The sequence below is a fragment of the Mobula hypostoma genome, chromosome 5 (assembly GCF_963921235.1).
Source record: "Mobula hypostoma chromosome 5, sMobHyp1.1, whole genome shotgun sequence".
In the NCBI taxonomy this organism is placed as follows: domain Eukaryota; kingdom Metazoa; phylum Chordata; class Chondrichthyes; order Myliobatiformes; family Myliobatidae; genus Mobula; species Mobula hypostoma.
In genome coordinates this window covers 20,795,608-20,939,786 of record NC_086101.1, presented here as the reverse complement: position 1 = coordinate 20,939,786, position 144,179 = coordinate 20,795,608, and the positions used below count along the sequence as shown (strand labels likewise).

Genomic DNA, 144,179 nt, shown 5'->3' with positions numbered 1-144,179 from the left:
CGAAGAGAAATCCCATCAGTCACAATCCTACACTGTTTTTCCTGTGACTTGTTTTGTCTCACAGGCTCATGGACACTGTTGCTTCTCTAACCATCCACCCACACTCTGGAGGTAATGTACAGCAGTTAGTAACCAGAGGACTGGACCAAGCTTGAATGGCTGAAACTGTGAGGCATCTCTGCAACCCACTACATCAGCACACCGCTCACATGAAACCAGAGATCTTGAAGTCCCTTGAGCATGTCTGCTTTCTCCAAGGTCTTTTGTGCCTGTGCTTGCACCTCTTAAAAATTTCTATCACTTTGTTCATATCACCATGGCCACCGTTTCCTTTCTAAATGTAGCACTTGGTTCCTGTATGTGTTTGACCACATCACTACTCAATCTATGTGTGAAATCTGTTACCATCAGCTTTAAGTTTTCTGCTAAGAGAAGGTGTTATTTCCCTCTACCTCCTTATGACCAGCATGAAGTGATGTGATCCTACTGCAGAACCCAATTCTAATGCAGGCTCATTGACCAGAATCTTTAAGTCTGTTTGACTCTTTGCAGGAGCTGCCTGACCTACCAACTATTTTCAGCTTTCCTTGTATTTATATAGCCTCACCTCCAGTCATCTGTATATTATTGCAGCCTGTGATCGTGCTGCCACTTTCTCTTCTATCCCAAAGGCCTTAACTTGGTTGACAAGACAATTCTGTCTTGTAGAATGCCATTCAAAAGTCCATTCATGCATCATTTTGAAGTACAATAGAGGAGGAGAAAGAGGTTATGAGTTATCTTGATCTCGCACCCTATGCTTCTTCATCAAAGAAGTTAATCTTTCTAATTTTCCTTATAACAAACACAGGCTGACTTTTCTCTTGCCTTAACACGAGGAAATCTGCAGATGCTGGAATTTCAAACTACACACATAAAAGTTGCTGGTGAACGCAGCAGGCCAGGCAGCATCTCTAGGAAGAGGTACAGTCGACGTTTCAGGCCAAGACCCTTCGTCAGGACTAACCAGCTGATTACCAAAACATCCCTGACTGCTTTGGACGTAATTGCTACCAAAGTGTAGTCACAATGTATGCCACACAATATCTTGAGGCGTGCATGGCAAGAGCCCAATATGACCCATTTCTGACCATGAGAAAGGATTGGCCCAGGCAATGGGAAGAAACACCACATCTGCATATGACTGCTATCTGTTACCTTGTGTCCTGCCTACAGAGAGGGAAAATGAAAAAGATCATATCCATGATTTGTAAAGCAGTTGTATAGGTACCTTTCATTGATGCTTCCACTTGAAGGTGGTTCAAGTTCAATTTCAAGTTTATTGTTATTTAATTGTATGGCTGACACGAGATTGACAGTTTGATTCCCACATGAGTAGCTCCGCATCGGGATCAGTAATATGAAGAGGTGGAAATGCATTTACTGCACCTGTACGATTTTCCAGCTTTTTTACCTCATGTTCACTGGCTAAAGCGACTCCACATGTTCTCTCACTAAGCAAGGCGTGGTTTGACTCAGATGTAACTGAAATATTCACTACTGGGCACAATGTCCACATCCGTTAAAATCTCCAGTATATTTCAGTTTATTTGCACCTGGTAACCTTTGTCTTTTTAGTCAATTGAAAGCCTATCTTGTGCGTTCTCTCATGGAGGCAGTAGATCTAATATCCATCCCATTGAAAGTCAAGAGAGAAAGAGTGTACAGTACTGTTCTCATCACAAGTAATGTAACAAGACACTGACTGGATTGGTGATAGCATGACCTTGAACTTCCTTAATTTCAACACTGGTTTCTATCCATTTAATGTGTAAAAATGTGCAAGGCTATATCTTGTTTGTTTATGGGCAGAATTTGGGAAGGGGGCAAGGTACTGTTACTTATTGACAATCCACTACTCTATATCTGATGAGACAATGTCAGGTACCAGATTGATGCTGCTCATGCATGGATGTCTCTGTGCGAGCTCTAGCCATGTAGAATGCACAGAGGGGGTGAGTTTGCAGGCAACATGGCTATATCCCCTCTTGTATTTGTAATCCTGCCACTGATATGAGGGAGTGAGTTGGAAAGTAGAACTGACATCTGAGTCATTCGACAATGCAAAAATGCCAGTGCAGCGGACAATGTGCTTATTTTAGTCTGATTTTTTGGTGCCTGGATGACTCTGGTGGAGTTCCCAAACCAACAGGGTTCTGCAGAATCTCGTTAGCTTCAGAACAACATCTTGAAAGCTAAAGAGGATGAGAGTGAAGGTGAGAGAGGCTCCGTCAGAATTGGGTGTGGTGTGCTCACAGGCTTGGGAGAATGTCACAGGGTGGGGAGCAAGGGTGGACCCAAATGCAAGACACAAACATGTCTTGTGAAGTTAACTAGATTGACTTTATTGCTCGTTACAAGGAGAGCAAAGCAGAAGCGGGAATAGCATAATGGACACGGACTCAGGCCCTGGACTGGGCTGGGACTTAGGGGCTGTGCCAGGACTCGGAACACGGACGTTGGAGCCAGGACTCAGAACATGGACCTCGGAGTCAGGACTCGGAACATGGACCTCGGAGCCAGGACTCGGAACATGGACCTCGGAGTCAGGACTCAGAACACGGACCTCGGAGCCAGGATTCGGAACATGGACCTTGGAGCCAGGACTCAGAACACGGACCTCGGAGCCAGGACTCGGAACATGGACCTCGGAGCCAGGACTCAGAACACGGACCCCGGAGCCAGGACTCGGAACATGGACCTTGGAGCCAGGACTCAGAACACGGACCTCGGAGCCAGGACTTGATACTTGAAACACCAGAGCCAGGACTTGATACTTGGAACTCAAACACAGGACATAGAACACTGAGCCGGAAATCCTCCTTTGACACAGGATATGGAGCCAGGACTCTTCTTATTCATTGGACAGGCTCAGACACAGGACATAAAACACTGAGCCGGGAATCCTCTTTAGACACAGGATGGAGTCAGGACTCTTCTTGACTACAGGGTGAGGACCCTTCTAAGGTACAGGGCCGGGACCCTTTTCAGACACAGGACATGGATACGGAGATCACACAACAATGGACAGTACTATAACTGGGCACAAGTACTCTCCCAGCAGCGGCGAGCTCTTGACTCACCCGGCGGGTTAACTTTGACGGACCCGCTCTGGCAAGGGAAGGCGGCTTGCTGGCATTTGCTTTGGGAGGAGACTAGGCTTGCTCTGGCAAGAAACTTAGTTGGCTCTGGCCAGATGACAGTGGCTCACACTAACTTTGGGGACTTCATTAACGCTCCATAACGCTCTCGTGCCGAACGGCTGAAAGCCAGAGACTTATAAACTGCTGGTTCAGCTGAGAGTAAATTGCCTCTAATCACCAAGCCCGAGGGACACAGGAAAACAGGGAAACAAAGGGAAACAGGGAGTCAACGGTCTGGATCATAACACAAACAAAGTAAATTTAAAGGGAACTCGATCCAGACCATGCCAGAAAAGCAGTCAGAGAAAGGAAACCACTTTATAATTTGCCATAGTCAATGAAACTTGGGCAACAGGTAAACTGTTATTGGTCTCATGCTTCCCACCACTTCCTTTCCTTCCTGCCTTCATCTCATTTCCAACCCCTGCACTGGATATCAGACTAGAGACATGAGTAGTTGATTTGGGATGTTGTATCCAGTACTCCAATCCATTGTTGATAGCATGAATGAGTCTGGTTTCATGATGGTAATGATGGACCATCCACTCTGTACTTCTGGCTGAACAAGGTTGCTTCATCCTTGTTTCTGCCACTTATGAGTCGGATAACCCAGTGGTGAAGATGGGAGTATACTTGCTGTCCTCTGGGTGCTGCAAAAAGTATGTGACCAGACAACATCGCAGATGAACTTGTCATATCTGTCATCTGGTTCGGATATGGCCCACGTGCGGAGTGAGAGACACTGAAGCAGGTCGGTAGTTCACAGACTTTAATGCGAACAGCGTTAAAGGGAAAATAAAACAATAAACGCTAGGCCAAACAATGCCACTAACTAAAACTCTCAAATTGTAAATTAAGCCTACACTGCAGCTGAGAAAGAAGAATTAAGAATAAAACAAATACCGCTAGACTTCAGAGTCAGTTGACTCGACAGTCCAATTTCTCAGGCAAGGTGGAATGCAGGCTGCAAAGCGTTGCTGTGTCCAAGTCTTGACAAATGCTACGATGGAATGAATACATCTGCATATTCACAAGCTCAATTGCCGAATCCGCTAGACTGCTGAATTCCTGGTTGTGACAATATACCCAACCAGTTATTCAGCACAGCTGCATCAGTGTCCTCAACCTCAATATCTGGGAAGTTGTTTCCACCACCAATGTACAGGAATGGCAGTATGTACCATTAACAAAATGGTCCACACTTCCTCACCCTATTCACTCTAACAGTATCTCCCAAACCTGCCCCTGAACCACCAAGAAGGACAAGGGCAGCAGGAGCATGGGATCACTACCTTCTGCAGGTTTCCCCTCCTTCATCCCTCCCAATCACTCCCAGGTCCTCAGTCTCTGCAAAATAGCAGCCACAACAATTATGATTCACTCTGCCAACTCTCTTGAGCAAGTACTGTTGGCTGTGTGACAGTGCTGGCCAGATGCCGAGAACATGAGTTGTAAACAATCCTTTTCCAAGGATGTGATAGGGATGAAGGACACGGGGATGGGTTGGTGTTCGGACGTCGGGGCATTGGTGAACCTGGAAATGCCTGTTCTCTATGAAGTTCCTGACACCCCACCCCTTACCCCAGGCATTTTGTGCAGGAGAAGTGCTTGGTTTGACAAGTGCCAGCTGAGGGGGTCGATGGGACAGAAGCTGAGAGTAATTACATTCTGGAGAGATCCAGCACTATGGGGATAGGAGGACACTTTTGGAATTAGTGTTTTCTCAGTAAAGTGATGATGGAGAGGAGGAGCATCTTCTGACACAGGATGAAAGTGTCTCCTGGGGCCAGACTGATAGAAGTGGCGTTAGTGAATCCAAACCAGACAGTACAACCACTCTCAAGGGTTATGTGAGTCAGGCATGAGTGCTGTTATCAGATTACGTTAATAATTACTGAATTATGAAGCAGAAATATAATGTCTGCTTTTTATGTTCTGACTAATATAAAGACATTATTGACTCAAGAACCACATGAGACTCTCTCCCGGTACAAATAACCTCGGCTTGGTTTTATGCACCATTTACTGAGCTGTAATGTCAGAGTTTTTTCTGTTTGTGCATTTAGGGCAGATCCTCCTGTGGCAGCAGCCCTTTCATGGGTATCTATCATTCTGTGAAACATGCCATTTAGTAGCTGTGAGAAGATTGTGGGGATCTTTGATAGTAAATATTGCCTTTTTTGGCCTGCGTCTACTGTGGATACTAACAGTGTTGTGGATGGACATGCAAGTGATGTATTGGGCTGAATTTAAAACTCTGCAGATTCTTATATTCCTGCAAAATTGAATTGTCCTACCAGACCATGATGCAATGGGTGAGGATACTTTCAAAAGTACATCTGATGAAGTTTTACAGTGTTCAGGGGAGAGGGTCAGAGGAAACTTATGGGAGCGGTCCCAGGAAAGAATTAACTTATGAGGAGTGTTTGATGCCTGTAGGCCTCTACGCACTGGAGTTTAGAAAAATGAAGATGGGGTATCTCATTGAAATACACCAAATATTGAAAGGTTTCAGTAGAGTGGACATGGAGAGGATTGTTCCAAAGATGGGAGAGCCTCAGATCTGAAGGACCCCTCATTTAGAACAGAGGTGAGGAGGAATTTCTTTACCCAGAGGGTGTTGAACCTGTGGAATTCATTGCCACAGATGGATGTTTAGGCCAAAGCATTGCGTGTATTTAAAGTGGAAGTTGATAGGTTTTTGACTAATAAGGGCGTCAAAGGTTACAGGGAGAAGATAGGAGTGTGGGGTTTACAAAGTAAATAAATCATCCATGATCAAATGGAGGAGCAGACTTGATGGGCTGAATTATGCTCCTATATCTTACAGTTCTAAAGACATGCAATTCTCATTAAACTTCTAAGAAAGTAGTAATGTTAGCACATCTTCCGTGGAAACGACCTTCACTGTATCAATTAGAATTAGTGCTCACAAAGCTGGGTTAGATGTGGAATTAACTGGTTAATGCAAAGCTGGAATGATCCTGGAAATAATGCAAGCACAAAGGATTTCTCTGGGGCTGAATGAACTTCCATGTCCACAAGATTGAAAGCCTTGCCAAACTGTGGGAGCTATGACATTTGAGTTTAAACCTCTGCATTAGCGGGTGTTAAAAGCTGACAGTCTTGTTACACTGGAAGGCTGACACGGGCCTCTGTTGCACTCTTCTGTGGGGACCACACGAAGATTAAGGAGAATTTATGGTTTTGTTTATATTAGTAAGCTTTGTAAATGTTTCTAGTTTAAACCAACCTCTTGATCTGCATTCATGATTGAAACACAGACAGCATAAGACATAATAAGGCATTCATTTTATCCTTTAGGGCAGGGGTCCCCAACCTGGAATCCATTGACCCCTCGCTTAATGCTATTGGTCCATGGCGTTAGAAAGGGCTGGCAGTCCCTACTTCAGTGGATTTTTAACAGAATTCTGTATTTACTGCAGATATTTTGGCTTGTGCAAGCCTTCCTTAAAATAGTGATCCATGCACACGTATTGGATTGTCTTAGCTTATCTATCAGGAGCCCTGAAGTTTTTATATTAATTCACACCTTCCTGCCTTTCTTCTTTGTTTTAAATCAGACTTTCTTCATTGATTTTTCAGTATTGGAAATGGATTTGTCTTAAACCCAAGCAAAACATGTCCAGTGCCTCAGTCACATCTCCTTGAGCTGCTCCATTCCAAAGACAACCCGTGTAATGGAAGTGTTTTATCACAGATCCCAGATGACCTTCTGCACTCGGAAATCTTTGCTAAATGGACACATCCACTGCACTCCTGCCAGGATGTAACTTGCACGTTGCATTATACATTAGCTTTTGTGTCCCAATTCATTTTTCATATTTTGAAATGACTGAGAAAGAAAGCCAATTCAGACCATCCAGCCCATGCCAGCTCTAAGAGAAATCCCATCAGTCACGATCCTGCATGATTTTTCCCTGTGATTTATAGGCTTATGAACACTCTTCCTTCTCTAAGCAGCCATTCACACACTGAAGGTAATATACGGCAGTCAGTGACCAAACTTGGGTGGCTGCAGCTATGAGGCAGCTGTACTACCCACTGCACCAGCACACTACCCATATGAGACCTTGTCCAGAGATCTTGCAGGCCTCCGGAGCAGCCTCTGAATATGTCTGCTCTCTCCAAGGATGTGTAGATTTGTCCCCAGTATGTCTGTGTTTGCACCTCTTTTAAAGTTCTATGATTTTGTTCATATCGCCACGGCCATCGTTTCCTTCTAAATGTAGCACTTGGTTCCTGTCTGTGTTTGACCACATCACTACTCAATCTATGTGTGAAATCTGTTACCTTCAGCTTTAAGCTTGTGCTAATAGAGAAGATGTAATCTCCCTCTATCTACTCATGAGCAACATGAAGGGATCTGATACTAAAGAAGAACCTAATTCTCATGCAGGGACATTGACCAGAACCCTTAATTCTATTTGTCTCTTTACAGATGCTGCCTGATCTACCAACTATTTTCAGCCTTCCTTGTATTTCTATAGACTCACCTCCAGTCGTCTGTACATTATTGCAGCCTGTGACTGTGCTGCCACTTTCTCTTCTATCCCATTGGCCTTAGCTTGGCCGACAAGACAATTCAGGGATGTCTTGTAGAATTGTAGAATGCTTTTCAAAATTCCATCCATGCAACATTTGGAAGTATAATAAAGGGGGAGGAAGAGGTAATGGTTTGTCTTGATTTTGTCCCCTATGCTTCGTCATCAACTAAGTTAATCAATCTAATCTTCCTTCAACAAATGCGGGCTGACTTTTGTTTTTCGTGGATTGAGCTAAATCCTAATTAATATTGTGTTTGATTATTTTCTGCTGTACCATCCCTGCCGTTAACCCGAGACTTCTCTCTCACCCTCACCATATATTTTCAAATTTACGTTTACTCCAAGAAGAGCTACATAAAAATGACCCCAGGATTGTAAGGGTTAACATATGAGGAGTGTTGGATGGCTCTGGACCTATACACACTGGAGTTCAGAAGAATTAGGGGGATCTCAACGAAATTATTGAAAGGCCCGGATAGACTGGATGTGATGAGGATGCCTCCTGGAGTGACAGAGTCTAGGACCATGAGACACAGCCTCAGAATAGAAGGATGTTGCTTTAGAACAGAAATGAGGAGGAATTTCTCTCGCCAAAGAGTAGTGAATCTGTGAAATTCAATGCTGTAAAGGTAGAGTAATCGTGTATGGCATCAAGGTTATGGGGAGAAGGCTGAAGAGAGGGGTTGAGAGGGGTAATATGCCAAGATGGAAAGGCAGAACAAACTACTTGGGATGAAAGGTCTAATTCTATTCCTATGTCATATGATCTCATATGATCTTATTACATCAGGGAGATAGTATTTGCAACCTCCCTGTTTACTGGGACCACCTTTAAACATAATTGGAAGATTGGAGCTGAAGACTCCATGATTTCCATCGTTCGGTGACCTGGGTCTATCCCAGCTGGAGTGAGTGACTCTTTTCACATTGAGGTCTAGTATAAGATTCCCCACGTACTTTGTTCCCTGCTTGTAACTCTGGGATGAACAATGCTAATTGGTAAAGAAATCGGCATCAGGTTAATTCAATAAGACATGAACCCTGGAATTGAATATTGTAATGAACGCCCAACAAACTCAGGCATCAGTACCTCATACCACTCTTCTTAATGCACAGCAGGAGGTCAACTTGTTTCTTCAACCCAATTTGTGCAGAAAAAGTTTGCAGATAAACGAGGCCCTATGACAACTCTTTGAAGGCTTTGAAAAACAATTTAGTCTAAAGTCCATCCTGCAGAGGCATTATTTGTGTTCGCATTTGCATGTGTGTGTCTGTGTCTGAAGGAAGTCAGAGGTTTTGCAGTGAGTTGTGAGTTATCTCAGCTCACTTTCCTGCACTAACCAACCCAACACCACTCTGATCTATTAATATCTGTCTTGCATGCTCTTAACGACTCAACCCCGACAATCCTCAAGATTTTCAAAACCAACCACCCACTGAAGTCAATAAGTTTCTTCTCATTCTTGTGTAGGATGGTCCAGTCTTTATCCTGGAAATTGTGATACCTTGCTTCTATCCAAATACTTGTAGATCCTATCCCTTTGTACTCCAAATAATTTACCTACTACCGACGTCAAATTTACTGGCTTATAATTTCCCGGATTACTTTTAAAGCCTTTTTTAAACAACAGAACAAGATGAACTATCCTCCAATCCTTCGGCACCTCACCCGTAGATACCGACATTTTAAATATATCTGCCAGGGCCGCTGCAATTTCAACACCAGTCTCCTTCAAGGTCTGAGGGAATACCCTGTCTGGTCCTGGGGATATATCTACTCTGATTTGCCTCAAGATAGCAAGCACTTCCTCCTCTTCAATCTGTATAGGTTCAGTGACCTCACTACTTGTTTGCCTTATTTTCATTGACTCCATGCCAATTTCCTTAGTAAATACAGATGCAAAAAACCCATTTAAGATCTGCCCCATTTCTTTTGGTTCCATACATAGCTGAGCACTCTGATCTTCAAGAGGACCAATTTTATCCCTTACTATCCTTTTGCTTTTAATATACCTGTAGAAGATCTTTGGATTATCCTTCAACATGACTGCCAAAGCAACCTCATGTCTTCTTTTCGCCCTCCTGATTTCTTTCTTAAGTTTTTTTTTGCACTTTTTATACTCCTCAAGCACCTGATTTACTCGCTGTTTCCTGTACATGTCATACATCTTTCTCTTCTTCTTTATCAGAGTTCCAATATCCCTTGAGAACAAAGGTTCCTTATTCTTATTCACTTTGCCTTTAATCTCGACAGGAACATACGAATTCTGCACTCTCAAAATTTCTCCTTTGAAGGCCTCCCTCCTACCAGAGAACAATATGTCCCAATACACGCTTTTTAGATCCTTTCTCATTTCTTCAGATTGTGACTTTTTCCAGTTTAGAACCTCAACCCAAGGACCAGATCCATCTTTATCCATGATCAAGTTGAAACTAATGGTGTTAAAATCACTGGAACCAAAGTGTTCCCCGACACACACTTCTGTCACCTGTCCTAACTCGTTTCCTAATAGGAGATCTAATATCGCAGCCTCTCTAGTTGGTGCCTCTATATATTGATTTAGAAAACTTTCCTGAACACATTTTACAAACTCTAACCCATCTAGACCTTTAATAGTATGGAAGTCCCAATCAATATGTGGAAAATTAAAATCCCCTACAATTACAACTTTATGTTTCCTGCAGTTGTCTGCTATCTCTCTGCAGATTTGCTCCTCCAATTCTCGCTGTCTATGGGGTGGTCTTTAATACAACCCCATTAATGTGGTCATACCTTTCCTGTTTCTCAGCTCCACCCATATGACCTCGGTAGACAAGTCCTCTAATCTGTCCTGCCTGAGCACTGCTGTAACATTTTCCCTGACTAGCAATGCCACCACCACCCCTCCCCGACCTTTCATTCCTCTGCCTCTATCATGTCTGAAACATCGGAACCCTGGAACATTAAGCTGCCAGTCCTGCCCCTGCTGTAGCCAAGTTTTACTAATGGCTATAATGTCGTAATCCCTTGTGTCTATCCATGCCCACAGCTCGTCAGCCTTCCCCACAATACTCCTTGCATTGAAATAGACACACCTCAGAAGATTATTACCACCACACACAACCCTTCTGTATGTGAATTTGCATGAACTTTTAACATCATTTATTTTCACCCCCGCTCCACTATCTGCTCTGACACTCTGGTTCCCATCCCCCTGCAAATCTAGTTTTACCCTAATAACAAAAATAACAGATGGTAAAAGCTTCCGTGGACAGAAACCCAAGACACTTGAAATTAGTGTTGTGCGATTGACTCTCAGTAAACAAATACCGATTATTGATTGTGTCACAGAACATGTCTGAAGCTGTTTTGATGCAGGCAAATTACCACAACCCTGTAATTTGACAGATGCACGTGGGTCTGAAATATGGTGGCCTGTATTAACAGCTATGCTTCTACATCATAAACTACATACTTTGATAACAGCTGCTTTGCCCTAACAGATCCCACTGTTGATGCCCTGAATGGAAATTTCAGGTCGAGCTCTGGGGAGGGAGGTGGGAATTCAAAGGGCGGTCACAAAAAACTGATCACTATTTGGAACTACACCTATACATAATCATAGTCATAGTCATACTTTATTGATCCCGGGGGAAATTGGTTTTCATTACAGTTGCACCATAAATAATAAATAGTAATAGAACCATAAATAGTTAAATAGTAATATGTAAATTATGCCAGTAAATTATGAAATAAATCCAGGACCAGCCTATTGGCTCAGGGTGTCTGACCTTCCAAGGGAGGAGTTGTAAAGTTTGATGGCCACAGGCAGGAATGACTTCCTATGACGCTCTGTGCTGCATCTTGGTGGAATGAGTCTCTGGCTGGATGTACTCCTGTGCCCACCCAGTACATTATGTAGTGGATGGGAGACATTGACCAAGATGGCATGCAACTTAGACAGCATCCTCTTTTCAGACATCACCGTGAGAGAGGTGGTGTCTATTATCTATTATCTCTATTATCTCTAACTGACTGTTTAAAAGAATATAGGGGAATAGCTCAAAGCTAACTGTATTACCATATTGTTCCAGCTGTCTGATCACATCCTCTTTTGTAGCTGCTATCTGAATATTAGATCCTTTTGATATTTTTATCTACCCTGTTGTGTTCATGCTTCAGGCACTGTCTATTTCCGCCGGGAGATTGATAGGTCACGCATGGCATGTCAGAGAGTTGCAGAGCTATACAGCATAAAAACAGGCCCTACAGCCCAACTCCACTGTGGGACTATTCGGACAAGTCAGTCCATGGCCTCCCCTTGTGTCATGATGAGAATACCCTTAGAGTGGAGGAGCAACACCTTATACTCTGTCTGGGTAGCTTCCAACCTGATGGCATGAATATGGAGCTACACACACAAAATGCTGGTGGAACGCAGCAGGCCAGGCAGCATCTATTGGAAGAGGTGCAGTCGACGTTTCAGGCCGAGACCCTTCGTCAGGACTAACTGAAAGAAGAGATAGTAAGAGATTTGAAAGTGGGAGGGGGAGGGGGAGATCCAAAATGATAGGAGAAGACAGGAGTGGGAGGGATAAAGCTAAGAGCTGGACAGGTGATTGGCAAAGGGGATATGAGAGGATCATGGGACAGGAGGCCCAGGGAGAAAGACAAGGGCGGGGGGGGGGAGCATCAGAGGAAGATATAGGGAGAGGGACAGAGGGAGAAAAAAGATAGATAAGGGATGGGGTAAGAAGGGGAGGGGGCGCATTAACAGAAGTTGGAGAAGTCAATGTTCATGCCATCAGGTTGGAGGCTACCCGGATGGAATATAAGGTGTTGTTCCTCCAACCTGAGTGTGGCTTCATCTTGACAGTAGAGGAGGCCGTGGATAGACATATCAGAATGGGAATGGGATGTGGAATTAAAATGTGTGGCCACTGGGAGATCCTGCTTTCTCTGGCGGACAGAGCGTAGGTGTTCAGCGAAACGGTCTCCCAGCCTGCATTGGGTCTCGCCAATATATAGAAGGCTGCATCGGGAGCAGCAGACACAGTATATCACCCCAGCCGACTCACAGGTGAAGTGTCGCCTCAGCTGGAAGGACTGTCTGGGGCCCTGATTGGTGGTGAAGGAGGAAGTGTAAGGGCATGTGTAGCACTTGTTCCGCTTACAAGAATAAGTGCTGGGCGGGAGATCAGTGGGAAGGCGACGAATAGACAAGGATGTCGCGTAGGGAGTAATCCCTGCGGAAAGCAGAAAGTGGGGAGGGAAAGGTGTGCTTGGTGGTGGGATCCTGTTGGAGATGGCGGAAGTTACAGAGAATTATACGTTGGACCCGGAGGCTACTAGGGTAGTAGGTGAGGACAAGGGGAACCCTATTCCTATAATGTATTATTATTATTATTTTTTCTTTTCCCTTTTTTTCTCTCCTTTTTCTCCCTCTGTCCCTCTCACTATAACTCCTTGCCCATCCTCTGGGCTTCACCCCCTCCCCCTTTCTTTCTCCCTAGGCCTCCCGTCCCATGATCCTCTCCCTTCTTCCACCTTGTATCCCTTTTGCCAATCAACTTTCCAGCTCTTCGCGCCATCCCTCCCCCTCTTGTTTTCTTCTATCATTTCGGATCTCCCCCTCCCCCTCCCACTTTCAAATCTCCTACTATCTCTTCTTTCAGTTAATCCTGACAAAGGTTCTCGGCCTGAAACGTCGACTGTACCTCTTCCTATCGATGCTGCCTGGCCTGCTGCGTTCACCAGCAGTTTTTGTTCGTGTTGCTTGAATTTCCAGCATCTGCAGATTTCCTTGTGTTTGCGGGCATAAGTATTGATTTCTCCTACCAGTAAAAAAAACTTCCCTCCCCGTCCCCTATTCCTCACTCTGACATCTTACCTTGGCTGACGTGCCTATCACTTTCCCTGTGTCCCCTCCTTCTTCCCCTTCTCCTGTGGTCCACTCTCCTCTCCCGTCTGATTCCTTCCTCTCCAGCTCTTTCCTGTTCCTCCCCACCTGGCATCACCTATCGCCTTTCAGTTAGGGCATCTTCCTTTCCCTCTCCCAACGTTTTTATTCTGTCATCCTTCTCTTTCCTTTCCAGTCCTGAAGAAGGGTCTCAGGCTGAAACATCGATTGTTTGCTCTTTTCCATAGATGCTGCCTGACCTGCTGAGCTCCTCCAGCATTTTGTGCGTGTTGCTTTGATTCCCAGATTCTGCAGCAAGGCTGGCAGTACACTGACTGGGTCTCCATTTTCCTCTTTGTTCTCTCTCTCTCATTCTCTGGTTCTTTTCCGTTTGACAGATAACAACATTTGGCTTCAGTTGGTTTCCCTCAAACTGCAAATATGCAAATAATTGCACAGTTGGAACAGGTGCAGAAGAGATCTTTGTATATGGCTACAATTATACTTCTCCCTTTGCATAAAGAGGAACCATCTTAACACAGTGCTTCACAGGAACTTTCAGAGAATGCCAATATGGATACCCTCGTTCAGGGTTCCCCAAATTAATTCAACTTACACGAAGCAGCAACAGGGGCAATGAATCCGCCCCGCACTCTGGAGTGGGAAATGTCACCCTGGATTTCTGCCCCTGGCCCCAGTGTTCCCTGCGGAAAAGTGCACACGCTTTGCAAAGGTTAGATTTTCCTGCATTGCAAGCACCCATGCTGGTTGTTACTTCTGACTGTGGCACTGGCAAGCTGCAGCTTCCCGGGTGGAAAGTAACCTAAAACCCGCAGGTTTTAGGTGCAGGTCGAAAGCCATCAAACCGGCTTTGCAGAACCAGAGAGCACTGGTTTCGGGTGAAATATTTAGGGGGATTCTGATGGAGAACTACTTTGCTGAGAGGAAGTTTGAGTGTGGACTGAGTTGCCAATGGAAGTGGTGGATGCAGGTTCAACAATAATATTTAAGAGAAGTTTGGTTAGGTACAGGGTCGGGTGAGTCCTCAGATGGACGTCCTAAGGAAGGTGAAGTGTCTCTCATAGTCTCTCCTTTCCAGGTGTAGTGATTGCCGCAGGATGTTTGGTTTGGCTTGCCATGCAGGGGCCTCTTCTACACTACTGTGCCCATAGCAACGCCTTCATATGGCGACCCTGTTCTTGTGGAGTTTGGTCTGTCATGGAGCGACCAGTGGTATAACTGGGTAGGCAGCCAGCCTAGGAGAAGGACAACTCCGATTCCAAACTTGGGAAGCTGGGGCTCGCCCGCCTTGGCAGGCAGTCTGTCTAAGAGGAGGAAAACTCCGACACTCAACCTACAGCCTTGCGGTCGCCGCAGTCGTCTCAGCTTGCTGTGCCGTTGTAGAACGTCCCCAGGCTTAAAGAGTGGAATCGGTTCACGCGCGCCGATCCTCACTATAAACCTATGCGGTGCAGGCGGGAAGAAAAGTCCTGCAGTGATGGTGAAGGGGTGATCTTCTTCCATCCTAATCTTCGCCATCGGATAGGTACAAGGATGACAAAGGCATGGCGGGTTACAGTCTGGGGGCAGGTTGATGGGACTGGGTAATAAACTGGGCCAGCACAAAGTAGGTAGAGCAAAGGGCCTGTTTCTGTGTTGTGGTGCCTTATGACTCTATTCCAAGTCTCGTAAAATCAGAGAACACCCTCCTTAGATAGATGTCAGCCTTAATACAGACTGATACAGCATGGAAACAGACTATTCAGCCCATCAAGTCTTCACTGACCATCGATCATCCATTTGCAGTAACCCTGTGCTAATCCCATATTTTATTCTCTTCATAACATCATCAGCGTCTCTGAGATGCTGCCACTCACCACACTCTATGGGCAATCTACAGTGGCTTTTTAACCTACCCATCTTCGGGATGTGAAACAAAACTGGAACACTCCAGGGGAAAAACGTGAGGTTATGCTGAAGTGTAAATTTCAGCATCTGAGGTCAGGAAACCAAGGTCTCTGGTGTGGATCTGTGGCTGTGATTCTGTGGCAAACATCTACTCTGTGCCATCCCTCTTCCTCTGAAAGTGCTTTGTTTTTTTTTCCCAATGCCTGTGGTCCCTCCAAAATCCTGCAACCCCTGATGCCTCTTCGACTGATTAATCTAATATTTTGTAACTCCACATTCGCACAGTTCCTGCCCTGTGGCGTGCTAGGTGAGCAGCTGACATTGAAAGGATACCCGATGAGGTGTGGAAAAGGGGTTTAACAGCTGTCATGCTGAGTGCCTGTTAAAGGATAATCGGTAGATGCAGCTGTAAATGTGACAATAGCTTTAAAGGCTTGTAAAGGTGGTGGACACCGGCACAAGGAGTACTGCTGAGTGGGCCATGTGATGTGGTGCTGAATGGGAGCAGATACAGCTTTAAGCTCATTGTTTCCTGAACAATGAACCTCATTGGAGGTTTTGGCAGGTGTGCTCCAGAACTGACACTGTGTGGATGGCAGAGTGACTCAGATCGTAGAACTGCTGCTTCATGGCGCCAGACCTGGATCCAATCCTCACCTGTCTGTGTGGAATCTGCATGTTACCCCTTTGTGCGAGTTTGCTCTGGACACTGTGGTTTAAAGTCATAGAGCTATACTGCATGGAAATTGGCCCTTCGGCTCGTCTCATCCATGCAGGTGAAGTAGCCTACCTGAGTTAATCCCATTTGCCCGTGTTTGGCCCGTATCTGTCTAAACCTTTCTTGCACATCTACATCTCTTAAATATTGTAATTTTACCCTGGCAATACACAATCTCAGCAGGTCAGGCATCACCTATGGATGGGGATAAACAGTTGACATTTTGGTACGAGACCCTTAAACACAACTGGAAAGGAAGGGGGGAGAGGTCAGAATAAGAAGGGGTTGGGGAGGTTGGGAAAACAAGGTGGCAGGTGAAACTGGGAGAGGGGGGTAGGGTAGAGTAAAGAGCTGGAAAGTTGATTGGTGAAAGGAGGAATTGGACAGGAGAGGACAGAAGATCATGGAAGAAAGGGAAGGGGGAGGAGCACCAGAGGGAGGGGATGGGCAGGTAAGAAGAAAAGGTGTAAGAGGGAAACAAGAACAGGGAATGACAAGCAATGCCACTAAAATCAGCTCTTTCAATGATGCTCCCTCCTGTCTCCCTTCCGCTTGATTCTTCTCTCCCTGTTTCCTTCCCACTCTCAGTCCACAATAGAGACCCTTATCAGAATTGGGTTTATCATAAGACCATGAGATATAGGAGCAGAAGTAGGCCATTTGGCCCATTCAGTCTGCTCTGCCATTCAATCATGGGCTGATCCAATTCTTCCAGTCATCCCAACTCCCCTGCCTTCTCCCCAGACCCTTTGATACCCTGGCTAATGAAGAGCCTAGCTATCTCTACCTTAAATACACCCAATGACAAGTCCTCCACGGTGCTCTTGGAAACAAATTCCACAGATTTACCACCTCTGACTAAGGTAATTCATCTCTCACATACTGCATGTCATAAAATCTGTTCTTCTTTTGCAGTAGCAGTACAATGCAATACATAAAATTACTACAGATCTGTGCAAAAACATTAGACACCCTAGCTATATATATATATATGTGTGTGTGTGTGCTTAAGAAATTTGTACTGCACTGTACAAGCCCTAGTTCTAGTCTCATCTAACCTGAGAGGGAAAAGCCAGCATGCATTCACTCTATCTATACCCGTCATCATTTTGTACACCGCGCTGAGTTCCTTTCATTTTCCTGTGCTCCAGGGAATAAAGTATCTGTCCCCCACTTTTCCTTCACTACATTGATGACTGCATTGGCACTGCTTCCTGCACGCATGCTGAGCTCGTTGACTTCATTAACTTTGCCTCCAGCTTTCACCCTGCCCTCAAGTTTACCTGGTCCATTTCCAACACCTCCCCCACCTTTCTAGATCTTTCTGTCTCTATCTCTGGAGACAGCTTATCTACTGATGTCTACCATAAGCCTACTGACTCTCACAGCTATCTGGACTATTCCTCTTCTCACCCTGTCTCTTGCAAAAATGCCATCCCCTTCTCGCAATTCCTTTGTCTCCACCGCATCTGCTTCCAGGACAAGGCTTTTCATTCCAGGACGAGGGAGATGTCCTCCTTTTTTAAAGAAAGGGGCTTCCCTTCCTCCACCATCAACTCTGCTGTCAAACGCATCTCCCCCATTTCACGCACATCTGCTCTCACTCCATCCTGCCGCCACCCCACTAGGAATAGGGTTCCTCTTGTCCTCACCTACCAACCCACCAGCCTCCAGGTTCAACATATAATTCTTCGTAACCTCCGCCACCTCCAACGGGATCCCACCACTAAGCACATCTTTCCCTCCCCACATCCCTCTGCTTTCCGCAGGGATCGCTCCCTACGCAACTCCCTTGTCCATTCGTCCCCCCCATCCCTCCCCACTGATCTCCCTCCTGGCACTTATCTTTGTAAGCAGAACAAGTGCTACACATGCCCTTACATTTCCTCCCTCACCACCATTCAGGGCCCCAGACAGTCCTTCCAGATGAGGCGACACTTCACCTGTGAGTCGGCTGGGGTGATATACTGCGTCCAGTGCTCCCAGTGCGGCCTTCTATATATTGGCGAGACCCGATGCAGACTGGGAGATCGTTTCACTGAACACCTACACTCTGTCCGCCAGAGAAAGCAGGATCTCCCAGTGGCCACACATTTTAATTCCATGTCCCATTCCCATTCTGATATGTCTACCCATGGCCTCCTCTACTGTCAAGATGAAGCCACACTCAGGTTGGAGGAACAACACCTTATATTCCGTCTGGGTAGCCTCCAACCTGATGGCATGAACACTGATCTCTCAAAGTTCTGCTAATGCCCCACCTCCCCCTCGTACCCTATCCATTATTTATTTATTTATATACACACATTCTTTTTCTCTCTCTCCTTTTTCTCCCTCTGTCCCTCTCACTATACCCCTTGCCCATCCTCTGAACTTCCCCCCCTCCCCCTTTTCTTTCTCCCTAGGCCTCCTGTCCCATGATCCTCTCATATCCCTTTTGCCAATCATCTGTCCAGCTCTCGGCTCCATCCCTCCCCCTCCTGTCTTCTCCTATCATTTCAGATCTCCCCCTCCCCCTCCCCCTCCCCCTCCCACTTTCAAATCTCTTACTCACTCTTCCTTCAGTTAGTCCTGATGAAGGGTCTCGGCACGAAATGTCGACTGTACCTCTTCCTAGAGATGCTGCCTGGCCTGCTGCGTTTGCCAGCAACTTTGATGTGTGTTGCTCCTAATCTATTCAATCTTTCCCTCTAATTCAGGCCCTCCAGCAGTGGTAGTTTTCACTTTGTTCTTTCAAGAATGTTTTCCATCTGTTTCCTGACTTGTGCCTCATTGATGGTGACAGAAACTTTGACGTACTGCAGAGTGAATGGCTCACTAGGGGCACCCAGCAGGGAACCTGAAACAGAGGGGGTGGTGAACAGTGTAGGGGTATGTGTTTACCACACAGGACTGAGGAAACTTCTGATGCCACTGAGTGTTTTCAACTCAGGAAACTTGTAGAAAATGCTGAAAAGACAGCATCAATGGAAAGAACAGTTTCATTTTTCAGACTTTAAATCGTTAAGGAGTCCTGGACACGAAACATAAACTGTTTCACTTTGATTCAAGGCGTGCAGCCTCTGCCTAGCTCTTGTTTGCGCTGTCATTACGAGGCCAAAGTAAACGCCCTATGTTCCATATACTGCAGCTGCTCTGAGTGAATTAAATTACCGGAAATTGAAGGCAATCAATGGAACAGATGTCAATGTGTGCTTGTGATCTCACTGCAGTCTTATTTTGTTGAACATGTATACTGACCTGATATTACTAAGGCAGAGTAACAGTCTCTAGTTATAATACAAGATTCTGCAGATTTTGAAAATCCAAAGTAATACATTCAAAACGCTGAAGCAGCTCAGCAGGTCAGTGGCAATGGTAATAAATTAGCAGTCGACATTTCAGGCCAAGACCGTTCATCAGGACTGGAAAGGAAGGGGGAAGAAGCCAGAAAAAAGCATATGGGTGGAGCAGATGGAGCAGAAGCTGGAAGGTGATAGGTGAAGCCACGTGGCTGGGGGAGGAGGAATGAAGTCAGAATCTGGGAGGTGATAGGTGGAAAAGACAAAGGGCCAAAGAAGAAGGATCTGATAGCAGGGGAGAGTGGACCACAGGGGAAAGGGAAGGAGGAAGGACACCAGGGGGAGGTGTAAGGCGGGTGAAGAGAAAAATAACAGGGGAGTGAGGAATTGAAAATGAGGGAGGGGGGGGGAGAAAAAAAACTACTGTAAGTTGGAGAAATCGATACTGATGCCACGGGGCACAGGCTGCACAGATGGAATATGAGATTTTGCTCCTCCAACCTCAGAGTGGCCTCATCAGTGTTTCAGTCCATCCAGGTGAGGTAACACTTCACTTGTGAATCTATTGGGGTTGTCTGCTGTGTCCGGTACTTCCAAAGTGACATGCTCTACATTAGTGAGACCCGACATAGGTTGGGAGACTGCTTTCTCGAGCACCTTCACTCCTTCCTCAACAAGCAGGATTTCCCAGAGGCCAACCATTAATATTCCAATCCCCAATCCCATTCTGACATGTCGATCCATAGCCTCCTCTTCTGTCATGATTAGGCCACTCTCAGGCTGGAGGACAAACACTGTAAGACCACAAGATATAGCAGCAGAATTAGGCCATTTGGCCCATTGAGTCTGCTCTGCCATTTCATCACTGATGATCCTGTTTTCCTCTCGGCCCTAATTTCCTGCCTTCTCCCCATGTCTCTTCATGCCCCGACCAATCAAGAATCTATCAACCTCTGCCTCGAATATACAGAAAGACTTGGCCTCCACAGCTACCTGTGGCAAAGAATTCCACAGATTCACCACTCTCTGGCAAAAGAAATTCCTCCTCATCTCTGTTCTAAAAGGACACCCTCTATTCTGAGGCTGTGCTCTCTGGTCTTAGACTCTCCCACCATAGGAAACATCAACTCCATGTCCACTCTATCATGGCCTTTCACCACTTGATAGGTTTCAATGAAGTTACCTCTCATTCTTCTGAATTCCAGAGAAAACAGACCCAGAGCCATCAAACTCTCCTCATATGAGAAGTCATTCAATCCTGGAAACATTTTAGTGATCTTCCTTTGAACCCTCTCCAGTTTCAGCACATTCTTTCTAAGGTGAGGACCCTAAACTGCTCACAATACTCCATGAGACTGTGCCAGTCCTTTATAAAGTCTCAGCATTACATCCACTTCACCTGGCTTCACTTATCACCTACCAGCTTGTACTCCTTCCCCTCTCTCCCACCTTCTGGCTTCTTCCCCCTTCCTTTTCAGTCATGATGAAGGGTTCGGCTCAAAATGTCAACTGTTTATTCATTTTGAAAGATGTCGTCTGACCTGCTGAGTTCCTCCAGCATTTTGTAACAGTCTCCAGTTTATAGCTGGAGTTAGATGAGGAGAAATGTCTCTGTGCATTTCCAAGTGTACCAGACTCACTGCAATCAATACCTTTTTCAAAAACACTTTAAAATTAGTAAATGGATTCTATTGTCCACCAGAATGGACAAGAGAGGGTGCAGTGTAAGGGTGTGAGATCTCTACTCAGGACAGAAAAAATCTTAAGAAGACATCAAGTAATTTGCAGAACAGACAAGTTGTTATAAAGCAGCCTTCAATAAGCAGGACACTCACAAACAACAGAGAATCTGCAGATGCTAGAAATCCAAGCAATACTCATAAAATGCTGGAGGAACTCAGCAGACTAGGCAGCATCTATGCAAAAGACTACAGTCAACCTTTCAAGCCAAGACCCTTCATCAGGACAAAAGAGTCTTGGCCCGAAATGTCAACTACACTCTTTCATCAATCAACTTCCTAGCCGTTTGCTTCATCCCTCCCCCTCCAAGTTTCACCTGTCACCTGGCGTTTCCCTCTCCCCTCTCCCCACCTTTCAAATCTATTCCACAGCGTTTTTGACTCCAGTCTTGCTGAAGGGTTTTGGCCCAAAATGTTGACTGTACTTCTTCTTATAGATGCTGCCTGGCCTGCTGTGTTCCACCAGCATCTTGTGTGTGCTGCTGGTCTCAGGTTCATTGTTTTCTCAACAATTCATGTTTTTTGTCCTTCAAGTTCTTGTTTACACACAATGGCAGAGGGCCCTTGCAGCAGCAGTAGTCAGCTTCCACTATCATTCAACATGTGCTCTTGACCTTGGAGAGTGCTTGTTTGTAGCACTCAGTCTTTGCTGTGAGTCCTTACTCAATACATGAAGTAATACTACCACAAATAAATTAACATATAATGTGCATCTATGACACGTCAAAAATAAACAGTACAGTATATGCTACCGACAATTTTTATGTAATGAAACCTGGGTGGTGGCAGCCTCAAAGCCTGGGGGAGGAAACTGTTTACCATCCTAACAGTTCTTGTCCTAATGCTGCAGTACCTCCTACCTGACGGTAGGGGATCAAAAAGGTTGGATGGGAGGAATCACTGTCAATGCTAAACAGTCCTGATAAATATCTCGGATGAGTGGAAAAGAGACCCCAGTAATCCTCTGAGTAATCTTGCAATCATTTGTAGGGACCTGCGGTCAGAAACATTACAATTCCTGCGCCAGATGGTAATGCAGCTGGTCGGGAAATTAGTCTCAGTATGCGATTCCAGGAACTGGTCATACATACTGGTCATCGTGCAGCTGTTTGGGATAAGCCTGTAAAATTAAAGATCAATGTTTGAAGTACATTTATTATCAAAATATACAACTTTGGGTTTCATCTTCTTACAGGCAGCCAAAAAACAAGAAATCTGAAAAAACCCATGAAAAAAAAGACTAACAAACCTGAGGAATGGAGACAGGCTATCCCCTATTGACATTATTGGATTTGGGGTTGAGAGGGTGAACAGCATTAAGTTCCTTGGCATAAACATCATGGAGGATCTCATGTGGTCTTTACATACTGGCTGTGTAGTAAAAAAGGCACAACAGCACCTCTTTCACCTCAGATGGTTGAGGAAGTTTGGTATGGGCCCCCAGATCCTAAGAACTTTCCATAGAGGCACAGTTGAGGGCATCCTGACTGGCTGCATCACTGTCTGGTATGGGGACTATAATTCCCTCAATCGCAGGACTCTGCAGAGAGTGGTGCAGACAGCCCAGCGCATCTGTGGATGTGAACTTCCCACTGTTCAGGACATTCAGGTGTGTAAAAGGGCCCGAAGGATCATTGGGAACCCAAGTCATCCCAACCACAAATGGTTCCTCCTGCTACCATCCTGAAAACGGTACCACAGCATGAAACCCAGGAGCAACAGACTACGGGACAGCTTCTTCCACCAGACCATCAAACTGATTAATTCATGCTGATACAATTATATTTTTATATTATATTGACTGCCCTGTTGTACCTACTATTTATTACAAATTACTATAAATTGCACTTTGCATATTTAGACGGAGATGCAACGTAAAGATTTTTACTCCTCGTGCATATGAAGGAAGTAAGTAATAAAATCAATTCAATTCAAATCAATGCGCAGTGAGAGAGAAAAAGCACAAATCATGCAAACAGTAACAGCAAGCAACAGCATTCAATACTAAAGTCAAAGGTTCAAAGTATGTCTGCAGAAAATAACTCTAAAATTTGTCTCTTTGCCGAGTAGCTATAGAATACAGAAAACTATATAAGTAGTTGAGAGAAAGACATCAATTCCACCCCCCCCACACAAAAAGAAAAAGGAAACAAGAACTCACAGACCCCACAAATCCCCAACCCCTCCCTCACACAAAACTAACAGATCACTCAAACCCCCAGTCCATAGACACAAAGCCTGGAGCACCCAGACCAGACCCACACCTCAGCCTCAGCTCATCACATAACAGGGCAAATTGTCGCGAGGTGTGTAGACACAAACCGCAGAGCAGCTGGAGCCTCAGCCTCAGGGCCACAGAGAGCGGGGTAAACATCGCGGAGCAGCAACTAGAACCAGCTCGATCCTCACCTCCAAACCCAACACTCGGCATTTTCAATCTATCCAGCCCAGTGTTCAAATTGTCCAGGCACCAATTTAAATTGCCCCTGCATCTTGTCACAGATCCTACTTGTTAAAGGAGTAGTTGCTAAGGAAATGGGCTACAGTATCCTTTCCAGTGTAGCTATCTGTGAAGGGAACAGAGCATTATATGGGCCATTTAATGTAGCACACTGTCTCACTCTTGCTGTGACTGACTCTGACCCCTGCGATCAGCTCAGTCTGATTGCAAATACTGATTAATATTTACACTCACTGGGGTCCGACCAACAGATGATGACTTTGTTCACATGCAGGAAGCTGAGGTGTAAGTGCTTCCATTGTCTGTTTTGTCATCGCCCCTCTTTCGTCTTTCTCCTGTTGAGACCCAGCAAAAGGGTCCATCAGCACACAAACAAGGCAGAGGAGAGAGGACACCCATTCTCAACTCTATCTAGATTTAATTGGGAAGTTGCTTCCCAGCCATTAATTAGCACTACGATGTTTGTGCTGAGAGTCCCTCCCCGAACCCACTTTAGAAAACATAGTCACCATATATGTGTATGATATTCTGTCAAAGGCTTTGTGCTGGCCAAGGAACCCAAGGACAGATATATGGTCCTGTGGAAATCGATGGATAATTGTTTGCAGCAAAGACAAATTCACTAACTTGGGGCCCCGCAAACACACACACACATACTCGTGGAATTTGTTGACTTTGTGGCCGCAGTACAATACAACACATAATAGAAAATACCCTGAAAGTATGTGTGTGGGTGTGTGTATATATATAAAATAGTTAAATTAAATAAGTAGTGCAAAAATAGAAATAAAATAGTAGTGAGGTAGTGTTCATGGGTTCAGTGTCCGTTCAGAAACTGGATAGCAGATGGGAAGAAGCTGTCCCCGAATCGCTGAGCGTCTGCCTTTCATGCTTCTGTACCCCCTTCTCCTGCTGCTATAGAGGCTAGTATCCATGATGGAGCTGACTAAGTTTACAACTCTGCAGCTTACTTCGATCGTGGGCAGTAGCACCCTTCCATACCAGACAGTGATGCGGCCACTTAGAATGCTCTCCACGGTGTAACTGTAGAAACTTGAGAGAGATCACCTGAGGTATTGAGACCCGGAAACTTGAAATTGCTCACTCTTTCCACTTCTGATCCCTCTATGAGGACAAGAATGTGTTCTCTCACCTTACCCTTTCTGTTGTCCGAAATCAGTTCTTTGTTCTTAACGATGCTGAGTGCCAGGTTGTTGCTGCGACTCTACTCAGTTAGTTGATATGTTTCGCTCCTGTACATCCTCTTGTACTGAAATTCTGCCAACAATGGTTGTATCATCAGCAAATTTATAGGTGGCGTTTGAGCTATGGCCAGCCACACAATCATGGGTAAAGAGAGTAGAGCAGTGGGGTAAGCACATGTCCCTGAGGTGTGCCAGTATTGATTGTCAGCAGGGCGGAGTTATTATTTCCAATATGCACAGATTGTGGTCCTCTAGCTAGGAAGTCGAGGATCCAGGGAGGTACAGACGCCCTGGACCTGGAGCTTTTCAGAGGCCCAGGGTTAGTGGCTGTTTTGGGTCACGATCGTGAGAAATCCTAGGGTCCATCACCCTTTTGAAAATGTTCTGTAGGTGATGGTACATGGATGACAACAAAGCAATATACTTCTAAACCTGTGGTTCGGCACCCGTCACTCTGGAAAGGAGTCAGAAAACCAGTTCTCTGTTTGCTTTTGTTTCACTGGTTAACTTGCAAATAACTTCCCAATTGTTAAGGGAGGAAGTGCACAGCAGAAAAGCACTAAAAATTCCAGTTCAGAAATGCAGTTATGGCCTGTGTTTAGGAAGATGTTGAATGGTGTTGAATACATGATGACAGCAATATGGAAATGTTCACGACTGCTGTAAAGGCAACTTTAATTTGAGACATTCAAACCATTGTGACTCATGGCAACTTGACTCCTGAACGGGTATGGATTTAGAACTGCCATCAAGATTCAAAGCTAGATTTAGTTTCTACAAATGACATTATTGAAGATTGTTGTGAACACTGGTACAGTATCAGCCCCTCACAACCACTCCATCAGTTAATTAGATTGTGGCTGATAAGTACACTGACTCAGCTATTCCTGCCTGAACAAGATCATTTTATCTAATGATTTGTGCTGACTGAAAGGAGCAGTAGAATTACCACCTAGAGACAAGGGACTGAAGACTCATAACCTTCAGGGCCACCCACAAAGAGACGGGAAGTGGAATCAGCCTGAAATTCATTTATGGTCTGCAGTGACATGATAGGCTGAATGACTTACGTCTGTGCTTTCAGCTTGTGAGATCCTACAATTTATAATTAGTGATAATTGCTAAATTTATCAAGGCATTGCATGTTTGTGCTTTGTTCACAGCTCCCTGTAAAGCTCTTATTTTAATCTCTCAAGGTTGTAATCGGCCATGAATGGTTCAATGGTTCCATTTAATATACAGTATACAACCTGAAATTCTTACTCTTCGCATACATCCATGGAACAAAGGAAAACCCCAAAGAATGAATGACAGAAAAACATGAGAACCCCAAAGTCCCCCTACCCCCTCACATGCACAAGCAACAGCAAAGCACCAACCCTCCCCCCACTTGTTGCGTCAGGAAGTGTCAGCCCCTCCCCCCACAACCACTCACTGTGCAAACAACAGCAAAGCTCCGAAGGAGACCACGATCTAGAGCCCATTAAAGGCTACAGTTCATAACCCAGCACTTTGACATGTCACAGGCCGTCGCTCACTAACGAGAGAGAGAGAGAGAGAGAGAGCGCGAGAGAGAGGCATCACTCCTTCCACAGCACGGGGGAGACCAACAGCTCACTGTTTCAGTGTTTAGGAATGGACAATGAACAACACACAAACTATCTCACTATTTTTCCTCTCTTTTTGTACTATTTATTTAACTTTTTCTAAGTATGCTGTATTTCTTATAGTGTTTATTGAATTTTCACCTATAACTTCAGCTGTAATTATTTTACAGCTTCATGGACCAACCATTGCTCTGAGTAGGAAATTTCTACAACCAGGTGACGTGCATGGGAGCATCTCAGTTACATTGTAGTCACACACCCGTACAGCTTAGAAGTAACAACGATTGCAGTGGACTGTTGCCATAAAGCAACAAAGTTCATAAAGCTGATTCCGATGTCCTGCGTATAAAGTGACACATATTTCAAAAGTATCTGTCAACTAACTTCAAAGGAGACATTAATTAAATGGAGAAATAAGAACTTCAAACTCTTCCTTATTTAGGGGTTTGGAAGTAAATCAAAGATGAAAATAAATTTAATTAAGAAGTTTCAATACTGCATACAAAAAGGCATCCAGAAACAGGTATTAAACTACATCTGAGGCGCCCAGGGCCTGAAACATGATCTAGGATGTTCCTCTCATGTCTTATTGTTCGTGGAGTGGATTATGCTTCAGTAATTTCTCTATGTTCCAGGCTGCTGCCAGCCTGGAAGCCCTCTGCATTCATGGCAATCGGTCAGTCCTGAGGTTCAGGATCAGGCCCTGTCAGATAGAGCTGCTGCCTCAGAAGTATAGTTTTCCTCTAATTGCTCCTTTCCTCTCTCATCTCTGGTCCAGCCATGGCCAGGAAAGATCACTAATGCTTCTGAGTAATGATTTTCCAGTAAGATAACATAGACTCTTGACCTCAAAATTGCCCTGATTATGATCTTGCACCATATTGTACTTTCTCTGTAGCTGTTACACTTTATTCCACATCTGTTATTGTTTTACTGTGTTCTATTCCAATGCACTGTGAGATTATTTGAACTGTGTGCAATCACAAGCAAGAGAAAATCTGCAGATGCTGGAAATGCTGGAGGAACTCAGAAGGGCAGGCAGCATCAGACATTTCGGCCGAGACCCTTGAGTCCTGCCGAAGGTTCTCATCCCAAAACGCCAGCTGTACTTTTTTTCCATAGACGCTGCCTGGCCTGCTGACTTCCTCCAGCACTTTCTGTCCGTTGATCTGTAGAAGGCAAGATTCTCACTGTACCTTGGTACATGTAACAAGAATAAACCAATTCCAATTCATCTGAAAGAAGGGCAGGACATAAGTTAATCAGCCACCATAAATTGTCCAAGTGTGCAGGCAAACGCGAATGCGCGAGCAGGGTGGGGGTGGTGAACAGTTAATGCAATTAAGGAAAGAATAAAATAGGATGAGTATCAATAGCTAATTACAAACAAGAGAAAATCTGCAGATGCTGGAAATCCAAGGAACACACACAAAATGCTGAAGAAACTCGGCAGTCCAGACAGCATCTAGGAAAAGGGTACAGTCAACGTTTCAGGCCGAAACCCTTCAGCAGGACTGAATAAATAACTAATTGATGGTCATTCTTTGGGACAAAAGGGCCTGATTCTGTGCTTTATGACTTGAAGGCTTATATGATAATGGTGTTTAAGTGGATTGCCCCAAGTGTGCAGGTGAATGTTAGAATCAAGGGTGGGGGGAGGGCAGATAATGGGATTGTGGAGAGAACATAATAGGATTGTTATAAATAGATAATTGACGGTCATCACAGATTTAGTGAACTGAAGGCAGACACGAAAAACAGTGCTTTAAGTGGCTTTTAGATAGACCTGTGAATATGCAGGAATTGGAGGGATGTGTATTATGTGCAGGTGGAAGAGATTCAGCATTGTCTATGTCAAACACAACGTCATGGATTAGTGTCAGTGAGCATGGATACAGGCTCCTCAGCCTAACTGGTCCATGAGGACCAAGGGGCCACATCCAAGCTCATCCCATTTGCCAGTATTTGGTCCATAACCTTCTAAATATTTCCAATCCATGTACCCACCCAAATGTTTTTTTTTTAAAGTTGTTACTGTTTCTGCCTTAACCACTTCCCCTAGTTGCTCCACATACTTACCACTCTTTTTGTAAAATAAAAATGTTGTCCCTTAATTTCCTATGGAATCTTTCCTCTCTCACCTTAAACCCATGCCTAGTTCTTGCTTCCCCAACCCTGGGGGAAAAAACTGAGTACATTTACCAAATTTATACCCCTCAAGATTTTACACGCCTCTCAGTCTCCTACGTGCAACTACTGAAGTCCTAGTTCGTGCCACCTCTTCTATAACCCAGTCTCTTGTGTCCTATAACAACCTCATTAATCTTTTCTGCATGCTTTTCGGCTTAATGGCAGCTTTCCTATAGCATGACAACCGAAACTGGTCACAGTGTAAGCTCGCCGGTGTACTGTACAACCTCACAATGATCTCCCAACTTTTATGTTCAATTCCCTGACTTGAAGACCTGAATGCCAAAAGCCTTCTACACATGGTGAGCTTTAGAGCCAGTCCTTGTGCTGTAATGTTCAATGCTCTAAGGCTGAGTGTAAGTTCAATAAGTATAATTACTTCTGGAGCACAGACTAACACAATGGGAAGGGTTCCTGACAAAGGGTTCAGGCCCGAAACCTTGACTGACCGTTTCGACGGATGCTGCCTGACCTGCTGAGTTCCTCCTGCGTGTTGTGAGTGATGCTTTGACCCCAGCATCTGCAGAGTATTTTGTGAACACAATGGGAATCTGGCTCTCAATCTGTATTGTTCAGGAACTCACAGCAGAGGAACAGGATATTTATTTTGCCTTTAGGTTGTGAAAGCTCAGAAAGTCCCAAGCATATGTGCCAATTAGTGCCATGCTCCTAGGAGCCTTTCCCAACACCAGAATGCAGTCAGCCAGCTTCAACTTCCAAGTCATAGTGCCGAATAGCCGAGAGTGAAACTGTCCTTGGAGAACCCTCCTTGCTACAGTAAGGATGTGAGCTGCTTGGGATGGTGTAGAAATGACCTTAGGATAATGATGTAAGGCACTTAGCCACATCCTTTACAGACAGGGCTAGGTATCCTGTTGTTCAGTTGTGAATTCCTGGAAAATAAGGGGTGGGTTATAAATAAGGAGTGATTACCATCACATTTATTTTCTCTTAGGAAATGAGGAACAATTAGTAAAAGGGTGGATCAAGAAGTTTATGACCTGCATCTAGATCTCAACCCGAAACATCCTCCCACAGATGCTACTCAGCCTGCTGAGTTCCTCCAGCAGAGTGCTTCTTTGCTCCAGATCCCAGCCTTGCAGCATTCCTGTATCTCCACTATCCTGGAAATCAGTCTCCTCTCTACAGCGAAGAATGAATCAAAAAACGCTGAAGAAAATAATTTTCAACAACACATGAGATTCTGTAAATGCTGAAAATCCAGAGAACAAACAAAAAGTGCTGGAGGAACCCAGCAAGTCAGGCAACATCTATGGAGAGGAATGAACAGTTCAATGGTTTGGGCTGAGACCCTAGATCAGGATATTAAAAAAATTATATGGTATTTTATGTTTTTTAACTGAAAGATGAGACGATAAGTAACTCACGTATTCCTGGGTTGTTATTCTGTATTCACTCCTGGGAAGTGGGAAAACCTTGGCCAAGCTGACTGCGCTGGAAGTGAGAGGCTTTCATGGACCTTTTTGGGAGCGCACTTTAAGAATTGTTTACGTTGTATTAGACATGGGCAAGGCTGGCAGATTTACTGCTCTCAGAAACACTTGGATCATGATCACAAGTGGCACAGTGATCATGTGCTGATAAAGCTCCTGCAACCTGGTTTCAATCCTGACCCACTGGTGCTGTTCTCTTTCCGTTCTCATTTCTGTTCTCATGCCAAAGACATGCAGACTAGTAGGTTATATGCCCACTGCAAATTACCCCTTGAGTGTGGACTACACAGGGGGGAGTTGATGGGAATGTGAGGAGAATAAAATTTGTATAGGATTGGTGTAAACGAGTGTGGTCTTGGTTGGCGAAAGAATCTGCTTCTGACTGTATGACCCCTTGACCTTTTCTGATGGCAGGTTTTCTCTCTTGATTTATCTAATAACTGAGCCTCGTTGTTCTTTAAATCAATCCTCAGTCCAGGCCTCTGGGCTACTGGTCCAGTAACATAAGCACCACACCACTGCTCCATGGCAGAACTTTCATTCACAGCTGCCTGGTCTCCACCGTCCATCCCATGCTCTGTTCTTGCTGCTGCCATCAGGAAGGAGGTACAACAGCCTTAGATCCCACATCAACCAGGTCTGGGAGCAAGTTAGTACAGTTAGGCTCCTGAACTAGCAACTCGTGGACGCGACAACTCATTTTCTCAGTATCATTTGTTTATTCATTCACTTAATCATTTTTTAATTTCTTTTTTGATTTGTTTGTTATCTTTGCACAGTTTGTCTTCTTCTGCACATTGACTGCTTCTCGGTCTTTGTGTGTAGTTTTTCACTGATTCTGTTGTATTATCAGATACCAAGGGCTTCTCAATACACAGGCTGATTCAGAGAAGACAAAAGGTTGGGCGGGAGGGGGGGGAGGGGGCGGGGTAGTCTGTGTTCCATGATAAACACTTTCAGGTGCTCGGTTCCCCCAAAGTGGAATATCCAATAATTAAGTGCTCACCATGCAAATTACCAAGAGAGTTCTCCTCTGTCATCCTGACCACTGTGTCACAGCCAAAGGCTGATGCTAAGCATTGGGTGCAACGATTAGCAAAGAAAGAAGCATCCTACTCTGCCACCTTTCAAATAATTGTTGGGAACTTCAATCAGGCTTGAAACATAGAAAACTTACAGCACAATACAGGCCCTTTGGCCCACAAAGTTGTGCTGAATATGTCCCTACCTTAGAAATTACTAGGCTTACCTATAGCCCTCTATTTTTCCAAGCTCCATGTACCTATCTAAAAGTCTCTTAAAAGACCCTATCATATCCGCCTCCACCATCGTTGCTGGCAGCCCATTCTGCGCACTCACCACTCTCTGAATATAAAACTTACCCCTGACATCTCCTCTGTACTTACTCTCCAGCACTTTAAACCTGTGTCCTCTTGTGGCAGCCATTTTAGCCCTGGGAAAAAGCCTCTGACTATCCACACGATCAATGCCTCTCATCATCTTATACACCTCCATCAGGTCACCTGTCATCCTCCATCGCTCAAGGAGAAAAGGCTGAATTCACGCAACCTATTCTCATAAGGCATTCTCCCTAATCCAGGCAACATCCTTGTAAATCTCCTCTGCACCCTTTCTATGGCTTCCATATCCTTCCTGTAGTGAGGCAACCAGAACTGAGCACAGTACTCCAAGTGGGGTCTGACCATGCTCCTATATAGCTGCAACATTACCTCTCGGCTCCTAAATTCAATTCAATTAATGAAGGCCATCACATCGTATGCCTTCTTAACCACAGTGTCAACCTGTGCAGCTGCTTTGAGCATCCTATGGTCTCGGACCCCAATATCCCTCTGATCCTCCACACTCCCTTGGATCCCATGCCTCCTTACTTTCTCAATAAGCCTTGCCTGGGGTACCTTATCAAATGCCTTGCTGAAATCCAGATACATTATATCTACTGCTCTTCCTTCATCAATGTGCTTAGTCACATCCTCAAAAAATCCTTGAAGAAATCTTTGCCCGACTATATTCAACATAGTACCTGCAGCACAATGGGTTCCAACAAACTTGACCATTATCTTACTATGATTAGGAATGCTTACCGTTCCATCCCCAGACTGTATTTCAGGCAATCTCATCTCCTGGTTGTACTCCTGCCGGCATACAGGCAGAGACAGAAGAGTAAGATGCCACAGATAAGGACAACATATAGGTGGTCACGGGAGACCAAGGAGCAGCTTCAGGATTGCTTTGAGTTGGTGAACTGGGCTGTGTCCAAGGACTCAGAGGATCTGAACAAGTACACCATGATTGTCATGGATTGTCAGGTCTGGCGACCAAGCAAAATACAAGAGGTCCAGGTATGATCTTCAGAAAGCCATCTCACATGCAAAGTGGCAACTCAGGACCAAACATGAATCACTGAAGGTTGCTCGAATACTATCACCTTGAACAAAGTGAAAACAATCAATATAGGTGATAACAACATTTGATTCGCTCAATGCATTTTAAACTCGCTTTGACCATCTCCCTCAGCCCCCAACAACCCTGTGATTTCAGTCTCTGACGCCGTTGTGAGTTGCCTACCTACCTCAAGCAAGTTACAATTATCCCAGTGCCTCCAAAGAATGTGGAAATCTGCCTCACTGTGATGAAATGCTTTATGAGAATTGATGATGAAACATATCAACTCCAGCCTGAGGAGTGACTTGAATCCACTCCAGTTTACCTACTGTCATAACAGGTCAACAGCAGATGCCATTTCACTGGCTTTTCACTCAACCTTGGAACATCTGTACAGGGAAGATGCATATGACAGGATGCTCTTCATTGACTACTGCTCAGCAATCAACACTATCATCCCTTTGAAACCAATCACTGAGCTCCATGACCTAGGCCTCAATATCTCTGTGTACAACTGGATCCTTGATTTCCTTATTTGTATCCCCAGTCAGTCAGTTCCCATTGGAAGCAACATCTCCTTCACAGTCACTATAAGTGCGGGTGCACCATAAGGCTGTGTACTTAGACCCCTACTCTACTCGCTTTATACTTATCATTGTGACGCTAAGCACAGCTCCAATGTCACATTTAAGTTGACTGATGATACCAATATCATGGGCCGAATCAAAAGTGGTACCGAATCCATATGGGAATCAAAAGACCAAGGAGTTGATTACTGACTACAGGAGGAGGAAAACAGAGATCCATGAGCTAGTCCTCACTGTGGTGATGTCAGACGTGGAGCGGGTCAACAGCTTTAAATTCCTCAATGTTATCATTTCAAAGATCTGCCCAAGGTCCTTAGTGCCATTAGGAAGAAAATGAAGCAGCATCTCTACTTTCTTAGAAGCTTGTGAAGATTCGGCATATCAACTAAAACTTTGACAAACTTCTATAGGTGTGCATTGGAGAGTATATTGGCTGGTTGCATCATAGCCCGGTATGGAAACACCAATGTCCATGGATAGAAATGCCAACAAAAAGGACTGGATACAGCCCAGTCCATGGTAGGTAAAACCCTCCCCACCATTGAACACATCTATCGCAGGAAAGCAGAATCTATCATCAAGAAGTCCCAACATCCAGGCCATGCTCTCTTCTTGATGCTGCCATCAGGAAGAAGGTACAGGAGCCTCAGGACTCACACCACCAGGTTCAGGAACAGTTATAAGCTGTCTGTCATAAGGCAGTGGCTGGGAACGGATGCAAGTGCAAGACACAGACACTGAAGTACTAGGGATAGGACTAGGATACAGGGCGATGGAAAGGACATGGACAGAAAAACCGGGAACCAGGAACAGGACTGGACAAAAGAGCTAGAAGCGCGGGCTTGGACTCCGAGCCACAGACTGGACAAGGACTCAGTACCTGGGTCTTGCCTCTGGCTCGGACTCCAGAACCAGGCAAGGACGAGGCTTGGCTGGCAGGCAGGATGAAGCTGGAGTCTTATAGACTTGAGGCGAGGCTTGGCAGGAGGCAGGAGACCTGAGGCAAGGCGGGGCTGGAGGCTGGAAGCAGGAAACTTGAGGCGAGGCTTGGCAGGAGGCTGGAGGCTGGAGATTTGAGGCGAGCGGGGCTGGAGGCTGGAGACTTGAGGCGAGGTGGGGCTGGAGGCTGGAGACTTGAGGCGAGGCGGGGATGGAGGCTTGAGGCGAGGCAAGGCTGGAGGCTGGAAGCAGGAAACGAGGCGAGGCTTGGCAGGAGGCTGGAGGCAGGAGACGAGGTGATTCTTGGCAGGAGGCTGGAGGCTGGAGACTTGAGGCGAGCGGGGCTGGCGGCTGGAGACGAGGTGAGGCGAGGTGGGGCTGGAGGCTGGAGACTTGAGGCGAGGCGAGGCTGAGGCTGGAGGCTGCAGACTTGAGGCGAGGCGGGGCTGGAGGCTGCAGACTTGAGGCGAGGCGGGGCTGGAGGCTGGAAGCAGGAAATGAGGCGAGGCTTGGCAGGAGGCTGAGGGCAGGAGATGAGGTGATTCTTGGCAGGAGGCTGGAGGCTGGAAGCAGGAGACTTGAGGCGAGGCTCGGCAGGAGGCTGGAGGCAGGAGACTTGAGGCGAGGCTCGGCAGGAGGCTGGAGGCAGGAGACTTGAGACGAGGCTCGGCAGGAGGCTGGAGGCAGGAGACTTGAGGCGAGGCAAGGCAGGAGGCTGGAGGCAGGAGACTTGAGGCGAGGCAAGGCAGGAGGCTGGAGGCAGCAGGCCTGAGGCGAGGTGGGGCTGGAGGCAGGAGATAAGGTGATTCTTGGCAGGAGGCTGGAGGCTGGAAGCAGGAAACTTGAGGTGAGGCTCGGCAGGAGGCTGGAGGCAGGAGACTTGAGGTGAGGCTCGGCAGGAGGCTGGAGGCAGGAGACTTGAGACGAGGCTCGGCAGGAGGCTGGAGGCAGGAGACTTGAGACGAGGCAAGGCAGGAGGCTGGAGGCAGCAGGCCTGAGGTGAGGCGGGGCCAGGGGCAGCAGGCCTGAGGTGAGGCAGGGCCGGGGGCAGCAGGCCTGAGGCGAGGCGGGGCCGGGGGCAGCAGGCCTGAGGCGAGGCGGGGCCGGGGGCAGCAGGCCTGAGGCGAGGCGGGGCCGGGGGCAGCAGGCACGAGGCGAGGCGGGGCCGGGGGGCAGCAGGCACGAGGCGAGGCGGGGCCGGGGGGCAGCAGGCACGAGGCGAGGCGGGGCCGGGGGGCAGCAGGCACGAGGCGAGGCGGGGCCGGGGGGCAGCAGGCACGAGGCGAGGCGGGGCCAGGGGGCAGCAGACACGAGGCGAGGCTGGCGGCAGCAGACTTGAGGCAAGGCTGGAGGCCGGGGGCAGGAGCCTTGAGGCGAGGCGAGGCTGGAGGCCGGAGGCAGGAGCCTTGAGGCGAGGCGAGGCTGGAGGACAGAGGCCGGGGCCTTGCGGCGAGGTGAGGCTGGAGGGCAGAGGCAAGAGCCTTGAGGCGAGGCTGGAGGTCGGAGGCAGGAGACTTGCGGCGAGGCGAGGCTGGAGGCCGCAGTCTTCAGGCTTGAGGCCAGGCAGGAGGCCGCAGTCTGCAGGCTTGAGGCCAGGCAGGAGGCCGCAGTCTGCAGGCTTGAGGCTAGGCAGTCTCCTCCGGGGCAGGGTGCAGTTCACCTGGGCAGGGCATGGTACTCCTGGGCAGGGCGCGATTCTCCATCCGACGGAGGCAAGGGACAGGAAGGGACAGAACCAACCGTAGGTAACGGCGTGACAGCCTGGCTAGGTACAGGGTGGCTCCAGGACAAGAAAGCAGGCAAGACGAGGCGAGAGTTACCAGCAAGACAAGGCAGGGCTTCAGGCAATGCAAGACGAGACGAGAACTTCAGGTGAGGCGAGAGTTACCGGCAAGACAAGGCAGGGCTTCAGGTGAGGGAACAGAAGGCAGAGGAAGGGATACAAGGAGTAAGGACAAGAACAATCCAGCAGCCACGCCCTGGTCTCTGAAGATATTTATGCAGCCAGCCCCAACGAGCATCAGCTGCTTCAAATAGAGCTAAACAAGAACAGAAACAGGGTAAACAGGAAAACCTGGAGCAAGGGTCGATGGACCGGACTGTGAACCAGAATACGGACTTCACCGACCGGACCATGACACTGTCAGCCATCAGGCTCTTGAACCAGAGGGGATAACTTCATTCACCCCATCATTGAACCGTTCCCAGAACCTATGGACTCATTTTCAAGGACTCTGAATCTTGTGTTCTCAATATTTATTGTTTTTTTTAATTATTATTATTTCTTTTTTTTCTTTTTGCATTTGCAGTTTTTTGTACATTGTTGTCCATCCTGTTGGATGCAGTCTTTCATTGATTCCCTTGTGTTTCTTGTATTTAAAATGAACGTCCACAAGAAAATGAATCTCAGGATTGCATGTGATGACATATATGTACTTTGATAATAAATTTACTTTGAACTTGAACAATGGCTCACTGGATGTTATTTGTTTCTCAAACCATTCTCTTTAAACTCTCAAGATTGTTGTGCAGGAAAAAGCCAGATCAGCAGTCTCTGAGATACTTAAACCACCCCACTGGACATCAACAATCATTCCACAGTCAAAGTCATTGAGATCACATCTCTTTCCCATACTGATATTTGATCTGAACAACTGAACCTGTTGACCATGTCTGCAAGCATTTATGATTTGAGTTGCTGCCATATGATTGGCAGATTAGATATCTGTATTAATGAGCAGGTAGACAGATGTATTGAATAAAGTGACGACTGAGTGTGCCTACTGTAAATTATGGGACCTGACCACCATTTCTCTTCTCCATGCTGTACTTTGCTGTCAAGGTCACCATTACTGTTCATTCCAAACTGCCCTTGACAAGTGCTGGTAAACTGCCTTCTGGAACAGTTTCAGTCCTTCTGGGGAAGATGCCCGCACAATGGTGTTGGGGTGTGAGTTCTAGGATTTAGAGCCAGCAATGATAAATGTTGTGCCAATGCAATTAAACTGTGGCGAAAAAAAAGAACAAACTGCTGGAGGAACTCAGCAGGTCAAGCAGCATCTGTGAGGGAAACTAGTGATGCAGGGTTTCTACCCAAAACACTAATCAACCCCTCCCCCCATAGAAGCTGTTTGATACGCTGATCTCCTCCAGCAGATTATTTCTTGTTCTATATACCAGCAACTACAGTCTCCCGTATTATATACCATCTGTGCCACTGAGGTAAAAAAGCATCCCCTCATTATGTGGTGATGTTCTCATGTGGCTGCTTCCACTTGTCCCTCAGATTTGGGATCATGCTAGAGTTGCCATGCTGTGGAGATGTGGACACCAACACACTGGGACTAAAGACTCTAATGGTTTGTCTTTCTGTTTTAGTTCTGGCAGAGACCGATGGGAATCCGACTGCTCTTCGTGTGGTGAATGGGACACTGGGTCAATCAGTCACATTGCCAGGATATGTGCCAGGAGAAAACACTTCAGTCATTACTTGGGACTACACAAATTTATCTAATCAAAAAACGTTTCCATTATGTGAGAAATATAAAAACAGTCCAACAGATTGTACCAGAGAGAGAATCACGTTAAACCTGAAGGACAATAGCCTGGAAATACAGAACCTAACAGACAGTGATGAAGGTCTGTACGAAATATATGCAAGGACTAATAAAGGCGTCCATAAAGAGATGACGGAACTGCGAATTTATGGTAATATTATTTTAATTATATATTCTGGTCTGACATTTTTAGAGCAATTAAAGATGAAAGGGGAGATGTTTGCGGTCGAGCCGAAGCCTGTGGGATACACAAGGCAGGGGGAACACTGAAACACTGCTCAGATGCAGCACTTACTGTTGTGAAGGACCCAGTCTAAAGCACTGTCTGTTTACTGTACATACTGCCTGCAAAAAAATTGGATGTTTCCTTTCTGGGAGGGAACACTAAGCCATCTGACAATACGATCTCTTAAAATAAATTCTTGCTGCCACCTGCATACTCATCCTTTTGTCCCAGAAACCACAATGCTCAGTGGTGAGAGGGTACATCAGCAGCATTTACCTCTCCTCCTTACTATTAGGAAGGAGAGGTAAATACACTGCAGAAGAGACGTGAAAATGAAGAGCAGGAGAGAAAGGTGCTGGTCTATTGAGCTTGCTAACTGAAAATCCATGTGGAACAGAGATTACATGGACAAGAAATGTTCCAAGTACTCACAAAGCTGTTCATACAAGTCCATTTTGGTCTCCTTATTTAAAACGTGACATACAGTACATGGGAGTTCTAGTTAGGTCTACTCTAGGAGACTGGGGAGACTTAATTATTAAGGTCAATCAATGCTAAAGTAGATAGATCTTTTGAATATGAAAGGAATTTAGGATAGGGTAAAAGTGAGATTGATGAATGGCAGAGCAGGCTTCTCCTAGCCCTATATCAAAGTTCTTGTGAGAGGCTCATAACTAATATCTGTTCTTGACAAACCATTATTTTTATTTGTGTTTTTCTTATAAACAGAATCTATATCAGCACCGGTAATAAGTATCAGCAAGTTAATCTCACATGAGGTATGTAACATTAGTTTGCACTGTTTAGTGGAGCGTGGCACGGAGCCAGTTTACACTTGGTGGACAGGAGATGATGACATCACGGCCAATGAGTCTCATGTACTGATTGATGGAGGGAGAAGTCTGGAATTGTCCGTAAGGCTGAGTGATAACAACACAGTGTACAACTGCACAGTGAGGAACCCTGTCAGTGAGGCAACTATGAGTGTGGATCTCAGAAACCTCTGTCAAGACACTGAAGGTTGGTACATCACTTCTTCAACACCCGTAAACCTTTCTCAAATAGAGAGAGTTATTTATTTCCTTTCTATTCTAATTTCAATACCCATACAATGGATCAGGTCAGGTCTGAGATAGATCAATGATTTTTGGAAATATGCAGTCTGAGTATAAAACTCCAGACTTAATTTTGCTGCCCTATTCATTCTGGCCCGATCTATGGGTCAGTCAGAGCTTGACGGCACTGTGTTCCTGTTCTTGGAGCTTGCCAATTGGCCATATTTTCAATATCTCCAGGAGAGGTTTGGAAGATAGCACCTTCGCATCGTGACCTTGCGTGGCCTTGTTGACCTAATTTCTCGCCGATGTCACAAACTGAAGCATAATGGGGAACCAATATGCACTTGGGTGATCACTCCCTCTCTGTCTCGATGGTGAGTGAGTGAGTGGTGCTGGTTCTTGAGTCGGGGGAAACTCAAATAAAAGTGGCCTTACGGACTGTAACATGGAAGCAACAACTGTTTGTCCCTTTATTACAGTAGAAGGAGTGATATCTGTCTCTGCCTAGGTGAGAGAGAGAAAGAGCCTGAGGGATGTTGAACAGTATTCTTTTCTGGACTGTAGACCATCATCTCTCTTTGGGGCTTTGCTGTTTCTTGTATGATGGCTGGTGGGAGTGCTGATGCTCTCTGCTGGAAAAAGTGGGGAGAGGGTTGATGCTGCTTGCTGTTGCTTGTGTGTGGGAGGGGACAAAGGACTTTGGGGTTCTTACATTTTGATCTGACATTCATTCCTTGGGATTTTTCTTCTGTTTTGAGGTTGTCTGCAGAGAGCAGGATTCTCAGGATGTATACTGCAGACATTCTTTGGAACTATTGAACATCTGAATGATTGAACCCCCTATGCTATTATCCAATCACTATATAATTATGCCCTCTTATATTAGCCATTTCCGAATGGCTGTCCATTCTTATCATTTTATACATATTGATGTATCCTTGGTATTTTTCCATTAGCAGATGTTACCATGGCTACAAGCCACAGATACTGGGTGAAAGGCACAAGCAATGGGAGGGAACATGGAGTGGTTGTGCTTTGCAATCAACTATGTGTTGGATTGGAGGAAACAGTTAATTTGGGTTTCCGAAAGAGAAAATGATTTTCTTGGGCTGTGTGGGAAAAACAAGTGAGTGGGAATGCCGGGATTGGTGGTCCTAATTTGACAGTAGGCTAGCTTCCTTCTGTAGTGTAGGGATTCTGTGCACTGTAGTTTCATGCATGTGTCATCACAAGTATGTTGCTGGAAATAACTGACACGTAAAATTTTTTTGTTCCTTTACTGAATGTTAGTGTCACGGAAAAGGCCAGCATTTATTGACCTCCCACTGAATGGGCTGTTGGACTCTCTTCAGGGAATAATTAGTTGTTGATTACACAGGCTATTCAGTACCCAATCAGGCTTGGAGAGCTGGTAATGAGGATGTGTCACGCTAGCTCACAGGAGAGCCTCTTTGTTAAGCCGCTTTTTAAATCTAAAATCGGTTTTTTATCTAAAACTGCTTTTTGTTGACTTTCTTTTTCTTTTTAAATCTTTTTATTAATTTTTCAAAATTACAAACTCAATAACAAAGTTGGTACAAAGAGATTGGAAAAATGTTCATCAACATATATAAAATGAATTTTAAGTAACATAGATATAAAAGACTTCCAAACTCATAATGAGATTAAACATTAAAAAAGAAATAAAAAGAAAAAAATATATAAACAAAAAAAAATTAGATATAATAGGACTTGATAACATAAATTCATTCAGGCCAAAAAAATTATGAAATTGGAACGATATTCGCAATGTATGTTTAACTATAGGGTTGAAAATTTGTTTATTCAATTTAGATAGTGCAAAAGGCAATGAAGTTCCTAAAATGGAGGCTAAAGAAAACCCTTGTACAGAATGACCTTCAAGGTTTACCCAATGTGGGCTTGGAGTTATATTCCAATCTTGTGTCCAAAATATTAAGAATCGGATATTAATTGCCCAGTAGTAAAATCTTAGGACAGGCAATGCCAAACCACCTTCTTTCTTAGATTTCTGTAAGTATTTTTTACTTAATCTGAGATTTCTATTTTGCCATATATAAGAAGAAATTTTAGAGTCAATAATATCAAAATAAGATTTAGGAATAAAAATCGGTATCACTTGAAATAAATATAAAAATTTGGGTAAAATAATCATTTTAAAAGCATTATTTTGTTGACTTTCTGCTTTCATATTAGTGGTTTTATTTTCCTTTGGGCTTCTTCCTGGGTTCAAATAAAATATTTATAATTAATCTATTGACATTTTCCAATACTTAAACCTTCACATTCAGCATTTTAGTTCTGATTTCCTTGAATTTGGCAGATATATATATATGGGGTTAATTACTAGTAATAGGAAACATTTAAGATTTATAGTTATTCAGAGATACAGCAGGATATCAGGCCATTCCAGTGTAAATGAGCCTGTACTGTTCAATTACACCCATGGGACCAATTATCCTACAAAGTATGCATTTTTGGAATGCGGGTGGAAACTAGGGCACCCAGAGGAAGCACATGCAGTCATGTGGAGAATGTACAAACTCCTTACAGACAGCATTGGAGAACGAACCTAGGTCGCTGCCACTCTAAAAGCATTGACACCAAACCCTTCGGTATCACACAGCCCCACAAATTCAATAAATGAGAATAAGTTACAAAATTGTCAAAAATTAAAGCCGTGATAAAGAGATGAGCTGAGCACTAAATGAGGGTGGTGAATCTGTGCAATGAACACCCAGCCATTGGATATATTTATAAAGGAAGTCGATAGGTTCTTGATTAGTAATGCATCAAAGTACACATACGAATGTAGGAGAATGGAATTGAAAGGGAAAATTTAAAAAGCCATGATGGAATGGTGCAGCAGACTCGATGGGCCAAATGGCTTGTTTCTGCTCCCATGTCCTTTGGTCTAATCCTTTGCTGGATTGTTGTTGTGTGCCACCACCCACATGATCTTTGAACAGTACAATTTTCTTTCTTTCAGGAATATTTTCATTGATGATTAATCTGGTTTAATGATTATTTTGAATATATCAGTAAAATGAGGAAGGAATTGGCTGGATAATTTTTATTCTGAAAGGCTCCTTCCAAGGACAGGGCCATGATGTAGAAAGTTGAGACCTCGAGTTTGTTCTTTTTATGCGTTTTCATCCTCTCTGCGATGACAAAACTTTATTGGAGGTCATTTTGCTTAATGATTCTAGTGCTGTATTCAGGTCGGTCCAATTGTCCCTTCTCCCTCAGTGATGGATAATTTCTTCTAATGCTGGGTTATTTCTATTGTTCTTTTAAAAGCTCTGATTGATTCTCACATCAATCACCACCTATACTATAGTGAGCTGCAGATCATAGCCACCCTCTTATCAGTCCCATCTTCCAGCCCCTTCCCATTTTGACGCATTGCCCCTGTAAATTCAGATTCTTGAACCATCTGCTCACAGGGCCAGCATTCCTCCCTTTACCATGGTTAATCCAGTTGTCATCTTGCAAATCTCTATCAGCTCTCCTCTTGATATCAGCTTCTCCATTCTGTTGTATTTCCTATTTTAAACCAAATGTAATTAACTTTCCTGTGTACTAACATGTTGAGAAAATCACAGATGAATGTCATTCCTTTTTAGGTGAGAAGCTACTGAGGCCACTCCACATTGGTTTAATTATTGCTGCTGTTCTGATATTTTTCCTCGTGGCTATCCTTTTCATGCTGTATTGGAACAGAGAACCCAAGGTCAATGAAGGCAGGTACTCTTGAATATTCCTATTAAGTCACACAAGTGTATTCCATGGTAATACCCCCTCACAATAGCTGGGCTCAAGTTAGTCTTTGTTAATGGAGTCTCTGAATTTAGTTCCAATCAGTCAACTAGTGACTGTCGCCTGGCAATCATTAGTAGAGTGAGACTATACCATCTCCTGAGCAGGAATACAAAGCAAGTTGTTGAACTGAAGGGATAACTGCCCATGAGCTCCAACATGTGTGCTATGTGTATCATGGAATTCAGCAACAATAAAATGTGGTGCTTTCCAATGTGCATGACACGGGTTCAGGTTCCTTTTGTGGCTTGTCACAGAGCATCCCAGGTAGGCACAGTGGTGCTCAACTCCCACAATTCCTGGGGTTTTACTTCAGTTCAGAATGGTCAGCACCATTTCTTGGCCTGTCTCTGCAAAAGAAATCTTTTCAGTGTGTGTCATTCCTTCTTCTGAACCACTTAGGGTACCTTCCTGCATAAATTCCAACATGGTGGTTCTATTTCAGGCATTGGCATTGTGTCCCTTTTTCACACCTTGCACCACACACCCTTTATTGCCATGGTTGAAACCCAACATTAAACAAGCTCTCGGCCTTCATCTGACTGGAGGTACCAACCTGATCAGAAACATCTGTCCACCACCAGCACAACTGACCCCAGCTTCCTCTTTGTTGTGCGCCACAAAAAGGAACAGAATTCCTTGTGTATTCTGCAATGCCTGGGGTGTGGATCTTATGGGATCTAAGAATATGCACGGCCAAAGTCTGAACCACAAATGGGAACTATTTCACAACAGCAAGATCTGAGTTGAAAGGATCCAAGTTACCTCACTCCTAACAGCAGTACATTGCAGAACAGTGATGCCTCTTGCTGCGAAGGGCCATGTGATGCAATCTGATCTTAAAGGTTTAACTGATATTCATATATCTGCATTCTATCTAAACTAGATCACAGACAATGTAACCTCTCAACTGAATTGCATGGGTTTCATTATTAACTGCAAATATTTCTTGGATGCTGTACATTAAGGGAGGAGTTGAGGTAACAAAGCGAGTACCACATGCAATTATTATTTTAGAATGTGCTGAGGACATAAAGAATCTATTCTCAGAATCTTTCAATGGAGATTAAAGGTAATTAAAATGCTTGGACAGTCTGAAGAACCAGTGAGACAGGTAGAATGGCAGGAATGCTTTATGTTGGAAAAGCAAAGTCAATGGGGGGGAACTTGTTTGGATTCCTGCTCCTTCCCCATACTGTCTGCTCCTGTCTGTAATTCAGTGGCTTCACCGGATTTGAATATGTCTGAAGGAAAGGATAAGGGAAACCAGGAACAGCCAAGCTTTGGGAACATTGCCTATAGGTTAAACTGGTCTAACCTCTGGTCTATTCCCTTGTGGCATCTTAGGCAGAACTGTACAAATGCAAGGCTATTATTCTTTACCCGCTTGAGCAATTCCTTCATATTTCCTCTTGTCCTCTTGCATTCTACCACACTGGTGACATGAACAAAATATAACATTTAGAACTGATCAAATCAGTTCATTGTATTGTGGAAACTGGAGATGATCAACAAGAGGGATGATTCAGGGGTTCAATATCACGATGTAAATGTCAATTCACCTAGACTGGGCACAGATACTGCATTTTCTTAAATTGTTTTGGCAATGAAGAGGACTCTCAATTCAGTTTACCATGAAGAATGGAACACCACCATGGTTTTGTTTTTCATCTGAGGACAAGTTTGCGATTTTCCCTCGACCGAAGTCTACTATACAGCTTTAATACCAATGAGAAAAAACTGGATACTTCATTCCTAGTGGGAGTTCCTAATGGGGCTGGATGGCAGCTGGGTAGGTCAGTGAAAGAGAATGCCCACAGTGTGCCCATTAAGAATAAGGTCAGACTCCTCTGAGATGTCCTTGTGGTTGTGTAGTCAGTCAGGTTTTTGAATGGAGAAGTTATGGTTGGTGGAAGAATTCAGCACAGGTAACCTTTAAGGGGAAAGATATTTAGAGAAAATATTTTCTGAAATCAAAACAGAAGGAGCATCCAGACATGGTTCCAACAGCAACTGTTTTTTATTTAAAGCTGCTAACACTGAGGGGAGAAGTGAATCAGTGCTGTATGCTGTGATCAGGAGAGCAAACCTTGCCAGGGACCAGGTCAGTACAAGCTGTAAACATCTATAGGGTCTACTCTCTCCCATTCTCTCCACTTTCCTCTGTTTCAATAACAAATATCTAGTGATACTTTCAACAACAGCAAAGCTGTTCACACCCTTCCTTCTCTGCTTCAACTCTCGTCTTCTATGTGATGGTGTGGGGAGGTTCCATTTGATAAAGGCTTCTTTGCTTTGCACAAGAGGATTGCAATTTGATTATGTCACAAAATATTACTTCTATCCATATCATCCAAGGAGAGCTACCAATACTAATTCCTCTCCAGCTCTGTTTGCAACATTGTAGGATACAGCACATCAGATGTGGTGAGGGTTTCTGCCTCCTCCCCTTTCATGTGCTGCCAAATCTCAAACAGCCATCAAAATTTTCAATTTTCTCCCAACCTCATTATTGTAAGATCACTCCTTCACTGAATTACTAGCTTACAAATGGATATGGCTCCTTCCTTTTCATCAACACTACTGCTGAACAATGTCGTCTGTGTCTGCAGAACTGGACAGGGCAGCTATGTCCATTAGTTACTTTGCTGAGGGATGTCTCAGCCATCTGGAAGCAACACTGCACCCACCTGTCACAATACTTCCTTGCTCTTTAATTGTGAGATGTGGTGTTTACTGGAAAGGCCAGCAATTATTCCCATCCTTAAATACCCTTGAGGTGGTGGAGATCTGCTTTACACTGCCAGAGTCTATTTGGAGGACTGCTGGGTAACGTATTACAGGGGTTAGACTCACCAAAGGTAAACAAACAGATATAAACTCAGTGCCCACTTTATTAGGTACCAAATATTCAGTCGGTGGTAGAGAGGTTACTAAACAAACTGTTATCCATTATGGACAATGTGGCACATCCTCTACTCCCATGACCTACTGAATAAGTAGCGGAACACCCTTTTGAACAGGCTCATTCAGCTCCGCTGTCACAAGGATTGTTAAAGAAAATCTTTCCTAACCGATGAAATAAGCTTTTACAACAGTTCATCTCTGTGCGACAGGAGAACACACGCCATAGTATAATAGTCTCTGTTTTATTATTTCATACATTATAATTGCACATTGGTAAATTATTATTGTGTATGCTATTATTCTGTACTTTATTATTAGTTAAGTCTGCATACTGCTAAGTATGAAAGAATTTCCCACTCAGGATCAGTTAAGCGTTTATTATTATTAGTAATAACACCTTGTATTCTGTCTGGATAGCCTCCAATGTAATGATATATCAATTTCTCCTTTCAGTAAATTCCTCCCCCCCCCCCGGCTCCCCCCTTCTTCTATTCCCCACTCTGGCCTATCACCTACCCCTGGATCCCCTCCTCCTTCCTAGAGTCCGCTCTCCTATCCCAGAAGATTCCTTCCATTCCAGCTCTTTCTCTTTCTGATCAGATTGGCTTCACCTAACACCTTCTTACTATCCTCCTACTTTTTTATTCTGGCGTCATCCCCCTTCCTTTCCAGTTACTGAAGAAGGGTCTCAGCACAAAACATCGACTGTTTATTTCCCTCCATAGATGCTGCCTGACCAGCTGAATTCTTCCAGCATTTTGTATGCTTCTTTGGCTTTCCAGCATCCTTCCAGAATTTCTTGTGTTTATGCGTTCCTTCACCCTCTCAAGGACAATTAGGGATGGGTAACAAACACTGACGTTCTCAGAGATGGCCAGATCCAGAAAAAAGAATGAAAACAAAATTACAACATGAGCCCAGAAACCAGTCATGGGATTGGGTGAGGTGCCTTTTTTTTGAGATGAGGTCAGTTCAAGGATTGTTTCATCCCTATCACATGAACAGTCTCCTCTGGTGATTTCAACGTAGCCTGGAATTCATATCAGATAGGATGCAAGAACAGTCTTATACTTATACTTAAGCACACAAGAACAAAGATTACATGCAAGCTCAATAAATTGGAAAAAAGTGCCAAGAGAAATGCATGAAATTATGGCAGATGTTAAACAGCGGATGTGAGAAGAGAGAAAGCTATAATTATATGCTGGAGTCTCATGGAACCATCTGATACCATGAGACCCCAGCATATAATTATAGCTTTCTCTCTTATTCTCACATCTGCTGTTTAACTTCTGCCTTAATCTCATGCATTTCTCTCCACACTTTTTTGCTAATTTATCGAGCTTGCATGTAATCTTTGTTCTTGTGTGTTTTCTCTCACACCCTCATATTGCATCTATTGCTATCAACAAGGTTTCTCTTCCAACAATTTCCTTGCATTTATGTATTGCCGTTAATGTAGTAAAATAAAATTCATGGGAACTTCACCATGTTAATGATCTATGCTGGTTAACAAAAACTGTAAGCAGACAGCCAGAAGTTAGTTTTACAAAGGGCAGAAAAATACTATAGGGTTAGGGAAGGATTCCATTGTTTCAGGATTTGACAATTGATGGGCTGCAGCAATTGTGGTGTGATTAAATAGCGAGTATTCCAGAGACGAGGTGAAGGTCTTTAGAGGATTATACAATTAAGAGAGATTACAGTTGAGAAGGGGAAAGTCCATGGGGAATCAAAACCATAATTTTTTTTAAAAAATCACCCCAACAAACTTTGTCCCATTGGTGAGGCAATGTAGAGATTATGCAGCTCAATGTGGTTTGCACGCTGACTGCAGAAACTGCAGCACTAACCTGTCACTGTGGTCTACACCATGGGTCTGAATAAAAATTAAAATGAGTGATCAGAAAACAAGTACAACTGGAACAAGAACCAGCAGAGTGAGAGGGCAGTTAGTGCTAGAAGTACCAACCACATATATAAAGCAGTCCTGATAAGCTGATAACCTTCATGGTTACATCCGCTAATGAGTCATGGAGGGATGGTCTACTGAGTCAGTGCGGGTGGAAGTCAGAAACAGAAAAGGGGCAATATCTCTATACTGGGTGTTTTTTATAGACCCACAGTGATATTTGGGAGCAGATAGGGAGGCAGATTCTGGAACAGTGCAATAACAATAGGGTTGTTGTGATGGGAGATTTTAACTTTCCTAATATTGACTGGCATCTCCTTAGCGCAAGGGGTTTAGATGGGGTGGAATTTGTAGGGTGTGTTCAGGAAGGTTTCCTGACACAATATGTAGATAAGTCAACCAGAGGAAAGGCTGTTCTTGATCTGGTATTGGGAAATGAACTGGTCGAGAGTCAGATCGCTCGGTGGGAGAGCATTTTGGAGATAGTGATCACAATATCTCCTTCACCAAAGCACTGGAGACGGATCGGAGCAGACAATTTGGGAAAACATTTAATTGGGGTAGGGGGAAATATGATGCTATTAGGCAGGAACTAGGTGCTGTTACAGCTCTAGAAAATTACAAGGTTGATAGGAAGGAGCTTAAGAATGGAATTAAGAGAGCCAGAAGGGTCATGAGAAGGCCTTGGTGAGCAGGATTAAGGAAAACCCTAAGGCATTCTACAAGAATGTGAAGAGCAAGAGGATGAGCCGTGTAAGAATAAGACCAATCAGGTGTAATAGTGGAAATGTGTGCATGGAGTCGAAGGAGGTAACGGAGGTACTTAATGAAAACTTTGCTTCAGTATTCACCAGGGAAAAAAGACCTCGGCAGTTGTGGGGATAGCTTATAGCAGACTGAAAAGCTTGAGCAAATAGACATTAAGGAAGAGGATGTTTTGAAAAGCATTAAGTTAGATAAGTTACTGGGACTGGATGAGATATAATCCAGGCTACTGTGAGAAGCGAGGGAGGAGATTGCTGAGCCTCTTGCAATGATCTTTGCATCATCAACAGGGACGGGAGAAGTACCGGAGGATTGAAGGATTGCAAATGTTGTTTGCTTGTTCAAGAAAGGGAGTAGAGATAATCCAGGAAATTATAGACCAGTGAGTCTGACTTCAGTAGTGGGCAAGAGTTGGAGAAGATTCTGAGAGGCAGGATTTATGAGCATTTGGAAAGATATAATCTGATTACGGATAGTCTGCATGGCTTTGATAAGGCAAGTCATGCCTTACGAGTCTGATTGAATTCTTTGAGGATGTAACAAAACACATTGATGGAGGTAGAGCCCTGGATGTAGTATATATGGATTTCAGTAAACATTTGATAAGGTTCCCCATTCAAAGTTCCTTCAGAAAGTAAGGAGGCATGGGATCCAAGGAGACCTTGCTTTGTGGATCCAGAATTGACTTGCACACAGAAGGCAAAGGGTAGTTGTAGATGGTTCGTATTCTGCACTCTTGCCAGTGTGGAGGATCTGGGAGATCTTGTAGTCTGTGTCTATAGGACACTCAAAGCTGCTGCGCAGGTTGACAGTGTTGTTAAGAAGGCATATGGAGTGTTGGCATTCATCAACCATGGAACTGAGTTCAAGAGCCATGAGGTAATATTGCAGCTATATGATCTTGGTCAGACACCACTTGGTCACCTTACTACAGGAAGGATGTAGATACTATAGAGAGAGTGCAGAGGAGATTTACAAGGATGATGCCTGGATTGGGGAGCATGCCTTCTGAGAATAGGCTGAGTGAACTTGGCTGTTTCTCCTTGGAGCGATGAAGGATAAGAGGTGACCTGATAGAGATGTATAAGATGATGAGGGGCATTGATCGTGTGAGTAGCCAGAGGCTTTCTCACAGGGCTGAAATGGCTAACACTAGGAGGCATAGTTTTAAGGTGCTTGAAAATAGGTACTGATGGGATATCAGGGGTAAGGTTTCCACACAGAGAGTAGTGAGTGTGTGGAATGCACTGCCGGCGGTGATGGTGGAGGGGCAGAATCAACAGGATCTTTTAAGAGACTCTTAGATAGGTACATGGAGCTTAGAAAAATAGAGGGTTATGCACTACGGAAATTCTAGGCAGTTTCTAGAGTAGGTTACATGGTGAAACAACAATGTGGGCTGCAGGGCCTGTAATGTGCTGTAAATTTCTATGTTCTATGTTCTTCATTGAGATTACCCTGACAGTCCGTATTTCCTTCTATAATACAGATATTTTAGAAATTTGTCTCCTTACAACACAAAGCCCCAGTATGTGACTCCATGCAGAGATATTACTGCATTATCCCACCAGGCATTGTGAAAGCTCCTCTTTCGCCGGACAATGTAGCCCCTCTCTTTGTCTTATAGAATTAAGCTTCCTCCATGGGTAAAACCTCCACACTAGTGCAAAAGTGCTCCCTCTTCAGAGCTAGATGGATGAAGATTATCATAAAACTGTTTCTTGCATATCCCACAGTACAAAGTTCTCTAACAATTGGAAAACACTTTTGACATTACTTTATAACACAAAACCTCTCTGTTTCACCCTCTACTTTAAAATGTATACAGATCTTTTCAAATCCTTGATCTTCCAGTACTGAATTCTGATACTATCTTGTATTCCATTCCCTTTAAACAATCTTCTGCGTTATATCCTTGGACTATGTGTTTCAGGACTGACTCAGATAACCACACAATCTAAACACATTGTCATTGAAATTACTTTCTTTCAAGCCACAGGGACATTTACATCAACTGGATGCCAATGAAGGACATCAAAATCCAAGGGCACAGCTCACAACGATATACGATGAGATAAAATACAATCCTGATTTGAACACATTGTTGGCAGCAACGAGCATGGATCAGAAGTTCAACACTGAAAGCTGATCATCCACCACATGAAACATAAACATGGCATTGAAGTGTCCTTTAATCCCAGCAATTTTTATGCTCAGCAACTTTCGGCACTGCCTACAGCTGACACAACTGGCTTGCACACCGGGACAGCAGACCAGGCATTGGAACAGGCTTGCAAGGAGAATCCAATTTGGAAGGACTGGGAGAAGCTGGACAGATTTAAGTAAGAAATGTTGGAAATACACAGCAAGGTGATGAGTTCTAAGGTGCAGGCATGGTTTATACCTCACAGATGAGTTAGGAATAAGTGTGATGGATGGATAGCTTTCACTGAAGGAAGATCAGGGAAGACTCACTAGGTTCATTCATGGAATCAAAGGGTTACCTTATAAGGAAAGATTGGGTGGGCTGAATCTAACCTGATCGGAGGTTATACAGTAAACCCCTGACTGTACTAATGATTAAGATTCTGCATAAATTTGACAAGATCGATGCTGAGGTGATGTTTCTTCTCATGGTGAATCTAGTTTGAGGAAATATCACAGTTTAAGGTGGCAATGAAGTGGAGTTTCTCCTCAAGAGATTGTAAACATCTGGACTTTGTGGAGGCTGAATCATTGTGTATTGCAAGGCTGCAAAATCCAGATTTTTAGTCTACAGTTAGTCAAGGGTTACGCAGGAAACTTGAGCTAAGCCAAAGCCTGATCAGACATGATCTTTGGCAGAGGAGCTTGAGGATTTTGAAGGAAACCACTGCCTCTACATGCGTATACTCAGGTAGAAGTGCTGTGCGTGAGCTGTCAGCCACAGTGTATTTCCACCATTTCCTATTTGTTATGGTTATCGTTCAGCCATGACATTCTGTATTTTATTTAATTAACTTTTTTTACTCATGCATTTCTCTGTATGATGGTGATATGTTTGCTCTTTTCCAACACAAATATATTCTCATTTTGTTAACAAAGCATTTGGAATTGGTATGGCTTTAAACAAAGGTGCTCGGTGCTGTGGCTTAGAAAGGGCCCAGTGACAACACTGACCTAGAAATTCCAGCGTGCCTTGAAGGATTAATGCACTGGAATGGTGAAAAAGCAGTGGAGCTACTACCAGCAAAAAGAAAAGTTGCTGCAGGAACTCAGCAGTTCAAGGAGCATCTGGTTGTAAGGGTGGAGTGGGGGAGAGGGAGGCAAAAAGATTGTCAAAGCTCTGGAACAAGACTCTGCATCAGGACTGAGAGTGAACGGGGTAGAAAGCATGAAGAGGAGTGAGACACAGAGACAGGGGTTGGTGGGCGATATAGGTAGACCAGAGGGCCAAGGGACGATAGATCAACTACAATTTGGTCAAAACCACATCGGAGATTGAGATCAAAAGCTTTGCTCGTAAGTCACTGGTTTCAGGTTCAGTGAAGGAGGTTCTCAGAGAACAGTCTAAGATTCCTGTCAAGTGCTTCAAACATCACATTGGGTTTAAAAAGGAAAATCATGAAAGGAAGGCCCTGTTAAATTTCAGGTTTGGTATGATTTAACATTAACAAAAAACTTGCGAATGTAAAACCCTCCAACATAAATTTGTCACGTAGCGTTGGATAAAAACAGTGTAGCACTACGGAAATGTTTGACAACCACATCATTAATTTTAGCTTTAAATACTGAGGCCCATACTGAGTTTTCTTCTGACTTCTACTCTCGCCTAAAGGGAAAATAGAGCAGGCAGGGTTTTTTTTGCACAGGCAGAGTGGAGAATTTGTGATGTAAACAGGGAAATGGCAGTAACCATCAGCTGTCAGAAATATGAGAGAATTTCCCTTGTGGGAAAGAGACCTGAAGGAAATTAAGTGTTGGTAAAAACAGGAGAATCTACACCAGTTTTAAAACAGGCTGTGGCTGAGCCAAGAAATGCTGTCTTACTGTCTTCCATTTTTCTATAGACTCCGGAGTTGTTCTGCAGAGTGGAATCTTAATGACTGCAAACCACTTTTTAGAAAAGTGGAGAGAGATGAAGCAGAAATCTACTGACACATTTGCTTAACATTAATGGCAGAAAAATTGCTAGAATTTACAATGTGTGAATGCATGCAAATGAGGGTAATATATTGATGCGGCTGGCAACTGAATAATGCATAGAAAACTGAGTGACGAATGTAAATTGATCTTTCTCAGACCAGCATACTGTGACAGAGGGATATGTAGAGATCAGTGTTATACAGAGACATTTCACTAGACTGATTTCAGTTTGTGGTATAATGAGAGTCTGCGTAGCCTAAACCTGAATTCTGTAGAATTTAGAAGAATGAGTGGCGATCTCATTGAAGTTCACAAAATTCTCCACTGTGTGGAAACACATCTGATATTTCCACCAAATAAGGACATTTAGAACCGGGTGACAAGCATTAAAAATAACTTGTGTTTGGTCGCCTTACAGGGGCTGAAAAGGAAATGCTTATCCTTTGTTTTGGGCGGCCGGTATTTTTCACGTTTGCATAAGCAGTTTGTTAGCGCTAGCAGTAATAGCGGCGCTTAGCGTGATTTCGATGAAAAAGCGAGCTGATAATTAGATAGCGGTGGAGTTATTGTAGGCCTGACAAGGCAGGACCAAAAGTTGCTTTGCGATACAGTTTACCAGCAGAGAAAGCAAATTGATCAGGGAACGCAAATCTAGAAAGTCCGGAGAAGGTCCAAGCACACATTAGGCATTAGATGCTATCTGGTACATCAGGAGCAAAGTAGGAACAGCAGTATAAATAGTAGTTTACTTTAAAAAATTTAAATAAATACAGTCACTTAATCTTCAGTAGTTCTTCCTCTGTAAAAGTATAATAATGCAGCCTCTGCAATGTCAGTCTTGCCTTATGTTCAGATTCATGTAATAATGCTCCCCTGGATGGTTCATATGCTAGAAATGTCAGCTGAACCAACTACTTGTAACAAGGTGGCTGAACCTGAGGAGGAGGTAGCTGACATGCAATGTTGTAGAGATTGGCAAATGTGCTCCAGATGTCCCACAGAGATACTGTGCACATGAAGAGAGCCACAGATTGAAACTCCAGACCAGAAGGAAAGAGACAGGTGTGTGACAATGGGAAAGAAGTGCAGGGTAAGAGGTACACACTGTCCGGGGTATCAACTTCAGAGATGGAAATGACCAACCATTTTGAACATCTGACGATATTCGTCGACAGCCATGAAACCTCTGAAATGGTAGGCAGGACAGAGGGGTCCCACAGGACCCTCTCTAATTCTAAACCTAAACCTCATAAAAAGGAAACAGTGATGGTAGGGGACTCAATTGTGGGTGGGGGTGTTGAGAATCGGGTGCGTACTGACAAGGAGTCCTGTATGGTTGGTTGCCTACCAGGAGCACATTTAGGAAATCTCCCTAGATGAGTAGATAAGCTTCTGGCCAAAGGTGGGGTGGATCCATTTGTCATTGTCCACATCAGAACAAATGACATAGGTAAGGGCAGGCTGTCAGTTCCGCAATACAAGTTTAAAGAGTTTGGTGGGAAGCTTAGGGACAAAACTGAAAAGGTGGTCTTCTTGGAAGTTCTGCTTCTACCAAGCACCAGTCCAGCTAGGATGGAGGAGATCAGAGGATTTAACGCATGGCTCAAATCATGGTCAGAGGGGCATAGGTTTATGGGACATTGGAGTACCTTCTGGGGGAGATGGAACCCGTACCACCAGGACAGGTTGCATTTGAACCAGAGGGGCACTAATGTACTGGGCAGGTGTATGCTTCGCTTAGTTAAGGACTGATTAAACTTGGAAATGGGGGGTGGGGGCAGGGAAATGGTGAGAGGATCATTTTCACACCTAGAAGGTATTAAAACTGGGGTTCCACAGGGATCAGTTTTGGGGGCACTGCTGTTTCTAATTTACATTAATGATTTAGATAGGCACTTAACAAGTAAACTAGTAAAGTTTGCAGATGACATAAAATTAGGGGAATGGACTGATTCAGGCAGCAGAATCCATACAGTTAGATCTAAACAAAATTCAGATGTGAGTAGATAAATGCAGATGAAATTTAATGTAAGTGAATGTAATTTATTACATATAGGAAGTAGAAATATTAGATATAAATATACATTGAGGGTCTTGTTAGAAAGTGCACTGTATCAGAATCAGAAGGATTCTGTATGAGAAGGATTTGGGTGTCCTGGTAGACTCATCACTATCAAAATCTAGACAATGCACGGAAGCGATTAGGAAGGCTATAGAAAGCTGGGCTATATAATGCGCTCAGTGGAGTTCACGTCTACAGACCTTAAGCTGTATAATACACTTGTGAGGCCACACCTTGAGTACTGTGTACAATTTTGGTCTCTGTGTTTTGTGAGGGACGTGACGGCACTGGAAAGAGTTCATAGAAGGGTGACTAGACTCATTCTAGGTCTGCAGGGTACGAGCTATGAAGAAAGATTGAAAGAATTAAATATGTTTCAGCCTAAGTAGATGTAGAATGAGAGGAGACATGATAGAAGTGTTCAAAATCATTAAGGTGGATTTGAGGTTTGAAGTAGCCAGTGGCTACTAATAAAACAGCTGTAGCCATAAGATTGTGCTCGTTCTTATCTTCCAAAGAACCTTCTGGACCAGATAACCTCCAGCTCCAACAGCAGCATCTGTGGGAAGGGAAACAGAGTTAATGTTGCAGATGAAGATCCTGCTTTGTGTCAGTTACAGAGAGGGAAGGGTGAGGATGAGGGGATGGAAGGAAAATCTCTAACAAAAAATAAGTTACCTTAAACAGTCTAACAGGAGGAGGTCATCACTTCCCTGGCTATAGGTTGACTCATTATAGAGCCTTATGGCTGAGGGTGTTTAACACCTGTGAAAATAGCAATCAGAGGCTCAGAAAGTGCCAAGATCAAGTACTGCCAATAAGAGAAAAAATGATTAATATCATAGAGCTTCCTCCATTAACGTCAATCAGCAAATGAGACATGCCCTATTCTCTTTACTACCTTCTAGGAAGTGGTACTAGAGCATGAAGGCACATGCTCAATGTTTTAGGAATAGTTTCTTCCCTCGGAAATCAGATTTGACTCATTTCATGAACTCATGAACACCACCCCACTATTCCTCTTTTGCACCATTTGTTTTTTATTATAAAGCTATTTTTTCACTGTCCTGCTGCCACAACACAACAACTTCCACAAAATGTGTCAGACAATGAACCTCTGATTCTAAGACGGATAATATCTCTATCCATCTCCACACTTAATTTAGGTAAAGCCTGCTCTTCCAAAGAAAATAAATCAGTAAAGTTCATTACTTCTCTTTTGACGATTTTGTTCTTGTTTTGAATTCCCAGTTCTGTTTTTTTTCCCATAACAATAAAACTGATGTTTATTGTTATGAAGGCATCTAGATTTCTGCTTTCACAAATTGTCCTTTTGCATTTGTGAAAAATGACCTCAAATAAACTTGCCCACTGACAAAAGGCATTTATACATTTCCCAAAAGCATAAACCACTGTAAAATTTATATATCAAGGTTAGAAAAAATCTGCAGGCAACAATCATATCAGAATTAGCAAGGTTGAGGTAAATAGTGGCATTGCAAATTATCTGAAGGACATCTCAATGCTACCTGGTGACACCTTGTGATGCCACAATCATGTGAGAACAGATGTTTCTGCCCTTGTGATTGTTGATACATAAACCAATGCACTGACTGTACTGCTGACTCAAAACAGCAACTTTCCCATCATGGGTCAGTGATAATAAATCTGATTCTGAACTGAAAGTCATAGTTCCATCATAAGAGTTTGCCCATTTAAAGTAGAGCTGGGGAAGGATTTCTGCGTTCAGAGTCTTGTTGCTCTGTGGAATTCAGAAAGTCAAGAGCTGTAGGGGCTGACTTCTTGCGGAAATGGACACATTTATACTGGCTTCAGGGAAGTCGAAGCGAGTGGGGAGTAGGCTTGGAAATGGAATTGCCAAAATCAGGTCAGCAATGGTCCTGTTGAATAATCGAGCAGGTTTGACAGACCACATTGATTGGTCTACACTATCCTGATTGGCCTGATCTCAAATAATAATAAGGCAGCCTACAGAACGGAAGTCATCACCCTGACAGTGGTGTCAAGGAAACAATCTCTCCCTCAATGTCACAAAAACAAAGGAGCTGGTTGTGGACTACAGGAGGAATGGAGACAGGCAATGGATCTGGGGTTGAGAGGGTGAACAGCTTAGAGTTCCTTGGTATAAACATCACCGAGGATCTCGTGTTGTCCGTACGTACTAGCTGTGTGGTGAAAAAGGCACAACAGCGTACCTTTCACCTCAGATGGTTGAAAAAGTTTAGTATGGCCCCCCAAACTCTAAGAACTTTCTACAGGGGCACGATTGAGAGCATCCTGACTGGCTGCATCACTGACTGGTATGGGAACGGTACTTCCCTCAATCACAGGACTCTGCAGAGAGTGGTGTGGACAGCCCAGAAGTGAACTTCCCACTATTCAGGACATTTACAGACAGGTGTGTAAAAAGAGCCTGAAGGATCATTGGGGACCTAAGTCACCCCAACCACAAACTGTTCCAGCTGCTACCATCCAGGAAACAGTACCGCAGCCAGGACCAGTTTTTTCCACCAGGCCATCAGACTGCTTAATTCATGCTGACGCAACTGTATTTCTATGTTATATTGACTATCCTGTTGTACATAATATTTATTATAAATTACTATAATTGTACATTGCACATTTAGACGGATAATGGAAAGACTTCTAATTTTCATGTACATGAAGGATGTAAGTAATAAATTCAATTCAGTTCAATTCATGGATTCTTTCTCAAGTCATCACTTTTTATTGTCATTTCAACCATACCTGCTGGTACAGTACACAGTAAAAATGAGACAATGCTTTTCAGGACCATGGTGCTACATGAAACCGTACAAAAACTACGCTGAACTACGTAAAAAACAACACAAAACTACACTAGACTACAGACCTACCCAGGACTGCATAAAGTGCACAAAACAGTGCAGGCATTACGATAAATAATAAATAAGACAATATGCACAGTAGAGGGCAGTAGGTTGGTGTCAGCCCAGGCTCTGGGTATTGAGGAGTCTGATGGCTTGCGGGAAGAAACTGTTACATAGTCTGGTCGTGAGAGCCCGAATACTTCGGTGCCTTTTGCCAGATGGCAGGTGGGAGAAGAGTTTGTATGAGGGGTGCATGGGGTCCTTCATAATGCTGTTTGCTTTATGGATGCAGCGTGTGGTGTAAATATCTGTAATGGCGGAAAGAGAGCCCCCGGCGATCTTCTCAGCTGACCTCACTAGCCGCTGCAGGGTCTTGCGATCCGAGGTGGTGCAATTTCTGAACCAGGCAGTGATGCAGCTGCACCAAGATATTTGGTGTTCTGCACTTATTACTTGTGTATAAAGTTACATAATGGAATGAAGTCATGGAATCACTAAAAAAAAGACAATGATTTAAGATTCCATGCCTTGCTGGAACGGATACAAACATTACTTAGCTAAAATGCAAGTCCAGCTATTAATGCTTGTAATGATAATGAAAGGAATATGGCCATATACACTCATTAGGTACGCCTGCTTGTTAATGCAAATATCTAATCGGGCAATCATGTGGCAGCAACTCAATGCATAAATGCAGCAGACATGGTCAAGCGGTTCAGTTGTTGTTCAACTAAACATCAGAATGCGGAAGGAATGTGAGCTACGTGACTGACCATGAATGATTGGAGGTTATTGTTTGAAATTCTCAGAAATTGCTATCTCCTGAGGTTTTCATTTATAGTTTACAGAGAATGGTGTTAGAAACAAAAAAAAATCTAGTGAATCGCAGTTCATGAACAAAAACACTTTGTTAATGAGAGGTCAAAGAATAGCCAGACCAGATCAAGCTGACAGGAAGGCCACAGTGACTCAATAACCACACGCTACAACAGTGGTGTGCAAAAGATCATTGCTGACAGCACAAAACGCCAAACCTTGAAGTGGGTGGGCTACAACAGCAGAAGACCACAAACGTACACTCAGTGGTCACTTTATAAGTACACTGAGTATAGAAGTGCTGTGACTAGACTGGAACTATCCAGTTCAGCATAACGTGATGAAAAAAATGTTGTGCTTAACTTTAATAACCAAATCTGGGAGCACAATGCAGAATAGAGGGCCATACAGCAAGGACAAGGACCCATTGGCTTGAATGGTCAACGCTAACCAAGATGCACGAGAAAGATCTCAGGAATGAGGTTAATGTATGAGGAGCATTTGAGATGGCTCTGGGACTTGAGATGTACTCACTACAGTTTAGAAGAATGAGGGGGGCTTCTGATTGAAAGTTAACAAATATTGAAAGGCCTAGATAGAGTGGACGTGGAGAGGATATTTCCAACAGTGAGAGAGTCTTGGACCAGAGGGCATAGACTCAGAATACAACAACCTCCCCTAGAATGGAGATGAGGAATTTCTTCAGTCAGAGGGTGGTGAATCTGTGGAATTCATTGCCACAGATGGCCATGGAGGCCTAGTCATTAGCTATACCTATATTAATAAGTTTTGATTTGTAAGGGCATCAAAGGTTATGGGGAGAAGGCAGGAGAGGGGATAATATATGAGCCATAATGAAACGGTGGAGTAAACCCAAAGGGCCTAATTCTGCTCCTCTTCCTTATGGTTATACCCAAATTCTGATACTATGTCTTATGCCCCATTCAAGGTTGTTTCAGTTTCCAATGTTTCCCGCATAACCTTGTAAACTTCTCCAATCCATGTACCTGTCCAAAAAGTTATTATTGTACCTGCCTCAACCAGTTCCTCTGGCAGCTCATTTTACATACAAAGCATGCTTTGAATAAAAGTTTGCCTATCAGGTTTTTGTTTAACCCTTCCTCTCTTAAACATATGGCCTTTATTTCTTGATTCCCCAGCTCTGGGAAAGAGACTGTAGGCATTCAACCTATCAAGGCCCCACTTGATTTTAAACACCTCGGAACGATCACCTCTCAGTCTCTTCTGCTCTATAAATAAAATCCTAATTTTTAAAAAATCTGTCCAAATTTACCCTATAATCCAGTCCCTCAAGTATTAACATTCTTCTAAATAATTTCTCTACACTTTACAGCATAGTAACATCTCTCCATTAGCAGAATCAGAATTAGGTTTAACATCACTGATATATGTCATGACGTTTGTGGTTTTGTAGCAGTAAAACAAAACTACATATTGCATAAAGAAATATATGCAAATAGAGAGCAAAATTGGTGAGGTACTGTTTATTAATTGTTCACTGTCTGTTCAGGAATCTGATGGTGGAGAGGAAGAAGCTGTTCCTAACATGTTGACCATGTATCTTCAGGCTCCCGTACCTCCTCCATGATGGTAGTCGTAAGAAAGCAGGTCTGGGTGATGGGTGACCAAAGCTGAACACAATACAATTGCAGTCTTACCAGCAACCTGTACAACCACAGCATGGCTTTTCAACTTCTAACCTAATGTCCTGAAGATCAGCATGCATAAACCCCTCTTCAGCATTCTGTCTACCCGTTAGTGAAACATGTACATGCATTCCGAGATCCTTCTGTTCTAGAAGGTCTCGCCGGTTTCTGCTGGTACTGTGAAAGTCCTACTTAGATTTTGTTTTCCAAAATGCAACATCTCGCACTTCTCCAATGTCAGCCAAAATGTCAGTGAAACTATTAGGTGGCCTATTAAAAACCTCAGCTGTTTTACTAAAGCCTTTTAAGGAAAAGAAATTCACTGTTGCATTCAGTCTAACCTTCCTGTGACAGCAGCATTCAGATCCATATAATTGTGGTTGATTCAAAACTCCACAAAGTGACCAGGAAGACACTTGGTTTGTACAATTAGGAATAAGAAAGGGATGTTGGTCTTGCTAGGGAATTTGGCATGGTGAGAATGGTTATGAACTGCAGAAAATTCCAAATACAGGATCTGGCAGTTTCATGCTGATTAAAATACTGACTTCACTGGTGTTAACAACCTACCTCCTGAACGACAGGACTCGCAAACTCCTTTGCCCGGTCAGAAAAATAAACCAGCAAGAAACCATCAAAGTGAAAACATATCCCGTACCGCAATAGCTACAGGTAAAGCATGTCACAGAATCAGAGCTGGCCTCTTCTACACTTGTATGGACACATAAAATATGAATATGGACACTGATCTCGGCTGACCTCACCTGGACTGCCCATATCTCTTATCAGGTGGGGAAGGCCCAACAGAGGCTCTACTTCCTAAGGAAGCTAAAGCACGCTCTCCTCCCTCATCACCTGCTGATCAACTTCTATCGGACAACTATAGAGAGCCTCCTGACGTACTGTTGTGCGGTGTGGTTTGCCAGCTGCACAGAACAGAACAGGAAGGACTTGCAGCGGGTGCTGAGGGTAGCAGAGCGGGTTATTGGCACAACATTACCCTCCCTCAGAGACATTTATACTGGCAGACTCCAAAAGAAGGCTACTTGTATTTCAAAGGATCTTACTCATCCTGGACATCACCTGTTTCCCCCTCTACCTTCTGGGAAGAGATACAGAGCATTAAGGATGAAAACAAAGAGACTCCTTAACAGCTTCTACCCACAAGCAGTGAAATGTATAACACCCCCTTCCCTTCTCCTGCCCCCCTCCTAAGACAGCGGCAGCTAAATGCATCACACTTCCAGGAATGGCAGGTGTGCAATAGTCCTACCCCCCCATCCATATATTATTAATTTTGGACTGCACTCCTGAGGTTTTAGAGTTTATTTTATGTATATATTCTTTGTCATGCTGCAAAACATTGAGCTGCTAAACTGTGTTTCATTGCTCCACAACAATGACAATAAAGATATTCTAAATTAGAAATTCTAATTCTAAATCTCTGCAAGGAGTTTTCAGTGCTGACTACCCACCAATACTGGATGAATGAATTATATTGTCTCCATTAAGTACCTTTGAGTGCATAATGACATGCCAGATGAGATAGCCATATGGTATGTTGCAAGGTCCAGAGATGTCCTGGATTGGTCGAGTCCCTTAGGGGATCGGCTACTGTGGACTGGATGTTGTGTGATGAGCTCATTTGAACAGGGAGCTAACAGAACAGGAACCCTGAGGAGGCTGTGGCCATAATATGATAGAATTCACCCTGCACTCTGAGAGGAAGAAGCTGAAGTTACATGTATCAGAATTACAGTGGAGAAAAAGGAGTTACAGAGGTACGAGAGAGGAGCTAGTCAAAGTTGATCGGAAAGGGACAGTAGTAGGGATTACGACAGATCAGCAATTTGTAAGCCGCAAAATAGATAACATCCCAAAGAAGTAGTATTGCAAAGGCAGAATGACACAACTGTGGCTGACAAGGGAAGTCAAAGCCAACATAAAAGCAAAAGAGTGGGCATATAAGAGATCAAAAATTGGTGGGAAATTAGAGGATCGGTAAGCTTTTAAAAACCTACAGAAGGCAACTAAAAAAGCCGTAAGGAGAGAAAAGATGAAATATGAGGGTAAACTAGCCAATAAGAGGCTACCAAAAGTTTTTTCAGATTTATAGAGAGGAAGAGAGGCGAGTGTAGATATCAGACCAGTGGAAAATGACGCTGCAGACAAGGAAATGGCAGATGAATAATTACGAGGGGTGATTGATAAGTTTGTGGCCTAATGTAGACGGAGTCAATTTTAGAAAACCTAGCACATTTATTTTTCAACATAGTCCCCTCCTACATGTATACACTTAGTCCAGCAGTCGTGGAGCATACGGATCCCTTCTTTGTAGAAGTGGTCCACAGCAGGAGTGATTGATAAGTTCATGGCCTAATGTAGAAGGAGATCAGTTATTAACTTCAAACTTTCTGCATTATCACTCAAAGAGTTGAACTGCACGTGCATGTAACGAGAGCGTCTTGGACCTCCAGGTGGTCCATGGCTGGGGTGATTGATAAATTCGTGGTCTAAGGTAGAAGGAGATGCAGCTCTCGTTAGATGCACGTGCAGTTCTACTCTCTGAGTGAAAATACAGAAAGTTTGAAGTTAATAACTCATCTCCTTCTACCTTAGGCCACAAACTTATCAATCACTCCTGCTGTGGACCACTTCTGGAGGTCCAGGATGCCGACTTCTACAAATAAGGGAGCCGTATGCTCCACGACCGCTGGACTAAGTGTGTAAATGTAGGAAAAATAAATGTGCTAGGTTTTCTAAAATTGACTCCTTCTACCTTAGGCCATGAACCTATCAATCACCCCTCATACTTTGCATCAACTGTCTTTGTAGAAGACACTAGCAGTATGCCGGATGTTCAAGAATGTCAGAGGGCAGAAATGATTAAGGTTGTTATTACTAGGGAAAAGGTGCTTAGGAATCTGAAAGGCCTGAAGATAAAGCATTCTGAAAGAGGTAGCTGAAGATATTGTGGAGGCAATAGTAATGATCTTTCATGCATCTCTAGATTCTATCATGGTTCCAGAAGGCTGGAAAATTACAGATACCACTCCACTATTCAAGAAGAGAGGGAGGCAGAAGAAAGGATATTATCGGAGAGTTAGCCTGACCTCAGTGGGTGGGAAGATGTTGGAGTTGATTGATAGGGATTGAAGTTTCAGGGTACTTGGAGGCACAATGTAAAATAGGCCAAAGTCTGCATGGTTTCCTGAAAGGAAAATCTTGCCTGACAAATCTGTTAGAATTCCTTGAGGAAATAACAGGCAGGACAAAGTTATATTGGTGAATGTTGTGTGCTTGGATTTTTAGAAGGGCTTTAACAAGCTGCTGCACGCAAGGCTGCTTAGCAAGATAAGAGACCATCATGGATAGAGCATTGGCTGATTGGCAGAAGGCGAAGAGTGGGGCAAAAGGGAGTGTTTTCTGATCGGCTGCCGGTGCCTATTGCTGTTCCACAGATGACATGGTGATAGGTAGAGGTAGTGTTGAGGAAGCAGAGAGGCTGCAGGAGGACTTACAGATTAAGAGAATGGGCAAAGAAGTGGCTGATGGAAGAGAGTTTTGGGAAATGTATGGTCATGCACTTTGGTAGAAGGAATAAAAGCACAGACTATTTTCTAAACAGGGAATTAAAAAATCAGAGGTGCAAAGGGGCTTTGGAATCCTAGTGCAGGATTCCATGAAGGTTAACTTGCAGGTTGAGTCAGTGGTGATGAAGCAAATGCAATGCAAGCATTCATTTCAACAGGACTAGAATATAAAAACAAACATGCAATGCTGAGGCTTTATAGGTGAGGACTCACTTGGAGTACAGTGGGCAGTTTTCAGCCCCTTATCTAAGAAGAGATGTGCTAACATTAGACAGGGTTCAAAGGAGGTTGACAAAATGATTCTATGAATGAAAGGCTTATTTGAGGAAAGTTTGATGGCTCTGGGCCTGTATTTGCTAGAATTTAGAAGGGGTGGGGGGAGTCTCATTGAAACCTTTCTGAATGTTGAACGGCCTAGAGTGAATGTGGACAGAATGTTTTCTATAGTGGGGGAGTAGAGGGACATTCAATTAGAACAGAGATGAGGAGGAATTTCTTTAGCCAGAGAATGGTGAAGCTGTGGAATTAATTGCCGAAGGCAGCTATGGAGGCCAAGTTATTGGGTGTATTTAAGAAAAGAGGCTGATAGATTCTTGATAAGTCAGGGCATGTAAGGTTACAGGGAGAAGGCGGGAGAAATACGTTGAGAGGAAAATAAAGCAGCTATGATCAAATGCCAGAGCATATTCAATGAGTTGATTCTGCTGCCATGTCTTATGCCATGAAGCAAGTCTTTTGGGGACTAAAGGAACACTGGAAACACATTGCACATTATTCTGTGAGTGGGTTAAAAATATTTTAAGATATGACTATGGTCAAATTCAGAAAATGCCAGCAAAATATAAAACATGATGCCGAGTTATATTATTATAGTTTCATTTATATTTTATCTAGTGCTACTGAGAGATGCATCCTACCATGCACCAGTATACCAGCATTTGGAGCAAGTAACTCATTGGAATAAATGTTTAAACTTCATGTCACAGAAGACCTTTGTGCCTTAATTACAAGTGAACTCTATGTATAGCAAATGATATCATTCCTATGGATAGAAATTCAACTATGCTTGCGATATGCACCAAAATGACATTATTTGTAGTGGGAGTTCAGGGCAGGGAAATTGAGCCTTTGTCCTCATGCACAAGACATTTGTGCATGGTATTTATTTTATATTTCAAAAATAAACTTTTATTCATTTGTACATGTATTTTTTAAATTAACATCTCAAAACTGTTTACATTCATGGTCAATACATTCAATAGTATTACCTTAGTTTTTTACAACATAAAACCATTGCTGCTCATGTGGCCTTCTGGAGTGATAAACCATTTCAAAGTTTCATGGGGCTTGGTCATGTGGACTCAGCCCCTCAATGTACAGTAGTATAAGGGCCCCATACTATGGTCCTTCCCACTGAGCCTTAGCATTGTCTGCATCATGTTTCAATGCATCCTTCAGCACATACTCCTTCATCCTGGAGTATGCATTCTGCAGCATTCCCTTTAGGGACATCTCACGGTGCTGGAACACTAACAACTTTTGGGCAGAACTTTTGAGTTGATGAGCTTCTTGATTTCCATCTGCTGGTGTGTCCTGGGAGCAGCCCATGGATCAGAGACCTCTGTTACACAACTGCTTGGGAGGAACCAGGACAAGGATTCTTGCATCATTCTCCACACCCACATGATAAATCCACTGTCTGCAAAGAAATGGGAGACCGTCTCTTCTCTGCCACAGCCGTCCTGAGGGCAGCATGCATTGGAACAATATCAACATCTGTACAGGAAGGATCTGACTGCGAGGGTCCCCGCTCTGTCCACCAAGCAAAGTTTGGTGTTTGTTGATGAGTACTGGCCATGAGGCATCCTGCTAGATGATTTGGATAGCTTGCTTGATGAACCACACCTCAGACCCCTGGAGTCCTGTCCTGCAGAGTCCAAAGAAGGGTCCCTGCTGACCATTGCCTGACTGACTTGTGGTTAAAGGTGTTTCCTTGGAAGAAGTTTTCCATGAGACCATAAGATATAGTAGCAGAATTAGGATATTTGGCTCATCAAGTCTGCTCTGCCATTTCATCATGGCTGACATTCCCTCCTTAGCCACAATCTCCCACCTTCTTCCCACATCCCTTCAGCCCTGACTAAGAGTCTATGAATGTCTGCCTTATATATACCCAATGATTTGGCCTCCACAGCTGCCTGTGGCAATGAATTCCACAGAATCACCACTTGCTGGCTAAAGAAATTCCTAATCTCTGTTCTAAATGGCCGTCCTACCATTCTGAGGCAGTGTCCTTTGGTCTTAGACTCCCTCACCATAGGAAATATCCACTCCATATCCACTCTATCGAGGCCTTTTCAACATTTGATGGGTTTCAATGAGATCTTACCCCATTCTTCCAAATTCCAGTGAGTACAGGCTCAGGGTCATTCCACATTTGATTAGCCTTTCAATTCCAGAATCATTTTCGTGAACTTACTTTGGTCCCTCTCCAATGTCAGCACATCCTTTCTTAGATAAGAGGCCCTAAACTGCTCACAATACTCCAAGTGAGGCCTCACCAGTGCCTTATGAAACCTCAACATTACATGCTTGCTTTAATATTCTAGTCCTCTTGAAATGAATGCTAACACTGCATTTCATGAAGGCCAGGCAGTGAAGCAATATCCAGCTGAGCACGATGTTGCACAACAATGCGACCAGATGCTTCCTTTGTCAATTAATTGTAAACTCTTTTCTAAGTACATGGATAGGAGAGGCATGGTCCAGGTGTGGTCAATGGGACTAGGCACAGTAACAGTCCTGCATGAATTAGATGGGCCATTTCAGTGCTATAGTGCTTAAACTCTATAACCAGGTCCAGGTAGAACCTGAGCACCTGGATAACCATGTACTTTGGTTCCACATATAGCCTGATGCAGCCCCACACACAAAGATATTCACGTAGGCAACATTGGGTAACATTTTGTCTCCATTATCTGACAGTGGAGGGAACATTGGAACAGTCAGGCCAGTTACCAGAAAGGAATGGCCTTGCTCCTTATGTGATTGACTCTAACCCCCAATGCAAGCTCAGAATGACCATCGATACGAGCGGAAGATGGCAGCATTGTCCATGTACAAGGAAATTTGACCTGGTGCCTTTACTGCCTGGAACATTGCCCCTCTTATGCTCTCATCGTTCCTGAAGGATTCAGCAGAGTTCTAAGCAATGAACAAAAAAGAGAGGGGAGAGTAGACAGCTCTGGCTGACTAAAGACTTGTGACGGGAAAGCTATTCATCTTCCACTAATTGATTTGAAATGAGCAGTGTCGAACAGCTGGATCCAATATACCTCCCGAAAACCCATCTTGGAGGACACATGCGTAATATGCATGTACAATATCCTGTTGGAGGTTTTCCCTGATATTCATAGAGAACTACAGCACAGAAACAGGTCAACACACACGAATGCTGGAGGAACTCAGCTGGCATCTATGAAAATTAATAACAGTCGATGTTTCAGAGCGGCCCCCTCCTTCAGGACTGGAAAGTAAGGGGGAAGGTGCTAGAATGAAAAGATGGGGGTGAGGGGAAGTATGCCTAGCTAGAAGATGATAGGTAGCCATGTGGGTGGGAAGAAGGAATCTGATAGGAGAGGCGAGTGAATCACAGGAGAAAAGGAAGGAGGGTCACGAGGGGGAGGTGATAGGCAGATAAAGAGAACAGGTAAGAGGCTAGAGTGGAGAATAGAAAAGGGGGGGGAGAAAAATTACTGGAAGATAAAATTGATATTCATGTCATCAGGTTAGAGGCTGCCTAGACGGAATATGAGGTGTTGCTCCTCCACCCTGAGAAATGCCTCCAGAAACAGGCCCTTAGGCCTACGTACTGTACTATTATTCTGCCTAGTCCAATTGACCTTGATCCAAGCTGGCTAGGCAGGAATCCACCATTTTGTCCCGCACATAAATGATTCTATCCCTGAGCAGTGAAAGGCTGTCAAGTACTTCTTGCCAGTTACAGAAAAAGTCTGTACAGCCCCAGTCATGACCCTTTCCACGTAGCATACAGTAACTTCAGGAGCCACACAGGCTGCAGGTAAAGTTGATCACTTATAATTGACATCACTTCGCAAAGGGAAGTGGGCACTGACTTTGACCGTTGCCCCTTTTGAACAGCGAGAAGAATGGAGGGTGAGTAGGGTTGATGGGATATTCAATGATTTCACTGCACACGGAGGTCCAATTAATTTAAATGAGCAGCTTCTTACAACAGCACAGCTCCACACTGACCTTGCTAGAAGTTTCAGCTTTTGATAAAATCTTATTTCAGAAATCAGGCTACACTGGATAGGGCATTTAGCACATCAATGTCAATTTATAATGCAGCCCCCTCACTGGGTTCATGTGGAAACTTGGCCCTGCCAGTCCCGCTAAACAGCCATGGGACTCAGTGGTGAGAAGGCCACCTTTCATAAACAATAGACGTCTAAGGTCAGTATGATTTGGGGTTCAACCAAACAGGAACATGATGCTCTGACTAAAGAAACCTTGATTTGAGCGAATGCTGCATAAATACTGCCTATACACAATTGTCGGTCAGCAAGAAAAAACAAATCGTACACTGCATAAAATTATAAAGAATAATTATAAAAAATATATATTTACAAATTTCAGCTTTATCAAAGTTAGTAGGGAAAAAAAAATAAGAGGGGCCCATTACAATTAAATCTAGTCTAAATGTGCACGTCATTGGAGCTCATGTTGAAGTTGCATAAGACCAATGGTCTGCATGAAAGCAGACACCACATTCCAAACTTCGCTCGAAATCCACCTTGAACAAACTGGCTCTCTCTCGGGAGTATTGGCCCTTCCTCCTTGGAGCCATTCATCTGTACAAGGCACTTTGTGCAACAGGGATGCTCCTTCCCACAGCATCCTCAGCCAACTTCCTCTTTGTCCTCTCCGCAGCTCCCGCCAAAAAGACCACAAACTCCACCAGTGTCCACCACAAGTCTTTCTCCACCCAGCTTTCCCTAGAATCTTCTCTTGATCCCACCATCCTGGTTGGTTGACCCAGCATGCCTAAGTTGAATGTCACAGCCCGTTATCTTTAGCCAAAAACCAAAACATGCTAAAAGCAAAATACACTGCCTTTACGGAACTGCTAAAATAAGAAACCTACAGCATAGCAGTAAAATTCTCAACCAAGGCATTATGATAATAAATGTCCTCCTCCTGCATAGCATCCATATTTCTCCATTTCTGTCCTATTCATGTGCTTTTCCAAAACCCACCAAACTGCTGCTTCCACTGCTAACCTCTAATAGCCAATTCCAGGAACCCAGACTCTGGGGGAAAAATTACCCTCACTAACCTTAAAAGCATGTCCTTTTATAGTTGAAATTTCTAACTTGAGGAATACCGTCACTATCTCTCAAATTCTAAGCAACTCCTTCTCCCCCGCCAGCCTACAACACTCTAGGGAGAACAATCTAAGTGTGTCCAACTTTTCATTACAGCTCATGCCCTTTAATTCAGACAGCTTGATAGCAAACCATTTCTGCACTCCCTCCACATCCTTCTTATAACAGGCAACCAGAAGTACATGCAATGCTCCAAGTGCACTCTAACTCTATTTTGTGCAGGTACGGTACGGAATGACTTCTTTACTCTTATACTCAGCATCCCTGCCAATGAAGGCAAGCTTGCCATATGCCTTCTTCACCAACCTATCCCTTTGTGCAGCCACTTCCAATGAACTATGGACCTGGACCCCAAGATCCCATATTTTGGTCGTTTCATTGGACCCCAAGATCCCATTAACAGCACACTTTTGCTTTACATTTGACCACGAAAGTGCCTCAGACTTGCTTGGATTTAGCCCCATATGCAACTTCTCTGACCCTATCCATTTCATTTGAAAATAGGTGGTCCCACACAGTATCAGCATTTCTCTTCTAGTCCCCTTAACACAGGTAGTCTAACAGTCCTAAGCACGAATCTGGATTAAAAAAAAAACAATCTGCAGAATACCAATGACTGTAAACCCAGCAGCCAAGAACCAATTTTAGCTGAGGATAGAGAAAGACCAAGCCATTGAGGACGAGACCACAAAGGACACTCAAAACAATTCAAAAACTGACTGCCCTAGAATGGTTTCTTGCAAAGGATCCGGAGCAGGTATTGCTACCCAGGGACAGGAATGATCTGCAGAACTTCAAAGGTTTAATAAGATGTGTATTTAAATAAAAATATGAACATTATGTTTTCTTAACTGTGCTCTTTTATCTACAGTCCTTCATCTTGATTTCACAACGACTGGAAGTAGCTTACATTCATCCATCTTGCATGATTTTAAACATTTCTATCACAGCATTGTGGAATAGGTGTTTAATAGATGATGGATGAAAGTCAGAATGTGCAGATTAAGTCATTTGCTGATATCTAAACTACCTTATCCTTACAATGAGAGTACTCACAAAAAAATGGAGTTTGGTGGCTGCTTAATTGGGTGTCTACAGGAATGATCGATTGTTCCCACGATACATCTGCTAATTATTAGCATTACACAACACATTTCTGCACAAATTTTGTGTTCTACATCAAGGCCAATGTCACATTCTGTTTGCTCTTTAGGCCAAAAATGGGAAAGCACTTTCAGGAAAGTAGTACAATTGTGGCTGAATTCAAATGACAGAAGGTCCTGTCTGAGAAGTACTATTCCTAATTGGGGCAGAAGTTATAAATACAGTGAGCCATATAGGAACTGGTTGTTCATGAAACTTTCGCAGTAGCTGTTTCCCACAATAGGCCAACCTCCAAACGTCAAGAGAGGGGTTTTTCAATACAGTGGGGTGTTTCTGCCTCTGACCTCATTGTGGTTCCACTTCAGGCTGCAAATTAAGTCTGTTGAGGGAAATCAGGATTGAGGAAGGTAAAATGTGCCAATACATACCTGCATAAAGAATCACAAAAAAAAAGCCCAGTGGGAATTTTGGTGAGAGCCTCGGCTATGCAATGTAGGGGATTTCAGTGTCATTAGCATTACCACATTCTGTTTGCTCTTCCTTTCATTCTTCTCAACATTACTTTCCTGCTCTATCCCTAAATCCCTTGAATTTCTCTAATATCCAGAAATCTATCTGTTTTGAATGAAATCAATGGTTGATCACTTACGTTCACTAGTTATGTGACAGACATGTCTTTTAGATGTGGGAGGAAACTGCAGCAGTCACAGGGAAAAATGACAAACTCCACACTGACAGCTCCTGAAGACATGTTGGAATGTGGTCATTGGAGTTCTATGGCTTCAGCCTTATTGAGTCATGTGAAGCTCGTAATTAGATTCCCTACATAACAACCAGTAACATAATATCTACCAATTATCTAGTAACATGAGGAAGCAGCAGAGATGTGGTTTTTGAGGAGGATGCCAATAATATCATGGACGAAACGAATATCTAACCAGGATGTCACGAACAGAGCAAACACAAAAAGAGAAATAATGTATGAGATCATGAAAAGGCAACGTAACTTCATTGGACATGTGATTAGGAAAGAGGAGTTAGAATGCACAGTAATTATGGGAAAGATTGAAGGGGAGAAAACAAGAGGAAGACAAGGACAAATGATGATGGAGACAGCAGCTGGAGAACTGGAAATGAATACCAATGAACTGATCCACTTGACCTGAAACAGGAGTGTGTGGGCCATGGCAGTAAAGCTCAAACTGGGCACGGCACCTGATGATGATGATGATGATGATGACGATGACAAAACAACTGCAACTGTATTCAAAAATACTCTTGACTCACTGAACAGAAAGATGCTGGAATGATCACTTAATGTTTAAGTTGGGTAATAGTATACAGCAAAAAGACAAACAGGTATGTGCAATCCAACTGTGAGAGTGTGATTCAGTACCTGCACATCTCAAAATTGTCTATAGATGCTGATTGATCTGCGGAGTTCATGCACCATTTTGTGTGTTAGAATATGAAGGGCTTTGCTAAACATCAGCTTGACCATGTCTGGAGAGCTGTGATGATATTTCGAGACAGCGGCTGGATATTTTGTACGAACCTTATACATTCAAGAAATTCTTTCTGGTTCTCCTAAATGTTAACATTATGAATAGGGATTTCATATGTAATACCCTGGTTTAAGGCTATGCTTATGCTGTTGGGTATTTTATTTTCAGCAGATTTTCTCAAAATGCAGTAAGTGTTCCATTAATTACCTTATATAATCAAATATTTCAATTTTACTGTTTAAAATAAAACTTCAGTTGATTGATAAGTTAGGCTTGTTGAATTAGCCAATTGGATTTGTCTTGGGAACTTTCTAGAGAGAGCGTGGAAATGGAAGTGGGACGGCCATTTTCTATAGACGGCGCAGGATAGAAGGAGGAGAATGAAAATGGACAACGAACATCCGAGAAGAACATTGTGAAATGCTCACAGAACCCATTTGGAAGGACAGATACCACTGTCAGAAAATCCTCATGCAGACAATGGTCTCATGGAAAATGTGCAGGTAAACTTTTAGTTAGCTAGTTAGTACTTGAATTGCAGAAAGTTCAACGACATTTCCTTGGATGTGGCGTGGATAAAATGGTTTACAGGCAAAACCATTTCAGTACCATGAGCACACAAAGTGATGGAAACTGGATTGATTATGCAACAATGAGAACCAAGACATGTACACATTATAGACTAATATGTATGTTATGGGCCATTTTCTTTATTTTGTTCATTATAGTTTTAAAATATTTTGTCCATACAATTTCAACCTAAGTTTCTACTGGTGTCAGTTAAATTGTTTTCTAGTGAACAGTAAATTTGCATGGGTGTGTCAGTATTCATATATGAAACAGTCCTACTCTCCCTTAAAGGGACATTCAAACTTTTATGTTTGTGCTTACTCAAATCATATTTATGCTAGACCTGTTTATTTATGTAATGGAAATGGCCCTTTCATTGTTATTCCCATGCATTGTCAAGTTATGTTGCTGTTAGCTTGTATTCACAGTAACAGCCAATACAGTATGAGCTTACAGTAAGAGGGTTACACATGGATCAGCCATGATGAAATGGCAGAGCAGACATAATGGGCCAAATGGCCTAATTCTGCTCCCGTGTCTCATGGTCTTAAAAATTAATTTCATAATCACTGCTGCACAGAAGATTGATGCATGTGCGTGGGGAAAATCCACAGTTAAGGAAAACAAAAAAAGCAACTTAGGTCAGTGGTGCCTAACCACTGGGCCGCACGGAAACGATATGATTTGGCGACATGAAACGATACAAGTCAGCTGCAACTTTCCTCATTCCCTGTCATGCACTGTTGATCTTGAACACCGCCCCCCCCCCCACCCGGGCCGGTCCACGAAAATATCGTCAATATTAAACCAGTCTGCGGTGCGCAAAAGGTTGGGGAACCCTGACTTAGGTTAATGATTGATTGAGGCTGTTAAGATTTTAAAACAGAAGCTTTTTCTGCTGCTTAGAGATGTGACCTAAAATTAGAGAGAAATCATGTTTGTGCAAGAGACGATACAAAAAGTAAAACTGCCCTCCATAAAATAGTGACCGAGGTTAGATCAATTGCAGAGTGCTGAGATTGGTAGACTAAAGGTACTAAGGAAAATTGACAAACACAAGAAAATCTGCAGATGCTGGAGATCCAAGGCAACACACACAACACCGTAGAGGAACTCAGCAGCCAGGCAGCATCTATGGAAAAGAGTAATCAGTTAATGTTTTGGGCCAAGACCCTTCATCAGGACTGGAAATGAAAGGGGAAGAGAGGGGAGGAAGAATTGCAAGGTGGTAGGTGATAAGTGAAATTGGGAGAGGGAGAGGATGTGAAATAAAGAGCTCGGATGTTGATGGGTGAAAGAGATAAAGGGCTGGAGAAGTGGGGTATCTGATAGGAGAAGACAGAAGACCATAATAGAAAGGGGAAGGGGAGAAGTACCAGAAGGAGGTGAAGGGCAGGTAAGACTGTGTGAGGGAAACAAGAATGGGGGATGGTGAAGAAGGGGACGGGAGGCAATTACTGGAAGTTTGAGAAATTGATGATCATGCCATCAGGTTGGAGACTACCCATATGGAATATAAAGTGTTGCTCCTCCAACCTGAGTGTGGCCTCATCATGGCAGTAGAGGAGGACATGGACTGACACATCAGAATGGGAATGGGAGGCCGAGTTGGCTGGCCATTGTAGTCATCAGGGACTCCAGATGTCTCCCTGCCTTTCCACATCCCGCAAGAGCATTCCACTATCCGGCCTGGTATCTCTACTGTCCTATCTGAACAGATATAAACGGAATTTTAAAAAACAGATCACCGAGAGCTTTCCTTTTCTTTTGCTTTCTCTCAATGAAGCCTCTCTTTGCTGAAACTTCGAAGAGCTAAAACCTCAAGATCACCACTCTGACTGTGTCCAGACAATAGCTGCTATGCTTAGCCCTGCCTTCCTTTAATTTGCTCTTCTTAATCAATCACAAACTCAGATTGCTCACGGGTCAATGCTCTATTATGCTGCCGCAACCTGCTTGCTGCTGCCTTTTTCAACTCAGACAGTAGACCTGATTGAAATCCCCTCCTCTCAATCTTCCGATGTCCGGATTGATTGCTGGTTAATGCTGTTGTTCTCAGTTATCTCAGATGTTGTGGAATGAAAAGACTCATCTTGAGAGCATACATTGCAGAGACAGAGGAAATGAAAAAAGGGAATGGCATTTTTACAAATGACAGGGGAGGAAGTGGTATAGTCAAGATAGCTGTGGCAGTCAGTGGGTTTATAAAGAATACCAGTATATAGACTGTCTACAGAGATGGAAACAGAGATCGAGAAAGGTGTGAGAAGTGGACCATAAATTTGAGAACAAGGTGTAAGTTGGTGAAATTGTTAAGCTCAGCTTGAGTGCAGAAAGCAGCACCAATGCAGTGCATAAGACATAGGAGCAGAATTGGGCCATCTGGCCCATCGAGTCTGCTCTGCCGTTCAATCAGGGCTGATCCTTTTTCCTTCTCCTCCTCAACCCCATACATGCATGTGACGACAAATTCACCACCCTTTGTCTAAAGAAATTTCTCCACATCTTTGTTTTGAAAGGGAGCCCCTCTATCCTGAGACTATGCCCTCTTGTCCTAGACTCTCTCACCATCCTTTCCACATCTATTCTGTCTAAGCTTTTCAACATTCAAAAGGTTTCAATGAGATTCCCTGTCTGAGATCCAACATTCACTGCATCCCCTTTATCTATCCTACTTCTCAAAGAATTCCAACAAGTTAGTTAGGCAGGATTTTCCCTGAAGAAAATCATGCTGACTTTGCACTACCTTGTCCTGTGTCACCTCATCCTTAACAACTGACTCTAACATCTTCCCAACCACTGAAGTCAGGTTAGCTGGTCTACAACTTCCTTTCTGCTGCCTTCCTCCTTTCTCAAAGAGTAGAGTGATATTTGCAATTTTCCAGTCCTCTGGCACCATGCTAGAGTCCAATGATTTTTGAAAGATCATTTCTAATGCCACCACAATCTCTAGTGCTACATCTTTCAGAACCTTAGGGTGCAGATCGTCTGGTCCGGGTGACTTATGTACCTTTAGATCTTTCAACTTTTTGAGCACCTTCTCTCATAATAGTATCTGCACCCACTACACCATCAGGCATATTGCTAGTGTCTTCCACAGTGAAGACTGATGCAAAACACTCTTTTAGTTCATCAGCCATCTCCTTGTCCCTGTTATTATTTCTTCTGCCTCATTTTCTAGCAGTCCTATATCCACTCTCATTTCTCTTTTATTTATAACATACTTGAAAAAGCTTTTACTATCCACTTTGATATTATTTGCTAGCTTGCTTTCATATTTCATCTTTTCCATTCTAATTTTTTTTAGTTACTCTCTGTACATTTTTAAAAACTTCCCAATCTTCTACCTTCCCACTAATTTTTGCTTTGTTGCATGCCCTTTCTTGTGCTTTTACAATAGCTTTGACTTCCCTTGTCAGGCATGGTTGTACTATTTAACCATTTGAGTATTTCTTCATTTTTGGAATACATGTCCAACGCCTTCCTCATCTTTCCCAGAAATGCATGCCATTGCTGCTCTGCTGTCATCCCTGCCAGCAGCTCCTTCCAATTTATTTTGGCTAACTCCTCATACCACTGTAATTTCCCTTACTCCAATGAAATTCTGCTACATCTGCCTTTACTTTCTCCCTATCAAATTTCAAGTTGAACTTAATTATATTATGATCACTGGTTCCTAAGGGTTCTTTTGCCTTAAGCTCCCTAATTGCCTTCAATTCATTACCCAACACCCAATCCAGTATAGCTGATCCCTTAGTAGGCTCAAGGGCAAACTGCTCTAAAAAGCCATCTCTTAGGCATTCAACACTCACTCTCTTGAAATCCATTCCCAACCTGACTTTCCCAATCAACCTGCATGTTAAATCTCCCATGACAGTCACCAGTGTAGCGTAGGAATAGTTGAGGAGTGATGCTGGTGTAGGCTTGGGGCATGAACTGTTCCACATAGCTGACAAAAAGGCAGGCATGCAAGTGCCCATGGCTACACCTTGGGTTTGAAGGGAGGAGCCAAAGGAGAAATTGCTGACAATCAAGACTCCTCTTGAAAGCTGACACTATTGTACATTGGCCCAGAGTGCCCACTTCTGCTTTGAGTTCTCTGAAGTCATTTTTGTTCATCCTGTGGATACTCATTGCCATCCCACTGTATCCTATCAGTGGTAGTCTCCGTGCTGTATTGTTCTATGGTATGGGATTTGAGATACCTTTCAAAAATTCAGATTTGATGTGACCAAGTTTTCATCTCCCGAAGCACCTGTGCCTAAGTGCAGTGAAGAGCATAGTGGTGGTCTGGTGAAAGTCCTCAGCCCTGGTGCAAATGCAGTAAAACTGGATCAGCTGTCCCTGACATTGCCTCCGAGAGTGTGTTTGGGATGGTGGCTACTTGCATGCAGGAAGGTGTGGGTGGCTGTGCTTCTGAAAAATACTTTGGTAGCAAGTTTCTGGCTGCCATTTTCCCATGTTAGTTTAAATAACTTAGTGTAGGAAATCAATTTTAGACCATCAGACCATAAGACATTGGAGCAGTTAAGCCACCTGGCCTATCGGGTCTGCTCCGCTATTCAATAATGGCTGATCCTTTTTTTCATCCTCCAGCCTTCTCCCTGTAACCCTTGATGCCATGTCCCGTCAACAACGTAGCAAGCTCTGCCTTAAGTACACCTAACGACCTCGCCGCCACAGCTGCATATGGTCAAAAATAATCATGAGTTCCATTTTCCTATAGAATTTAGCCATGTTCCTCCCAATCTGTTCCTTATGGAGTTTTGCAGTCAGTACAATAGTGAGGCCCCTCTTCAGATCTTTCTTCCTGGGTTTCTGTGGGAATAACTGCACGGGAGGTTTACAATGATTTCTCCCAGTAGTAGACCCTGCCTCTATCGGCTTTGTTGCCACTCCAGTTTAAATTCTGTGTCCAGCTATTGACTACGGTTAGGGCTGTGTTCCCTGTCCAATGGATCTGGTCTGTACCTACTCTAAACTGCCTGGCAGGGATTGCTGGGATATAATTCTTAGTTTGAATGAAATCATTTAGTTGCCTCAGAATTGGTTGTTCTGTCTCTGACAGTGCATGGCTGAAATTTAATTCTGGCATGGGGAAATTTAATGCTCGCCATTTTTAAGAGATTCTGAAACTGTTTAATCTCAGTCTTCGGTCTGTGTGATCTGTTGTTTATTCCAAAGGAGAGGATACCATTTTTAGTTTCTGGTTGTGGCTCTAGCTTTTCCAGGATAGTAGTGGCATGAATGAATTTGGCTCCAGGGCAGCTGTCCAATTAAAGATGATTAGGGTATTTTATAATCCTGGAAATATTAACATTCCCTGTAATTAATATAGGTTTAAGGGGCCTTAATACCCATATTATATTTTTCTGTTGAGAGTTAGGTTGCCTTGTTATTTGACCATCCTCCTGTCTATTGTTTCTAAAGCCTGTTCTTGTCTGACCCTTGTCCTGCAACTCAGCGTGTCGGAGTTCAATTCCAGCAGCCCCTTGAAGTTTGTATGTCCTTCCTTTGGAAACATAGAAAACCTACAGCACAATACAGGCCCTTCAGCCCACAAAGTTGTGCCGAACATGTCCCTACCTTAGAAATTACTGGTGTTACCCAGAGCCCTCTATTTTTCTAAGCTCCATGTACCTATCCAGGAGTCTCTTAAAAGACCCTATCGTATCCACCTCCACCACCATTGCCAGCAGCCCATTTCACGCACTCATCACACTTTGCATAAAAAACTTACCCCTGACATCTCCTCTGTACCTGCTCCCAAGCACCTTAAACCTGTGCCCTCTTGCGGCAACCATTTCAGCCCTGGGAAAAAGCCGCTGACTACCCACATGATCAATGCCTCTCGTCATCTTATACACCTCTATTAGGTCACCTCTCATCCTCTGTCACTCCAAGAAAAGGATGAGTTCACTCAACCTGTTTTCATAAGGCATGCTCCCCAATCCAGGCAACATCCTTGTAAATCTCCTCTGCACCCTTTCTATGGTTTCCACATCCTTCCTGTAGTGAGGCGACCAGAACTGAGCACAGTACTCCAAGTGGGGTCTGACCAGAGTCCAATATAGCTACAACATTACCACTCAGCTCCTAAATTCAATTCCACGATTGATGAAGGTCAATACACCGTATGCCTTCTTAACCAGAGTCAACCTGCAGAGCTGCTTTGAGCGTCCTAAGGACTCTGACCCCAAGATCCCTCTGATCCAAGCTGCCAAGAGTCTTACCATTAATACTATATTCTGCCATCATATTTGACCTACCAAAGTAAACCACTTCACACTTATCCGGGTTGAACTCCATCTGCCACTTCTCAGCCCAGTTTTGCATCCAATCAATGTCCCGCTGTAACCTCTGACAGCCCTCCACACTATCCACAACACCCCCAACCTTTGTGTCATCAGCAAACTTACTAACCCATCCCTCTACTTCCTCATCCAGGTCAATTATAAAAATCGCAGAGAGTAAGAGTCCCAGAACAGATCCCTGACGCACACCACTGGTTACCAGCATCCATGCAGAACACAACCCGTCTACAACCAAGACAGCTTTGGATCCACAAAGCAATGTTCCCTTGGATCCCCTGCCTCCTTACTTTCTCAATAAGCCTTTCACGGGGTACCTTACCAAATGCCTTGCTGAAATCCATATACACTACATCTATTCCTCTTCCTTCATCAACGTGTTTAGTCACATCCTCAAAAAATTCAATCAGGCTCGTAAGGCACAACCTGCCCTTGACAAAGCTATGCTGACTATTCCTAATCATACCTCTCCAAATGTTCATAAATCCTGCCTCTCATGATCTTCTCCATCAACTTACCAACCACTGAACTAAGACTCATTGGTCTATAATTTCCTGGGCTATCTCTGCTCCCTTTCGTGAATAAGGGAACAACATCCACAACCCTCCAATCCTCCAGAACCTCTCCTGTCCCCATTGATGATGCAAAGATCATCGCCAGAGGCTCAGAAATCTCCTCCCTCGCCTCCCACAGTAGACTGGGGTACATCTCATCTGGTCCCGGCAACTTATCCAACTGGATGCTTTCCAAAAGCTCCAGCACATCCTTTCTTAATATCTAAATGCTCAAGCTTTTCAGTCTGCTGCAAGTCGTCACTGCAATGACCAAGATCCTTTTCCACAATGAATACTAAAGTAAAGTATTAAGTATCTCTGCTATTTCCTCCAGTTCCATTCACACTTTCCCACTTGATTGGTCCTATTCTTTCACGTCTTATCCTCTTGCTCTTCACATACTTGTGGAATGCCTTGGGGTTTTCCTTAATCCCGCCCGCCAAGGCCTTCGCATGGCCCCTTCTGGTTCTCCTAATTTCCTTCTTCAGCTCCTTTGAGCGCATAGGTTTTCTCCAGGTTCTTGGGTTAGACACTAAGTTGTCCTGTGACAGAGTTCAACAGGTGAGATGCCGTGTGGTGCGCCTCGCTGGGCGGGAAGTGTTTGTTCTGCACTGCATCTCTAAATAAGCTCCTTTGGTCCAATCTAACCATACAACTGAAATCCCTCATTCCATCTACAGAATTTATCTGTTAATAATATGTTAACATTTTATGTACTGTATGTGATATATCTAGCGTTTTGCACCTCGGTTTCTGTGGAACTGTGTTTCATTTAGCTGTATACATGTGTAAGGACGAATGACAATAAACTTGAACTGCAAACTGTCAAAGACCACTGGAATGTTTTTGCTTGCAGCTCATCATCCATTCACCATATATCATGCATTTTTAAACCTCTTCATTTGAGTCCTTCTTAGTCTGCAAGTGAGACAGCAAAATAAATGAACGAGCAAATGGATCCACTAACACACACTACGTGTAAAGGAAACTGAAGGAAATTTTCAATACAAACACTGCAACACTTATTTATTAAGCACCATTAATACAGTAAGACATCAACGAACCACTTAGCATTATTAACAAAATATGTCTCTGCCATTAGGACATAAATGGGGAAAAATCAAAAGCTTAAAGGGAAATGGAAGTGGGTTGGTATACAGTGGAAAATTTCTGATTTAATGGAGCTTCAAATTAGTTAACAATAAAAGGGGAAGTATGTATCGCATAGCCAAAAGGGACTAATTAAAAATGTATGGAAGGAAATGGTATTTGAAAGTAATCCCCTTTGAACACCTGTCTGCACAGATTCTTTTTGCAGATTTAAAAGTGACAAGGGAATTGGATATTTCCCCGAAAAGGTTAAGTGTCAGGAGAAAGATCAGTGGCAAGGGATGAATGGACAAGGAAATCACGTAGAGAGCGATCTCTCTGGAAAGCAGAAAGTGGGGGGTGGGGGGTGGGGGGAGAAGAGGGAAAGATGTGCTTGCACCTTGCAAGCAGAACAAGTGCTACACCTGCCCCTACACCTCCTCCCTCACTATCATCCAGGATGTTGAGCAGTCCTTCCAGCTGAGGCGACACTTCAAATGTGAGTCTGTTGGGGGTCATTTATTGTGTTCGGTGCTCCCAGTGTGGCCTCCTGTACATGAGCGAGACCCAACAGATTGGGAGACCCCTGCGCCAAGCATCTACTCTCCGTCCATCTGAACAAGCGAGATCTCCCAATGGCCACCCATTTTAATTTTACTTCCCTCTCACTGATATGTCCATCCATGGCCTCCTCCACTGTCGTGATGAGGCTACACTGAGGTTGGAGGAACGACACTTACATTCCACTTGGGTAGCCTCCAAGCTGATGACATGAACATAGATTTCTCAAACTCCCAGTAATGCCCCAACCCCCTGCTTCACCATTTCCCATCCCCTTTCCCCTCTCTCACCCACTCATCACCTCCCTCTGGTGCTCCTACCCCAGTTTTCTTTCTTCCATGGCCTTCTGTCTCTTTCACCAATCATCTTCCAGCTCTTTTCACCCCTCTCCCTCCATGTTTCACTTATCACCTGGTGGTTTTCTCTCCTCTCCCTCCACCTTTTAAATCTACTCAACTTTTTTCCCTCTAATTCCGCGGAAGGGTTTCAGCCCGAAACGTCAACTGTACTTTTTCCATAGATGCTACCTGGCCTACTGAGTTCCTCAGCATTTTGTGTGTGTTGTGCTGATTTCAAGCATCTGCAGATTTTCTCTTGTTTGTTAATGGTATCACTCACTTCAAAGAGCATTTGCACACAATGAAAGGCAGGGAGATATAAGCATATCTTATTTATTTTTAAGATTTTACAGAATATGACATTGACTGGAAAACACAGTTGGGTGGGGTGGGGGAGGGGGTTAACATACAGTATGAAATACAACAGAAGTTTTACACAACGTCCAGTATAGTTTAAAACAGCAATCAGATGCAATCAAAGTCCATATCATCGTCTGTAAAGTTCAAATTTTGCCTAGGTTTAGGCCATTCATTCAGTATCCTGTAATGAATTACTCTCCTCTAGATGTTCTAAAATCTTTCCACCATCCATAAAACACCAATCAGCAGCATGATGGAACTTTCCATTGGAACGGGTTTTATGCATTTCCATGAATACCTATAAACCCAAGAGAAAACAAAATTGTTTGCATGTCTGGCAGCACATCCACTCTCTTTATGCATTTAATGTCTACAATGTGCCGCATGCACAAAATGGCTATCCATCCCATAGGATGATGATGGTTCCTTTCAGTCAGTTAGTGGGCTTTGATATGTGCGTACCCCACTCCTCAGAAAGGAACAGTGTGCGTGAATGGATTTTAGGTGAGTAGGGGGTTTCACAGGTCCAGACCCACCCTCTCAACATCCCCTCCTGGATCCAGCGGCATGATGGGGTCCAAGACAGCTAGGGAAAGTTCTGTTGCAGTGACTTTCCGTGCTTCATGGCACGTGTTTGCTAGTGACTGTCGACCCTATGAGAGGGTTCATCCACCCTTTGACAGGTTTGGTTTTTCATCCTGCAGGATGTCTCGCCACCCTTCTCACCAGGCAAGCCTGGTGGGGGAGCCGGTTTAGTCCCTACCACCCGACCATGCGACAGGTCGTACTGGGTTACATGGTACCAGTAGCACTCAGAAGTGTGACCTGGCTGTACAAAATGTACTGCAGCACCTTCCAAACTTGAGAATTCCACCCCAAGAACAAAGCAGCAGGTATATGAAAACACCAACTGTGTTCTCAGACTTGTCTCAGACCAAACTTGACCTAGATTCACATCACTAAACCTTCATTACCATTAAAGCAAAATATTCAAGCATGAAGAAATACTAAATCCTAAGAACTTTCTACAGGGGCACAGTTGAGAGCATCTTGACTGGTTGCATTACTGCCTGGTATGGGAACTGTACCTCCCTTAATCGCAGGACTCTGCAGAGAGTGGTGCGGACAGCCCAGCGCATCTGTAGTTGTGAACTTCCCATGACTCAGGACATTTACAAAGATGCGTGTGAAGGGCCCCGAGTGATCATTGGGGACCTGAGTCACCCCAACCGCAATCTATTCAAGCTGCTACCATCAGGGAAACAGTACCACAGCATAAAAGCCAGGACCAAACAGGCTCCATGACAGCATCTTCCACCAGGCCAACAGACTGATTAACTCATGCTGATTTGAGTGTATTTCTATGCTACATTAACTGTTCTATTTAAAATTATTACAAATTACTATGATTGCACACTGGACATTTAGACAGAGATGTAAAAAAGAGTTTTACTCCTCATGTATGTGAAGGATATATGACATAAAGTCAATTCACGAACAATTAAGGTTAGACCATGTATACCGGTCTTACTGGCAATGTCCATTTGCCAAAAAAAAATCCAGGACGTACCCTCTTATCATTACTATCATTGGAGAGGAGGTATGGGAGCCTGAAGACCCACAAGCAACAAGTCCAAAATTGCTTCTTCCCCTCTGCCATCATTTTTCTGAACAGTCCACAAACACTGGCTATTTTCTTTTTGCACTATTTATTCAGTAATGCACAGAAAATTTTCATGTCTTTGCATTCTACTGCGGCCGCAAAACAACAAGCTTCACTTCATCCAAGTTAAGAGATACCAGAAAGAATCAGAAGTGATATTTTTGTTGAAGTGAGTCATTCTTTAAATCAGTGAGTGAGACAAGCATCATCACAGGTGGGAGCCATTTAAAAAGAACAAGTCTCATCGAGAGTGAGTTTTATTTGAGCCAATAAAAAAAGGGGGTATTAGCAGAGTAGCCATTGTTGGAGTGGATCATTGTTTGAGTGCTCAGGCCTTGGCTCAACAGGAGTTGGTGAGAATAGGCGCAGACTAGAAATTAAGCTTGAAAAGTTAAGGTATAACAAGTGTAGGCAAGATGGTAATTAAGCAATGGAATACTCCTCATGTAATATGTGGGATTGCAGGGTACCCAATAATCTCGCTGATGACTACATCTGCAGGAAGTGCACTAACTTCAACTCCTGACAAATTCAAGGAACTGGAGCTGAATGTATTCACGATCATCCAGAGTGCAAGCTTCAGATAGTAAATATGTGACCACCAAGTCAGGCAGGGAAGCAGTTGGTACAATTCCCCCGTGGCCATTCCCCTCACCTGTGGATACTGGTGAGGGGTGGGGTGGGGGGAGGGAAACGACCTACTAGGGCACAGCAGCAGCAGCCAGGCCAGTGGCACTGTGGCTAGCTCTGAAGCTCAGCAGGGAAGGGCAAAGGCAGGTAAGCAACAGTGACTGGAGACTCGATCGGGGGATGGACAGAATATTCTGCGGCCGCAAAGAGACGAAAGGATTGTATGTTGCTCCCTGGTGCTCAGGTCCAGGATGTCTCAAGAGTGCCTGCAATGATCCTCAAGGAGGGTGAGCAGCCAGAGGCTGTGGTGCACATTGATACCGATGACATAGGTAGAACAGGAGGTGGTGTTAGAAAGTGAATATAGGGAGCTAGTAAAAAGGCTAAAGAATAGGACTTATCAGGTAGTAACCCATAAATTACTCCTCATGCCATGTGCTAGCCAGGGTAGGAACTGATCCAGGGAGCAGAGTTTCAGGTTCTAGGATAATTGGAACCTTCTGTGGGACAGGGGTGACTTGTAACAGAGGGATGGGTTGCACCTAAATTAGAGGGGAGCCATATCTGGGAGATTTGCTAGTGCTACTTGGGGTGGTTTAAACTAATTTGACAAAGGGAGGTGGGAACCAGAAGACCAGGCCAGAAAATGGAGGGATGGACAGGAAGGTAGATGTGTGGTCCAGCCTGTTTTTACTGGCACTAAGTAATGGATACAATAAGAGAGAGAGGGATTGAAGTGTGTGTATTTTAATGCTACGACTACTATGGGTAAAGGTGATGAACTTAGTTCCATATACCAATCCATTCTCTATGACGTTGTGGCCATCAGAGATTTGGATAAGAGAGGGAAAGGAACGGAAGCTTAAAGGTTATGATGTTTTAGAAAAGATAGACAGACGTAAAAGAGGTGGGGGGTTGCACTACTAATCAGGGACGACATCACAGCTGCACTCAGAGGGGACATAATGGAGGGCTCACCACTGAGTCTGTATGGGTACAACTTCGAAATAGGAAGGGTACAATCACTCTGATGGGACTGTACTACAGGGCCCACAAACACCACCAACACATTGAGAAACAGATATGTGAAGTGTAAAAACAATAGGAGTGGTGTTATGGGGGATTTCAACTTTCCTAATATAAACTGGGATATTCTGACTATAAGAGGTAAAGATGGCACAGAATTTTTTTTAGGCAATCCAAGAGGGCTTCATAAATCAATATGTAGATAGCCCAAGAGAAGGGGCTATACTGGACCTAGTGTTGGGTACTGAGCCTGGCCAGGTGACCAACCTTTCAGTGGGTGAACAATTAGGGAACAGTGACCACGAATCAGAGTTTTACAATAGCTATAGATATGTTTAAGTATGGATCTTGCAGGAGAATATTAAATGCAATGGGGCAAATTATAACAGCATTAGATAGCAACTAAGTTAATTAGGAACAGTGTTTTTGGGCAAGTCCACATCTGACATGTGGAGGGTCTTTAAAGACCAACTGCACAGAGTAAAGGACAGTATGTACCAATTAGAAGGAAGGGCAAAATGGCAAAGTAAGGGAACCTTGTATGTGAATAGAAGTGATGATTTTAGTCAAGAAGAAAAAGAGAAACTATGTGAAGCTTTGTGAGCTAGAATCAAAGAGAGCCCTTGAGGATTATAAATAAGCCAGAAAAAATCTCGAGGGAATTAGAAAATACAGGAAGGGCCGTGAAAAGTTCTTGGCAAGTAGGATTAAAGAGCATCCCAAGGCATTCTATACATACCTACATCAAGAGCAAAAGGATAACAAGGAAAAAAAGTAAGACGACTCAAGGATTTGGGCGGGGGGGGCGCGGTGGGAGGACAGAACATTTCCACGGATGCTGGGGTTGTTGGCAAGGTCCTTAATGAAGACTTTACATCAGTACTTATTGAGAAGGATGTGCAGGATAGAGAGATCAGTGCTGCGCATATTGATAGGCTAGGACATTTTGAGTAAAGTAAGAGGTAGGGTTAGGTCTCTTAAAGAACATTAAGGTGGATAGGGCTCCAGAGCCTGATGGCATATACACCAGGTTATTAAGAGAGGCAAGTGAAGATATTGCTGTGGTCTTGGAGGACTGGCCAGTTGCTAACATTGTTCCATTATTCAAAAAGGGAACCAGGGATAATTCTGGAAACTATAGTCTCATGAGAGACGCAAACAACAGCAATTCTGTAGATGCTGGAAAATCAAGACAGGAGGGAGAGGGATGGAGCCAAGAGCTGGACAGGTGATTGGAAAAGGGATACGAGAGGATCGTGGGACAGGAGGTCCGGGAAGAAAGATGGGGGGGGGGAACTCAGAGGATGGGTAAGGGGTATATTCAGAGGGACAGAGGGAGAAAAAGGAGAGTGAGCCTATCATTTTGGATAACCTGTCCAGCTCTTGGCTCCATCCCTGCCCCTCCTGTCTTCTCCTATCATTTTGGATAACCTGTCCAGCTCTTGGCTCCATCCCTCCCCCTCCTGTCTTCTCCTATCATTTTGGATACTTCTGCTAATGCCCCACCTCCCCCTTGTACCCCATCTGTTACTTATTTTTATACACACATTCTTTCTCTCACTCTCCTTTTTCTCCCTCTGTCCCTCTGAATATACCCCTTGCCCATCCTCTGGGTCCCCCCCCCCCACCTCCTTGTCTTTCTTCCCAGACCTCCTGTCCCATGATCCTCTCGTATCCCTTTTGCTTATCACCTGTCCAGCTCTTGGCTCCATCCCTCCCTCTCCTGTCTTCTCCTATCATTTTGGATCTCCCCCTCCCCCTCCCACTTTCAAATCTCTTACTCACTCTTCCTTCAGTTAGTCCTGACGAAGGGTCTGGGCCTGAAACGTCGACTGCACCTCTTCCTAGAGATGCTGCCTGGCCTGCTGCATTCACCAGCAACTTTGATGTGTGTCTCATGAGAGAAGTAGGAAAGTTACTGAGAGAATTCTTAAGGGTAGGATTTATGAGCATTTGAAAAACCATCGCCTAATTAGGGAGAACCAGCATGGCTCTGGGCAGGGCAAATCATGTCTTACTAACTTGACTGAGTTTTCTGATGAGCTGACAAGGTGATTGATGAAAGTAGAGCCCTGGATGTTGTTTACATGAATTTTAGTAGGGTGTCTAACAAGGCCCCTCATGGGAGGCTCATCCAGAAGATTAAGATGTATGGAATCCATGGTGAATTAGCCCAGAACTGGCTTGTCCATAGAAAACAACATCTAATATGGTAAGTCAGAGATTGTAAGGGTTTCGTTTGGCAGCAGATGTGAATGAAGATGCCACTTGGTTTTGTTTATTGAAGTCTGTCATCTTGATTATGGTGGAAAAGTGGTAGACAGTATGCATCGTCAAAGTGCACTGAAAAATTATACAACCAACATACATCCAAGTTGCTTGAATTTCCAGCATCTGCAGAATTCCTGTTGTTTGCGTGAAAAATTATACCTTAGGTTCTTTCATATATCACACACCATCTAAGCACAGCAAGAAAATAATGCCTTTTTAAAGTCATACTCTGCCCAGGGATGGAAATGTATTTACAATATTTCATTATCACTTGTTTAATTCCTGGAAATCCTTACCTAATGGCACAATGGGAGTACTTTCACCACAAGGACTATAGTGATTCAAGAACATCTCCGCTTGAACAATTAGAGATGAGCTTTAATTCTTGGCTTTGCTAATGATACCCACATCCTGTGAGGGAAGTAAAAACTGCATTAAGCTCATAGGAACATAAAAAGAAAAAAGCATCATGGTTGGGTTAATCATCACCCTGGTAAAGACAACAACTTAAACAGATTACAAGCATTTTGCCTTTTCCACACATACTTGACCACAGTTACCCAGCATAGAAATAGGCCCTCAGCTCATTGAATTTTCACTAAGCACCCATTTACACAAATCTTACAGTGATCCCATTTTTTTCTGCAACCCCCACCCAACTTCAAAACACCAAGCCAATTACAATGGCCAATTAACCTACCTCTGACTTCTTACTACCATTTCCTCCAATCACAGTGAAATTATGTCCTCGTATGAGCTATTGCTGACTTGGAAAAGGTGCTAGCTGTCTGTCCACTCTATCTATGCCTCTTATCATGTTATGCACCTCTATCAAGTCACCTCTCATCCTGCTTTACTCCAAAGAACCAATTTCCATCACAACACACAAAGCTGGTTAGACTTCAAATGACTCTCTCATTCTTTGAGCCAAGATGCATACTCCCTGCAGCAGAGGAGTGAAGATTTCTTAAATTTTAACATCAAACTCATAAAATCTTTGGAAAAACAGTTAACTTCCAAACTTTATGAAGGAACAGTAGTTGACACAAGAGACTGCAAAGTTCAAGACATGATAGGTTCATTTGGAAACAAATATTTACAGAATCACTTATAATTTATTTTCATTCTTTCCCCAACCCTCTTCATATTAGCAATTTGTTTTTAAACAAAATGTAGTTTTTAAATAGCTTTAAGAGATTCTAAGTAGATATTCTCCCAGTGTGATTAATTATTTCCACTTAAATTCCCTTAAATCAGGGCCACCAACATATCAGTTCAATGCTGGTAGCTTGCAGGAGACACTGTTCCATATAGATAATAATATGGATTTAATTAGTTTAGGGCTAGATTTAAGTTCAAGCAGAAAACTGCAATTACTGTACTCACCCCCTCCGCAACTGATTAGAAACACAAAGTCATTCAGAGAAGCAAAGAGTTTAGATACCAAATGGTGGAAAATGAAAGCCAGACAAGGTCAAACTAGCAGATTTACAGACGCTTCAGAAAGGAAGTAATATCAGTATGGTTCAGTGCCGCAGAAACAAAATACATTACGGGAAAGCCTGAGATCAGCCCACAATCGTGGGAAACAGAGTCAATAAACACAAATGAGGAAAATGGTGGAAATCAATGGAAAATCAAATAAAGTGATTGGCAAGCAATTGTGAAGGCAAGGCATGAAAGAACGAGCAGACAGAAACAAAACATCTTGGAGCAGTTGACCAACATTCATGGCAGTAAGTGCCATTGTGCTGCTGCAGACTCTGAAGTTTCTTCGGGAAGCAAAATTTTAAACCCATAGAATGCATTAAATAACTCTCACCGGAGTCAGATTTTAGCTGCAACTGCCAAATATCTCACAAAATGTAATAAGACTTGCAAGTGTAATACTGGAAATTATCACACACTTTCCCCCATTTTGCTTGAAACTTGAAATGTTAAACCAAAGCTTACATTATTAAAGGTTTAGCCTGTACTTGCGTATTGAATCTTATGCAAGTTTCAGGACTTTAGTCTGGACCACAGCACACAACAAATTTCCTCAAAGGACAGTTCGATCATGACCAGATATTCTGATTTTGTTTCAAAAGGTCATTTTGATTGGTAATAATTTGGGATGACTGATCATTCAGTGCAGCCAACTATCAAAGAGACAAGCAAACAAATTGGTTTCCAGAAGTTCTAAATTAAACCAAAGGCTTAAGTAAACTCCCCTGATGTAAATTTCTCCTTCAGCCAAAACTGTTTACATACCAGAAAGAAGCATTGCTTATTCCTTAGTTCCCATGAAAAGCCAGCAGAAACCAGCTTTAACTCTATGTATGCTGCGACCAACAATAAAGGACTCGAACAGTAACCTTGAAAGAGATAATAATCCATAATTAGGAATGGTTAATACTGATCACCAGGCTTCATTAATTGTTCCATCATTTCAGTCAGCTTGCCTGATTTCCTGAAAAATCACTGCAATTTGTAAAGGATCTATACTGTCATTATTTAATGTGAAAACACCTTTCGATTTTACTGTATCCCAAGTTTAAACTTCAAATGGCACTTAACGGGGTGAGAAAATAATTATTTTCCTACCCGGCCACGTTTCATTCAAGTTACATGCAACTGCAGTTTACTTTCTGGAGACATACGTCGATCTGCAAGAAATATTACAGCTTTAAGTTTTACTATTTTGAAATGGTTTACCATGACAAAAACTAGCAGATGAGGCTTGTGACAGAATAATTGCCACTTGTTTAAAGGTTGACAGTTGACCTTTAAATGTGTGGAGATATTTGAAATAGTGGGAGAGTCCAGAACCAGAAGGGACAACCTCAAAAAAGAAAGACATCCCATTAGGACAGAAAAGAAGAGGAATCTTCAGCCAGAGGGTAGCAAATCTGTGGGATTCATTGCCACAGATGGCTTTGGAGACCAAGTCATTGGGTATATTTAAAGCAGAGGTTGATGGGTTCTTGATTACAAGGGCAGCAAAGGTGATGGGGAGAAGACAGGAGAACAGGGCTGAGTGGAAAGTAAATCATTAAATGGCAGATCCAACTTGATAAGCAAAATGGCCAAATTCTGCACCTAAGGTCTTATGGCTGCAGAGAGAACATGCATGGTTTGCAATATCACAGGTCAGTACCAATTGCCCGACTTGCAAGTCATCCAGTAGTTCAACCAATCACCCATACCTCACCAGCACGCTGATCTGCTGTGTTTTCTGATGCACTGCAGCAATTTTCAGAAATAATATCTACAAAACACATCCCAACCCTTGGTGGTCACCATCTGGCTTAGGAGAACACCCAACATATCCATGTTCATCTCCAGGTCACATACGACTCTGACATGGATCGACATTGCAATTTGCTTTCTCACTTCGACAAAATGTGTGGAAATGCATTAATGCATAACTGGATTAATAGTTGGAAAAAGTAGAGACCAAATTTCACCATGGCAATTTATTGGAGTTTAATTATTAATAGAAAAGAATCTGGAGATCAATAGTAATGTCACTCAAGGTGTCAAGAAATAGGCAAGATTTTCAGAAAGAAATGTTATTGAGTCAGAGGCAGTGCGGAGCACACAACTGTCCTCAGCAAGCAGCCTGTTCTACAGCAAGCATTTTAATTTACTCAAAAAGCAAGAACATAAAGTGCGAAGAGGCTGACAGATGACTGTTTTTAATAAGAAAAAGGTAATCTCCCCCAAAAAATGGCAGTGAGTGGGTTAACTGTGGAGGTAGCAGTAATTAAATCTCAGTTAGTTGCACCAGTGCAGTCACTAGATTGACTAACACAGGGAATTACCCAAATCAAAGCTAACCTGGGTGCAAATTGTGTATTAACTATTGTAGCTTTTCATTGAGATAAGTAAAAGCACCATCCTTACCCAGCTTGGGCTAGATTGACTCCAATGCCGCAACGTGGTTGACTTCTAAATGCTTCCCGAAAAACCAAACAGAAGATCCGCAACCTACTCGGAGAGTCTCGGATTGGACATTAATGTTCAGCTTCACTAAGCAACACCGCATACAACGACAATAGTCTCCACAACATTGCAAGAGCACTTTCGCCCATCCATTGTAGCAGTTCCAACATGTGTTTCACCTGTTCCATTTCCAGGGGAATTTAGGCAGGTGGTATATGTGGTTTTGCCCGCACGTTGAAAAAGATTTAAAGGTACTCATCAAATTGTATTTAAGAAAACAAAACAATTAATTTTTCTTATTCTTGAGCATTAAATCTCAAACATCATCCACAATATACCTCTGGTTCTGGTTATCTGAAGCTGAATTGATCACTTATTACTTTATTACTCAAAACCTGATAATTCTGTTCAGAACATGAAAAAACTTTAAATACTGCTCTGCCTATATTATAACTGTCTAACATCCAGTTAATCTATCAGCACTGTATTCACTGGCCTACACTAGCTCCTTGGAAGCTAATGGCTTGGTTTAAAATTATAGGTTTTCAAATTCTAATAGGGCTGATATCGTTTATTGGAGAGTGAATTTCATCAGAAATTCTAATTTTCAGCCGAGTACATAACAAGAGGGCATACTGGAAAACTGCAACGAAACTCATGACGTTCGATAATATTATGAAAGCGAAAAGCATATGGGGAAATGGAACACCCTTTGCCAATACACACTCTCTATTCCAGAGAAAAATAAACAACAGTACTGTGCTTTAATTGCTGAAATAAAGTTTATTGACCTAGAACGTTATCTGCTTTCTGTGCTGAACTATCAATTTCCTATTTATGTTTCACCTTTTGATACTTTAGGAAGAAAGGGTTACCCAAACACAAAGTTCACAAGGGATGCACACAAGTATAGCAAAATAAAGTGCCAATTGTGACACTGTTGCCAGGAAAAGGGATATTCAAATGTCAGTTACAAAGTTGTTCAAGGCTGAAAGCAGTATGTGGATATTATCATCTAAGGACAGGTACTTGCTGTGCAGTAGTTAAAATTACTTAAATTGATGGAAGGCAACTAAAATTTGGTAGGCTCATGAGGGACAAAAACACCTATCAGGCAACAAAGTCAGTAATGCATGCCCTTCAAAATACACATTAACTATTCATACATCTCATTTCAAAGAAACTTTTCCAACTAAAAGGTTTTCTATATATACATTGCTTACAAGTCCACGATGCGCCATTTTATGGAACTCAATTCAATGTCATGGCCGTATATCATCATGGTGCCATGCCTAGTCTGAACTTTGCCATGGCCCACACACTCCTGTTTCAGGTCAAGTGGATCAATTCATTGGTATTCATTTAATATATATTTAATGAAAATGAGTGACGAAGACTTGGCTCAGGAGCACATATTGGAAATTCATATATGAACACCTCAAAGAGAACAGCATCACAAAATTTGGCCTCAACTCACCACAAGGAAATGCGTCAATTAAGAATGAAAGTGGCCGTTTGCTTCTCAATGTTCTTTTATTCATTAGAGTTGTTAATGTATCAGCTAAGATAATAGCAACAGGTTAATCATTCATTTTCCTTTTTCTCTTAAGTGCCATTCCAGGACCAGCAGGCTTTCATCACCCACGTTCTGCAATATGCTGTGAATGAACTTTTAACTCGATGAGCTTTTACATGTTATCAATGAGAACATACACCATATTGAACCACAACTTCATGATGGAAGAAATGTAGCATCCTTTCCATAACTTTAGTCAGAGGGTGGTAAATCTGTGGAACTCACTGCCACAGATGGCTATGGAAGCCAATTCATTAGATATATTTAAAGCAGATGTTGAGAGGTTCTGATTAGTAAGGGTGCCATAGGTTACAGGGGAAAGGCAGGAGAATACAGGCGAGAGGGACAACAAATCAGCCCAGATGGAATGGCTAAGCTGACACAATGGTTAATCAAATAACTTCACTACATACTGGTTTTTAAAAAAAAGTATTAAGGTTCCAGAACTCCTGAGGAGTTCTACTTCACCCCTGTCTGCTTCTAAACTGTGAAAGCTTATATTTTTGGGAAGTTTTATAAAGAATTTGTACAAGAATTGAAGGTATGCACTTACAATTACTAAAATACAATTCAGGAACCCCGCCCCAGCCCATACCGAATAAAGTGGCCACTGAATTTTATACTGCTGCAGCCCATCCACTTCAATGTTTGCTGTTATTCAGAGCTGCTCTTTTACTGTGCTAACACATGATTAGTTGAATTACTGTCTCCTTCCCATCAGCTTGAACAAGTCTGAACATTCTCCTCTGACCTTCCTCATTAACAAAGTATTTTCAACCACCGAAGTGTAGCTCATGAGATGTTTTTTTATGCACAGAGACTGTTGTGCGTGAAATCCCAGATCTTTTTTTTAAATATAGGTATCTGTTTGTCTCATGAGACCATGGATTTGCGCCTTGGAAGGTTTCCAGGGCGCAAGCCTGGGCAAGGTTGTATGGAAGACCAGCAGTTGCCCATGCTTCAAGTCTCCCCTCTCCACGCCACCAATGTTGTCCAAGGGAAGGGCACTAGGGCCGATACAGCTTGGCACCAGTGTTGTCGCAGAGCAATGTGTGGTTAAGTGCCTTGCTCAAGGACACAACACGTTACCTCAGCTGAGGCTCGAACTGGCAACCTTCAGATCACTAGTCCGACGCCTTATCCACTTGGCCACGCGCCAACGCCCAGGAGATCAGCAGTTTATGAAATAGTCAAATCACCCACCTGGCACCAACAATCAATCCATGATCTGTCACTTAGATCACATTTCTTTCTCATTCTGATGTCTGGTCTGAACAACGACTGAACGTCTTGACCATATTTGCATGCGTTTTTGCATTGAGTTGCTGCCACCTGAATGGCTGATTAGATATTAGCATTAATGAGCTGTAAAGGTGTGCCAAATAAAGTGGCCACTCAGGCTACGTCCACACTAGACCGGATAATTTTGAAAACGCTGGTTTCACGTAAAAACGACAGGCGTCCACACTAGGCGTTTTTAAAAATACCTCTGCCCACATTAAAATGGATATTTGGGTGAATCCCCTCCTACTGGGCATGCGCAGGACACACAGAAAACAAGCAAAGAGGAAACGGTATACTTGGCACGTGTTTGTCCAGAAACATTTCCTACAGCCATAGTCTCTTCATCGATGAAAGGGATGACAGCTACAACTAAATGCAATAAGGCTTGTTACTGGGCAAAAGTGAAATTTGCTGTTACCTCATTTGTTTGCCTTTACTTTTGACATGTCTTTGTGTATTATTTTGCTGTATTTAACGTGCAATAAAACGAGTTACTGGGCAAAAGCGACAATTGTATCTATTCAATGTTTGCACAAGCAATATATTAATAAAGCACCTTGTTAAATGTATAAAACATGTCTGCATCAGTGTTATCTTGTATTTCCATACAATGTTACAGTAGTCTGTTACACATCTATTGTCAGATATTGTTGTGGTGTTGGAGGTTGCGTTCAAGAAAACAATGTAATGCCACACTGCCGCCACCATTTGCTCCGGCATGTCATGACAGCTGTTTTAAAAATAGCCAGTTACCCCGTACACACTATGACAGATATTAGGCGTTTTCAGATTTATTCACTCTGGAGAGCGTTTCTGAAAATCTCTGTTTTCGGGGGAGGAAAACACTGTTTCAGTGTGGACAGAGGGTCAAAAGGAAGAGAAAAAGCTTCGGTTACGGATTTATCCGGTCTAGTGTGGACGTAGCCTGAGTGCGTATGTAACCAGGAAAGACCAAAATACTCACCTTGGGGGGGGGGGGGGGGGTGAAAAAGAAGATTTATACAATGGAAATGAAGTAAGAAATAATACTGATTCTTCCCTCTGAACGCTGTCTTTGGAACTTGCGCATTTGTAAACAAGTAAAAGTGATCCTTCTGCCTGATTTCATTCACTTCCAGCATGCTTATAACTATACTAAAAATATGCAGTAGCTAAATTGTACTGTCTGATCCTCATTGTGTTTTTCTCCCCAGCAGGATTTCATGAATCGAAATAATCATTCTTCCTCTAGGTGCTGTATCTCAAGTAATCTGGCTCTTGCCAGACACTTTCAAGAAAAGATTGCACCCTAGTGTTAAGGAGTAGGTATTGCAATTAATATTTCCCTGATTTATTAAAGCAAGTGCTTGAATTACCGTAACATAGCAACATATGCAAATACTGGAGAAATTCAGGTCAAGTGGCATTTATGGAAATGAATAAGTCGCCAATGTTTCAGGCCGAGACCGAGACTAGAAAGAAGGGAGGGGGGTGGGGGAGAGAAGGCGCCAGAATAAGGTGGTGATGAGAGGGAAAGCAGTACCGGCTAGAAGGTGATAGTTGAAGCCATGCAAGTGGAGAGGGGAAGCTGGGTGGTGATAGGTGGAAAAAGTAAAGGGCTGGAGAAGGAGGAATTTGATAGGAGAGGAAAGTAGATCATGGGAGAAAAAGAAGGTGGAGAGGCAGGTCCAGGTGGATGAGAGAGGCATGTGAGAAGAGCCAAGAGGCCAGAGTGGAGAAGAGGGAAGGGAAAAAAAAATGCTGGAAGTTGGAGAAATCAATGTTCATGCCATCAGGTAACTGAACAGAGGCTTATGACTCAAAATTACTGACTATAGAACAGCACCGCACTAGATTGACATTAAAGCCTTCTACAAAGGCCAAGTCCATATGTACATACCATTGCAGCTGTGTATAAATAAACCTGACAGAGACTCCACAGAATACCTTTGCAGATCTGTTTTAAAGATTCACTTGGACGCAACACGCTCAGGCTGAATACTGATCGTTTATTGTAAATTGTATTACAGGAAATCCAAATGCTTCAAATTTAAATGGTTGAACATTTACACGAGCCATTTCTGCTGAACACAAAAGAAACCCAAAAAGAGAAATTAAACTAAAGAGATTTAAAAATACTTGGTCACAATTTGATGAGTATTTGAATTTGCAGCTAATTAACACCCATATTTAGATTTAATGTCTCGCTAACGTTTTCCACGCTAAAACCAACAAGCAAGACATATGACCCGAGTTTCTGCACGTACCAAGGGACCCGCGGCTCTCGTCACGATGCAAAGCAAACCTGCGAAAGAAGGGACAGTGCAGATTGATTAAAAACAGGCGTTTCAACACACCATCACGCAGGTGCATACCACTGAGCACGCAGCACCTGAGACCAGAGCTCTGATCCTGCTCTAGGCCAGACAACAAACCTATTCGGAACCATGTGAGAACCAAGCGGCGAGTGCATGTGGGACGCAACAAATTCTGATTACCAACATCAGGCTTCATCCTGCAGTATGCACACACCAGGGACTGGTACATCCAAGGAAAATCAGAACACCCGTTATCCACAGCTCAAAATCCATGACTACCTTCCCCATGTCAGAAAAAGGGAGAACACTTACTTTAAGAACAAGTCTGCCTCACTGTTTGGACCCTCTACAGAATGGTTCAGTAAATAGTTCAGAAAGGTGATGACCACAAATTTTTTTTTTTTTGATAAGACTTGGCAGAGGAAGGTGGGCACATTGTCACAAGGTAACAATGGCAGACAACATCCCTATTTACTAATATTTGACCACATTGGACACCTGTCAAAACAGCAAACTGAACAAAAAAATATAGCTAAGCTGAAGCAGGTCGTATTTATCCAGCAAAGTCACATTACATCCAAAGAAGGGTCTTATCTGCAAGTCGTTGCTAATGTCACCTGCCTCTAGTACACATTAAATCCTTTGCACTGGTGTAGTAGCAGTACATCTACGCATAACTCAAAGCTGCACTAACTGTGGTGATGTGACAATCAGCTGCCGAAGTGTGAAATCAAAGCCCACTCTGAATCTCTTGACAGGATACCCAATGCATAATGTGGTATTTTATCACAATAAAGTAACACTCATGTTATCTGGTACAACTGGCCATCTTGAACTCACCACATGACCAAGCCCAAATCAGACAGATTTTACTACAGACAACGGAAGTACCTACAATACACTCAATGTGTTGAATAATAGCTTCAGTCTGTCAGGTTCACCACCTGGACTTATTCTGTGGCAACCATCACAATCTTTCTAAGCAGCAAAGTGGGATGACATTTGGCAGTGCGCATGCCCTATGGCACAGTTTATGGGCACTGATCATTATTCACTCCCCAAACAGTTTTTCATGCACGAGTCTAAATGTGCATATACTGATGTGGAACCTGAGCACAACATGCGCCAAACAGCCCATGTGTTGGCAAAACACGAATTAACAACAAGTACTAGATTGGAGCAGAGACTGGGTAGGAGTTTTCCCTCACTGTGAGAAACGTTAAAACCAGTCAAGAGCACCTTCAAACATGACAACTACTCCCATCTCTTGATCTATATTATATGTTCCCTGTTCATATACCATAATCTATCAAAAACATTAATCTATTTTTTTTCTTTCAGACAACACTCCTTTCAAAAATTCCATTTTAAAGTTCCAAGACACCATGTTTGTGTCTTGAGCTGCAGTAACTCTATTCCTAGTGACTGTGATACACTCAGTTTTCTTAAGAACCTTAGGTCCTTTTGCTTCAGTAAAGTGCAGCTCTGTTTTAACTGCAGTAAATTGCCAAGGAAAACACTAGACAAACATGTCACTGCTTCATCCAACCTGTACCAAAATATTTCCTTAGCTTCTTCCTTGAACGTTCACACAGCTTACTAGCTATTTTACTGTGGTGTGGAATGGTACCGACATGGGAGGGTTCCACCAGTTATTCAATCTCAACCTGTGGAAATCATTATAACTGGGCTTGCGACTCCTCTGCTAGTGAGGGAAGAAAAAACAAGTAAATAATAATAATATACCCAATTACAATCGTTGGAATATGAGTTTTGGCAGAGAGCACATTCAGTTTCAGTTGGCATAAAGACACACAATACAAACTGGCTCTGCAGTTAGAGAAAGATACACTGAAACTCCCTGTTCAAGATTACTCACAGAAAGCATTCCTCATCTATGAAGGATCAATGAATTTGCTGGAGTAGCAACAAACACAGATATTCTGCTGCTCTTCTCTGGCACCAACTCTTAAGTTTTGTTTCCCCACTCCTATACTTTGAGCTACTCCTGTGCTCTCTCCAACTCTCACAGGCTTAAATCAGGCTGGATCCTGCCTGTCTGTCCCTCATCTCAGATCAATACTAAAGCAGAGTTTTTGTTACCAATCCACTAGCACCAAATTTTCACTCTTCCAAGCTTACACTGGCTGCATGAGGAGCAAACGTCCTTTGCACAAAAATTTTCATCTCAAGGCAAAAATAAATAAACAGGTATGGATTTAAGACTGGACAATGAAGTGTCACTAAAGCAGTATAAATCACAATCCTCCCGGATGTATTAGGAATCAAAAAATTAGATTTCAATGCTGCAGTCAACTGTGTTTGATTAATCCAGCCTGATTTAACTGATTAAGGCATCGAGTAGTTACCACGGCTAGGTGCAAAAAGGCAAGTCTATGGCCTATTAGAGAGGGAACCACAAACAGACTAACGCTGAGAAGAATATAATGTGGTAAGCTGCACAGCTGCAACCAAGGGCTCAGCAGGGCCTTTATGGACACATCGGATTTCAATGATCAATTCCTAACATTCTTCTTACTAGTTCTCCACTTGCAAAGAGGAGAGTGGGGACTCCATACCAGGCAACTCAAAACTGTAACTGTAGATTTGTCATTAGTGTGCTTTGAAGCCCCCAAGCACAATAATGGCAGGCATTGCATGGGCCATAATAAACAAAACTAAAGGTCAGTGATATGGCAGCCTGGCAACATTCACGGTGCGTGAATGCATTGTAACTTATGTTCTTGGACTTCCACATAAGGCTGATGTTTCTATGGCTAATAACAGAGTGCATTATCAAAGATTAAACAATCCTCACCTTAAATTAGTATGCAGGGTACTGGGCGGCGACAGCAGAGGCAGAATACTGAGCAGCCGAGTACTGGGCGGCAGAATATTGAGAAGCTGAGTACTGAGCGGCAGAGTACCGGCCAGGCGAGTACTGGACAGCAGAGTACCGGCCAGGTGAGTACTGGGCAGCAGAGTACCGGTTAGGCGAGTACCGACCAGGCGAGTACTGGGCAGCAGAGTACCGACCAGGTGAGCACCGACCAGGCGAGTAACGGGCAGCAGGATACCGACCAGGCGAGCACCGACCAGGCGAGTAACGGGCAGCAGGGTACCGACCAGGCGAGTACGGGGCGGTGGTATACGCATCCCTTGCTGTAACATCTGTATGGTCATACACAGCTGAAGAAACTGCACTGCGCTCAAACCCATATCCACTGCTCAAAGCAGACATGGGTGCTTGACGTCGTAAGGGGCTTCTGTCGCGGCTGTAATAGGTGGTGGGACTTGCTAGTGGCCGCCGCTCATATGGGGTTACCGCACCAGGGACATGATCTCGCAGGGAAGTGCCGAAAGATGTAAATGACACCGCCCGTCCATAAGGATCGCCCACCGCTCCATACGCTCCGGCCCGAATCTTCTCATAGTAACTGGCGACCCCGAATCGCTCATCATATAGAGGGTGCTCTCCGTACCCAGCTATGGCCCGCGCGGTCATCGAATAAGGATTTCGGTAATCGCGAGAGAAGCTGCCATCAAAAGTGCCATCGAGGCAGTGATCTTTGGGACACTCTTTAGACCAGTGGCCTTCTTTACCACACCGGAAACAGCCGTTTTTATCGCCCATCCCGGGTTGCATCCGCAGCCGACTCTTGGACAGTTCAACTTGCATCCGTTTGCCTTTAAAAGGAGATGCAATACAATATCAGTACGAAGTATATTAACCAGCCCCATAGGCCGACAGATCAGAATTAATGAGGACCTCTGCTTCGCTTGTCAAAACAATAGAAAGAAATCACAACTTAACTAACAGTTCAGAACAAAAGCATAATATATCTGAACCAGGCCTAGTAATTATAAGGCACATTACTTGAGCAGTGAAGTGTTAAAATGGTTTTCCTTAAAGCTGTCCCACAAAAACTACAGGCTGCCTTGATTGCTCCAAACTATGGAAATCAAACATCGGAATTAAAGTGTGAAGCGATACACTCGTTTAGTTGGAACTGAGGATGGAATTAATGATCCAAATGCAGTTGTGTTGAATTGTAAATGAACAGTGGATCTTGGGTTGACTCTTGTAGATTATAGCATAAAAGATATTGAATTATGAATTCAAAGCAGTACCGTAACTTAATAATCCAAGTTAGCTCATCACTTTTGCTAATCAACTGCAATAAAGTTTATTCCCATGCACGTCCAAGTTTCTGCCCAAACTACATTTTAGTTCACATACAGGATAATCCAGAATATCTTTAGCAGCTTTAATTCTGTTCCATCATGTTTTGGGGGTTTAACATGAACCCATACAAAACCTGTTAGCAGAGCTGCTGCTTCCCAGTGTCAGAATCCCAGATCTAATCCTAAACTTGGATTCCATCTGTGTGCAGTATACCCATTTTACGTGACTGCATCTGTGTGCTGGAATTCCTTCTACACCTCAAAGACATATTGAATGGCAAGTTATTTTGGGCACTGTAAATTGCCATTAGCGACGTGAAGTGTGGTCAAATCTGGAAGGACTTCGAGAAAGAGGGGAGAATTTTTTAAAAAATGGGATTAATGCATGATTACCGCAAAAAGATAGTTGATGCTTGGCACGAGATCTGTGGAACAATGGGTGTTTCTGTGTTGCATTACTTCATAAATTCACTGTCTGGGAAGATAGCAGCTTCCTTACTTTGTCAAGTAAGTGCACCTGGCAAAGATTTTTCATTGTACATGACAGAATGATTTCAGTGAGGCAAGCGAAGGTTGAATATGCACCTGAGGGCTCTTCCTCATAGCAACTGTCATTCAGCTACTTGTCACAGCAGGATAAGTGCTGAACTAACATCCAAAGGGATGGACCATTGATCAAGATGGGTAAGATCAAATCTCAATGTAGCACATGAATAAATTATAAATAAAATACTGAACTCATTTACGGCAATCACTAGACAATATAAAAAATGGTTGTTAGAATATGTGGTTCACAGATATCACTCAGCCATCTTCAGCGATCACAATTCCAAGCATACAACAATCTATCTGATTTTAAGCTGCCCTATTACCCAAAAAGGCATTCTATTCAGAAGCTAATTAAGTGAATAGGTAACAGCAGCGAGAACCCATATGCACAAAAAGCCATACAGAACCAGTGCAGAACTTCTGAGAAGCCATCAGCTGGAAATGCATCTGAAACTTCTCGGACAGCCCCTGGTAATCTATGGACACAACAGAAATATGGAAGAGATCTTACTTCAAAGTTGAATTGTTCCACTGATACCTACAGCTATACTCATTAGTCTATGATGCCGATATTAGCCACATTGTTCAACTAATATAGGTACCCAAACCAGACTACAATGCAGGGGCATACTTAACATTTCACACAAATGACAAACTCCCTGGAAGGAATATCATGGCAAGCAACAAAAATAGTGCCTAACTGCTACTTAAACATTCACCAGCAACTTTGATGTATGTGGCATCTCGGACTATGACGAGCAGAGGGAAAATTTTGGAAAAGCTATTTGTAGCATAGTTTACCCTAGTGTGTAAACCACCAGTTTACACAGAAAAATGCAATAGGAGAAGAGACATGTAACCACAGACATGTAAAGGTTACACAGCCTCTTAAAACATGGTTCTCTGTAACATGCACTTGTGCAAAAACAGTGTACAAGATAAGCTCTAAAAAGATAAAAATCGCCTCTACCACTAATACTCATGTACAGCGCCTATAAAAAGCATTCAACCCCCATGGAAGTTGTCATGTTTTATTGTTTTCCAACACTGAATCAGTGAATTTAATTTGGCTTTTTAAAGAAAAGCACTGATCAACAGAGAAAAAAACATTTGTGCTCAAGTGAAAACAGATCTCTACAAAGTGATCTAAATTAATTACAAATATAACACATCAAATAATTGATTGCATAAATATTCAACTCCTTTAACATAACACACCAAATCGTCACTGATGTAGCCAATTGGTTTTAGAAGTCACATAATTAGTTAAACGGAGATCTGTTTTCGGAGACCTGTGTGCAGCCAAGGTGTTTCAATTGATAGCAGTAAAAATACACCTGTATCTGGATACAAATACAACTGCTTGCTGGTGAATCAGTATCCTGGCAAAAACTACCCCACGAAGTCAAAAGAACACTCCAAGCAACTCTGCAGAAAGGTTTTGAAAAGCACAAGTCAGGAAATGAATACAAGAAAACTTCCAAGTCACTGAATATACCTTGGAGTACAGTTAAGTCAATCAAGGAATGGAAAGAATATAGCACAGTTGTAAATCTGCCATATGCCACTATTGGAAAAAAAAACTCATGAAATCTCAGCTAGAGTTTGCCAGAAGGCATGTGGGAGACTCTGAAGTCAGCTGCAAGAAAGTTCTGGGGTCTGATGAAACTAAAGTTGGGCTTTTTAGCTTTATGTTTAGTGTAAGCCAAACCCACATATCATCAAAAACACATCCCTACAGTGAAGCATGATAGTGGCTGCATCATGCTGTGGGATTGCTTCACTGCAGCAGATGGTTGAAAGCTTGTGAAGGTAAAGGGCAAAATGAATGCAGCAAAATATAGGGAAATCCTGGTAGAAAACCTAATACAGTCTGCATGTGAAGTGCAACTTGGGAGAAGATTTATTTTCCAGCAAGACAGTGACCCCAAGCATAAAGCCAAAGCTACAGAGGAATGGCTTAAAAACAAAATTTTGTCCTGAAGTGGCTAAGTCAGAGTCCAGATCTCAACGCACTGAGAATGTGTGTCTGGACTGAAAAAGAGTTGCTCACTCATGATCCTCATGCAATCTGACAGAGCCTGAGCAGTTTTGTAAAGAAGAATGGGGAAATTTTGCAGTGTTCAGATGTGCAAAGCTGATAGAGACCTGTCCACACAGACTCAAGGCTGTAGTTGCTGCCAAAAGTGCATCTACTAAATACTGACTTGAAGGGGGCGAATACTTATACAATCAATTATTTTGTGTTTTATATTTGTAATTAATTGATCACTTTGTAGAGATCTGTTTTCACCTGACAGGGAAGTGTCTTTTTCTGTTGATCAGTGTCAAAAAAGCACAACTAAATCCACTGTGATTCAATGTTGAAAAACAATAAACCATGAAAACTTCCAAGGGGGTCTGTGAATACATTTTATAGGCACTATACCTAACCCTGTATCCTGGTCCACTCTCTTATCAGATTCCTCCTTCTTCAGCCCTTCACCTTTACAGCCCCCACTCATTTACCTTCTTTCTCACCTGTCTTTACCTATCGTCTCCCAGCTTTTACTTTTCCTATCCCACCTTCTTATTCTGGATTTATCCCCCTTACTTTCAAGTCTTGAGGAAAGTTGTCAGTCCCAAAATGTCAATACTCTATTCCTTTCCATAGATGCCACCTGATCTATGTTTCTCCAGCCTGTTGTGCGTGTTACTCTGGATTTCCAGCAACTGCACAATCTCATGCAATTATCCTTGTTACCTCCTTCTGTCAGCCTTTCCCTTCATTTTCCAAATCAATAACAATTCAAGACCTAATCTCAGAAGCTTCTCAACTGTACTTCCACCAAGTTTATCTTCCACTTTTTTTATGTTTATCCCTTTCTCCCGCAAAATCTTTGGAAGATACTGCCAGCCCATATGTTCTCTAGCTTCAACTTCCTTTATTTCCTCATCTCTCAATTTACATCTATTCTAAAACTGAAAACATCCTTATACTTGCAGCAACACACAGAATAAAAAAAATGCTGTTGGGACTTTATAAATGGTCAGGCAGCATCAATGGAGAGAAATGAACAGTTGACATTTTGGACTGAGACTCTTCACGATGGTAATGATGTGAGAAGCTAGGGCATGACTGGTAGAAGAGACAACAGGTTTAAGATGGGAGAGGACTGCGAATGGGGCAGGTTTAAAGAGTGGATGAAGAGGTCAGGCAGTGGAAAGGATGAGCAGCTTCAAGATTCAGCATCTCAGAAGATCTAACCTGGGACCAACATACTGAAATAATCACGAAGAAGGCACACAAGTGTCTATACTTCATTTAGGAGTTTGAGAAGATTTGGCAATGTCAAAGACTCTAACAAGTTTCTATGGATGTACTGGTGAGAGTACGAGAGGGCATGACTTAAGGAATGAAGGGCACCCATTCAGAACAGAAATGCGAAGAAATTTTTTTAGCCAGAGGGTGGCAAATCTATGGAATTTGTTGCCACGGGCAGCAGTGGAGGCCAAGTCATTGGGTGTATTTAAGGCAGAAATTGATAGGTATCTGAGTAGCCAGGGCAGAGAAGGCGGGGGAGTGGGACTAAATGGGAGAATGGATCAGCTCATGATAAAATGGTGGAGCAGACTTGATGGGCCGAATGGCCGACTTCTGCTCCTTTATCTTATGGTCTTATACTATGAAGAGCATTCTGACTGGTTGTACCACTGCCTGGTGTGGGGGCTCCAAGGCACAGGATTAAAAAAAACAGAACTGCAGAGGGTGGTACACTCAGCTAGCTCAATCATAGCCACTAGCTCCCTACTATGGAAGATATCTTCAAAAGATGGTGCTTCAAAAAGGTGATGTTGGCCAGAAAGAACTACAGTCCACGAATCAGTGAATTCAAATTAATCAAGGACAGTGGAAGCAGACAAACCCAACTGCCTTTATTCTTGCCATGAGGGAGGAGATGGATGCTGCTATCTTATGAAGAGACTCTCAATTTTTTTTGAGTTAGTCACTTGGCTTGATCAGTGTTTTAAGGTCAACACAATGATGCCTCAGGTAATCTGCTGAACTAGGGATCATTTTCAAGTAATAAGTTATTTGTGAGATGTTCTTAGCATGTATATAACATACATCAAAGTTGCTGGTGAACGCAGCAGGCCAAGCAGCATCTATAGGAAGAGGTGCAGTCGACGTTTCAGGCCGAGACCCTTCGTCAGGACGGTCTCGGCCTGAAACGTCGACTGCACCTCTTCCTATAGATGCTGCTTGGCCCACTGCGTTCACCAGCAACTTTGATGTATGTTTCTTGAATTTCCAGCATCTGCAGAATTCCTGTTGTTTATGTATATAACATGCAGGTTTTTGACTGTGGGGTCTGAATTTGTTCTGTGTGATTCAAGCTGATTGAGAACAGCCATAAATTACCAACTGTCACTTGCTGAAAAGAGGGCAATAAATGGCTGCTGGCCTGCAGCAGAGCCAATAAAAAGGTGTTAAAGGTCAGACACATGACCTACAGCCATTGACACGGGAATGTAACATTTGAAATGGTAAGGAATAAATATAAAAGCAGACGCTTCAAGTGTGCCGGCGACGGTAACTCTGTAGAGCAACAATTGTGGATGTGAGGCCAGCAGCAAAAACTCCTTTTTAAATGGTATTATATTTTCTGCTCTTTGACTGTTCATGGGAGGTCAGAAAAACTTAACTGGTGTGCACACAGGGATTTGTCGTTCTGTTGAGACAATAAAGGTACTTGTCGGTAAATGCAGATTATCTCTCTGCCTCACTGATCAATATTACAAGGGGTGATCCTTACAACAGCAGCATCCGTCAATAAGGATCCTCACCATCCAGAATATGTGCTTTTCTCATTACTACTATCAAGGAAGTTACAGGAGCATGAAGACACACATTCAACAATTTCAGAGGCGCTATGGCAGTTAGCACAACCCTATTACAGCTCAGGGCAGAGTTCAGAGTTCAATCCAGGAATTGCTCTGAGTGCTGCAGTTTCCTCCTACAGTCCAAACACTCTTTAACAGTTAGAAGGTTAATTTGTCATTATACATTGTCCAACAATTAGGCTAGGGTTAAATCAGGGGGTGCCAGCAGTGCAGCTTGAAGGGCCGGGTTTAAAGCAATTTAGCGGGAGATGGGATCAAGTGGGATAGCACTGAGGAAGGGGCAGATGTTTTACAACTAGATGTAGGGTGCATTGAGACTGCCAGAAAGGACAGGCAGTGGACAGAGCAAAACTGCTGTCAGTGGGATGAGTTGCAGTAGTAACATGGACATAAAGTGACAAATACAGGACTGAAGGGGTTATATTTGGATGCACGCAGTACATGCAAGAAGGTAGGTGACCTTGTAGCGCAGTTAGAGATTGGTTACGTTAGCATGTTGTTGTGGACATCATTGATTTGTGACTGAAAGGATGTACATTCTATCAAAAGGATAGGCAGGTGGGTAGAGGGGGTGGGGTGGCTCCATAAGTAAAAAATGAAATTAAATCCTTAGGAAGAAGTGACATGGATCAGAAGATATAGAATCCTTGTGGGTAGATCCAAGAAACTGCAATGGTAAAAAAAAGACACTGATAGGAGACCTCCAAACAATAGCCAGAACGTGGGCTGCAAATTACAACTGGAGATCGTATGTAGAATGCTGATGAGATAGCTTTTTAGAACAGGTAGAGGTTGAGCCCACCAGAGAAAAGGCTCTCCTGGATTGGGTGTTCATGTAATGATCAGATTTGATCAGGGAGCTAAGGAAAATGAAGCCTTAGGAGGCAATGCTTATAGTATGATAGACTTCACCCTGCAATTTGAGAATAAGAAGCTAAAGTCAGAAGCATCAGTGTTACAGTGGATTAAAGGGAATTTTAGAGGCATCAGAGAGGAGCTGACCAAAGCTGTTTGGAAGAGGACACTAGCAGGGATAGCGCAGACCAGCAATGGTTGGAGTTTCTGGGGGAAATTAGGAAGACGCAGGATAGATACAACCCAAAGAAACAGTAGTATTCTAAAGGCGCAATGACACAGCTGTGGCTTGACAAGGGAGGTCAAAAACAACTAAAGCGAAAGAGAGGGCATACAATAGAGCAAAAATAGTAGGAAGAAAGATTAGAAAGCTTTTAAAAACCAACAGAAGGCAACTAAAAAAAGCCATAAGGAGGGGGAAGATTAAATATAAAAGTAAGCAAGCCATTAATATCAAAGAGGCTACCAAAATATTTTGGTCAGATATATAAAAAAGGCAAAAGTAGATATCGAACTACTGGAAAATGGCAGATGAACTAAAAATATTTTGCATCCATCTTCACTGTGGAAGACACTAGTAGCATGCTGGAAGTTAAACTGTCAGGAGACAGACGTGAGAGCAAATCCTTTCATAAGGGAGAAAGCATTAGAAAGCTAAAAGGTCTGAAATTATTCAAGTCACCTGAACTAGCTAGACTACACCCCAAGGTTCTGAAAAACTTAGCTGAACAGAATGAGGGGCATTATTAATGATCTTTCAAGGATCACTACATCCTGTCATGGTTCCAGAGAACTAGTAATTGCACATGTCACTCCACTCTTCAAGAAGGGAGGGAGGCAGAAGAAAAGAAATTATAGACCAGTTAGCCTGACCTCAGTGGTTGGGAAGATATTAGGAGTCAACTGTTAGGGATGAGGCCTTGAGGTACTTGGAGGCATATGATAAAATAGGCCCAAGTCAGCATGGTTTCCTCAAAGGGAAATCTTGCTTGACAAATTTATTGGAATTCTTTGAGAAAACAACTGGCAGGATAGACAGTCAGTAGTTATTTTTTACTTGGACTTTTGGAAGACATTTGAAAAGATGCTGCACACAAGATAGATAAACAAGATAACAGCCCATGGTATTACATAGAAAATAATAACATGGCCACAAGATTAGCTGATTGGCAAAGGCAGAATGGGAATAAAGGTGGCTTTTTCTGCTTGGTTACTGGTTGTGACTTATGGTGTTCTGCAGGGGTTGGTGTGCGGTCCGTTACTTTTCAGGTGGCATATGTTAATGAGTTGAAATGGGTGAATTGATGGCTTTGTGGCCAACTTTGTGAATAACGCAAAATACAGCTGGGGGGGCAGGCAGGCAGTGTGGGGGGCAAGAGTTTGCAGAAGGGCAGATGAGGAGAATGCACAAGGAAGTGGCAGATGGAATACAGTATAGTGTATGGACATGCGCTTTGGTAGAAGGAATAAAAGCAGAGACTATTTTCTAAAGAGGGATTGAATTCAGAAATCAAGTGGAAAGGAACTTGGGAGTTCCTGTGCAGGATTCTTTGCAGATTAATGCACATGTTGAGTGGTGGGAAGGAAGACATTCATTTTAAGAGGACTAGAATATAAAATCAAGGATATAATGTTGAGCCTTTATAAGGCATTGGTCAGACCACATTTGGAGTATTGCGATTAGTTTTGGGTCACATATCTATGAAAGGATGCAATGGCACTGCAGAGGGTCCACAGATGGCTTAGGAAAATTATCCTGGGAATGAAAGGGTTAACATGTGCTGGGTTAGATGGCCCTGTGCCTATACTCACTAGAGTTAAGAATGAAAAGTTACTGAATATTGAAAGCTTTGGCTAGATGTGCAGAGGAGGTTTCCAACAGTACAAAAATTCTTGGACCAGAGGCCAAAGCCTCAGAATAGAAGGATTTCTCTTTGGAACAGAGGTGAGGAAGAATTACTTCAGCCAGTAAGGATTTCAATGGCTTGGCCGCACAACCACTGATTGATACTCAAAAGGTGCAGATGCCAGTTTGAGTTTGAGGCAGGTAGTGATCATGCCCAGATGAGGAATAATGCTAGTTGAGCTTACCTTGTTAAACTAACGGTGGCTGATCTGTTTATGATAGCATTGTTCAAAGGGGCAATTGCACAACTCTAGTGGAGACAGGAAGTTCCAATTTCATATGTGAGGACACCTTTGAATTGTGCTAAATAGTTGTGTTCCAGATTAGCTCTGGACATCCATGTAAACTAACACAACCTGTAAGTACATTACTTAGCATGGTTCGTTACCATCAAACCCAGGGATAAAAATTTGTTCAATGAAGACTGCAGGCCACCAGCAGCAGCACTGGATGTTTGAAAATGAATTATTAACCCAAATAAGTTGCACAGGGCTACAAGTTTGGAGACAAACAACAGAGCAAAGCAGTTTCACAATAAAGAGATAAATTCAAAGTTATGTAATCTTCCACATCTTGACATGACAAATTGAGCCCCAACATTAAGGAAAAAAAGAGCCTAATTCTTGACAGGAAATAAGACAAGACTGATTGCGCTTCACACTAAAACAGCACTTGATCAAGCCTGGTAAAAATTGGCCATTAAGGAGGAAAACAATATACAAAGCAAAACAGTCTATTTGATTGACACCTGTCCCACCACCCCAAGTACTTGTTCCTTCCACTGCAAGTGCACTGTAGCTTCAATGTGCCCAATCTAAAATCCTCACAGCAGTTACTTACTCACCTAGACAGTTCCAAAAAAAAAAATCTTGAACTCATGACTTTTACCAATGAGGACAAGAATGCCAACACACTGCATATCATCCTGACAAGATACTGCAGATCCTGGAAACCTGAAGCAATGCACAAGGGAGCTAAAGGAACTCAGGGAGCTTCAAGCAGCTCTATTTTCTGTTTGCTCTATTTTTTTCCTGGCTATTTTTCAGAGATTTTTGAATCACAGCAGTCTGGAGAAAATACACATTGAGCTGGACTGAAATAATGCCTTTTGATTTTGTGTTTTATATTTTGTTTCCGCTCATTTTTTTGCTGCTGTTTGCGCTTTTTTTTGCGCCTGTGGGGGGAGATGCTTTATGTTTTTCTTTGAATGGGTTGCATCGTTGCTCTTTGCTTCGTGGCTGTCTGTGGGGAAAAATGAATCTCATGGTTGTGTACTGCATATATACTTTAGTAATGGAAGTATTTTGAACCCTTTGAATCTTGGAGGGAGATGGTCTGTAGCTGTTTCAGGTTGAGACCGCCAAAGGTCTTGGCCTGAAAACTAATCCCATCTCCCTCCATTGATGCTGCCAGACCTGCTGAATTTCTCCAGCTCCTGTTCTGCTGGAAAAATAATTGTTGAGTTTAGTTCTAGAATTCCTTACAGCATGAAACTGCACCAGCACTTAATTTCGAAAGATTACATGGGTTTTAAGATATAGCACAGACAAGCAACTGGAAATGCACACTAAACGGTAACCAAAGGAGACATGTACATCCTGAAAAATGAATAAGTATACATTACAGGGCACAGTATACACTTTGGGTGGGAGACTTCAATGCATAGCCAAAGACAGCTAGTCTGATAGAGCTGTCCAAGTTCTGACAACCATAGTTGTCAGGCCCTGGATCAGTGATAGGCGATTACTGAATCAATACAAAAGGGAGCAGCTTACTTGATATTGACACATCCTTACCAATTTACCAGCTGTATCTCAGTTTACTCATGACCATGGCTGATGGGAGTGAGGACCAGTCCCTGCAAAGGTAAAGAGCCATCAACCTCTCCTTGTGTTGTTTTGCTCTACCATCATGATCCATAAAATAGTTTCAGAACATGACAATTATAAGCTGGTAACCTTCAAAGTACTACGGCAGAAGCAGAATTACCATGCAACTGCTAACGTCCAACCCCAGCATATTTCTCAGCCTATTACTGGCCACCAATCAGAGAACCAATCCTGATTCCCCCGTGCAGAAGGGCACGAAAGGATCAAGCCAACATACTTACTAGGTACCAGTTAAGTTTTAAAAACAGGACGACACATGTTAAGTATAAGAGCAATCTGCAAGAGGAAGAAACAGGTGACCTAACACCAAGCCAGTTTTTCTGCTTCACATTATTATCATCTGCTGTTGAATGGAAGCAAAGAATGCCAGGATCGTACCCATTCTCCACAATGGTGAAACACAGCAACAAGTGCCAGATGCTCCAACACTGACCACTATGTCACAAGCATGCAAAATTACACAAGTATACCCAGCTGGAAAAATACATTATTAGAATTAACTCAGCAGTACGGCATTAAGGTAATAGAGAATGGTTTCTATAGTGCTATGCAGGATCAGAACAAACCAATAACTTGCTCAGCAATGCAGTTTGCGTTCAGACAAACCCTTGGTCTGACATGGACACAAAATATAAAATAGTCATAGAAAAGTACAGCACGAAAACAGACCATTCAGACCTTCTAGTCTGTGCTGAACCATTTAAACTACCTACTCCTATCAACCTGCACAGGAACTACTTTTGATGGCTGGAATCATACCTTTAGATAGAAATGTGGTTGCTGTTGGGGCATCTCCTCAGCCCTAGCACATTGCAACCAGTGTTTCTCAGGGACTCCCTAGCTCCAACCACCTTCAGCTGCCTCAACAATGACGTTTCTTTTAGCTTGTCAGAATTGTGGATGTTCAAATATGATTTCATTCACAGTTCCTCAGTATTAAAGCTGCCATGCAGATATAAAGCGAGGCCTGTGATCTGCTATTGCTTTCCAAACTGCAGTGAGCAGCAATGCTCACACCAAGTCACGATGAAAATAGAGGTGAATAATGACCAGGACCAGGTAGAAGTCAAGGTGCAGAAAACTTCAAGCTTACACTGAGGCAGAATTAGTGGTGGCATGATTTAGTGATGACCATGTTCACTTTTGTAATTAAGCATCAGTAATGACCTTTCAAAAAAATCACTGGTCTCTGGCATGGTGCCACAACTTAAATTGCAAATGTCACTCCATTTTTATGTGCTATTTACACACGGTCTTTTGTTTGGTAAAAAAATAGATGCATAACCACAATGGCCAGAGAGCTACAGAAGATGACTTTAGTCTTACTTATGTTTAGAGAAGATCCCTGTGTACTCTGGCAAACTGATATTTCCAAATGACTATCAATAAAACAAGGCATTACTCCACTTATGTTTGCTTAAGTTTAGAGTGAGCAAATTAACTGCCTGTTTCCTACAATGTATCAGACAATGCCTCAAGTTGCTTGCAGAGTATTTCTTTTGCCCTGCAGTAAGAAACATTATTTTAACGTGAAATCCACAGTGTTATTTATGATTCAAGGCAATACCGAGAATATCTGACAAATGAACCATAGTTTACCCTGGGCAATTAAAACAAAGCCAGAAATAACAGAGAATCTGACCACTCCATTTTTGAATCTCAGAGAAACGAAGTATCGGTGCTAGTGTTTTGGAGGAATACTAGAAAGCGCTGCAGTTTGAAAGGGAAGAACTGATAAAGTAATATAGGTCTTATATTTAACCACAGCAGAGGCCAAATGATTTAAATAATTGTAAGAAATGGAATTAATCATTTAAAGGGCACCTGTTATTCAGAAGACTGCAAATGCTGGAAATCTGGAGCAGCACACACACACAAAATGCCAGAGGAACTCAACAAGCCAGCAGCAACTACAAAGGGAAATGAACAGGTTCATTATGGGTCCTGATATCTGAGTAAGGGTTCCAGCTTGAAGCGCTGAATGTTCATTTCCCTCCATGGATGCTGCCTGACCTGCAGAGCTCCTCCTGCAACTTGTACATGTTGCACCTTTTATTTAGCAACAGTCAGCATGCCTCTGTTAAGGAAATATTCCAAACAAGAAGTAACCGCTTTTTTAAAATCCCCCTTTGATTCCCATTGACAGATCAGTTGCTTTGAACCTGAACTGTTTGAAGTTTGATGGCCAGGCGATACCCCAGCAGGGGGATAAAAGGAACAGGTTCGCTAAGGCAAGACAGACACCACGAGATCACAAGACCCTGGAAGTGCGGTGTGCCCCCACAAGTTGGTGTGAGTTTTGGAGGTCTGGTCGTGGGACCGACCATAGACGCACAGGGTGAAAAGGTACGATCGGCGGGAACCTGGTGTGTGTGTCCGCCCTTGCCTGGGTGCCGGGTTCACCGCGGAAGAACGAATGTATCCGGAACGGAGGGGTCACAGGTCAATGACCTCAGAAGACATTAAAAGGGCTCACGCCGAAAGCTAACTGCGAGGAACATCAAAGGTCTGTGAATCGAAATTTGCATTCGCTCGCTCTCTCTCTCTACAACGGCACAACAGCAATTACTGCGAACTGTACTCAGCTGAACTGAACTCTGTGTCACTTGAGACTGATCATTTTACCCCTAGACTGCGATAGAGCTTGATTGATTCCTATTATCCTAGTTCTGTGTACATGTGTGTTTTATCATTGCTAACCTGTTACATTTATATCCTTACGATTAGAGTACTGGGTTACTTATTTCTTTAATAAAACTTCCTTAGTTCCAGTAATCCAGACTCCAACGGAGTGGTCCATTTCTGCTGGTTTGGCAACCCAGTTACGCACGGGTACATAACACTACTCACTTTTGTATTGCAGATTTCTGTTTCAAAGTGGCAAATGAAATACAATGTTGGAAAGTAAATGTAAATTTAGTAGAAATAAATGCGCAGACTACTTTCTAAACGGGCTGAAAATCTGAGATGCAAAGGGAGTCCTTATGCAGAACACCCAAAAGATCAACTTCCAGGTTGAGTCAGTGGTGAGGAAGGCAAATGCAATGTTAGCATTCATTTCAAGAGGTCTAGAATTCAAGAGCAGGGATGCGATGCTGAGGCTTTAAGGCACTGGTGAGGCCTATTCAGTATTGTGAATAGTTAAGAAAAGATGTGCTGACATTGGAGAGGGTTCAAAGGAGGTTCACAAGGATGATTCCAGGAATGAAAAGGTTATCATACAAAGAACGTTTGATGACTCTGGGTCTGTATTCGCTGGAGTTTAAAAGGATGGGGGGGGGGGGGGGGAACCTCATTGAAACCTTTCAAATGATGAAAGGCCCAGACAGATCAATGTTGAAAGGATGTTTCACCATGGTGGGGGAGCCTAGGACAAGAGGACACAGCCTCAGGATAGAGGAGCGTCCATTGAAATCAGATGTATAGCTAGAGGGTGGTCAATCTGTGGAACGCACTGCCACTGACAGCTATGGAGGCAGAGTCATTGGGTACATTTAAAGTGCAAGTTCAACAGGGAGAGGGGAGGAATAGGGGAGGGGAGGAGAAGATGGTGGCGCGACGCAGTGCGCACAGCTGCTCCGAAATATTGTATTTGTAAGTAGAATGCCATGCACAATCCTGATTTGATGGAGACAGACATGAGAAGCATGGAGGAATATCTGGAGAAATTCTGAAATGCCCACTTCGCTGCCGCTGCTGCTGTGCAATCGAGAATCTCCGGAGGGGAAGGCCCCAGATCCTCGGCTTTGCCTATTGCTGTGGCTGGGGTCGAAGCGCAGAGATGGTGCTCGGTGTCGGAGGGCTGGTCGGAGGCTTGAAGTTTTCGGACGGACTCAAGAGTCAGCTGTGGTCAGGTGCTTCCAGGGTGCGGTGCTGGAAGCTCATGGCAGGGAGAGTTTTTCTTCCTTCTACCGTCTGCGGGAGATGTTGAGACTTTCGAGAGAGTTTGAGACTTTTTTTTAACCTTGCCCATGGTTTGCTCTTTATCAAATTATGGTATTGCTTTGCACTGTTGTAACTATATGTTATAATTATGTGGTTTTTGTCAGTTTTTTTAGTCTTGGTTTGTCTTGTGTTTCTGTGATATCACACTGGAGGAACATTGTATCATTTCTTAATGCATGCATTACTAAATGACAATACAAGAGGACTGCGTGCCCTCATAATCTAATCTAATCAAAGGTTACAGGAAGACGAGTAAAGGGCTGAGGGGACATACAAAATAAGATCAGTCATGATGGAATGGCACAGCAGACTCAATGGGCCGAATGACAAAATTCTATTCCTGTAGCTTATGGAGTAAGCCACCCGTTTTTCTTTGTGGGAATATGTTTACCCCAAATCTTTTGGATTGTCTTCTCAAGTTCTTCAGTGCTCTGATAGGATTTTCAAAGCACTACAGAAAAATACTCGTGTTCCTTTACACCCTTCATGGATCACTTTTAGGAAAGGCACACAAATGCAAAGACTAGCCTACAGTTCACGTGTTGTACCAAAGTGTTGTTTCATTTTGGAATAGGGTCTCAAAACAGGTGCTAATTCCTCAGTGATCTTGCACCTGATTTCAAGAAACAATCATATTGATTACCTTATCTCAGTGAGGTATGGGTGATGGAACTAGAATCAATAGTTAGTATAGATTAGGAATTTAGCAGAGAAATGCCTGCCAATTTCTCTGTGAGTGAATTTAAATAAGTTTTGCTGAAAGTTGTCTGTGCCATGTCAAGCCTTTGGTGTTGGCACCTATGGCAGAAAGGCATTTTATTACAAACCATATCTGCAACAAAATTGACTCAGTGCTCTTTGGTGTTGATAAGGACTCGAAATATGAAGTGTTATACACTTTAACAATATTTCTTACGCTGACAAGCACAAAAAAAAAATCCAATTGCATTTTGGTATCTGATGGGGGTTTTCAATGTAGTTCACGCTAAAGGGTACAGTCACATCTGTCTCTCACTCACTTGACAAGAGATCCCAGATCTTCAGAACCTTAGACTGTCTTCAACTTGATGAAGGCTGTGTTGGTAGTATAGTGGCATCTGCACTGGACTTCAGAGCAAGAGGTCCCGGGTTCATATCTAGCCGGCTCCTTGTACAAGTTCCAACTGTGCTAAGTCGGCCTCATAAAACAAACGCTAAAGGAATGGCAAGGTTGCTGCCCGATGCACCAAAGGGTGCAAGCAGGAACTTTCTAACTTAATAAAATAACTTTGTCAGTGCAATATCATGTGTCTTAAGGTGTCCTACTAGCAGCAGAGCTTCCCAATAAATCAAGTGTGTATGCAATTACAAACCGTCACCCAAACTATACAAGTCGTCTTTTAAGGTGTTTACAGACATAAGTGAAGAGGGAAAAGGAAATAAAATACGTAAATCACTGAACAGAATTCAATATTTCACCGGTCAATAAGCTGACAGTAGAATTTAAGGAGCAAACTCACATCCAGGTGACAATGATAGGATGAATGGTATTGTGGCCAGCTGCAAAGATCTGTATAAAGAACTAGGAAAGAAAATTGAACATTCTTATCCCTTACAGTTGTATGAACACTACAAAAAAGAAAATCAACAGTCTATACCCTTTTGCTTTAAACTACATTGTCATGCTACAGATACTTAATAAACTTGGAAGAACAATAGTTCTAAATTATGCTTAATATCCATATACACACACAAGATAACAAACTTGTAGTTAAGTATGTATTATCCAATTAATATCGTAAACAAAGCTAACTAATACACAATGCAGAAATATTACACAAAGCTAATGTACAGCTGGGCATTTCAGGATCTATACCGCCATTAAAACAGCCCAGATACGAGTTGCAGTCCATTTTCCCCTGAACATCCTGACTCTGATGCTCGTTCATTTTGACGCTACTGAAACAAAGTTGGGTTATCAACCTTCCAACAAAGGAAGAATTCGACATTATCAAAAATATTCCATCAGATATACTGGGGGCATTGCTTTGATCTAAATTAAGATTAAAAATGCAAATATTACAACTTGGTAAACATCTACGCCCCCATATGTGACTGAAAATTAGTTTTATGAGAGAAAAGAAACTGAGCTTTAGTCAAGGCTTCAGTTTTGGCAGTAGCTGTTAAAAGGGGAACACAGTAGAGCTAAAAAAGAAATGCAACAGATATGATGTTGAGAATTTGGACTGAGAATTCCAGAAAGCGCAGGATTAAACAAAGACTAAAGAACATAAACACATACATACATCGCTACAAAACAAAACATCCGGAGATTTCACCTTTGAATTCTGTGCCATCTAGTCCCCTGATGGCTTCCATAGCATCTTCACTCCTCTCCATATGCACAAAAGCGTAATCCTTAACGATATCACACTCCAGGACCGTTCCATACTCTTCAAACTTGGCCTGCAGTTCCTGGCTGGTGCACCCAGTGCCCACATTACCCACGTGAAGTTTGGTGGAAGATTTGGCCCCGCTCCTGCTGGCTTCCACATTAATGCAAACCCCATGCAGCCTATAGTGGTGCAGTTTCTCAATCGCCTCCTTTGCCGCTTCCCTGTCCTTCATGTGCACAAAGCCATAGTTCTGTTAAAGGATATGGAGAAACTGACGTTAGATAAAGAAGCCCTTACATTATAACGCAAACAACAGGAATTCTGCAGATGCTGGAAATTCAAGCAACACACATCAAAGTTGCTGGTGAACGCAGCAGGCCAGGCAGCATCTCTAGGAAGAGGTACAGTCGACGTTGGGTCTCGGCCTGAAACGTCGACTGTACCTTTTCCTAGAGATGCTGCCTGGCCTGCTGCGTTCACCAGCAACTTTGATGCGTGTCCCTTACATTATAAGGTGGCTTAAAATCTCTTCCTGCCAAATACAAGCTAAAAATAGCACAAGCGTTTGTAATTCACATACACATCTTGGGAAAATGACAAATGGGGCCTGGAATACCTTATCATGATTCAGACTCACAAGATAAAAATGTCATTCAACAAACTCATAGGTAAATAGGTTAAAAGCACTTTTAACAAAGTAGAAATTTTCTGTTTTACATCAGGTATGCATAATAAACACTGATGTCAAGTGAGGAAGTCAAGTAAGACAGATGTATTTAAAAAAAGCAAAGTTTAAAGGTCTTGTGGAGAAGAAAGAGGCAAAAGGAAAGCTTGCAATAAACAATAGACTATAGGTGAAGTAGACCATTCGGCCCTTCGAGCCTGCACCTGCATGATCAAAGACTTGCCTCATTCACTAGCTCCATATAACACTAGACAGAGCCCTGGTGTCTATCCACTTTCCACAGCAAACAAGAACAAGGGCGTTTAAGATCACAAGACATAGGAGCAGATTTCGGCCACTCAGCCCTTTGAGTCCACTCCGCCATTCTATCATGGCTGATTTATTATCCCTCTCAACCCCATTCTCCTGCTTTCTCCCCAGAACCTTCGACACTCTTAGTAATGAAGAACATAAGCAGTAACCTCCACCTTAAATATACCCAATGGTTTGGCCTTTCCAAGCCACTTGTGACAATGAATTCCACAAATTCACCACCGTCTGGCTGAAGATATTCCTCCTCATCTGATCTAAATTAACATCTCTCTATTCTAGGGCTGTGCCCTGATTCTGGGCTCTACAGGAAACATCCTCCAACAATCTCTTTGACCCCCTACCATCAGGCAGGAAATACCACAGTATCTATCACCATCCTACCACCACCCAGGTCTCATCTTGCAAGAAGCATCAGTAGTGTTTTACTGTTTACCTTTTAGCTTCTGATGCAACTGGGCACATTATTATTTGTTAATTTACTAGTGATATTATTATTTTGTGTGTTGTGTCTGATGCACTGTGTTGTACACCTTGATCTGGAGGAAAGTTGTTGCGTTTAACAGTATATCTGAGGTACGGCTCAATGACAATAATCATGAACTTGTAAGTTCACCACATTAGTTCCTGGGATGAAGATGGTTCATTTACGAAGTAAGCTGCAAATTCATTCATGTTCAGAAGATTGAGAAGTGATCCCATTAAAATACAAAATTCTGTTGAAGATTAAAAGACTGGCTGCTGAGAGATACTCATTAGACAAAGCATCTAAAAATAGGGAGTATCCAGAACTGACAGACAGTTTCAGAATAAGGGATTATTTAAGTTCAGAAATATCTTTTCCCAAAAATTCTAACTCTTTCAAATTCTCTGTGCCACAGAATTGTGAAGGTAGAGTCATTGATTATATTCAAGGTGAACAACGACAAACATTTGAACTGCAAGTGACAAGAGTTATGGGTAGAGAGCAAGAAAGTGGCATTCAGGCAAACATTAAATTAGCCATAATCCTACTATAAGGCAGGGCAGACCAATAGGGTTGACTGGCCCTTGCCTAATTCTTCCAACCTTATAAACCCTGTTACTACAGAATAGCTAAATTAGCCAGATTGAAAAACTTTTAAAGAAAAATTATCAGAATTGGTCACTTGAACAAGTGCGGACTGCTTCAAAAAATGTATCTGTCCAACTTTAAAAATAAAACTTTCCAATAAGGGAAACATTGCTTCCAAGGGTATTTGGTCAACTATACAACAGACTAATCGTGAAAGCTAAAAGGCATGGAATTAAAGGGGCTATAAACACACAGAAAGAAAAGGAATAGGAAATAGTGGTATTGTACAGGCTTTTACCTCCAACACCACACCCAAGACACAAGGAAGACATATTGTGTTCTCAATGTTGATGCTTGGGTAATTTGTTTTCTGAGGATATAAATGATTTGGATTTTCAATTACAAGGCAAAATTTACAAAGCTCAGAGATATAATGATCTGTGAAGAAGATAGTGTCAGACTTCAGGAGGAGATACAAACAGACTGGTGGAATAGACAAATGTTATACAGGTGTCCCTCGCTTTTCCAACGTTCGCTTTACGAAACCTCACTGTTACGAAAGACCTACAATAGTTCCCTGTTTTCGCTTTCAGGTGTTTTCACTGTTACGAAGAAAGGCAGCGCACGGAAAAAAATCAGCGCGCGCCCCGAGCAGCCGCTCTCCCCCGGATTCAGAATGGCATTCTCGCCGGCATTGCTTAAACACGTGCCTGTGAGCAGCCGTTTGCAAGATGAGTTCTAAGGTGTCGGAAAAGCCTAAAAGAGTTTGTAAGGGTGTTACACTTAGCATAAAACTAGACATAATTAAGCATTTCGATCATGATGATCGAAGTAAGAACAAAGTGAATTTGGCTTGTGGAAGCTGATGAACATGATGTTTTAGAGGTTTTGGCATCCCATGACCAGGATCTGATTGATGAAGAGCTGATGCAATTGGAAGAAGAAAGGATAACAATCGAAACAGAATGCAGTAGCAAACTGAACATGAAGCAATTGCATGAGATTTTCGCTGTAATGATAAAGTACGACTTTAATTTTGAAAGGGTACGTAGGTTTAGGGGATATTTGCAAGATGGTTTGAGTCCTTACAAAGGATTGTATGATCTAAAAATGCACGAGGCTCAGCAGTCAAGCAAGCCTTCCACATCAGTCACAGCAGACGACGAACCTCGACTTTTGACATCGAGACAGGCAGTCATAAAAGATGAACTGTCTGCTCTAATGAAAACAGACGACGAGATGACACCCCAGTGTCCCACCACCCCAACACCCAGGGCCTGGACAGATACCCATTCGCGGAGAATGCAGCGGTAGCCGGGAGGCACAGAGCACATCTTTAAGAAAAAAGCCAAAATAAACATGTTAATTATTTAGGTGCCGCCCGACACATAATTGTCGGCCCAGATCAGAGACGACACAATTGGAAATCGGCACTGATCTGGGCCGATAATTACGTGCCGGGTGGCACCTAATTAATTGGCATGTCTACTTTGGCTTTTTTCTTAATGATGTGCTGTGTGTCTCCCGGCTACCGCTGCACCCCTGCATGCTTCGCAGTTCGGAATCGGTCGGCGGCCTGGAGGGTGGGGGCCACTGCACCACCCAACCTGCGACAACTCAGTCTAACACACCACCATCAGTGTGCTCGGCGCTGAACCAATTCCAGTAAGTGATACTACACTGTACATACATTATTTCTACTTTATATAGGCTGTGTATTTTGACGTGTTATTTGGTATGATTCGGCAGCTTCATAGCCTAAAGGTTACTGGAGAGTGTGTTTCTGCCAACAGCGCTTCCGTGAGATTTTCTGCCGACGGTGCTTGTGTGAGATTTTCGTTTCGGAGAATGGTGCAGTAATGATTGTGGAAAAGTATTTCTACTTTATATAGGCTGTGTGTTTTTACGTGTTATTTGGTATGATTTGGCAGCTTCATAGCTTAAAGGTTACTGGAGAGTGGTTGCGCCATATTTTTGCCAACAGCGCTTGAGTGAGATTTTCTGCCGACGGCGCTTGCCTGAGATTTTCGCTACGGAGAACAGTGCAGTAATGATTGTGGAAAAGTATTTCTACTTTATACAGGCTGTGTATTTATCATATCATTCCTGCTTTTACTATATGTTACTGTTATTTTAGGTTTTGTGTGTTATTTGGCATGATTTGGTAGGTTATTTTTGGGTCTGCCAACGCTCACAAAACTTTCCCATATAAATAAATGGTAATTGCTTCTTCGCTTTACAACATTTTGGCTTATGAACCGTTTCATAGGAATGCTCTACCTTTGGATGGCGGGGGAAACCTGTATTTTGGCCAAAAGAGTGAAAAGAAACAATATCAATTTCATAGCATAGATCTTAAAGGGCTACAGGCTGAGAAAATGATTAATGAAAGATGATTTGCCTTCTTTTGTACATTGGCTGTTTGTCACCCTTCATTATTTATTGTGTTTCTTTACTTGCCTATAAATGCCTGCAACAAAATAAATCTCAAGACAGTAGATGATGACATGCACATACTTTAAATCTTGAAATTCAAATCATCATTTCCTGTATGCTTTTTTTTGATGTTTTTTAGCCTCCTCCCCGATGGGAATGGAACACGAGTAGGGTGAGTGGGATCCTTCATGATATTTGTGGAAGAAGTATCAAGGCCTTACACTGTAATGGACATTGAGGGGCTAATGATTTGTTTTAAAATGTGAATTTGAAGTCTACAATCATTTATCTGTAACTAATGTACTCTGACTGAAATGTGCCTCACAACCGAGACAAAAATAACTGTATCTGTATTTCTTTGTTCTGAGAATTTTTATATGTCTGCGGTTGGGCCAGCTTGCCTGATATATTTTTGAGAACTAACACTTAAGTAAAATGTGTAGCTGCTCAAGGACACATTCGCTACCTCGCTATTCGGTAGCGTTGCTGGAGTTCCACTAAATACTAAGAAACTGATTTCTTAGCTTTGCCTTCAAGTCGTCATGCAGGATGGGCTGACTAATTATACATCGTTCTCTAAAATGCTCGACAAAGGTTCAAATAAGGAGTTATCTGGTCATACAATGTCCTGAGGCACTTGACCTTTACTTCTGTAAAAAAATCCACCGAAGTGTCTCTTGCCACGTACCATTCATGTATAAATGTGACTGAGTTTTCTTGTTTGACAGAGCTCCAGGATCCCGCTTTTAGGTGCTGGGCTCCCCATGATATCATGTGACAAATAAAGAATTTTCTACGGCACTCTCCCTCTGGGTCCGAGTATTCTTTTTCCATGACAATATTAGTTGCCCTTTTCAGATAGATATATATATATATACACACACACACACCCACACCCACCCAGTGATGTGTCAGGCAGTTTAGACTACAGATTATAGAGCTTTCTTGCCCTCTGTCGTACAGTTTCCATACCATGTAGTGATGCAGCTTCTCAGGATACTCTCTACTGCGCATCTGTAGAATGACAAGAGTATGAATGCGCTTTGACCAGCTTTCCTCAGCCTCCTCAATAAGAAGACGCTTGGTAAGCCTTCCTGACTATGTAGGATGTGTTCTACCAGCATGACAGGTTGTGTGAGATGTGCACTCCCAGGAGTCTGAAACAGTTTGCAGTTTCAATTGCTGCACTACTAATGTAAATAAAAGGGGAGTGTGAGTGGTGCAAGTCTTCTGAAGTTGCTAACTATTGAGGAAGAGGTTATTTGGCTGGCATCAGGCCTCAAGCTCTTCCACCTCTTCTCATTCTTTATGGTAAACCCCACGACTGTCGTGTCATCGGCCAACTTGACAATGTGAATGCTTGTCAAAGTTGCTGGTGAACGCAGCAGGCCAGGCAGCATCTCTAGGAAGAGGTACAGTCGACGTTTCAGTCTGAGACCTTTGGTCAGGACTAACTGAAGGAAAGGCTAGTAAGAGATTTGAAAGTGAGAGGGGGAGGGGGAGATCCACAATGATAGGAGAAGACAGGAGAGGGAGGGATGGAGCCAAGAGCTGGACAGGTGATTGGCAAAAGGGATATGAGAGGATCATGAGACAGGAGGCCCAAGGAAAAGGAAAAGGGGGGGCGGGGGGAACCCAGAGGATGGGCAAGGGGTATAGTCAGAGGGACAGAGGGAGAAAAAGGAGAGTGAGAGAAAGAATGTGTGTATATAAATAACGGATGGGGTACGAGGGGGAGGTGGGGCATTAGCAGAAGTTGGAGAAGTCAATGTTCATGTCATCAGGCTGGAGGCTACCCAGACAGAATATAAGGTGTTGTTCCTCCAACCTGAGTGTGGCTTCATCTTTACAGTAGAGGAGGCTGTGGATAGACATGTCAGAATGGGAATGGGATGTGGAATTAAAATGTGTAGCCACTGGGAGATCCTGCGTTCTCTGGCGGACAGAGCGTAGGTGTTCAGCAAAACGATCTCCCAGTCTGCATCGGGTCTCGCCAATATAGAGAAGGCCGCATCAGGAGCACCGGATGCAGTATATCACCCCAGCCGACTCACAGGTGAAGTGTCGCCTCACCTGGAAGGACTGTCTGGGGCCCTGAATGGTGGTAAGGGGGGAAGTGTAAGGGCATGTGCAGCACTTGTTCCGTTTACAAGGATAAGTGCCAGGAGGGAGATCAGTGGGGAGGGACAGGGGGGACGAATGGACAAGGGAGTCGCGTAGGGAGCAATCCCTGCGGAAAGCGGGGGGGGGGAGGGAAAGATGTGCTTAGTGGTGGGATCCCGTTGAAGGTGGCGGAAGTTACGGAGAATAATGTTGGACCCGGAGGCTGGTGGGGTGGTAGGTGAAGACCAGGGGAACCCTATTCCTAGTGGGGTGGCGGGAGGATGGAGTGAGAGCAGAGTTGATGGTGGAGGAAGGGAAGCCCCTTTCTTTAAAAAAAAAGACATCTCCCTCGTCCTGGAATGAAAAGCCTCATCCTAAGAGCAGATGCAGCAGAGACCGAGGAATTCTCATATCCCTTTTGCCAATCACCTGTCCAGCTCTTGACTCCATCCCTCCCCCTCCTGTCTTCTCCTATCATTTTGGATCTCCCCCTCCCCCTCCCACTTTCAAATCTCTTACTAGCTCTTCCTTCAGTTAGTCCTGACGCAGACAATGGGAAATAGAAAAGGTATGTCAAAAGGGCAATGTTATGATGGTCATGGGAAATTACAACATGCAGGTCGAATGGGAAAATCAGGTTGGAAATGCATCTCCAGAAAGTGAGTTTGTTAAATGTCTACAAGATGCCTTTTTAGAGCAGTTGGTCATTGAGCTAACTAGGGGATCAGCTATAATGGATTGGGTGTTATGTAATGAATCTGAGATGATTAGGGAGCTTAAGGTAAAACAACCCTGAGGAGGCAGTGATCATGAAATGATTGAGTTCAACTTGTAATTTGACCAGGAGAAAGTAAAGTCTGACATAGCAGTGTTTCAGTGGAATAAAGGAAGTTACAATTGTAGGAGAGAGGAGTTGGCCAAAGTAAATTGGAAGGAGATGCTGGCAGGGTTGACAGCAGATCAGCAATATATGAGTTTCTGGGCAAAATAAAGAAGGTGCAGGATAAATGTATTCTAAAAATGAAGACATATTGAAATGACAAAATAGTATAACCATGGCTGACAAGGGAAGTGAAAGCTAATGTAAAAGCAAAAGAGAGATCATAACAAAGGAAAAATTAGTGGGAAGACAGAGGATTGGGAAGTTTTTAAAACCCTGCAGAGAGCAACTAAAAGAATCATTAGGAGGGAAAAGATGAAATATGAAAGCAAGCTAGCAAACAATATCAAAGTAGATGGTAAAAGCTTTTTCAAGTATGTATAAAAAAAAGAGATGAGAGTGGATATACGACTGCCAGAAAATGAGGCCAGAGAAATAATAACGGGGACAAGGAGATGGCAGGTGAACAAAGTGGGCATTTTGCATCAGTCTTCACTGTGGAAGACACTAGAAATGTACCAGATGTTGAAGGGTGTGAGGGAAGAGAAGTGAGAGCAGTTACTATTACAAGGGAGAAGGTGCTCAAAGCTGAAACACCTAAGGGTACCTAAGTCAACTGGACCAGATGAACTACACTCTAGAGTTCTAAAAGAGGTAGCGGTAGAGATGGAGGCATTAGTAATGATCTTTAAAAATCATTGGTCTTTGGCATGGTGCCAGAGGACTGGAGCATTGCAAATGTCACTCCACTCTTTCAGAAAGGAGGGATGCAGCAGGAAGGAAATTATAGACCAGTTAACCTGTCCTCAGTGGTTGGGAAGATGTTGGAGTCAATTGTTAAGGATGAGATTATGAAGTACTTGGTGACACAGGACAAGGTAGGACCAACTCAGCATGGCTTCCTTAAGGGGAAATCTTGCTTGATTAACCTGTTGGAATTCTTTGAGGAGATTACATGTAGTATAGAAAAAGAGGATGCAGTGGATGTTGTACATTTGGACTTTCGGAAGGGCTTGGTCAAGGTGCCACACATGAGGCTGCTTATCAAGTTAAGAGCCCATGGTATTACAGGAAAGTTATTGGCATGATTAGGTCATTGGCTGATTGGTAGGAGGCAGCGAGTGGTAATAAAAGGATCCTTTTCTGGTTGGCTGCTAGTGACTGGTGGTGTTCCGCAGAGGTCGGTGTAGGGACCGCTTCTTCTTGTGCTGTGTATCAATGACTTAGATGATGCAATAGATAGCTTTGTTGCCAAGTTTGCAGATAATACGAAGATTGGTGGAGGGGCAGGTAGTCTTGAGGTAACAGTTAGGCTGCAGAAGGACTTAAGACAGATTAGGAGAATGGGCAAGAGAGTGCCACATGAAATACAATATTGGAAAATGCATGGTTATGCACTTTGGTAGTAGAAATAAATATGCAGACTATATTCTAAATGGGGAGGGAAAAAAACAAATCTGAGATGCAAAGGGAGAAGGCCGGGTAGTGGGGCTGAGGAAGGAAGGAAAGGATCAGCCATGACTGAATGGTGGAGCAGACTCGATGAGCCAAATCGCCTAATTCTGCTCCTATGTCTTACGGAGTTGTGGTATTAATGCTCTTTAAGTTACCCAGCACTACATCCTCTTTTACCGTAAAATGTCCTAGCATATTGATGGCCTCAGCACTGATCTTCCTATCCTGCACATCCTTCTTCTTGGTAAATACTGATGTGAAGGGACCTCAGCCACATCTTGTTCATCTAAGCAAATGTTGCCCTCTTTATGCTTGAGTGATCCCAAACTCTCCCTTGTTATCTTCTTGCTCCCAGTCTTTGTATAGAATGCCTTGAGACTCTCTTTAATCCTACTTGTCAATGATGTTTCATGGTCATTTCTGACTTCCCTAATCCACTTCTTGAGTTCTTTTCTGACCTCTTTATAATCCCCCCAAGGCCCTGTTTGATCCTAGTCCTAAGCTTTACATACTTTTCCTTTTTGTTCTTGACTAAATTCATCACCTCCCTCTACATCCAAAGTTCTTTTACCTTGCCACCCTTGTGACTCGAACGTGCCTGTCCTACACTCTGTGGAATTGATCTTTAACCGCCCTCCACATATCAGATGTGGACTTTCCCAAAAGCAGTTGTTCCCATTAAACTCCCCCTAGTTCCTGCCTGGTGCTCTCATAATTTGTGGTGCTCCAGTTTAATACTCTCCCTCGAAGTGATACTTATCCTTATCTATGCCTTTTTTAAAACTTAAGGAGTTGTGGTAACTGTTCCCTAACTGCTAACCAACTAAATGATCGGTCACTTGGCCAGGCACGTTACCCAATATCAGATTCAATACTGCCCTCCTCTTGTTGGACTATCTACATATTGACTTAAGAAACCCACCTGGACATGCATAACCGATTAGAGCCCGATCTAAAACACTTGCACTAAAAAGGTCCCAGGTTATATTGGAAAGTTGAAGTCCACAATGACAACATCCTTATTTTTCGTACCTTTCCTTAATCTGCTTGCATATCTGTTCCTTAACCTCCCAGTGCCAGTTGGGGGTAGGAGTCTTTAGTACATTCCCATCAGAGTGAAGCTTCCTATTTCTGACTTCTACCCATAAAGACTCACTGGACGAGCCTTCCTTATGTCCCCTCTAATACAGCAGTGATATTGTCCCTGAATAGTAGTGCAACTCCACCCTCTCTTTTACCTCCCTCTCTACTTTTTTTTTTAAAACATTGAAACCCTGAGATATTAAGCACCCATTCCTGTTCCTCTATCAACCAAGTCTCTGTGATAGCCAAAACAACATAGTTCCATGTACTGATCCATGCTCCAAGTTCATCACCTTTACCCATAATACTCCCAGCATTGAAATACACACACTTCAAACTATCTGTCCTATCATATCTATTACCTTGCTCCTGCCTTTTTTGTTTACTGGCCCTGATAACTACCTTCCTCTGCATCCATCTTCTGACCTAGTGTTTTGTTTCCCTTATCCCCGCCAAACTACTTTAAACACCCGCCGCCAGGTAGCACCAGTGAACCTCTCAGCCAGAATATTGGCTCCCCTCCAGTTTAGGAGCAAACCACCACTGTTGCCCTAGAAAAGGTTCCAATGATCCAAGAACCTGAAACCCTGCCCCCTGTGCCAGTTCTTTAGCCACTCATTTATCTGTACTATCATCCTATTCCTACCCTGACTAGCACTTGGCACTGGGAGTAATTTAGAGATTACAACCTTGGAAGTCCTGCTCTTTAGTCTCTTTCCTAACTCTGAGAAATTGATGTTTCAGGTTAAGGAATTTCCATAAAAATTGGTAACTACCAGGTCCCGCTGCTACCTGAGTATTTATTATTTTCTGTTTCCTGTTCTTCCAGACGTCCATCATCTGCGACTTTTTTTTTTGTTTTCCACAACAATTGTTGCTGCCACCTTACAAGGATGGCCTGATTTTCTTTAGAAAGGACATCCTCACTGGATATAACAACACAATAGTTACACATCCTTCTTCATCAGTGAGAAACCACCTCAATTTTCTGCCAATGTTTCACAAGGCAAATCAACAGCATCAGTCCTCACTGACTCATAACTCAAAAGCAAAATTTCAAGATTTAAAAATACATGACTAAAGATGGAGAGTGACTGTCTTTAAAATAAAACAACCTGCACCCATGTAGTAATGACAGAAAGAAGTGGGTCGGGGAAAGGGGGGTGGGTTAGGACTATAGATTATCCAAGTTGTTAAACTGTAAATTTAGATTTTTTTTACAAGTAAAAAATATTAGATCAAGATGCCTTAAATCTTCATCTGAGAACAAATGGCATCCAATTGTTAAATTGCACTGAAATTAATAAAAGTCTATAAATGTATTAAAGGGTATATTAAGGAGGCCATTTATAATTTGGTCACTGATCAGCCACGAACCCAAGTAATGGTGATAAGGGGGTTAATTACTATCCAGTAGATCCCATGTTCCTTTCTAAAGTAATCAAAAAGATTGTGATTGTCTGATTTAAACACGTGATGATGGTTGGGATGATCAAAAATTAAATGATTTTACAGAGGTATAAAAGAGAGGTTTTGTTTTGGAATGAAAGGGTTGTGGGGGGAGTGAATTCTAAACCTTAGAACTCAGAGGGATGAAGGCAGTTATACAGTGCAAGGTATAGAAAACTCATACATTTTTATTGTAGTTGCGGATATGAAGAGAAAAATGAGTTTGGAACTTAAAGCAAACACAAATTTTAAAAATCAAAATGCTCCTTTCCAGGACCCATTCAAGCCATGCACATGTTCAATGGGTAGAACTGGACTGACAATAGACCACAGACAGTAGTTCTGGAAACACATGACAATAAATGGCAGGTCAGACTTTAGGATCTTGTCAGATGATTCCAAATGGTACCACATGGTTTCAAAGTTGTGCTTAACTGTCAACCAGAGGTATTGGTCATATGCAAGGGATATTGCTCTATCGCAATGACTTTGTCCAAGGTGATGGTTTGAGAAGTCGGTTTCTTCAACTAGTATCTTGCATTGATTTTAACAATTGCCAAATTATCAACTGACTTAAACCTTTATTTCAGAAATGAGTCAGAGCTTTGAGGTTTTTGAGAACGTATCATGCAAAAGTCTGCAGAAGCCCATGGAATGCCTGTTTTTTCCACAACCCATAAATATTTTTGTAATAAAGTATCAGTTCATGATTTTATATGTATGGCTACAAGCATCACTCCCAACACTGCTCTAAAATCAGAGAGCATGCAGTTAGCACAATAGTATTACAGCACCAGCTGTATTCAATTCTTGCCACCTTCTGTAAGAAATTCGTATATTCTCCTTATTACCACAGGGGGTTTCCTCCAGATGCTCCAGTTTCCTCCTACATTCCAAAGACGTACAGATTACGAGGTGAATTAGTTGTAACTGGGCGGTACAGGCTTGTTGGGCCAGAAGCCACTGTCTGTAAGCAGTTTGTGCATTCTCCTCATAACTGCAGTGGCTTCCTCTGGGTGTTCCAGTTTACTCCCACATTCCGAATATCACATGGGGTCATAGGTTAATTGCTCACATGGGTGTAATTGGCAGTGTGGGATCTCTACAGTAAAAAAATATAGTGGAAAGGCAAGAAGCATTCAAACTCAAGAAATTGTGTTGATACCTGCATTACAGCTACAGTACAAATTGCTGGTGAACACAGCAGGCCAGGCAGCATCTATAGGAAGAGGTACAGTTGACAATTCGGGCCGAGACCCTTCGTCAGGACTAACTGAAAGAAGTCTACCCACGGCCTCCTCTACTGTCAAGATGAAGCCACACATCAGGTTGGAGGAACAACACCTTATATTCCGTCTGGGTAGCCTCCAACCTGATGGCATGAACATTGACTTCTCTAACTTCTGTTAATGCCCCACCTCCCCTTCGTACCCCATCCATTATCTATTTTTTTTCTCTCTCTCCCCCTCTCACTATACCCTTTGCCCATCCTCTGGGCCTCCCCCCCCCCGCCTTTCTTTGTCCCGAGGCCTCCCATCCCGTGATCCTCTAATATCCCTTTTGCCAATCAACTTTCCAGCTCTTGGCTCCATCCCTCCCTCTCCTGTCTTCTCCTATCATTTTGGATCTCCCCCTCCCCCTCCCACTTTCAAATCTCTTACTAGCTCTTCCTTCAGTTAGTCCTGACGAAGGGTCTCGGCCCGAAACGTCGACTGTACCTCTTCCTAGAGTTGCTGCCTTGCCTGCTACGTTCACCAGCAACTTTGATGTGTGTTGCTTGAACTTCTAGCATTTGCAGAAGTCCTCGTGTGAATGGGAATGCTTGGGTGCTCGGCTGTGTAGTCACACAACAACGGGCTCAGCACACAGCTCTGGGGACACCCATGTTGAGGATAATGGGGTGGGAGAAGCAATTATGAATCCTGATTATGCAGTCTTTTCGTTAGAAAGTCGAACACCCAGTCTGTTGGAGCTGACTTCACTTACTAGGACCCGGTGTGTCCCTATCTCACCAGGGTAAGAGTCCTGCTGGCTACCCTCACCTGGTTTAGCCCACTTGCCAAAGCAGTGGGTTGCCACTGGTAATGTAACTAGCTATTTGGAGATACAGCTAACAGCCAAGTGTCTGGTGGGGACCAAAGGTAACATTCATGACGGTTGTTGATACCTTCAAGTACCTCATAGTTCTCAACTTGTTGAAGTAGTTCAGTGGTCCCCAACCACCGGACCGTGGACTGGTACCAGGCCGCAAAGCATGTGCTACTGGGCCACAAGAAAACGATACGAGTCAGCTGCACCCTTCCTCATTCCCTATCACGCCCACTGTTGAAACTTGAACACGTACGAGGTCATGTCAGCGTAGGAAGAAGATCAACTCCTCAAGCTTGCAAATTACAGAGAGCTGAAAAGTACGTTTGACATAACATCTCTGCCAGCATTCTGGATCAAAGTCAAGGCTGAATATCCTGAGATAGCCACGAAAGCACTGAAAATGTTGCTTCCATTTCCAACTTCATATCTCTGTGAAGCAGGCTTTTCTGCAATGAATGCAACGAAAACTAAACTGCGGAATAGACTAGACACAAGGAACTCCCTTCGAGTATCGCTGCTCTCCCATCACCCCTCGATGGGACCGTCTCGTTGCAGGGAAACAAGCCCAGGGCTCCCACTGATTCAGCGATATTGGTGTGGTTGCAATGATTTTATATGTTCATACGGGGAAAACGTGCTGTGAGTTTAATATTAAATTCGTTAGATAAACCCTTTTAGAAACGAAGTTGAAACTAAAGTGACTTAGTTGACTTATCACCTACATTCCCGTCGTGACTAACACCCACCCCCACCCACCGGTCGGCCAGTCCGCAAGAATATTGTTGACTTATCACCGATATTCCCGTCGTGACTAACACCCACCCCCACCCACCGGTCCGCAAGAGTATTGTTGACTTATCACCGATATTCCCGTTGTGATTAACACCCACCCCCACCCCACCCACCGGTCGGCCGGTCCGCAAGAATATTGTTGACTTATCACCTATATTCCCGTCGTGATTAACACCCACCGGTCGGCCGGTCCGCAAGAATATTGTCAATATTAAACTGGTCCGTGGTGCAAAAAAGGTTGGGGACCCTTAAAGTAGTAAAACCGTTTTATTTTCACTCCGAGTCATTTCTGGCATTTCCAAGTCCAAATGCTTAAAATTGCAGTGAGCAAAACAATTCTGCATTGTTTCACTGCTTATTTCTGAACAACTATCAGTGACAAAAATCACTGCTTTTTGAACACAAACACTCGATTGATGCAATTTAAAAATAAGCACAGAATAGTGTCCGACAACCACATGATGTGGACACAACTAGAAAATGTTCAGCAACAGTCTCCTGTCCCAATTAAACAAATGGAATCCCAGTTACTTTCTTGATTAGTTTCTGTCCCAAATAAGTGGCTGCCCCAATACAACAGGAATCCACCTGAATCCTTTAGGCCCGAAACATTGACTGATCATTTCCACAGATGCTGCCTGACCTGCTGAGTTCCTCCAGCGTGTTTGTGTTTAAGTAAACGAGAGATGGAGCTAAGTCAGGATGGCACTAAACTGTGACTCCTTTGCTTGCACCTGTGGAAACAGCTCTATTATTTTTATTCCCTTTTCAAGATTCTTTTGAAGACCCTGACCTGCAGTTACACATGAGTTTGGTTCTTTGCGGGAATGGGACCTGATCTCAGGGCCTCGCGACCGGCCATTCTTTGATATCCCAAGGACGCAGCCTGGAAGGTGAGCATGCCTTCAGGGTTCTGGATTTTCGTGGCTCTAGGGACGTGCTGGTTCTAGGCCAGTGCCCCTGACTGAAGCGTCACAGGAGAGCACAGAACATCACGAGCGGCGGGTTAGCTGCCGGGGATTGTATGTCCTGAGAGCTGCGCCTTTATGGTGCCAACTCTCTGAGCGTACAGCTCGGAAAAAGCAATGAATTAAACTTATCAGTGAGTTGTTAAGTTAGGCCTCCCCTCTCACTGTGAAATAGGGCACCTCTTTTTTCCTTATTGGGAAGAAAAAAGACCTGTGGTATGTTGAATTACCAGGTAAATGAGTGGTCGTTGGGGTACTGCAAGTCTGTGTCTTTATTGATCCTTGCTGCACACTTGAGTGCTCTGGTGGAGGGCGCTGATGTTTTTTGCTAGTGTGGGGGCTTTGGGGTTCTAACATTTTAACTGTCATTCATTCTTTGGGGCACTCCTTTGTTTTTGTGGATTGTGGAAAAAAAGAATTTCAGGATGTATACTGTATACATTTCTCTGACATTAAATGTACTTATTGAAACCTATTGAAGTAAACCACAGTATATGCAAAATTCTGGTCACCACACCATGGGAAGGTTGCAATTAAGCTACAAAGAATGCAGAAAAGATGATACCCTAGTGTTACGATGAGAAACAGCTTCTTCCACCAGACTGTAAGACTACCGAACTCCCTGCCAATACCCAGGTTTCATCACGCATGAAAGACTGTAGTTTTATAAAGGATGTTGCCTGCATTGGAGGGACTGAGTCACAAGAAGAGACTGCAAAGACAGGGTCTGTTTTCTCTTGAGTGAAATAGGCTAGGAGGTTACATTATAGAGGTGTATAAATTTACGAGCATCATGAATATGGCACACAGCAGGGTGCGTTACACATGACAGGGGTGTCTAGGCTAGATGGCACAGTTTACAGTGAGAGGGCAGATTTGAGGAGTAGATTTCTCATATGACAAGCAGTTGATAGCTGGAATGAGCTACCAAAGTAGGCGGTGGTGGCAGGAACTGACAACATTTAACAGGCATACATATAAATAGGTACTTATACGACGAAAGCATAGAATGATGACGAATGAATGCACACAAGTGAAATCAGCCTATGCATGATGATTGGCATAAACAGTGGGCCGAAGGGCTGTCTTAAAACTGTACAACTCTATGACCCCATAGGGAATGACAGTGAATGGCTGAAAAACTAAAAATGGTGGCATAGTATTTTAATTTGAAAAACAAAGTCAATAAGATATAGGAGCAGAATTAGGCCATTTGGCCCAATGAGTCCGCTCCACCATTTTATCATGGCTGATCCATCTTCCCCCTCAACTCCAATCACATTCACACCGCACCCCCCCCCCCCCAATGTATCCCCTACGTGCCAAGAATCTATCAACCTCTGACTTAAATATACATGAAGACTTGGGCTCCACAGCTGCCTGTGGCAACAAATTCCACAGAATTCACCACTCGGGCAAAAGAAATTCTTCTTCATCTCTGTACTAAAAGGATGCCCCTCTATTCTGAGGCTATCTCCTCTGGTCTTAGATTCTCCCACCATAGGAAACATCCTCTCTACATCTACTCTTATCAAGGCCTTTCACTATTTGACAGGTTATCAATTAGGTCACCCCGAATTCTTCTGAATTCTAGTGAATACACACCAAGAGCTATCAAACACTCTTCATAAGACCATAGACCATAAGACATAGGAGCAGAATTGGACCATCTGGTCCATCGAGTCTACTCTGCCATTCAATCATGGTTGATTCTTTTTTTCTATCTCCTCCTCAACCCCAGTTCCTGGCCTTCTCCCAGTAACCTTTGATGCCATGTCCAGTCAAGAACCTATCAATCTCTGCCTTAAAAACACTTAACGACCTGGCCTCCATAGGTGCATATGGCAACAAATTATACAAATTCACCACCCTTTGGCTAAAGAAATTTATCCGCACCTGTTTTGAAAGGGTACCTCTCTATCAAGGCAGTGTCCTGTTGTCTTTGACTCTCCTACCATAGGAAACATCCTTTCCACATCTACTCTGTCTAGTCCCCTTCAATGAAACCCCCTCCCCCATTCTTCTGAATTTCAGCAAGTGCAAACCCAGAGCCATCAAACATTCCTCGTATAACCCTTTCATTCCTGGAAACATCCTTGTGAACTTCCTCTGGACCCTCTGCAATGCTAGCACATCTTTTCTAAGTTGAGGGGCCCAAAACTGTTCACAATACTAAAGGTGAGGCCTCATCAGTGCCTTATAAAGCCTCTGCATCAGATCCTAGATCTTATATTTTACACCTCTTGAAATAAACCCTAACATGGCACTCCTCACCACCGACTCAACTTGCAAGTTAACCTTCTGGGTGTTCTACACAAGGACTCCCAAGTCCCTCTGCATCTCAGATTCCTGGATTTTCTCCCCATTTAGAAAATAGTCCACACATTTATTTCTATTACCAGTGCATGACCATGTATTTACCAACACTGTACTTCATTTGCCACTTTCTTGCCCATTCTCCTAATCTGCCTAAGTCCTTCTGCACCCTACTTGTTTCGTCAACACTGCCTGTCCCTCCATAATCTTCATATCATCTGCAAACTTGGCAACAAAGCCAAACCAGCTATTCGATCCTCGAATCAATTTCGTGAACTTTCTTTGAACCCTTTCCAGTTTCAAACATCCTTTCTAAGGGGCACAAAACAGCTCACAATACTATATAAAGTCTCAACATTACATCCTAGCTTTTATTTCTAGTCCTCCTGAAATAAATGCTGACATCACTTTTGCCTTCCTCATCACAGACTCAACCTGCAAATTAACTTTTCGGGAGCACTGCACAAGGAATCCCAAGTCCCTTTGCTCCTCAGCAAAGACTAGGGTACGGACTGAACTGCCAGGAGCAAAAATTAAGGCACATTTAATTGCCCTATTCAAAACAAAGCTGAAAATATATCTCAATAGAAAAACAGATTGCAGACATATGGGGAAAATGACACTTCCTGCTGCCTCAGAAATAGCAACCAATATAATCAAAGACTCCTTCTACCCAGTCAATCTCTTCTCCATGCTTCCATCACAGCCACTAGAATCAGAATTCAGAATGTTTATTATCACCAGCATGTGTTGTGAAATTTGTTAGCTTAGCAGCAGTTCAATGCAATATATAATATAGAAGAAAATAATAATAGGTAAATCAATTACAAGTATATTGAATAGATTAAAAATCATGCAAAAACAGAAATAATATGAAAAAGTGAGGTAGTGTTCACAAGTTCAATGTCCATTCTGCTGTTATAAGAGCAGAATGGATATTCTTCTGACAGGTCACTCGTCTGAGTGCTACTGGTACCATGTAACCCAGTACTACCTGTGGCATGGTTGGGTGGTCAGCGACTAAACCGGCTCCCCCACCAGGCTTGCCTGGTGAGGAGGGTGGCTAGACACCCTGCAGGATGAAAAACAAGACCTGTCAAAGGGCAGATCAACCCTCTCGTAGGGTCAACGGCCATCTAGCAAACACATGCCGTGAAGCATGGAAAGGGCATCCCTTGTATCGAAGCTTGGTCTGGCCATTCACTGCAACAGAACTTCCCCCAGCCGTCTTGGACCCCACCATGCTGCTGGATCCGGGAGGGAATGTTGAGAGGGTGGGTCTGGACCTGTGCAACCCCCTACTCACCTAAAATCCATTCACGCACATGGTGTTCCTTTCTGAGGAGTGGGGTATGTGCAAATCAAAGCCCACTAACTGACTGAAAGGAACCATCATCATCCTATGGGATGGATAGCCAGCGAGATACGACTCTTGAACAGACCTTGTGCACAATAAAGATGAACTCTTGATCTCCTAAATCTACCTTGTCACCTTATTTGTCCATCTACACTGTACTTTCTTTACAACATCAGAAGGAAACCTGAGCTTCATGTGCCAATCCTCACCAAGGATGAGATGTGTGAGCATCCTTCAAGACCCTGGAAAAGCATCTGGACCAGACAGGGTACCTGGCCAAGCACTAAAAACCTGCGCTGATCTACTGGCTGGAGTGATCTCGGAGATCTTTAACTTCTCACTTTAGCAGTCTGAGGTACCCATCTGCTTCAAGCAGGCTTCATTTACACCAGTGCCTAAAAAGAAAGTAGTAACCCTCCTCAAAGATTATTGTCCAGTAGCACTTACATCCATGGTGATGAACTGTTTTGAGAGATTGGTGATGAAACATATCGACTCCTGCCTGCAAAGTGACTTGAACCTGTTCTAATTTGCCTGCCAGCGCAACAGGTCCCCTGCAGATGCTATCTCATTGCTTCTTCACTAAATTCTGGAATATCTGGACAGTGAAGATGCATACAACAGGATACTCTTCATTGACTACTGCTCATCCTTCAACATTACCATCCCTTCGAAACTAATCACTCAGCTCCAAGACCTAAGCCTCAATATCTCCTTGCACAACTGGATTCACACGTCTACTCTCATCCCGTCCTCCGACCACCCTGCCAGAGATAGGGTTCCTCTAGTCCTCATCTACCACCCCACCAACCTCCACCTCCAGCACATAATTCTTCGTGATTTCTGCAATCAACTGAATCCCACTACCAAGCACATCTTTCCCTCCACCCCCACTTTCTACTTCCCACATGGATTGCTCCCTCCACATCTCCCTTGTCCATTTGCTCCTCCCCACTAATCTCCATCCTGGCACTTATCCTTGCAAGCAGAACAAGTGCTATACCTGCCCCTACACCTCCTCCCTCAGTACCATTCAGGGCCCCAAAAGTGTCTTCCAGGTGAGGTGACACTTCACCTGTGAGTCTGTTGGGGTCATATGCTGTGTCCAGTGCTCCCAGTGTGGCCTCCTTTATATCGGTGAGACCCAACAGATTGGGAGACCCATTTCATTGAGCACCTACGCTCCATCCACCAGAAGAAACAAGATCTCCCAGTGGCCACCCATTTTATTTCCAATTCCCATTCCCATTCTGATATGTCAGTCCATGGCCTCCTCTATGTCGTGATGAAGCCACACTCAGGTAGGGGAACTATTACCTTATATTCTGTCTGGGAAGTCTCCAGTCTGACAGCATGAGCATCGATTTCTTAAACTTACGGTAATGTCCAGACCCCACCCTCTTTCACCATTCCCCATCCCCTTTTCTCTCTCACCTTATCTCCTTGCCCGCCCATCACCTCCCTCTGGTAACACACATAAAAGTTGCTGGTGAACGCAGCAGGCCAGGCAGCATCTCTAGGAAGAGGTACAGTCGACGTTTCCGGCTGAGACCCTTCGTCAGGACCAACTGAAAGAGCTAGTAAGAGATTTGAAAGTGGGAGGGGTAGGGGGAGATCCAAAATGATAGGAGAAGACAGGAGGGGAAGGGATGGAGCCAAGAGCTGACAATTGATTGGCAAAAGGGATATGAGAGGATCACAGGACAGGAAGCCTAGGGAGAAAGAAAGGGGAAGGTGGTGGTGGGGGGGAGCCCAGAGGATGGGCAAGGAGTATAGTGAGAGGGACAGAGGGAGAAAAAGAATATATATATCTATCTACCTATGAGGGAGGGAGGGAGGAAGGAGGGAAGGAGGGAAGGAGGGAAGGAGGGAAGGAGGGAAGGAGGGAAGGAGGGAAGGAGGGAAGGAGGGAAGGAGGGAAGGAGGGAAAGGAGGGAAGGAGGGAAGGAGGGAAGGGGAAGGAGGGAAGGAGGGAAGGAGGGAAGGAGGGAAGGAGGGAAGGAGGGAAGGAGGGAAGGAGGGAAGGAGGGGAGGGGGAAGGAGGGAAGGAGGGAAGGAGGGAAGGAGGGAAGGAGGGAAGGAGGAAGGAGGGAAGGAGGGAAGGAGGGAAGGAGGGAAGGAGGGAAGGAAGGAGGGAAGGAGGGAAGGAGGGAAGGAGGGAAGGAGGGAAGGAGGGAAGGAGGGAAGGAGGGAAGGAGGGAAGGAGGGAAGGAGGGAAGGAGGGAAGGAGTACGAGGGGGAGGTGGGGCATTAACTGAAGTTAGAGAAGTCAATGTTCATGCCATCAGGTTGGAAGCTACCCAGACGGCATATAAGGTGTTGCTCCTCCAACCTGAGTGTGGTTTCATCTTGACAGTAGAGGAGGCTGTGGATAGACATATCAGAATGGGAAAAGGATGTGGAATTAAAATGTGTGGTCACTGGGAGATCCTGCTTTCTCTGGCGGACAGAGCATAGGTGTTCAGCAAAATGATCTCCCAGTCTGTGTCAGGTCTCGCCAATATATAGGCCACATTGCCAGCACCGAACGCAGTATATCACCCCAGCCAACTCACAGGTGAAGTGTCGCTTCACCTGGAAGGACTGTTTGGGGCACTGAATGGTAGCAAGGGAGGAAGTGTAAGGGCATGTGTAGCACTTGTTCCGCTTACAAGGATAACTGCCAGGAGGGAGATCGGTGGGGAGGGATGGGGGAAACGAATGGATGATGCTGAAAGTTACGGAGAATTATATGCTGGACCCAGAGGCTGGTGGGGTGGTAGGTGAAGACAAGGGGAATCCTATTCCTAGTGGGGTGGTGGGAGGATGGGGTGAGAGCAGATGTGCGTGAAATGGGAGAGATACGTTTGAGAGCAAAGTTGATGGTGGAGGAAGGGAAGCCCCTTTCTTTAAAAAAAGGGCATCTCTCCTTGTCCTGGAATGAAAAGCCTCATCCTGAGAGCAGATGCAGCGGAGACGGAGGTTCTCCCCCCTTTTCTTTCTTCCACTGTCTTTTTCCTCTCCTATTATATTCCCCCATCTCCAGCTCTGTATCCCTTTCACCAATCAACCTCCCAGCTCTTTACTTCACCCCTTCCCCTCCCAGTTTCACCTATCACTTTGCATTTCTCCCCCCTCCACCACCTTTTAAATCTAGTGATCTTTTTTTCTCCAGCCCTGCTGAAGGGTCTCAGCCCGAAATATCAACTGTACTCTTCCACAGATGCTGCCTGCTCGCTGAGTTCCTTCAGCATTTATGCGTGTTGCTTGGATTTCTAGCATTTGCAGATTTTCTCCTTTTTGTGACCAGATCCTCAATTTCGTCATTTGCAGACTCCGTTCAGTTCGGGTTGGCCACAACATCTCTGACACAATCACCATCAACACAGGTGCACCACAAGGCTGTATGCTTCGCCCCCTGCTCTACTCGCTTTACACTCACGAACATATGGCTGCTGATGACACCACTGTCATAAGCCAAAACTAAGGGGGTGGTGGATCATATTGGAGGGAGATTGAAAATCTGACTGAGTGGTGCCACAACAACAACGTATTACACAAAGTCAGCAAGACCAACAAGCTGATTAACTTTAGGAAGGGAAAACAAGAGGTCCATGAGCCAGTCCTCATCGGAGGATCAAAGGTAGAGTAGGTCAGCAACATTAACTTTTTCAGTATTATCATTTCAAAGGATCTGTCCTGGATCCAGCATGTAAATGCTATTACAAAGTAAGCACAGCAGTACCTTTACTTTCGTAGAAGTTTGTGAAGATTTGGCATGTGATCTAAAACTTCGACAAAGTTCTATAGATTTCATCTTTTTTAACTTGAGATACAGCATGGAATAGACCCTTCAAGCCATGCCACTCAATCCCCCAATTTAATCCTAGAATGGGCACCAGCAAATGCTGGGGGTTAACCTCGCCATAGACTGACGTCTTATCTGGGGGTGGGGGGGGAGGGGCCTCATACTCTCAGTTGCTTCACACCACAGAAACCGGCATAAGCACCGGCCTGATGGGCCACAATGCTCGGGAGAGAGTTTGACTTTGAATCACAGGACAATAACTGATATGTCTTTGGACGGTGGGAGGAAACCGGAACACCCGGAGGAAACCCACATGGACGAGGAGAATGTACAAATTCTTTACAGGCAGTGGCATGAATTGAACCCTGATCGCTGGTAATGTAAAGAGTTGTGCTAACCACATTACTGTGCTGCCCCATGTACAGTAGAGTATATTAAATGATTGCATCAGGGCCTGATAGTCATACTTTATTGATCCCGGGGGAAATATGGAAACAGCAATGCCCTCGAACGTAAAATCCTCCAAAAAGTAGTGAATACAGCTCAGTCCATCACAGGAAAGCAGCATCTATCATCAAGGACCCCAATCATCCACAGCATGCTCTCTTCATGATGCTGCCATCAGGAAGATGGTACAGGAGCCTCAGGACCCACACAATCAGGTTCAAGTACAGTTATTACCCCTCAACTATCAGGCTCTTGAACCAGAGAGGATAACTTCACTCACCCCAACAGTGAACTGTTCCCACAACATTTTTATGGACTAATTTTCAAGGACTCTTCATCTCATGTTCTCTATATTTATTGCTTATATTTTATTATTACTTTACTATTTTGTTTTTAATTTGTATTTACTGCAAAGGCACACAAGAAAATGAATCTTAGTTATTTATGGTGACATATGTATTTTTGATAATAGATTTACTTTGAACAATAATTCTAACATTATATTCTGCATTCTGCTATTGCCTTAACTTTTCCACTACCTCGATATACTTATGCTTTGGAGTGACATGTACGAAGGGCAAGCAAAATAAAGAATATCGCGTATGTGTGAAAAGAGTAGAGACTAGAGTAATTACTAATACAGTTACGGGCTAGGAACTAGTTCGATTACTCTTGGGTGGACTAAAATTTCCCCTTATTATGAATATATTGTTATTCTGTAATCGAAAAACCCCCACCCTTGCCCACGTTAGACACCCCAGTCCAGCAAGCTGACCTCAAACACCACAGCTTCGCCCAACCTCTGAACTCTCAGGTTGACCCTTGCCGGCACTCCACAGGCCGTCACTCATTCTTTAGGCCCCACCGCTCGCCTAATAGCTCAACCCCGCTTAAACTTGGGACCTTGCCCTCCGATGGCCCGAATCCTCGCCCATCCCTACCTTGATAAGGTCGCAGTCGCTGACCACTCCGTACTTCTCAAAGAGGGCGCGGATCTCCTCAGCGGTGGTCGGCCGCGGTAGGTTGCCCACGAAAATTTTCACCATTTTCCCTCTTTGCTCGCTTGCTTAAGGTACAGCAGCTGGGTTCCTAATCGATAAAGAAAAACAAAAGGCAACGCAAGTTTAAAACAACAAACACCACACCGTACAACTCCAAAACACCTTCACACTTCACTCGAGCGAGGGGTACCACAGAAATGGCGGCACACTTTCTCTCCACCCGAAATCTCGACACCGCCCTCTGTTGCCAACGGCTCCTCTGATTAGTCGAAGTACCTGTCATTAGCTGTTCTAATGGTCGTTTGAATTGATTGGCTGCAGCGTGGCGACGACTTGCTGTTTTGATTGGACAACGCACTGGTCAATCATTGTGTCAGGTCCACACTCATGGAATGCTTTCCGCTGGGTTTATCTCCGGTCGAATTAAGATTGGTGCCGGAGCATGACAACAGGAAACAAAGGGGGAATCAGTATTTTAAACATGCTTGGGCTTGAATTTGGTCTTTAGTGTAACCAGTCTTTTGTATATTTTCATTCAAAATCAAATTTTACTTCTCCATCGGTCAGCGAAACATCATTCAAAGGAGCATGGGGCTGTATAAACGTGCTGCCTGTGTTTCACTCTGGGCAAAGTTTGCAACAGGAATTTATGGGACTGATCCAGTGCTACTGGAGACGAGTTGTAAACAGAAAATTATGGATCTGGCGCATCAATTCGGTGGACCATTTTAGCAAACATCAGTCTTGTGCATTCTTACGTCACTCTTAGACAGGGATAGCCAAAAACGTACTTTTGAGCTGATGCACAGAACGGGAACTAAGAAAATGGCAAAGGTGTTTTAAGACATTGAGTCTTAAAACTAACACCGTCACGCTGAGGATGAATAGATGTCGTGGGTTCTCAAAACAATCTTTCGAGGGTGTTTTGAGCGGTAAAGGGTAATGATATCTGCTTTCCAGATGTCATTAAACAAGCAGCGATTTTTTAAAAAGTTACTGCACAGGATTAGCACTCACATCAATGGGGATAAGATTAGCATGAGCAGAGGATTGTCCAACCAACATTAAACGCTGAGGTTAACTGGGCCATTTTCATATTGCCAAATTTTAATGTCAGGCAGGTCACAGTGTCCAGTGCTGGGTTTACAATCTATGTTGGTAACTTAGTTGGTCAATAAGGGTATGTATATTTATTGATTGATTGATTGACGGAGATACAGCGTGAAATAGACCCTTCCACTTTTCGAGCCATTCTACCTAGCAACCCCCAATTTAACCCAAGACTAATTATGGGACAAATTCAAATGACCAATTAAGTAGCAACCGGTACATCTTTGGACAGTGGGAGGAAACCCGAGCACCTGGAGGAAACCCATGTATTGTATCTAGGTTTGGTGATGATACTTGGATACACACAAAGAAATGGAAGAAGATAGGAGGGGTTTTCGGAATTTGACAGATGACATAATATGGGGAATTGTGAGCTCATCCACTTTGGTAGGAAGAATAGTAAGTCAGATATTAATATTATTTAAAGATAAATATCGAGCTTGTAAATAGCATACATACATTTATAATAATAAATTTACTTTGAACATTGAACTTTGAAATGGAGAACGACAGCAGAAAGAGGGATTGGGATGTCTGGATGAAGGATAGTCAACATAGAGCTAGTAATTAGAAAGACAAAGGAAATGGAAAATAAAGGAAATAAAGTATTGCAGCAAATGTACAAAGATCTTTTGAGATCGGACTGGGCGCACTGCGTACAGTTTTGATCTCTATGTTTACAGTTTGGTCCAGCAGGTGGATTTCTGACATGAAGTGGTTGTACTCTGAAGAAAGTTTGAGTTCAGCAGAGTGAGAGGTGAACTTTTTGAACTACAAAGGATTCCAAGATGATGGGACAAGGTAGATGATGAGAGGATGTTTCCTCGATGTCATGAGTGCAGTTGGTTGAAATCCAAAACCTGGGCCACAATTTCAGGATAAGGGGTCATTCATTTATAAAATTAAGAGTATGTGATTTTTCAATGTAATTGATATCATTCAACTGATATGATCAGGAATTTCTTTCATCAGAAGGCTGTGAATCTTGCACATTTCTAGGCTCCAGACAGTTGTGGACGCAGAATTATGAAATATATTCAAGAGAAATGCTAGATGCAGGAAGATTGTTCTCGATGTTGGGGAAGTCCAGAATGAGGCATCACAGTTTGAGGATAAAGGGGAAGCCTTTTAGGACCGAGATTAGGAAAGACTTCTTCACACAGAGAGTGGTGAATCTGTAGAATTCTCTGCCACAGGAAACAGTTGAGGCCAGTTCATTGGCTATATTTAAGAGGGAGTTAGATATGGCCCTTGTGGCTAAAGGGATCAGGGGGTATAGAGAGAAGGCTGGTACAGGGTTCTGAGTTGGATGATCAGCCATAATCATACTGAATGGTGGTGCAGGCTCGAAGGGCCGAATGGCCTACTCCTGCACCTATTTTCTATGTTTTCTATGTAATACACACAAAGTGCTGGTGGGGGGGGGGGTGGAATCAGCAGGTCAGGTAACATCAACAGAGGGGAATAAACTGTCAATGTTCAGGCTGAAACCCTTCATCAGTCCTGAAACATTGACTGTTTATTCCTCTCCATAGAAACAGTCTGCCCTGCTGAGCTCCTTCATTGTTTTGCGTCTGTACCTCAGGATTTCTAGCATCTACAGGAAACTTTGTGTTTATATTCAAAGGCAAAATGGATTTTGATCTTTAGTTAATAGGGTAGACAATAGCTGGGGGGAATAAGCAAGAGAATGGTAGTGTGGCAGATCAAATTTGCTGTGAGCTTTTTGAATAACAGACTATTGTCAAGAGATCTTAATGCCAAATGTTGCTCCAAATTCTTTCAATTTATTTTGATCTTACATATGCTTGCTTTGAAGAGTTCTTGCAAATACTAAGCTAGGTTATCACTTCTATGTAAAGGTATTGCAAAACCACATCCCCAGGAACCTGTATTCCAGCAGTACTCCTGGGGATCAGGTTTGCAAACAACAATGTATAACTTGGTATAATCCTCCTGGGACAGAGTCTGAAGCAACATTGTGTAGGGCAGGTGCATAACTCCTGGGAACCGGTGTTGAAAGCAGCAAACTATGGAACAGGTGCATTACTGCTAAATATGGGTTAAACTTGCTACAATGCAAACACAGAGATGTACACATTCTTCCTCTTAGGCAGTCCCTTGGGCAATGTTCCCTCTTTTTTTTTACAACTGCATGGAACAACCATTATTCTCAGCAGGAAATTTTTACACAGCCTGAAAACTGTGCAATGCTTTAAACGTTTTTTTTTGTAATACGTGAACTTCATATTTAGAATGAAAATTGAAAGAACATACA

General features: G+C 43.3%; 2 protein-coding genes across 11 annotated transcripts; one reads left to right on the top strand and one right to left on the bottom strand.

Moving 5' to 3' along the window:
* The first annotated feature begins 37,417 nt into the window (after positions 1 to 37,417).
* LOC134347283 (signaling lymphocytic activation molecule-like) lies at positions 37,418 to 51,703 on the top strand. Its single transcript, XM_063049684.1, has 5 exons — positions 37,418 to 37,829; positions 38,634 to 38,924; positions 42,607 to 42,723; positions 44,830 to 44,903; positions 50,377 to 51,703. The coding sequence occupies exons 1-5, from the start codon at positions 37,418 to 37,420 to the stop codon at positions 50,530 to 50,532; spliced, it is 1,050 nt and encodes a 349-aa protein (XP_062905754.1). The 3' UTR covers positions 50,533 to 51,703.
* Positions 51,704 to 81,253: 29,550 nt separating this feature from the next.
* LOC134346661 (RNA-binding protein 4B-like) lies at positions 81,254 to 141,023 on the bottom strand. Of its 10 annotated transcripts, XR_010017983.1 has the most exons (6): positions 140,732 to 141,023; positions 116,522 to 116,828; positions 115,703 to 115,764; positions 89,493 to 89,554; positions 89,160 to 89,263; positions 87,300 to 87,317 (listed from the first exon to the last, which is right to left on the bottom strand). XR_010017983.1 is itself a non-coding variant. In XM_063048154.1 (4 exons), the coding sequence occupies exons 1-4, from the start codon at positions 140,834 to 140,836 to the stop codon at positions 89,513 to 89,515; spliced, it is 516 nt and encodes a 171-aa protein (XP_062904224.1). In that variant the 5' UTR covers positions 140,837 to 141,023; the 3' UTR covers positions 89,295 to 89,512. The 10 variants fall into 10 exon arrangements, 6 of the variants coding, with proteins under 6 accessions (XP_062904227.1, XP_062904224.1, XP_062904226.1 ...); XR_010017981.1 differs by lacking the exons at positions 89,493 to 89,554; positions 115,703 to 115,764 and adding an exon at positions 81,254 to 81,614 and having other exon boundaries at positions 87,203 to 87,317; XR_010017982.1 differs by lacking the exon at positions 89,493 to 89,554 and having other exon boundaries at positions 87,207 to 87,317.
* Between the last annotated feature and the right edge of the window lie 3,156 nt (positions 141,024 to 144,179).

What these genes read in the sequence shown, in the direction of transcription:
- LOC134347283 (XM_063049684.1), top strand. Translation starts at nt 37,418, where the DNA reads ATGCTAGAGTTGCCATGCTGTGGAGATGTGGACACCAACACACTGGGA. An exon ending in GACGGAACTGCGAATTTATG is followed by an intron (nt 37,830 to 38,633) that starts GTAATATTATTT and finishes TCTTATAAACAG; the next exon opens with AATCTATATCAGCACCGGTA. An exon ending in CAAACCTTGCCAGGGACCAG is followed by an intron (nt 44,904 to 50,376) that starts GTCAGTACAAGC and finishes CTTTCTTTCAAG; the next exon opens with CCACAGGGACATTTACATCA.
- LOC134346661 (XM_063048152.1), bottom strand. Translation starts at nt 140,836, where the DNA reads ATGGTGAAAATTTTCGTGGGCAACCTACCGCGGCCGACCACCGCTGAG. An exon ending in GCGACTGCGACCTTATCAAG is followed by an intron (nt 116,829 to 140,731) that starts GTAGGGATGGGC and finishes ATCCTTTAACAG; the next exon opens with AACTATGGCTTTGTGCACAT. An exon ending in AGATGGCACAGAATTCAAAG is followed by an intron (nt 99,678 to 116,521) that starts GTGAAATCTCCG and finishes CTCCTTTTAAAG; the next exon opens with GCAAACGGATGCAAGTTGAA.